Below are 144179 nucleotides of genomic sequence, written 5' to 3'. Positions count from 1 at the left end.
TGTCCCCACTGGGCTGGGGCTGCTCATCAGGTGATGTCTGGGTCAGGCTGAGGCCAGTGGACCACTTCGTAGTGGAGGGCACTTTCTCAGCACCTCCAGACAGGAGCTCGACAGAATGCGATCGCTTTTCCTGCAGCTTCAGCCTGGGTGGCGTGTCTCAGGAGGGATGCACGGAGAGAGACTGCACACAGCCGCCCGAGATTTCCCCAGGAGCCCTGCCGCAGCCCGTACAGAGCAGGGGAAGCCTTACTGTGGGGCAAGGGCCTACTTATTTGCAGGCCCTGCAGGTCTCAGGGAAGGGCCCCATGTCATTCTTAAGCTGAGATGGAATTGGTTTCTTGCCTGTCACTCTGGCCTGGTGCGGCCTGGGGCCAATGGCCAATTTGCAGGCCAGAGTCCCCAGAGAGAAAGGCCATGTGTGTGGGTGGGGGGGGCCTGAGGGGGGCGGTGTACATTGCCAATGCTTTAGGCTCTTGGGAGGGCAGTCTGGGTGGGCCTGCTGGGGAAGAGGAGGGACACAGGAGAGATTTGGGGCAGAAAAAGGAGGACCCCATAGATCCCCAGGTCTATTCTCTTCACAGCCCCCCTACCTCCCAATATGAGTGTCTTTAGTGCCCACTGAAAGCTTCCTTCCTCCTGGGGTCCAGCCGGCAGCTCCCAGCAGTGGGCAGTGTTTCTCAGAGGGATGCCGTATTTGCATGTCCAGAGGCCTCTCCTTCAGCAGAGGGGCAGGCGCAGCACAGGGCGTGGAAGCACCGGACCGAAAGCCTGGGGATGAGGCCGTGGGCCCCACTCTGCCAGTGGGAGCTCTGCTATTCTGGGGACGTCCATCATCTCTCTCTTCACCCACTGAAAGGTACAGCCACCGTAGCCAGCATGTCTCTCTGCCGTGGTTTGGGGAACGTGACAAGACAGGGGCATCGGGACTTGACCAACTGGAAAGGCTTCCCTCTTGGAGGCTGAGGGAGTACCCTGGGATGAGGCAGGACACCGCCTGGACAGCCCCCTGCCTGGGGAGACCCTCGCAGTCCCGAGACAGAAGCGGCTCAGATCCTCAAACAGCCCCTACTCTCCTTCCCCTAACTGCCCTGAAGGTCTAGAGCAACAGGGAAGAATCACGTCCCCACGCTTTTCATTGTCTCTCATTTTTACCTGAGTGGCTTCTGCTGTGCCAGCTACGCAAGACACCCCCTTCACCTGGAGCATCCAGAGACCCCAGCTTTGGGTTGATGCATTTTCTGGGAAGGTGAATCCCCCCGACCCTCTACTTCCTCCCCATGCAAGCCTCCTTTCCTCTCCTCCCTGCAGTGGGGCAGGGAACAGGGGCACCATGGCTGGCACACCTGTATAGTCCTTGGGAGGGAGGCCTGTGTTTGCCCTGCAACGCTGTGGGTGTGCGTGCCGTGGGGAGACAAAAAGTCGACAGGGCGGGTCTGCTCCCTCCTCCCTCGCACTGTCCTGTGACACTTTGGCACCTGCCCTGGTCTGAGAGCCCTGCACTGAGTCAGAAGGAGAGGCAGTTCTTCCAGGCTGTGTGACAGTGCAGTTCACCAGACCCCTTGGTTGTAAGTGACAGAAATCCAAGTAAAGTGGAATGAATTAAAAAGGGGATGTTGGAGTCCTGGCACTGGAAAGCTGAGGTATAGACTTAACTTCAGACATCGTTGGATCAAAGATGTCTCCAGGATTCTTTCTCTCCCCACCTTTCAGCTCTGCCTTCCTCCCTGCTGGCTTCTTCCTCGGGCAGCAAAGACAATGCCACACAATTAACATCCTCCAGCTCAGCGGCCTCAGCAGAAAAGCTGCTTCCCACTTGTGCCAAGAACAATCCTGGCATCTCACTGGCCAGACTCAGGGCACATGCCTGTTGCTGAGCCAATCGCTGTGCACAGGGTGATGGCCTAGGTTGGCTGGTCAGGTCTGAGCCCCATGCCTCCATCCTGGTACCTGGTAGACAGTGGGGTGGGGATGGGGTTCAGGCTGGTCCAGACCATAGGACTGGGAATGTGGGAAGAAGAGACTTCCTAATGGGAGAACTAGAAGCTGTGATCAGAGCTAGAAATGGATCTCAGCCACTGACCTTGGACAAGTCCCCTCACCCCTCCCTGCCTCAGCTGTGAGTGAAAGAATTGGTCTGCAAGAGCACACCAAAGATGCTGTTGTTAACAGCTGTTGTCTTACTTTGCCCCTGGGGAGCTGCAGACTGGACAACGCTTGTCTGAGTGTCACATCTCCCCTTCTCCGTGCCTGTGGCATCTCCCCCTGCCCCACCCCCCAGCAAGGTCCAAAGCCTGCCATTCCCATCTCCACACTGCTCAGAAAGTTCCCAGCCTCTGCCTGCTCAGGACTTTCCCAGACCTCCATTGAATGACAGGAAAGGTATTAGCCCTGCTGGGCCCTGGAAGTTTGGAGGCCTAAGTGGGAGTCTGTGTGGGAAGAGGAATGACTCCTCTTCTGGAAAAACCAGACCAGGCAGCTGCAAGGTACTCCTGCCCCTGTACTTCTTCTCAGGAAAAGTGAAATAATTTGAGGGTTTGGAAGCTGGTCGGGCATAAAGGTCACCTTCCCCTCCCCTCATTGGTAAGTGAGAACGCTGAGGCCCAGAGAGGTTAAGGAATTCATCAGGGACACCCAGCAGGCTGGTGCAGAGTTGGAACTGGAGCCCTGGTTCACCTCTTCAGGGGTCTTTGAAAGATGCCTCAAGACTGGCTGCTTTTCCCCAAATACTTCCTTCTTCCCCACACTAGCTCTTGTGGTGTAAACTTGACCTGCCACATCTCCCATGCGCACCCATGGGTTCACCGCCCCCCCCGCCCCCCCGTCTACACTCTCACCGCCTGCGTGGAGACCCAGTGATGCACGCTTAAGACTGGGGCGGGAGAGAGCAGCCCCTGAAGGCTCCTTCCCACAACAGCCTCTGTCCTTGCAGCCAAGTGTGGTCACAGACCCCAGTCCTGGATGAACTGCCCCTGGCCCTGGGGAAGGAGAGTGGGAGGCAAGGCCTCCTGGACAGCCCGTCTTCTTTTGGAAGAGCCAAAGAGAGCAGGGACAACCATCACTAAATTATCCAAGGAATTCTATGCTCCATAATTGTCTTCTTTCTGAGAGGAAAAGAAAAGTCTTCTGTAAATAGGATTTTAGGGTAGGTTTCAGGAGAATGGGGTGGGAAGGGCCTTCCTCTAATTTTTAACTAGTGTTAATCAGGCCTTGACCGGTCACCAGGGCTTTCCAAGCCCATGTGCTCATCGCCAGGCTTCCCCCTACAGAGCGGGCCTCACCTCCCTCTCCGGCTCCTCCTGGTTTTCAGGCATCCTTCTTACCATTGATGAGCCCGACTCAGAGCCAGGTGCTGTGCTGCCGCCCTGAGGGCTGGATGTGATCTTATGAACTCCTTGTATTGGTCAGGGTCCTCTAGGGAACTATGTTCTCCCTTCATCCACCTTTTTTGTTCTCTTCAGGCCCTCAATGGGTGGGATGACGTCCATCCACCTCCGGGAGGGCCATCTGTTTTACTCGGTCTACCCATTCAAATGCTAACCTCTTCCAGAAACAGCCTCCCAGATACACCCAGAAACAATGTTTAACCAGATATCTGGGCATCTTGTGGCCCAGGCTGGTTGACGAATAAAACTAACCATCACACTCCTGTTCACAGGTTAGGAAGCTGAAACTCCACGGTTTCCCAGGCAGTAAGTGGCAGAGGGGGTCTGGTCCCCAGTCACCTGGCTCCCAGGCTCCTGCCCTTAAGCACTGTGCTCCCTGGGAAAGAATATTCACCTTTGACAGAGCGGGAGTCTAAGTGCCCCCGTGCTCTCAGCAAGCCCAGGACAAACATGGGGTCCCTTCCCCCCTACCTCGTTTGTCTTGCTTGGGTGATGAATTATTTTTAACCCAGAGCAAATCCAGGGAGCTGGCCACCATGTCAGATGCTTTTCTTTTTCCAGGAGAGAAATCTAACTCTGAGCATCGGCAGCCAGGTCCAGGACATGTTGTCCAAGATGCCGATGGCATCTGAATGACAGAGCTGCTTCCTTTACTCTCTCCTTCCTGTGCTGAAAGTGGACTTGCTTTCAAGTCAGTATCCCTGGAATGCTTCTCCATCCACTGGCTGATACTGTCGGTTACACTGGCCAGGGAGTCACATAACACCCACATCTTCCTCCCTGCCTCTGCCCTCTCTCCCTCTTTCCCTTCTTCCCTTCCTTCTTCCTTCTCTTCTCTAACATTTTCCTTGCAAAACTCAAATATTATTTTGTGTCACAAATTCAATTGCTGTGCGTCCATCTGTCCATCCATCCATTCATCCTTCCTTTCATGTTTTTCTTTTAATGAGTATTTATTTCAATCACTGTCCCTACGAGAGCAAAGATCACTTGATTCCCAGGGTCTGTGTTTAGTCACCCTGTCCACAGCCCTTCTTTACGGTTCACTTGTATGAACCATTTCTTTGGCACTTGAACGGACCCAGTAGGTCGGGAGTGGCCTCTCTGTGAGTCGTCTTTCTCATGGGTGGTGATGACAGAGCTTTTCCTTTCCCCAGTCACTGTGGGTGAAAGCCTCTGGGCTGTCACTCTCTGGATACCTGTGGCCCTGTCTGATCCTGAGCAAAGTTACAAGTTTCCCGAAAAAACTGATTTGTCTGAGGAGAAGAACCAAGGACAGAAAATTGAGTCTCATCGTGGAGTCCATATGCAGATTTTGCGTTGAAATGCAAATCCTTCATTTCAAAAGGTCGGCTGGAATGGTACTTAAAAAAAGAATTGCAGCTGGTTTCGAATAGGGCACCGGAAACAAAAAAGTCCCATCCAAGAATATTCTTTGGCCCTGTGCCCACGGCTTCTTCTGATGGTGACTGGGCTACATTATCGTTCCCTTCCAGCCCCTGTCGCTTAGTTTAGCATGCTTGGTTATAGATGGTCAGACAGATGGACAGACTGGCAGGTGGCCTCTTCACCTAAGCAGACTTTCCTGGTGTGTGGCCGCCTCAGAGTGGAGCCAGCAGCTCTTCCCCAGACCCGCTCACAATTCCCAATCCCTGGCCCATTTCTGGACATCCTAGTGGCCAAGTCTTGGACAGAAAGGAGCTTCCCCTTCCCCACCTCATACTCTGCCTCCACCAAGTCTGCTGGACCCAACAAAGGCCTTCTCCATCTCTCCGAGGCCACACCTGACACGACCCCACGGTCCAATGCTTTCCAACCCCTGAACATTGGCTTTCTGCGTGTGTCTCCTTGGCCTTCTGAGGATCCCCAGCGCCTGGACCTGCCTGGTTAGTGGTGGAGGCAGGAGAGACAGCGAGGTCACTGTGCGTGCTCATGTGCTTATTTACTTCTCTACACCCAACTGGCTCCAAAAGCATTTAACACGGGTCACATACGGCACGATATGGTTAACAACAAGGCAAGGGGAAATAAGGAGTGAACAGTAAGCTGAGGCCAGGGGTCCCGTCAAGCTAGAAACGTGTGCTTTACAAGGTTGGGGGGGGGTCTCCATTTAGTAATCTCAACTACAAATGCCCGAATTTTCTGTAAAATAGGAAGAACTGACTCATTACAAACATACTGTTTTGCTTTTGAAAAGGATTTTGTCAGAGGTATTTTTAAAGGATGTCTCCTCAAGTGCACGAGATTTGGTTTAGAACAACTTCCCTCACACAGAGCCTGTAAGAAGCAGCCCCTAGGTAAAGAGTGGCCTGTCGTCGGTGCCCACCTGGGGAGCTGCTTTTCTTTTCCAGGCTTTCCTAAGCAAGTCAGGGAGCGGATATTACTCAGCTCTTTCCAGCTGTCCTGGCCCAAGGGAGGCGCCCTGGGAGAAGGGGGCACTGAAGATTGGAGCGTGGCCCCTCACAGAAGAGTGAGTGGTGAAGTGGCTAACCGAGAGGGAGTTCAAGGCCGCGTGGGCTTCCTCCAAAGAGCTGGGGCTGCACATATGTCTTTAACTCCTTATGTGCCTGTTCATCTCTCAGAGTCCTCTTTTATTTAAAAAAATCCATTTGTATGGTCTCTTTATATATTAGGGTATTAACCCAATATCTGACATTTGTCAATTATCTATCTTGTAAATATTTTTCTATTCTGCAATTTTAATTTTGCTAATACACATTTTAATTTTATGTCAGGCTCTGCTCTACTCTCTGGGATTAAATGGTGAGCCAAGAGTAACATAATCCCTGTACTCCAGCCTCAGGAGGGAAGAGGAAACGTGAGTCAATCAATCGCAGAAATAAAGGACAGTCACCACTGCCTGAAGTCCTGAAGGAGGGCACGCAGAGCCTCTAGAGACCAAGTAAGGGGCTGTCCCTGAGGAGCTGAAGGGCTCTGCAGGTGACAGTGGGCAGAGGTCCTTGCAAGAGAGTGGACAGAGGGTAGGGGGAAAGGTGGAAGATGGCTGAGATGAGGGGACGAGGTGTCAGGGCCAAGTCATGTGCCCTGGAGGGGACCACCTGGCGTTTCATGAGGAGACCTTTGAAAGGTGTTCAGTGGGCACCCACACGATCTTTCTTAGGTTTGAAGAGGTGTCCAGGTGGGTGAAAGTGGAGACAGTGAAACAGAGAGAGGACCAGGAGGCACCAGAGAGGGGGAAGGAGGCCAAGGTGGGGAGGGAAGGGTTTAGCTGGGTAAGAAGCCTAAGCCCTGGAGGGCTGAGCAGCAGGGGCAGAGATTTGAGGGGAGGGGCTGAGCAGAAGGGCTTGGTCAAGGGCGAAAGGCAGACCCAACTTCCGGGGTGTGGCTCACTATAGAGGGCGTGGCTTAGTGGGAGGGTGTGGCCAAACGCGGAGTGCGAGGCTGAGCATGTAGGACACTCGGAGTGTGGAGAGCCTGGCTAAGCACGGGTGGTACACACTTTTCATAGGCAGCCTCAGTTCAGGAGGGACAATGTGGACCCCTAAAGTCTCCAGAGAGGGTGCTGTCCCTGGGTCTGCAGTGGTGACCCTCTTCTGGGGCCTACCTGCCCTTGCATTCAGGAGGCCCTCACTACCACGTGTGGAATCTGTTATTGTGTAGCCCTGGGCCCCCCACGGGAGCCTCTGAGAGGGCCAGCCAGAAAGATGACGATGTCCCCAGCAGGCCACACATCCCGCTTGTCCCCCCACGTTCTTTGTGACCGGAATTCCACTTGGAGACAGAAAAGAAAATAAAAGTGGGATTTTGGTTTTGTTTTTCAGTCAGCTTCCCCTGTGAGCACCTCCGCTGGCGATTCCAGCTCGAACCTCTTGGCTCCGGCCAGGGATCCCTGGCTGAATCACCATCAAGAGCGCGCTCCAAACCAAAAGATGTGCGTTTCTGATTTCTGACAGCAACGTTGTTTAATTTATGTCATCTTACGCCCTCCCGCTTCTTGCTTCTTCCTCTTCCCTCCCCTTTGCCTCTCCTCCTCTTTCTTTCTATGTCAGAGTGATTTGAAAAAAATCCCAGAATATGGCGAAAGGCATCTAACAAGGGGAGAGAGAATTAAGACAAATTAATTCCAGCAAAATAAGAGGAATTAGGCTTAATTTAAGCAGGTAACAGAAAAGAACCGAGCCAGTCTTTTCCCTTTCCCAGCAATGAGCCTGCATCAGCTCTTTTTTGCCAAATGGAAGGGCAACATGGCTGCCTTAGTTTGGAGCGGCCCTCCTTCCCCATCCCCAGGTTCTTCTGCACTGGGATTATGGGTTGGCAAGTTGCTGACCGTGGTTGAATTTTATCATTAGTAAGGTTCAGTGCTAACCTCCTCCCCTTATTTCCTTCCCATTTAAAGTTTCAAGGATAATAAATTCTTTTGATTTAGCAATTATTGGAGTACAGAATTAGTCAAACGCAGGCTTTGAGAACAAAGTAGGTTGGGGACCGGGTGGGCTTTTGCCGAGATGCCACAAATACTCACAGGCTTGCTGCTGAAAGATTTGGGGAAAATGGTGCTTTGTTAAGTCTGAAATTGGATGGGTTTTAATTTAAGAGCATAGCTCCAACCCTCACCTCTCTCTCTGAGCAGAAAGTTAGTTATGTTTGTGGGTGACACATTCCTAAAGTAAACTGTGCTAAACCACTGTGCTGAAATACATTATATTGACTTGTCTGGGGCTGTGCTTTTCCGAGTACAACATCGAGTTGGCTAGTAATAAAAATAAATAAGAATTATATATCATTTCATTCATTTTTTGTATTACACTTGCAAAATGCATAAGGATATAACACAATGTGTTGCAATACGGTTTTAGAAAATACAATGATAAAATTAATCCTTGATACAGAATGATGGATGCGGGTGGATTAAAGCAGAAATCAGGAGCCGCAGGTGCTCTGAAGGTGTTTCCAGGCCAGGTGCTAGACTGAAGTTCAGATTCTTTCTGTGTGGGTTGGCGGAGGCCAGAACAGGCCTGTGGTGCCACCTGACTAGGAGAAGGCCCTCCCCTGCCCCGGAGCTGCCAGAGGAGCTGGACCCACCTGTGTATGGGTTGCTCTCCCTTGGACCCCACTGTGGAGAGAGATGGCCAGAGTGTCCCTGCCCACCAGGCACTGGAGAAGAAGGGCAAGCCAAGCAGGACAAGTGTTTGCTTCATTTATGTCACAGCATGAGCTGGAATGGCCACAGTGAAGTGTAGACAAGGGGACCTGGCCCTGGGATCCTCAGGTTTTCCTAAAGTCCCTACCACAAACACACTGGCCATTCACCTGCCAGTCTCTGGGCTACTGGGGTGGAGAGCACCCAACTGTCCCTGGGAGCTACAAGGTAGGAGGACTTCCCTAGGGAATCCTGGTCTCCCAGTCTGGGTGGGCAGTGGGTGCAGGAAGATCCCCCCAGGCCAACCCTGTGATGTCTGGCTTTGGCATATTCCCCTAAAACCCTTCCTAGTGCCTGTCACCCCCCAAAGCGTGTGTACACATGCCAGTGCTCACACCACGTGGACAAAGGCACAAATGAAGACACACGTGGGGGGACACATACATGTGGATGTATACCCTCACACATATAGAGGCATATGCGTGGATGCACACGCGTGTGTGTGCATGCACAGAGACACACACACACGGGAGATCCATCCCATCCCGTCCCAGGGTTCCTCCCAGGTGGGACATCCTTTCCTTCCCAGCTACAGCAACAAGGACCCCAGTGCAGTCCCCACCATCCCCTCTGGTCTGGACCCCGCCCCAGCCCCTGCACCTTCCCAGCATCTCCAGCTTCCCTGGCCCTCATGCATCCTCTCCAGAGTGGGCCCCTCTGTGGATTCCCATGGCCCTCACCTCACCTCCTCAGCTCCTGTGAAGACTGCCATGACCTCTGGCCTCCCGCACCTCATTTCTTACACACCCTCCTTGAAGCTGCGCAGTGGCCTCACTGGCCTCTCTATGGCTGCTTGAGGACCTGTGTCTGGAACCCTGTCACCTCCTCCTTAGTGGTGCCCATGCTCCCCTCAGGACTCCGTCTGGAGGCTGCTCCTCCGCCCCTACAGCTGCCCTGTCAGCAGCAGCTGCGGTCACCTGCCTTCCTTCACCTGGGTGAGTATTTGATTATGTCCGTCCCCCCTCCAACTATCAGCTCTGGGAGTCTGGGGCTTGGGGATCCTGGGAGCCCTTTCTGCAGCTCTCCCACTGTATGCACTGCAGAGACAGAGCCTGGCTGGGACAGGGGACAGGAGGAGGGCGGGGGAGAGCACAGCATCTCAGGCAGGTGGCGGCCCTGGGAGAGGCCCCAGGACACAGGGCGTCAAGGAGGCCCCTTGCTTTCATTCTGCACATTAGTAGATTGTCGCCTGCTTACCTCTGCACAGCCCAGGATGGCTGCCTGTGCTGCAGACAGAGCTGAGGTAGAGAAGGAAGCTGCCCCACATGCTGGCCTGGAGGTGCTGCCAGGAAACACCTTCTCAGTGACTTTGGTGGCCTCAGGATGGGGACAGGGCCTGGAGGCCTTCTCACCCTCTTCAGCCTAGAGACCTGTGCCTGACAGCACATTGAGCTTCCCAGGCCCCTCCTCCAGCAGCCCTCCCCAGACCAGGTCCTGCCTGCCTCACCTGCCACGCTCTCAGGCCAGCCTTCAGGGCACCAGGATCCCAGTTTGGCAATCATGTGCTTTTTTTAAAAATCTTTTTAAAAATTGAAGTATAGTTAATTTACAATGTTGTGTTAGTTTCAGGTGTACAGTGAAGTTATTCAGTTTTATATATATATATATATATATATATATATATATTCTTTTTTCATATTCTTTTCCATTATGGTTTGTCACAGGATGCTGAATATAGTTCCCTGTGTGTTAGACAGTAGGACCTTGTTGTTTATCCATTCTATATATAATAGTTTGCATCTGCTAATCCCAAACTCCCAATCTTTCCTTCCCGTGCACCCACCTCCCTCTTGGCAACCACAAGTCTGTTCTCTATGTCTGTGAGTCTGTTTCTGTTTCGTAGATAGGTTCATTTGTGTCATATTTTAGATTCCATATGTAAGTGATAGCATATGATATTTGTCTTTCTCTTTCTGACTTACTTCACTTAGTATGATAATCTCTAGATCCATCTGTGTTGCTGCAAATGGCATTATTTCATTCTTTTTTATGGCTGAGTAATATTCCAGTGTGTGTGTGTGTGTGTGTGTGTGTGTGTGTGTGTGTGTGTGTGTGTGTATATATACCTCACATATTCTTTATCCATTCCATTCCTGTTTCCATGTCTTGGCTATTGTAAATAGTGCTGCTATGAAAATTGGGGTGCATGTATGTTATTGAATGAATTATGGTTTTCTCCAGATATATGCCCAGGAGTGGGATTGCAGGATCACATGGTAACTCTATTTTTAATTTTTTGAGGAACCCCCATACTGTTTTCCACAGTGGGTGCACCAATTTACATTGCCACCAACAAGAGGGTTCCTTCTTCTCCACACCCTCTCCAGCAGTTATTAGCAATCATGTGTTTATTTGACAAGACTGTGGGCTTTTCAAGAGCATAGCCTCCACTGATTTGGTCAGCTCACCACTGGGCCTGGCTTACCATATGCACTCATTAAAAACCACTGATTCAGCTAATGAATATGAGAAAGGTGTGCATGTAGGTGTAATTGTGATCATGCATACAAGCCTGTGAGTGAGTGTGTGAGCACGTGTGCACATTTGTGTGCAGGTGTGAGTCTGGGTATGTGGGTATAGTAAGTATGCGTGCACATGGGAACGTGTGCATGCATGTGTGTGGGTACAGTATGTGTATACACATGAGAGGGTGCATGTGTGTGTGCATCTGTGTGGCAGTATTATGCAAGGAATGTGTCCCCCCCAAATTCCTACATTGAAGCCCTAACCCACAATGTGAGTGCATTAGAAGGTAGGCTTTTGGGAAGTTATTATGTTTGGATGAGGTCATGAGGGTGGCGTCCCATGCAGTGCCCTTACAAGAAGAGGAGGGGACATGGGACCTTCCTGTCTCTGTTATGCGAGGACATGGCAGGCCAGGAAGCGGGTCCTTACCAGGAACTGAATCAGCCAGCACCTTGGTCTCAGCCTTCCCGGCCTCCAGACCTGTGAGAAATAAATGTCTGCTGTTTAATCTCTGCAGTGTGTGATATTCTGTTACAGCAGCCTGAGCTGACTCAGAAGGTGGCTACAGTACGTATGTGCATATATGTGTGTGTGTGTGTGTGTGTGTGTGAGCGCGCAGCTGTGTGAGTGCTGTGCATGAGTGTGCATGCTGAGTGTTCCCAGGGCCTGGGAGTGTTCCCTCAGTGCTCTGAATACAGGTCCCTCCTCTGTGGAGCTCACAGGGGTCTCTGAACACAACCCTGAGCACATTCCCAGGGTGTGGCCAGTGAGGCCCCAGGGTTTTCCATCCTCAGTTCTCCAACAAAAGCTGTCCATCCCGGCTTGTCGCTGGTTTCTCGTCAACACATTCCTATAAAGCTCCTTTCTGTGTCACTCAAAGGGCTGGTCCTGGTGGGCACAGGCTGTAGTGTCCATGGCTGGGGCCCAGGTATGTGGGGAGCTGTGAGGCCCACCAGAGTTTTTACTGGGGTAGTTGGGGAGACAACTATTCTTCCACTCAACAGTCATTGCTGCACTGGACTGGGTTCTGAGGTGGAGCGAGGACAAGCCTTCCCAGCCTGCCCTCAGCATCCCTGAAGGAGAGGTGCTGGGGCCTCCCGGGAGGCAGGAGAGGCTGTTCTGAGTTCAGTCTAGAACCTGGAGGCAGACACCCTGATCAGCTCTGAGAACTAAGTTGGCCCCAAGTATGTGCAGAGTGTGCCCTCGGGCAGCCAGAAGATGCCAGTGCGTCAATGGCACGGTGTCTGGCAGCAGGCTGCCACCTGTGGAAGAGGTGGTGCTGCCTTGTGGATGGGGTGGAGCAGGAGAGGAGGAGCCCGCATGCCCAGAGTAGCGACGGCAGCTGAGGGTGTTGGAGGGCTACCGAAACAGCCTCCAGGTGCACCCAGAAACCCGCTGGGCACGGTGACAGGGACATGGCAGGAGCGGGGAGTCCTGCATTCTCAGGAAGAGTGCACATGTGGCTACCAGACACACCCTTCCCCAAACCTGGGGAAATTAGGCTTCCAGGGGTAGGTGAGGCCCATCCTTTTGTTTTTAAGGAGCTCATGATTCTTATACCATGGAGGGTGGGGGAGGGGGAAATGGTGACAAGATCCACCAACATCCGTCTCCATACAAGGTAGAATCTGCTATGTGCCACGAGAAGGGCACAGATAGGGTGCTGTGGGGATGAAATTTACCCTGGTGTGTGTCAGGTGCTGTGCAGGTTCCCCGACCTCTGTCACCTACATCCTTGATTTGTACAGGGATGAACTTCGGTAATGACCCCCGACCAGCATGTTTGTTTGAGCAGCCACGCCTCCTGTTGCACAGAGTGAAGCCTCAATCACTTGGTGGTCTGGGAGTCCTCCTTCGGGACGGGCAGGATCCTGGTCATCTGTTGCCTTGGCTGTCACAGGACCCATCCTGGAAGGCCACATCTTTCTTGGAAGTGCCGCCACCAGCCCAGACAGATCAGACCCCAGCCCTGCAATGCAACTTATTCAGGGACCACCATAGTGGCTCTGAGAGTCAACTGGAGCCAGATGTGCCGAAGGTCATGGGCAGGTTGTAGGACTGGGCCTGGAGGTGAGGACCACGAGGCCACGTCCCTGCCCTCCAGAAGTCATCGGCTGAGCTCCATGTGCCCGCAAGGACACTTTATTTAAGGCCAAGCAGACGCTCGGGGAAACCACACTGTCACGACTCAATCTCTGAGAATGCCATAGCAATTTAAAAAAAGTATATGTACACTTTTTGCCACATCTTAGATGTCCTTCCGCCTACAGAAGCCGTCAAATAAAAATTAATTTTGCTTTAAAAAAAACCATGCTGCATATTTTTGACACTGGATGTCTGTTCATTTGCATGGGACACGTTCTTCCATAATGAATCATCGTAACGCTTAAATTAAACACAGTAAAAGAATGGTTAATGCCATAACACGCTGACAATTTAACCTGGCCAATATTTTTATTGCCTTGTACAATAAACCTAACAGAGCACAACTTGCTTTTGACTGGTGGAAAATCGGTTATGAATCGCCAGGGAACGGCCAATTTTTCAAAAGCAGCCATTCAGTCATACTATAGTCACTAAGACTTTTTTTTTTCCCATACACTATTGCTGTTATAATCTTTTGAGGATATTTTATCACAGCAATAACCTCCTCAAAATCAGTCTTTACTGCTGTTAATGACTGGACAGCTGGAGCTATAACTGGCCTTGGCTTTGCCCCCAGCTATTAGCTAACAAACCAGTTGTTATCTGCAGGTAACAACCGATTTCTTGTGGAATTTTCTTGATGAAGTGCCTCGCTGGATCAAAGTCATTTTTCCCCTTTCTGACCAGCTTCACGCATCTCAGTGGGCAACTCGAGAGGTGGGAAGCTGGCGACTCTCTAAGCAAGAACCACGGGGTCTGGAGGGCAACTTATTGCCACGCCCCCTGTGCGCGAAGGGAGGGCAGGGCTGGCATAGGCCACATCCTGGGCTTGCGAAGGGCCATCTTGACAGGGTGTGGGGTACAGCAGGAAGAAACTCCTCTGCTGAACTAGCTGGACAGAGCGTAGGGCTGACCACCTGGGAGACTCTGAGGACATACCAGGCAGAGCCAGGCCGAGAGCCATCCCTGGGAATTTGGAGTGGAGGCAGAAATGGGGCTAATTCCAGGTGCGAAAGAAGTCTATGGGATTGACGAGCACCTTGTGTGTGATAAATCTCCGCGTCTGGATTTATGCATCCTTGTTTCATGTGTGTTTCACTTTTGATCACCCTTGTAAAATTTGAGCTTTTTAAACTAGTGCTTTAAAGTTACGAAATGTTCATCTGTTTTACAGTGAACATAGTTTTAAGGACAAGATTAGCAAATTTGGACCTTGGCACCAAAGCTAAATATGTTAAAACAAAGGATTATTGTTGTAATTAAATATCACAGGTTCACCTGAGTAAAATTCGGGGCGAGAATGTTGATATAGAATGACCAGCTGAGGAGAGGCGGACTTCCAAAGGTACGGGCTGCGCTCACTGCCTGCGAGTCCTTCTGGCTTCTGGAGAGGGGAACCGGCTCCCTCTTCATGTATAATTGGGTTTTAATATTCCCAGTACTCAGCATCAGGAGAAGTGGATGGGGTGCTGCGGCATTAGAGTCATGAGGAAACACTACACAGTGATCACCTGTTTGTGGCAGCAGTTTGAAATTCTGCACATTTATCAGTGTTTACTGTATGAGGCTAAGATTCGATTCCTGAAATCACAGTGCTGATTACAGTAACTTTACATATGCATCTTTACCAAGCAGGGCAAAACAAAAAATTAATGTTTTTAAAAGTGAAATAAGATTTTTCCAGCCTGGAGAGAAGACCAATTAAAATTCCTTCAAATTCTTAAATGAGTTTTAATTTGAGAGAGTGGAATTCTTTCAAGAATATGAGTTTTGCTAAATATTTAAAATCATTATATATCATGCTTATCTGAAGCCCAACTTGTTTAGAAATTAAATAACAAATTAAAAATGAGCACAGTATTCATTTTTTGAATTATCTGATGGGTGACTCCCCCCGCCGGGCAAGGTGGAGTTTCTGGAAATGTGGAGGGTCACTGTGGGCAAGTTGAAAGGTAAACTAGGCTTCCTACAAATTCCCAGATTCAAACACTGCCACTGGACTAAAGCAATTCTGTGATTTTAAATCATTTTGAATTTCATAAGCCCAACTCTTTAACCTTTTGTAAATGACAAAAAGTGCAACACATTCTTAACATTTCTGATCATTCTATACTATGTTGGCCCATAACGCTCATCTTTTCCAAATTTAAGCACTTAAAAAATGTGAAGTGCTCCAATAAATTTAAATTGGCATATGCTAATGCATATCAATGGGAAATGATTCAAACATTAGAGGCTGGAAGTGGTGAGTGAGGGCAAGCAAACCAGAGCATCCATTGTCCTGGGATTGATTTTTAATGACTTTCTATTGATTCGGTGCCTTTTAAACCTGATGGTCTAAGGTTGGTCTTGCATATCTATCACATGTATCCTTGGCCAACTCATGCTTCACAGTGAATGTTGGTTGCTTTCCCCCTCTTGCCAAAGATACTCTCCTGAAGAGATGTAAGTCCTGGCTTGCATTGGGCCTTCCAGGGACAGGATCTGAATAGCTACCTGCTAGAAGGGCAGCATATTGTTCAAGATTCTAGTGGTTGCCAGTGACAGCAACAAATTCAAGCCCAAAAGGGATTTACTAGCTCTCATAACTGAAAAGTCCAAGAGTAGATCAGGAGTGGCTGGATCCAGGGGCCTCTCCTCTCGCTTTCCTCCCTCCCTTGTTCTCACTCTTGTTGCAGCTCTGTCTTATCTCTCTCTCTCTCTCTCTCTCTCATTCTCCTTCACTCTCTTCTACTCCACCTCTCCCTCCATCTCTGCTTTTCATTTGTGATGTCTTCAGGCAAGGCTCTCTGCACGTATAGCCTCTGACAGTTCCAGGCACACATCTCACACTTCCAGGTCCATCAGAAAGAGACTCTCTTAGCAACGTTCCAAAGGAGGCCTTGAATTGAGTCTCATTGATCAAGGTGGTTCATGGGCCCATTTCTGAGCCAGTCCCTATGGTCAGGAGGATTCGGTGTTCTGACTGGTCTGATCTGGACCAAACCCACTCTTGCAAGCAAGAGTAGAATAAAATCCCAAACACTTGAATTGCGAGTGGGCAAGAGGTAAACATGAGTCCTGTTATGAGGCCTGGAGGTCCTGCCTGTCCTCCAAATGTTTTTGCCTCTCTCTCTTATGGGCAGTTGTAGGTTACATTTACTTGCTTCCTTGAAATCAGACAGCCATGTGATTTGCCTTAGCTAGTAAAATAGGAGAGGAAGCAGCTCACATTACTTCAGGGTGGAAACTTTAGGAGTTCTAGGCAGTGCATGCTCCTGCAGCCTGGGACCCAGAGTGCAAAGATGTGGAGCAGAGCCTTCAGCCAGTGTCCTAGTCACCTTGGGTTGCTGTAACAAGGATACCATAGACTGAGTGACTTAAATAACACACATTCATTTCTCACAGTTTTGGAGGCTAAGTACAAGATCAGGGTGCCTGCATGGACAAGTTCTGGTAAGAGTCCCCTTCTTGCCTTCTTTACACGGCATAGAAAGAGAGAGTTAGGTCTCTTCATCCCCTTACATGGGAACGAATCCTATAATGGGGTTGCATGTGCATGACCTCATTCAAACCCAACTACCTCTCAAATGCTATCAGAGTTGGGATTAAGGCATCAACATATGAATTTTGAAAGAACACAAACATTCAGCCCATGGCAGTCAGCCCACCCATGATAGACATAGAAAGGGACATAAATATTGGTTATAAGAAACTATAAATATTTGGGGGCTGTTTGTTGATGCAGCATAACCTAGGCTATCCTGAGTGATGTGGAAATCAGTAACAGAAATGAGGTCCTACTAAAACCCAAACCTGAGACATGTGGCCTTGATTTGCAGCGAGGAAATAATTATCAGAGGCTGGAAAGATGGTGAATGACGTGATTATATGGTAAAATGTTTGGAAAACTATCACTTGAAGTAATTTAGGAGATAGGATATAAATTTACAGCTCTTGGGGAAAGTTTGGAGGACAGAATGTTCACGGTGTGTATTAATTACTAAAGGCTGAGTTTAGCAAGGTAGTACCAGAAAAAAAATTAATTTAAAAATAATTGTCTTGTTTGCAAGCAGGAATGGAAGGGAATACATCAGAGACTTGCAGGGTTGGAAGATACAACTCCTTCTCAATCCCTAACAGTAAAAAATAAAATTGAGAAATACTTCAGTGACAAAGCCTTATTAAAACTCAGCTTCAAAGAAATATAAAATCACGAGTATAGTTGTCACACCATCACTAAAACCTCTGAATAGATTAAAACGTTTTGGAGTAAAAATTTCTCAGTTGAGGGTGTTCAGGTAGACAAAACTTGAGGGAAAAGAAAATTAATATAAGAACTTCTCCCCAAAGCTTGTTAGGTTCAAGGTATTATATTATAAAACATAAGGACAGATAGAGATAGCTGGAGAAAGTATCCCTCCCTCCCTTACATTAAGAGATGAACAATCCACAAGGTCAATCCTCTCTTGAGCCCACCAGAGAGCTGAGGATGAATAACCCAAAATCTGGAGAGAGACAGGAGCTATTAGGGAGAGGAGGACTATGACATTTGCTCATCTAGGGCAGAAACCACCAGATATGGACAAGAAGAATTCATCTAGAGTAGTAGACAAATTGGTGGAGGCTGAATGTAGGCTGGTGGGACAATGTGACGTCTGTGGAGGCCACAGATACAGGAGCATGTGTGTACCTTCTTGCCAGATATTTCTCCACAGATTCCACCAGACATTCACTGGGAAGACTGGGGAGAATCTAGGGGAACAAAACTCCATCTGTTCTGTTCGATCTCTCCTTTGGAAAAAAACCTTAATTTGCAGGAGGAAGGCCATCAAAAACTGATGCACTTAGAGCACTGAAGAAAATCCATTGCACCTGGGATAAAAGAAAAGGATAAAGCCATTGAGCCCTGGAGAAGGAACAGGAAAAGGTACTGGAGCCAGAACCAGAGCTAACTGTTCTAGCTATAACTAGAGAAATTTGAAGCCTCTGGTGCACTAAGAGTAACCATAGCAATAACAAACCACAAACTGGGCCTAATTCCTAACAAGATTAGCATAAACCACACATTAAAGGCTTAACAAAAGGAAAGATATGCCCACTTCCAAGCACAAAAACTATTTACCTCAGAATGTACTGTCCTACACAAGATGTCCAGTTTTCAACAAAAACTATGAGGCATATGAAAATCCAAGAAAAATCAACATGCCTCCAAGAGACAAATCAATCAACAGAACCATACACAGATGTTGAAATCACCTGGCTGATGATTTAAAATTATGATGATTAATATGTTAAAGGCACTGAAGGAAAAGATGTACAGCATGCAAGGTGAGATGAAAATAGAGCATCCAAGAATTGTGGGACAATATTAAATGGTATAACATATCCATTATTGGAATCCCAGAAGAAGATAGAAAGAATAGGGCAGAAAAAATATTTGAAGAAATAATAGCCAAAAATTTTCTGAAATTAATGACAGATACCAAACTACAGATCCAAGAGACTCAGCAAACACAGAGCAAGATAAATAACACCTACCCTGAAGAAACAAAATCAAAACAAAACAAACATATAGACATGTTCTGTAGACAGAGAACAAAAGACAAAGAGAAAATCCTGAAGGCAATCAGAGAGGGAAAAACATATTACACACAGAGGAACAAATATACTTGTCAGAAACCATGCAAGCCAGAAGACAATGAAGTGACATCATCTTTAAAGTGCTTAACGAAAAACAAAACTGCATATAAAAAATAGTACATAGGATGAGAAAGAGGAACTGGAGATACATTGTTGTAAACTCTTTACACTACTTAGAAGTAGACTGTGATTAAATAAAGATGTAAAGATGTATATTGTAAACCCTGTAGCAACCATTAGTAAAGTAATTAGAGAGTCATCATAGGTAATCAGTCAATAGTAGAGATAAAGTGCAATCATAAAAATATTCAATTCATTCAAATGATGGGAGACAAAGAGAAAAAAGAAACAAAGAAAAAAAGAGAAAAAAGAAACAAAAAAAAAAAGATTAAATGAATAGAAAAAAACCAGTAAAATAGTACTGATATATTCTTATTCAAACACATTATTAATCACACTAAACCTTTATGTCTAAATGCATCAATCAAAAGACAGAGACTTACAGGTGGATAAAAACCAAATATGCTCTCTACAATATACTATGTGCAAGAAACTCACAATATGCTATGTACAATATACCTATATAAGAAACAATACAAAGCTAGTTAAAAGTAAAATGATTTAAAAATATATATCATGAAACCACTGATTTCATTTCTCTTGAGTATATACCTAGGAGTAGAATTCCTAGGTCATGTGGTAACTTGATGTTTAACCATTTGAGGAACTGCCAGATTGTTTTCCAAAGTGACTGTACCAGTTTATAGTCCCACCAGTAGTGTATGAGGATTCTGATTTCTCCACATCCTCATCAACACTTTTTCTTTTTTCCCCCAGTTTTACTGAAATATAATTGACATAAAGCACGGTATAAATTTTGAGGTGTACAGCATAATGATTTCACTACACATATTGTGAAATGATTACCACAGTAAATTTAGTTAACATCCACCATTTCATATAAATACAAATAAAAAGAGAGAGAAAAAGAAAAAAAAATTCTTGTGATGAGAATTCATAACTCATAACTTTCATATACTATTCAGAAGTGTTAACTACAGTCATCACATTGTACATTACATCCCTAGTACTTATTTATCTTATAACTGGAAGTGTGTACCTTTGGACTATTTTCGTCCAATTCCCCCTTCCCCCCAACACTCCCACTGTTGTCTTTTAACTTTCTTAATATTATGCTTTGAGGTACAAAAGATTTAATTTTTAGGAAGTCCATTTTAATGATTATCTCTTTTGTTGCTTGTGTTTTTGGTGTCATATCTAAGAATCCATTGCCAGATTCAAGGTCGTGGAGATTTACTCCTCTGTTTTCTTATGAGTTTTATCTCTTAAATTTAGGTCTTTGATTCATTTCAAGTTAATCTTTGTATTTGATATGAGGTAAGGGTCCAATTTCATTCCTTTGTATGTGAATAACCAGTTATCCTAGCACCATTTGTTGGAAAGACTATTCTTTCCAGATTGAATGGTCTTGGCACCTATGTCAAAAATGAATTGACTATAGAAACATGGGTTTATTTCTAGACTCTCAGTTCCATTCCACTGATCTATATGTCTATCCTTATGCCACAATGTCTTGACTACATTTGCTTTGTAGTAAATTTTGAAATTGAGAATTGTGAGTCCTCCAACTTTGTTCTTTTTCAAGATTGATTTGGCTATTCTAGATCCTTTGCTATTCCATATAAAATTTAGGAATCATTTTGTCAATTTCTATGAAGAAGCCCACTGATGTTTTAATAAGGATCTTGTTGAATCTATAAATCAGTTTGAGGGACATTTACATCTTAATATTTAGTCTTTCAGTTCTTCAAAATGGGATGTTTCCCATTTATTTGTATCTTTTAAAAAATTCCTTTCAACAATGTTTTGTAGTTTTCAGAATATAAGTTTTGCAATTCTTTGGTTAAATTTATTCCTAAGCATTTTATTCTTTTTGATGACACTATAAAATGGTTTGCTTAATTTCTCTTTGTGATTGTTCATTGCAAGTATTTAGAAATGCAGTTAATTTTTGTATATTGATATTGTATTCTGCAAACTTGCTGAACTGTTTATTAGTTCTAATAGTACTTTAGCAGATTTCTTAGAATTCTCTATATACAAAATCATCCTCTGTAACTAGAGATAGTTTTACTTCTTACTTTACAACATGGATGTCTTTTATTTCTTTTTCTTGACTAATTGCCTTGGATAGAACTTCTAATGCAAGAATAAACAAAAGTGGTGAGAGTGACTATCCACCCATGGTTTGTCCCTGATTCTAGGTGGAATGTATCAGTTTTTCACCATTGTGTATGATGTTAACTGTGGGCTTTATATAGCTGTCCTTTATCAGGTTGAGGAAGTTCCCTTCTATTTCTAGTTTGCTGAGTTTTTTTCATGCAGTGTGTTAGATTTTGTCAAATTCGTTTTCTGTGTCAAGTGAGATGATCATGTGGATTTCTCTTTTTAGTCTAGTGATATAGGGTATTACATAACTTGATGTTAGGATGTAAAACTAACCTTGTATTCCAGGGATAGATCACACTTGGTCGTTGTGTATATTTCTTTTTATATGTTGTTGAATTTGGTTTGCTAGTATTTTGTTGAGGATTTTTGCATCCATACTTATAAGAGATCAGTAGCTTTCTTTCCTCATCATGTCTTTGTCTTGTTTTGATATCAGGATAATGCTGGTCTTATTAAATGAGTTTGAAAGTGTTCTTTCCTATTCTATTTTTGGGAAGAATTTGTGATAAACTCTTCCAAGTGAAGAGGTAATACTTGAATAACAGGTATTAATTCTTCTTTAAATGTTTGGTAGAGTTCAACAGTGAAACCATCTCGGTCTGAGCTTTTCTTTGTGAGTAGTTTTTAAACTACCCCTTCAATCTCTATTTACTGCAAGTCTATTCAAATTGTCTATTTATTTATTTATTTATTTATTTATTTATTTTGCAGTACGCAGGCCTCTCACTGTGTGGCCTCTCCCGTTGCAGAGCACAGGCTCTGGACGCTCAGGCTCAGCGGCCATGGCTTATGGGCCTAGCCGCTCCACAGAATGTGGGATCTTCCCGGACCGGAACATGAGCCTGTGTCGCCTGCATCGGCAGGCAGACTCTCAACCACTGCGCCACCAGGGAAGCCCCTCTATGTATTCTTGAATCAATTTTTGTAGATTGTGTCTTCATAGGAATTGTCCATTTCATCTAAATTATCTACTTTGTTGACATACAATTGTTCATATTTCTTAATTATTTTTATTTCTGAAAGGTTGGTAGTAGTGCCCCTCTTTCATTTCTGATTCTAATAATTGGAGTCTTCTACCTTTTAAAATTATCAATATAGCTAAAGATTTGTTAATTTTGTTGATCTTTCCAAAAAACTGGGTTTCAGTGTCAGTGATTTTCTCTATTGTTTTTCTATTCTCTATTTCAGTGATTTCCACTCTAAATTTTATTGTTTCCTGCCTTTTTTTAAGGTTTAGTTTGCCCCCCAATCCCAGTGTTTTAAGGTAGAAGATAAGGTTATTGATTTGAGATCTTTTTTCTTTGTAGGGTAGAAATATAAATAAATATAAATTTCCCTCTAAGAACTGCTTTAATTGAATCCCATAAGTTTGGGTATGTTGTATCTTCATTTTCCTTCATCTCAAAGTATTTTATAATTTATCTTTTGTTTTCTTTTTTGACTCACAGCTTACATGGGAGTGTATTGTTTAATTTCCACATATTTGTGAGTTTCCCAGATTTTTTTTGGTTACTGATTTATAATTTTATTCCACATGGTTAGAGAACATACTATGTCTTACTTAATCCTTTCAAATTTATTAAGGTTTTTTTTAATGGCCTGGCATATGACCTACCCTGGATAATGTTCTATGTGCATTTGAGAAGAACATATATTCTCGAGTTGTTGGATAGAATGTTCTATAGATGTCTGTTAGGTCTAGTTGGTTTATAGTGTTATTCAAGTATTCAGTTTTCTTTTGAACTGCCTAGTTGTTCTAGCCATTACTGAAGGTGGGTATTGAAGTTTCCAACTATTATTGTTCAATTATCAATTGTATTACTCTATCTCTGTCAATTTTTGCTTCACGTATTTTGGTGCTCTGTTATTAGCTGCATATATGTTTATAACTGTTATATCTTCCTGATGGATTCATTCTTTTATCATTATAAAATATTCTTCTTTATCTCTAGTAACATGTGTAAAGATCTATTTGTCTGATACTAATATATCATAATTCCAGCTTCCTTGCAGTTGCTGTATGCATGCTATATCTTTTTTCCCATCCTTTTCCTTAGAATCTGTTTTTATCTTTGAATCTAAAATGTGTCTAGGTAGACAGCATATAGCTGGATTATGTTTCTTTTTCCAACCTGGAAATCTCTAACTTTTGATTGGCTTGTTTAGTCTATACAGATTTAATGTTGATGTTATTATTTATATAGTTGGATGTACAACTGCCATCTATCTGTTTTCTATGCATCTTCTGTATATTTTGTTCTTCTGTTCTCCCTTTTACTTCTTTCTTTTGCATTTAAATGCAAATATTTTTAATATAGAATTTTAAATTCTTTGATGAGTTTTTTGTATTATTTTTTACTATGTTTCCTTGAGTTATTTCCTTAGTGGCTTACCTTATACATCTTAACTTATCAGAATCAGTTTCAGATTTATACTAACTTAATTCCAGTGAGATTTAGAAACATTACTACTATATAGTTCTATTTATTTCCTCCATTTTTTGTGGTGGTATTGTTATATATATATATATATCTATAAATATTATATGCCCAACAATAATACACAGTTACAATTATTATTTATATAATTTTATGTTTTTTTAAAATAGTTGAGAGAAAAGAGGAGAACAAGTACATATTTACAACTTTTGTTATACTAACCTTCTTATTTATCATTTTTATTCTCCCCATTTTTTGAAGTTGAGTTACCACCTGGAGTCATTTCCTTGGCCCAGCACATTGTTACACTCATTCATCTCCTTTGTATAAATATATTACCTTTCTGTATGCTATAGGCTCAACAATATATTATGTGCATATTGTTTTATACAGTTATTTTTTAAATCGCTTAAGAGAAGATAAAAATATGCACTTATACTGTCTTTTATATTATTGCCTTTACTAGAACTCTTTGTTGTTTTTTTTTTTTCTTGTGGATTACTGTCTAAGGTCACCTGCTTTCAGCCTAAAGAACTTCCACTAGTATTTGTTGTAAAGTGGGTCTACTACCAGAAAATTCTTTCAGTTTTTATTTATCTGGGAATGTCTTTATTTTACCTTCATTTTTGAAAGATAACATTGCTAGATATAGGATTCTTGGTTGACAGTTTTTTTCTTTGAGCATTTTGAATATTATATCACACTGCCTTCTGGTCTCGATTGTTTCTGTTGTGAGGTCCGCTTTTAATCTTATTGGGGTTTCCTTGAAAGTGATGAGTCATTTTTCTCTTGCTGCTTTCAAGATTTTCTTCTTGTATTTGGCTTTCAGCATTTTTACCATGATGTGTCTGTGTGTCAGTATTTGTGTTTAACCTATTTGGAGTCATTGAACCTTCTGAATACATAAATTAATTTTCATAAATTTGAAAATTTTTCAGTATAATTTCTTTGAATATTTTTCTACTCCTTTCTTGTCCTCTTCTTATGGTAGTCCTCTTATGTGTATTTTGTGTGCTTAGTGGTGTCCCACATTTCTCTGAGGTTCTGTTTATTCCTTTTCCTCTCTGTTCTTTAGATTTTATAATCGTCATTGAAATATCTTAAATTTTGTTAATTCTTTTTTTCTGCCAGTTCAACTGCCAGCTCTACTGATGAGCCCCTCTAATAAAATTTTTCATCTCATTTATTGTACTTTTCAACTCCAGAATTCTCATTTGGTTCTTTTTATATAATTTCTATTTCTTTATTGATAGTCTCAGCTTGATGTGACATTGTCATCATACCTTCTTTTACTTTGTTAAGTCATGGTTTCCTTTAGTTTGATGAATATATTTATAATAGCTACTCTGAAGTCTTTTTCTGATAAATTAGACATCTTGTTGCTCTCACAGGCAGTTTCTGTTGCTTGCTTTTTGTCCCAGTGTATGAGTGATACTTTTCTGTTTTATTAAATATTGTAGTTTTTTGTAAACTGGACATTTTAGATATTATATTGTAGTAACTCTGGGTGCTGACCTCTCACCCTTCTGGGGCTGTTATTGTTATTTTCTTGTTTATTTGTTTAGTGACTGGCTGGGTTATTTGGTGACATCTATTCCTTCTCACCACCTATAGTCTCAAGTTTCTGATGCTGCTCATTAGGGGACACAGCCTTGAATATGACTATGGTCACACTGACAATGGCTTTGGCAGGGCTCACTCTGTCTGTTTCCCTGATCACATCAGCTTTTAATCTCCACTACTTGCCAGCTGAATTCTCCGTTATTAAAAAAAAGAAAATTCCCTTTAGCATAAATTACCCCACAGGGTGATCCAATCATGTTTGAGCAAATTTGGTGAATGTTTGAGATTTGTTCTGACACTAGGGAGCTTCTCCCAGCTGTCTCTTTCCCTGATTCTCTCTGGAAAGGAGAGGAAGACCTGGGTTCTTGGCTGCACCAGTCTGGAGTTGTGTTTCCATCTTGCTGAGCTGAAAGGGAGAAGGGAGGGAGAGTCTTGCTCAAATACCACAGACTCTTGCTGTTCTTACTGGGTTTTAGTAGATTTTCATGAGTAAATGTTTCTTCATTTGCGATATACCCTATGGATCATTTCCAGAGAATTAAAATGCTTGGTTTTGTTTTTTATAATTTTTACCAGTTTCATGGGGGAGCAAGCCACATGCTATCATGACAAAAGTATATCTCAAATAAGGGTACCTTCTTAACCTCATCTACAAAATTCCTATGGCTAATATCATACTGAATGCTTCCTCCCTAAGATTAGGAACAAGGCAAGGATGTCATTTCTCACTACTCCTATGCAACCTCATAATAGTAGTCCTATCCAGTGCAATAAGACATGAAAAATGTATAAAAATCATACAGATTAAAGAGGGAGAAAAAATTCTACTTGTATAATGCAATTATCTATGTAGAAAACCTCAGAGAATTTACAAATAAGCTTATAGCACAAATAAGTGGTTTTAGCAAGGTTGCAGGATACAAGGTCAATATGCAAAAAGCAATTGTATTTATATATATTAGCAATGTAGAATTGGAATTCAAAATTTACAAAACAGTACATTTACCATAGTACAAAAAATGAAATACTTAGGTATAAATCAAACAAAATCTGTATAGGATCTGTATGCTAAAAATTATAAGGCACTAAGGAAATCAACAATGACCTAAATAAATGGAAAATATCCATGATCTTTGATTGGAAGGTTCAATGTTGTTAAGATGTTAATTCTCCCCAAGTTGACCTAGAGATTAACTGTAATCCTATTCAAAATTCCAGCAGGCTGTTTTGTAGATATTGACAAGCTACTTCTAAAATTTATATAGAGGGCTTCCCTGGTGGCGCAGTGGTTGAGAGTCCACCTGCCGATGCAGAGGACACGGGTTTGTGCCCTGGTCCGGGAAGATCCCACATGCCACAGAGTGGCTGGGCCCGTGGGCCATGGCCACTGAGCCTGCACATCTGGAGCCTGTGTTCCGCAATGGGAGAGGCCACAACAGTGAGAGGTCCACATACTGCAAAAAAAATAATAATAATAAAATAAAATTTATATAGAAAGTCAAAGGAATTAGAAAAGCCAAAATAATTTGGAAAAGAACAAAGTTGGAACTCATACTACCTGAGTTTTTTTTTTTTTTTTTTTTTTTGTGGTACTTGGGCCTCTCACTGTTGTGGCCTCTCCCATTGCGGAGCACAGGCTCCGGACGCGCAGGCTCAGCGGCCATGGCTCACGGGCCCAGCTGCTCCGAGGCATGTGGGATCCTCCTGGACCAGGGCACGAACCCGTGTCCCCTGCATCGGCAGGTGGACTCTCAACCACTGCGCCACCAGGGAAGCCCCATACTACCTGATTTTGAGACTTAATATAATGCTACCATAATCAAAACAACATGGTATTGGTAAAATAATAGTCACATGGATCAGTAGGATAGAGTAGAGAGTCCAGAAATAGATTTACAAAAATGGCTTTGACAAAGTCACAAAGAAAATCCAATGGACAAAGGATAATCTTTTAGGAAATGTAAAATGTGAAACCATAAAACTCTTATAGGAAAACATAGGAGGATGTATTTGCAATCTTGAAATAGGCAAAGAGTTTAGATATGACACTGAAAGTATAATCCATAAAAGAAAAGATAAATTGGACTTTATCAAATTAAAGACTGTTGTTCTGGAAAAGATACCTTTAAGAGAATGAAAACACAAAACAAAGGCTGGGAGAAGTATCTAAAAATCACATTTGTGATAAAGGGTCATATCCAGCATATATAAATAACTTTTAAATTTCAACTGTAAGACAATAAATAATCCAATTTTTTAAATGAGCAAAATATCTAAATAGATACTTCACCAAGGAAGATATATGGAAGGCAATTAAGCATATGTAAAGATTCTCAATATCATTAGTCATTAGGAAAATGCAAATTTGAATTACAATGAGATATCACTACTCTCCTGCTGGAATGGCTAAGATAAAAAAGCCTGAGAATATCAAGTGTTGACATGGATACAGAGGAATTGACACTCTAATACATTGCTCATGGGACTGCCAAATGTTACAACCAATGTGGAAACCAGTTTGGAAGTTTCCTGTAAAGTCAACCATAACCAGCAGCCCAGCTCCTGTGTAAACCGTACACAATTTTTTATAGTAGCTTTACCTATAATAGCCCAAAGTGGAAACAACACCGATAATTTTCAAATGGTGAATAGATAACTGCCATACTTCCATGCAATGGAACACTACTCAGCAAGAAAAAAGAACAAATTACCAAAAATACAAAACATGGATGACTCTTAAATGCATAAGCCAGAATCCAAAAATTCCATAGTGTGTGATAGCATTTACATGACACTTTGGAAAAGGCAAAACAATATGGTGGGGTCATGAGTAGGGCTTGGAGGATGAAACAAGATATGAGGGAAATTTAAAAATGGAATACAAATTATAACTAATGAATCTAACTGTATTACAAATGGATGACATAAGCACACTGAAGGGAGTGAAAAAGGAGGAAAAAACTAACATAAGTTACTTTGTAAAATATTCAATATTTTGCTGGATAGTGTAAAGATAAAGACAAAAAGAACTGTATACAAATCCTATATTTTAATTAGTAATTTTTTTTCTTGTGGTAATATGTGTAGCAATTCTGGAACTACTTTCTGTGTATAGAAGAATTGAACAAATAAGTTCTATATTTAGATATATAGATATCTTGCCTATATGTTAGTTAATGAGAGCCAGATATCTTACTGCTGGAAAAAGAAAGGGGAAAGACTAGAAGATCAGAATCAAAGGATATATATACATACACACACACATGCACTCACACATATCTATACATACAGATAGATAGATACACACATAATACAAATATGTGTGTATGCGTGAGGAAGTATACATCAAGTATTTCCAAGTTCTGTTTGCTGAGAAGCAATGACACCATAGCAACAATGGGTACACACAATGCCCCAAACTTGGTTTCTAAGTACCATTCTTCAATAAAAGGAACCAGAACTTCTTTAGAAGTGATTGATTTTAAGGTAGGGGCAGGGACAATGCAAGATGAGCCTGAAGCATCTTCTAGTGCCAGAAGGAAATTGCTTAGGAAAGAATGGGGCATGTTGAAAGGGCACATGAGCCAAGCTGAAAGAGCTCCCAATAGCCAAATTGGAAAAATTTGAGCAAAAAATAAATAGCTGGTAATAGTATTGAGTTATAGCCCAATAAAATACATATCTATGGGTCTATATTTGGTATAAATAAACTATTGAATAAACACATAAATGGGATGGGGAGTACATCTCTTCCTTACAGAAGAATCCCAATTCTTCTTTGAAACATAGAAGGAATGAGGGAAGTTAAAAGTCATGTTAGAACAACACAGCAATAATTGTTGCAGGCAAGATCCAATGATGGATGCTAAAATTAATGGGCAGAAGTTTGAGCAGATACAGAATATTTGCATGATCTCAGCTTACTAGTGGAGAATCCTGGTAGACACCATCTATACAAAGTGATAAAGATTAACGTCACTGGGGAAAAAAGACATATTGACATCATGCAACCTCAGATATGATGTATCAAGAAGGGCACATTGTTTCTGTCACATTCTTGCCATAAATACATAATCATAATCAAATCAGGAGAAACAGCAAACAAACCCAAATTAAGGAAAGTCTAAAATATAATTTACCAGTACTCTTCAAAGTGTCAAGGTCATGAAAGACAAGGGAAGAGACTAAGGAGACATAACAACTAAATGCAACGTATGGTTCTAGTTTGCTCAGTTTGGATAATTTTACTGTGGCTGTACAAGACGTTAACATTAGGAAGCTGATTGGAGGGTACACAGGAACTCTCTGTACTAGTTTTGCAACTCTTCTGTGAGTGTGAGATTATTTCAAAATAAAAAACTAAAAATACAACGAAAAATAGGAGAGAGAGAGATGTGAGGACACAGGAACAAAGACATGTAGTGGTTTGGGGACTTTATCTCATAAAGAACTATGGGTAGTGTTACTGGCACATGGAGTTTACCAGAAGCAAGTAGATAAGAGACTACTACATTTTGAGTGAGTTATATTACGAAAAGAATTGTCAGCCTGGACTACTAAAAGGACTCTGACTGTTGGAGACTTAAAGTTACACTTAGGCTCCCACCCTTTGTGGTGGAAAGTGGCTGGACAAATGGTTCAGTCTTAAGGAGGCTGTATTCTCCAAGACACACTTCAGATAAGGCCAAAGAAGAACCATCTAGATGACATAGCCGGGGTTGGGGAGTTACTGTCATGGAGCAAAATCAGACCCTAATCAGAGTAAAAAGTTTCCGGGTTTGGGACTAGCTCTAGACAAGTATCTGCTGGGGACTCTCTTTCCTCTCCTTTCTGAATGGGAGGGTTTACTGTGGTTGTCCAGCTCCTGGTGACCTCTGTATTCTGGGCACATGTTGGAGAGGCAGGGGTGGTCAAGGCCCTTGCCTTTTAGTTATATTTCTGGAGTAAGAGGGACCTTACCAACCTGAGGATGGAAAGTGTAGTACGTGAGAGAAGGAGAGTGAAACAGAATATTTAATGACTCGAAGGGCAGTCTTTGGTAGCCCTCAGAGCTTACATTTGCATATCTGCTTTTCCTCCTTCCAGACACACAGTATGATTGTACTTCTCACTCCCCCGAAGTGAGGAATGGCCACATGACTTGCTTTGGCCAAAGAAAATGAGCAGAGTGGCATTGTTGTTTCCTAGTGGAAGTATTTAATTAGCAGTGTGTGGCTCTCCAGAGCTCTCCTCCCTGCCAGGGTGACCTGGTGTTCCAGAAAGTAGCAGCTTCCTCAGCCTGGATTGCAGAGTAAGGATAACACAGAGAAGAGCCCTTGCTGACCTGACTGACATGTAATTAGCACGAAAAGCAAACATGTGTTGTTCTAAGTCTTTGAGATCAAGGATCATTTGTTACCATAGCCTAACCTGGCCTATCCTGACAGAACCCACTGGATAAAGCGGGAGTGGATGGCAGGCAGGGAAACCACATCTGGATGTGTCATCTGGTTCCATTAGCCAGGTGGCCATAGCTCAGGTTCTTCAATGGCCATTTCCCCTTGCCAAGCTGGGTGAGGCTTGGTGAAAAGCCCAGGAGAAGAGCGATGCAGGCCTGGGTTTGTGGAATGTTGGCCAGGCCTTTTCTTCCACCACCATTTTATTTTTGAATTCATCCTCCTGGGGTTGCGTGAATGGCTATAACGCTTCCCACTCTGTCAGGAAAAGGAAAGGGCTACAGAAAATCTTTTAAACATGGGGCTGGTCCAGGAGCTGGACGGTGATGTTCATAGCCATGGGGGTCACTCTGCCTTCACATATTGTGTTTGTTGAGTAGCTCTGGACTTGGAACCCAGAGACCTGGTTCTAGGTCTCACTGTTCACAAACTCACTAAGAATAGACTAATGGCTGCTCTTGGGGCCTCAGTCTCCCCAAATGAATTGAGGAATTGGGGTAGATGGAAATACGTTCAAATAAGTTTTTTGTTCGAGGAATTCTTTCCCCACAAATAACATAAAACAGAGCGGCTCAGAATGCACTTTCCACTACCTCTTCCTGCCCCCCAAAGAGCAGTTGCCTTGTATTTTCTCCAAGGAACCCCTAAAGCTCCTGGGAACACAGTTTGGAAAGCCCTGAGGGCTCTTCTAGCTCATATAGGCTGTGACTTTTCAGGATGGCGGGAACGTATTGTGCCTGTCAAATCTCAGGCACCCTGAACTGGCGAGGTGCTGTTTGGCTGGAGGTCTGCTGGCCTCTCAGCCCAGAACCCTCAGCACCCAGTGCTTTGCTTGCACCAGACAGAAATGCTCTCCTTAAGCTGGTCAGAAAGATCAAAAGAGACTCAGAAAGATAATAATTTTCCCTTGGTAAATTCAGGTTTTCATGCCCTATGTGTTAATATCCGGACCCCTGGTGTGCTCCCAGCCATATACCCTGTATTTTGGGAAGAGCTGGCACAGCATTTTGGAGTCAGACTACTCTGAGTTCAAATTCCTCAATCTGCTGTGACCTTGGAGAAAAAAGTTACTTAAATCCTATCTGCTTCAGTGTTCTTATCTGTAAAGTGGGGTTCCTATAATCATAGAAACCGGTCCATAGAACTTTGAGCGATAAATGAGTTCTTGCATGGGAAGACCTGAGCTGGGCGCCTGGCCAGGAGAACACACCTGTGATCAGCATCGTGTCATTATCCTCACACTTGACCAGATGGGGTCATTTCACAGTCTTGTGTGAACATCTTTCCTCCACAAGGCATCTCTGAACAACCTGTTCCCAATCACACACACCTCCCCCGACCAGCCCCATCCCTGAGCCTCAAAGTTCCCCTCACAGAAAAGAAAAACGGTGCTGCCCTGAATAGATTTGGCTAACTTGGTGATCTCCAAGGTGTTACACCCACCAGGACCAACAATTTCCCACCATGGCCTCATTCAGCAACTTGCTGATTATAGTAGGTTACAACCCACTAGCAGTGTTCATGAAATTCTAACACAAGTAGTTCAAAAATGAAAAATATAATACGAACACTACCCAAAACAGCAGCAAGTACTTGTTTTAACCCCCCTGTGGTCCACATATCAATCAACAATCAATGGGTCTGCTTTAGTCCCTGCACTTGATCATTACTTGCATCAGAGTGTAGACATAATCCAAGTCTGTTGTGTTTCAGCATGGCTCTGAAGGAGTTAAGTGAAATAAAGAATATTATCAATATTGTATCAGTCACAGATGAGAAGCTACATACCAGGATCAGTGTAATTCATTCATTGGTTTATGGACACCGAGTCCTCTGGGGACTGTCACAAATCCACTTGATGTTCCTGAGTGTGAGATTTAGCATTTGGATCTTTGATTTAGCTGAAAGATGTGTAAAAACTCATGCAGTCAGACAACTCCCTACAGGCGATTCATCTGTGTTGGCTTTTACGTAACAGTTATTCCAATCAAGTGGCAGCAGTAACTTAAGCTCCATAACTTGCCTCTGAATTCACATTTCTGAGATGCTGGAATGTGGAGGAACAGTGACAGCGGCAAGAATGTCCCTCTGGGAGAAGGGAGCCTTCTTGCTCTCTTGTTCCTTTGGGATGGGCAGGCACCACCTAGGGAGGCCATGTTTTGAGGAACGATGTAGCTCTTGGCTTCCAAGCCTCCAGACCTGCATGATGTCCTGAGTTCCCTGATGCAGGATGCAGATTAGGGATGGGAGGGCGAGAGCCATTAGCCCTTGGAGTTGGACACACTCAGGGCTCTCAGAGCTGTAGTTGGGGGTCCTAAAAGGGCTCCAGGCCATGGCTAGCATGGCAGGGGGCAGATGGGGAAGACTGGAAGACCTGTAGTGGCTCAGTTAAGCCAGGTGGGAGACATAACTCTTTGGTTAATGACTTGATGGTTAGTGGTTCTCAGTTTTCCTCCTCCAGGATTCCTGCCACGTCCCTCACCACGGCTGCCTCCGTCCAGCTCTAAGTCTCTTTTTGATTTCTCATCACCTGCCCCAAAAGTGGGGGAGAGGGGGAGGCAGAGGGTTGCATCATCTTAGTATCTCCAGTGAGAATAAAACTGCAAGTGGAATGTTCTGCGCACAAACTCAGAGAGTTAAAGAGATACAATGGCATCTCTATATGAATGGGCTTCAAATATCATTGTTTTAATAGATGATATTTTAGATGGGCTTAGTGAGCGTCAGCACTGCGTGGAGAAAGCCCTTCCATGAAGGAAGCATTTAATCTTCACAGCAAACTTGTGAGGAAGGCTCATTTTCCATTCTCATATTGTTTTCAGCAGAAGAGGAAGCTAAGGCATAGACTCCTTAATATATTGCCTGAGGTCATGTAGCTGGTAAAATGGCAGAGCTGGGCTTCAAAACTGGGTCTGTTGACCCTGGAGGTGATACAACCACTGCATCAACATACTTGTTTTCATCCATGGCCTCAGGCACTTTGCCAGCCTCCTGAGGGAGGGATTCACAGGCAGAATAGCTATGGTCACAGGTGCTAGAGAGGAGCACAGAGACCTCTGTTAGGAGATCTGATCTCTCCAGAAGATGTAATACCTCTGGAAGCACAGGATGGAGAGGAGTAACGTGTGGGGATGCCACTGAGCAAGGAGGTTGGCACAAAGGACCACATTAGGAGGGGCTCTGAGCTGGAGGGTCCAGGAGTGGTGCTTTGCCAAATCCCACATTCAGGTGCTCTGCAAGGTGAACGATTGCCTTCTAGTCAGAGAAGAACTGGCTGTGAGAAGCAGGTGTCCACTGAGGCAAGACAAAAAACTTAGTCAGGCCGAAGACGGAACTAGAGAGATTACACAGAATGCAGCACAGAAGATAAAGATCTGGGCAAGAGGAGAAGTGGGGGACCTGGAAGGTAGAGTGAAGGTCCAATCCTAATATCTCGATGAGGAGGTCTGGTGTCTCCCAAGTGTACATACTTCCAAAAGCATAGGATAGAGAGTAGGGGAAAGAGGCAGTTTCTGGAGAAGTAATGGATAAGAACTTTGCAGCAGGGATGAAAGACACAAATCCTCAGAATCAAGAGTCACAAAGAGTCCCAAGCAAGATAAAAAAATATATAAATCCATAATAGGATACATCACAGCCAAAATAACAAAAAAGAGAGAGACAGAGGAAAGAAAAACTAGTTCAGGGCAAAAAGACATGAGGGTGTTCCTTAGGGGTGTGGAGCATTGCCAGGTGGCTGCTCTTACCTCACTGGACCATGGTACCTGTGGCAGCTTCCCGCCCAGTCCTGGGAGTTGGGACTCACATCAGAGAGCCAATACCGGGAGGAGAAGGTGGGGTGGAAAACCAGCAGGGAAGGTTCCGCTCCATCCCTGACGGTGGTCCAGCAGCACATGCCCACACCTTTGAGCTGGAGGAAGGGGAGTGGAAAGGGGCAGGGACACACCAGAGGCCCTGGGAGCACTTGCCACTCACCTCTGGGGGAAGAGATCCATGAGGATCCGGGTAGGAAGCCTCCCATTTCCTGTCAAACACCTATGAGGGAAGATGGTCGTGTAAAGTCCCTGGCACTCAGCAAGTGCTGTCAGGCCGAGAGTGAATGTTTATTGAGCACACACTAGGCGCCAGCAGTCCATGTGGGCCACACATCCCATCCTCAACTGCAAGCCTATGAGGGAGACATTATCAGCCCTGACTTACACAGGGCCACCCCCTTGCTAGTGAGGGTCATAGAGCCACCAGAATATGAACCCAGGCAGTCCAGTGCTGGGGCGTCAGGAAACTCTCATTTCTTCTAAAGGAAATATGGAGCCGACAAAGGTGGGGGGCAGAGCAAGCTCACAGAAATCACATTTTGGAAAAATGAATGGGCCTGTTTTAATTTTATGTCATAGAACTCAACTCAGCTATGTTTAGAGAGCACCTATGGTTTGTACAACCTACTTTGCCTCCCCTGGGGTGGCTTCAGTCCCAGCTCATCAGCGACGGGAGAGCCAGCGTTGTGTGCGGTGGGGGAGCCTGAAGGCAGCCCTGCATCCCCGGCGAGGTTCTCTCCTCTGCTGGCCCGGGAGCCAGGGATGCTCAGATGCAGCGACTTCCTCAGGCTCCGGCTTTTAAAGTGCCTTGGCTTGAAACTGTTCCATTTGGGAGGGTTTTTCCCTAGCATTTGGTATGGAATTATTACCAAATGCTAGAGAGGAACCCTGCCAAATGCTGTATATCAGCTAAAACCCAAACTCCTAAACAATGAAATATTTATAATAAAAACAGACCCCGGAGAGGGGCACAGACTGGGGTGCCCAGCTGGCAAGGGGCTTCTGGCTAAGGTGGTCCAGTTGGCCTTGCCTGCTGGTGCAGGTAGAGCCACGAGGTAGCAGGCACCAGGCGAGGCGGGAGCAGTTGGGCAAGGTGGCTCAGGAAGGCAGGAGAAGCTGGAGAAGCTGCAGCCTCTCCCCAGGGAAGACACTCTGCCTCGAGACCCTGAAGATGTGGCTCAGCCTTTTCCTCCATAGAGTCCCCTGTCCCTGTCTTCCAGTGGAGAGTTCAGCATTCAGCAGGCACTCAATAAATGCTGACTGCCTGCAAGCATAGATAATTCCAGTAACGGCAAAACCTCGCCCATCTGGAACCCACAGGGAATGAGATCAAGACAGCTGAGTTTTCCAGAAACAGCCATAAATTACTTTCATGTAACATTTTCACATGGAAATATTTCTAAGATGTGGTGCACATTTCCTTTCTTTCTTACTTGGAGAATGCGGAACACCATTAACCTTTCCATAATGGCTCAGGGTTGCTGCTGTGAACCTCAGATGCTGAGCGGGAGGTAATGCAGCCCTCGGGGCTCCAGAGGTGTAGAGGGGTCTTCGCCCTCCACTAATGGCCTCAGATCGTGGAGCTTCCTCTGGTCTGCGGCCTATTTCTTAGAGATTTTTGGGTTCTTCCAGTTTCCATCCTTGCCCACGTAGTTGTCTCTGGCAGTCCTCTGTCTTCCTAAATTACAATTTCTAATTGACTGTGGACCAGAAACCGGAACTCTAGTCTTAGAATTTAGTGTAAAGGAAGCATTCTTCTGCTTGGGCTGAGCATCCGATAGGCCTGAGTTAAGTCCAGAAACTTGCAGCTTCTGTAGTCACTGTTTAGGCCACTCAGAGCTATCCTTGCATTTCTTCTTCTTCTTTTTAAATTTATTTATTTATTTATTTATGGCTGTGTTGGGTCTTTGTTGCTGCGTGCGGGCTTTCTCTAGTTGCGGTGAGCGGGGGGCTACTCTTTGTTGCGGTGCGCAGGCTCCTCATTGCGGTGGCTTCTCTTTGTTGTGGAGCACGAGCTCTAGGCACGCGGGCTTCAGTATTTGTGGCACATGGGCTCAGTAGTTGTGGCTTACAGGCTCTAGAGCACAAGCTCAGTAGCTGTGGCGCACGGGCTTAGTTGCTCCACGGCATGTGGGATCTTCCCGGACCAGGGCTCGAACCCATGTCCCCTGCGCTGGCAGGCGGATTCTTAACCATTGCGCCACCAGGGAGGTCCCTTGCATTTCTTCTTGATTCACCACCACATCTTGGAAAAGACAGGTGACAGCTTGGAAAAGAACTACTCTTCATCAGAGATGCTCAGGAAATTCCTGAGAACACTGACCACCAATCTCTAAATACCCTGCAGACACTAGACTTTGTAAACCTCTTCAAAAGAACCATACTTCTTATGAGCTTCATTTTTTAATCAACAAGCAAAACATATGGGCCATTACTTCCCTATTGGAAGATTGGAAACCGGGGCCAGGGAGCGAGCCCAGAGGCCTGACTAGACACCTTGGACACAGCAGCAGAGGTGAACCAGCTGGAGCCTGAATAAGTCTGGATTCCAGGAGGAGGAAGGTGCACAGCCAAGGGGACATCTGAGGGAGCCTAATGCAGAGCTATTTACAGAGGCATGAGCAGGGTTGAGAGAGCCCACAAAGGATGGGAAGCACCCAGGGACTAGCAGCTCAGGAAGCTGTTACACTCCCCTGTGCCCTTAGTGATGGGCACAGGGCTGCCACATGACAAGGACTCCGTACATGGCCAGGGGAGGGGACAGACTGCCTGAGGCTAGAGTCTGGGGTGGGGGCAGCCCACAGGAGTGATGTGCAGCTAGAGGAGCCCAGAGCCTGCCATGCCCCGGCCTGCTGGGGGCCAGGGGACACCCCACACTCTTTCCTCCGATGCTCCAGGCTCTTGCTGCTGTCTTCCACTGTGAACTGATCTCCAATCCAGAGGATGAGGGGGTTGGGGGAAGGAGTCCATAGAGGTCACCCCCCTGGGCCCAGAGTGGCGTGGAGAAGGGGGGACAGCAGATGCAGAGCAGCAGGAGGAACCTGCATAGAGCCTGGTGGAGACAAGGCTGCACCAGCTGCATGGCTCTGAAGACGTTCTCCTGTGGCCCACTGTCTCTACCCAGGGGCAATCCACATGCCCTGCCAGGTAGGAGAGCGTGGCTGTTGCGAGCATGCAGGGTTGGCAGGACCACTGAGGCACTTGCCTTCTCTCTGCCACAGAGGGTAAGTCCTTGTGAGACTTCTAGATCAAGCCAGCTTCTCCTCACCCCATCTTCCCTCCAACCTGCTGTGCTTAGCTGGAGAGGCCGGCCAGGACAGAGGCAGTGCAGAGCAGTGGGATGTGTACGAGTCTGGAAAACAGGCACCCAGAGCACCCCGGGGCTCAGCACTCTCTTGTGAATCTTCCCAGAGCTCCAGTGTCTGCGTCAGTAAAGCGGTGATAGTCCATTGCTGTCCCGGCTGTTGTGAGGTGGAAACAAAAAAGCAGATGAGGGAGTCTTTGACAAACTTTAAGGGACTGTACAAGTGAGAGGTACTTGAACTGAAGCCCCCATTGCCTGAGGAAGGATTAGAAGTGGTTCAGCAGCGAGCACGCTTCTTCCCTTCCAGGACAGGCCATCCATGTCTGCCATCCACGCTGGGCCATGCTTGGCTCGGAGGTGGCAGGTGCTCAGAACCCACAGTGGCCAGACCAAGCTCCACCCTGCCCCACACTCAGCGGGTGGGAGTCCTTCAGAGCTTTGTCCAACGCACCTGGTGCTGGTGTCTCCCTCCCCCCAGGACCCTCTGTCCTAGCCTTCCCCAAGTCTGAGTGATGGGTGTTTTGTTCATTTAAAAGGTTTGTTGATGTGCCTATTGTATGAAATTTAGAAATCACTGGAATCTATCAAGAATAAAAATTAACTCATCCATAATCCCACCATCCAGATGTGGGTGAATTTCCTCCCATACCTTTGTTCTTGGCGTATTATAGATTTTTAACAAGTATGTATGCATATATAGGCCAAGCAAAGAGGCTACAAGGAAGTTCACCATATGTTAATAGTCCCCGTCCTCTGCTTAGTACATGGTGCATATCGCAGACCACATGCTTGCCTTAAATGAGAGTATATCTATATATGTGCGTATAAAATGGGGATTGTCTCGTGAATAGCTTCCTACCCCACTTTTTGCTTTTCCCGTATGCTGTCAAATTGATCATACAATTTTGATTAATGCAGTTTCCCAAGTTATAATATAAAATGCTCCCCTTTCACCTAACACTGGAATTTTGTGAAATGTGAAAATACGGATTCATCTATTCATTCATTCACTCACTCACTCAAGAACCAGGTATGGAGTCTCTGTGAGGTGGGAGTCCCGTGCTCACTGCTGAGGGTGCAAGTCTTGATAGACAAGACCCAGCTGAGCCTTGGACAGCTCTGGACTCAATGCTGACAAGTGGGCTGAGGTGGGCATAGCGGACCCTCGCAGCCGGAGGCCGAGCTCGTGTGCGCTCCCTGCCCGACTCTGGAGTCCTCCTTGTCCCCACAAGGCCTGGCACATGGTGCTGCCTTTTGCCCTGACCTGCCCCTGCAAATCCCACCTTCACTATGTCTGGGTCTTGAGCCAGCACCTCTCACCAAACGGCCCTTCCATTCCCTAAAGCAGCCTCTCACTGACCAGGGACCACTCCCAACATCCAGGACTCGTGTTGTTAATTTCGTCTTTAAACCCCTGAACTGTGACTTATTTCAAGTCTCACAGGTACAAAATTGATATTTAAGAGATAATCTTTAAAAAATATTTTCCCCTATGGATTAGCTTCCAGAATGTCCGTTCTGATGTGTTGCGCTTTGTAAAGAAACAGAACACATTCTGCAGGGCGGTGGGAAAACCAGCCCCCGTATCCATCTGGTCAACATTGTGTCTTTTTGTGGGTCTGTAGCTGTGGTGACTACACTTCCTTTGGGGGCACAGTGGGAGATTGGTTCCCTGTCCTCTCATGGGGTGCTTCTTGTCAGGCCTGGCACTTATAAGTGGTGAAAGTGCAACTTGTATTATCTAGAAAACTCTCACCTTCTCATAGCACTCACCACTAAGGCCAGGCAGGCAGTTATAACGGAAACATCTCAGGGTGTCAGCATGCTGGCCCTTGGCTCCCGAAGTTGCATCTGATGAATGAGTTCCAAGGGTCTAACACACAGCACGGTGACTGGAGTTAACAGTACTGTACTGTGTACTCGAAAGCTGCTTATGAAAGTAGAGCTTTACTGTTCTCACCATAACAGCAACAAAACAAAATAATAATTATGTGAAGTGAAGGATGTGTTAACTAACCTTATTGTGGTAAGCATTTGGCAATATATACATATATCAAAATCATCACAGTGTACACCTTAAACTTAAACAATATTATATGGAAATTATATCTCAACAAAGCTGGGAAAAGTTGCACCTGACTTCATGGGTGTCTGGGTGGGGTTTTTTTGTGTGTGTGTGTGGTACGCGGGCCTCTCACTGTTGTGGCCTCTCCTGTTGCGGAGCACAGGCTCCGGATGCGCAGGCTCAGCGGCCATGGCTCACGGGCCCAGCCGCTCTGCGGCATGTGGGATCTTCCTGGACCAGGGCACGAACCCGTGTCCCCTGCATTGGCAGGCGGATTCTCAACAACTGCGCCACCAGGGAAGCCCGTCTGGGTGGGTTTCAGGGAAGCCCGTCTGGGTGGATTTTACTCCAAAGGATTCCTAGTGCAGTCATCACAACTCTAGCAGTGAGCAGGTGCTTGTGAGGGTGGTGTTGAGAGGATTGCGGGATTCAGGGTGATACTGTTGTAACCTGATCATTTTGTTAACTTCTAGCTATGCTAGTGATTGCACTGATTAGTGCTACTGGATAACTGGACTTTCTTATGTTAGCAACTGTGTTTCCACCAGTCAACATCAGGAAGGTCAACTTCACTGCTGCACTTGTAAAAAGATGAATAAGTAATTCATGAAATATCCGCCCATGGCCCGTCAAGCATTCCACAGATATTAGAGAACAGAAGCAAAGGGCAAGAGTGAACCCAGATTCAATATGGCCTCAAAGTCAAGTTCCTTTTTTTTGCGGTACGCGGGCCTCTCACTGTTGTGGCCTCTCCCGTCGCGGAGCACAGGCTACAGACGCGCAGGCTCAGTGGCCATGGCTCATGGGCCCAGCAGCTCCGCGGCATGCGGGATCCTCCCGGACCAGGGCTCGAACCCGTGTCCCCTGCATCGGCAGGCGGACTCTCAACCACTGCACCACCAGGGAAGCCCAAGTTCCTGTTTTAAAATGTGCAAATGCCTACCACAGGAGACAAAGCAGCGCCCCTGGACTGAGTTCTCACTCATCCTGCTCTGTAGAGACGTTTGTGACAAAGCTGGGGGAGTGTCAGGGAGATGGGGTGAAGGCACTGGCCTGGAAGTTTGGAGTGCGGCTATTCTGGCCCCACAAACTCAGATCTGATATTGTAAACATTTTACCAACAGGATGCACCCTGGACGCTGTGGATGGGCTTCTGTATTCCTGTTAAGAGTGGATGCTGTCTGCCAAAAGGACTGCTCACAGGAGGCCTGGACTGAGGTGTGGGGCAGGTGCAGGGCTCCAGTGGCACACTGGAAGTGAGCGCCACTGAGAGGTTGCCACTGAACAAAAGAGTGTGGGACATTAAGCCTTATTCTTATTTGATGAAAAAGTATCAGTATATATAAGACATTTACATATCATTGGCAGGTATCAGTGAGTAGCAGGTATTACTCTGTAGCAGGCATTGCACTAAGTGCTAACCCACTGAGTTCTCTAAAGGAGCCCATGAGGCAGAAGCTCATTACTCAGATGTGGAGGTTAAGGCACAGAGGGGTAAGTAACTTTCCTAAGGTCACACAGCTCTAAAGTGGCAGAGGTGGGACCTGAATCCAGGTGGTCTGGCCCTAGAGCCCATGCTCGACCACTCTAGGAGATTCCTCCTCATTTCTCCTTTGGAGCAATAGTAAGATCATCCCCAATGGCACAGATGGCCCTGTGAGCAAGGAGAGAGAGAGGGTCTGGGGGCAGAGTTTCCGAGTGGGCAGCCAGCAGGAAGGTTGAAACAGGCTTCTTCAATGACTCCATGTCACTAATACTGGCTGGATGTGTCCCTCCTCTGGACACACAGCCCATTTGAGGAGTGAAAGCAAAGAGATTCAGTGTTTCCTTGGAAGCCAAGAAGGTCTTACTTGTTTCCTGCTGGGGACTGAGGGACATATCAAGGACTTCTTAAAGCTAAGAGGTGAGTCTGAGGGCAACAAGAACCTGCTGAAAATTTAACACCGCCATCAGAATTAGAAGGCCAATCTATCTGCAACAAATACGTCTGCCTAAGGGTTTACATCCTCTTATGAGTCTGTAAGATAAGCCCTAAAGCTCCCCCCATCCCCCGGCCCCCAAAAGTCAGGAAGAGACATGGGTGGGGGAAGTACACGTTGGGGTGGCCTTTATGGAAAGAAAGTTGGCAATGTCTATGAGGAGCCTCAAAACCCTCCATATCCACTGATCCAGTAATTTCACCTCCATCAACTGATACTAAAAAAATGAGCAGAGATGCAAACAAAGGTTTAGCCATGAAAATGCTCACTCCAATACTTTTTAGAGAACAAAAAATTAGAAACAATTTAGAAGTTCCAAAATAAGAGACTGTTTAAATAAATTATGTTGCATCCATTTGATGGAACATTATGTACCCATAAAATCATGTTTTCAAAGGATATTTAATGATGTGGGGAAATACCTTGTGCTACAAGTTAGAGAATAAAAGCAGGACACAGGGCTTCCCTGGTGGTGCAGTGGTTGAGAATCTGTCTGCCAAGGCAGGGGACATGGGTTCGAGCCCTGGTCTGGGAAGATCCCACATGCTGTGGAGCAACTAGGCCCGTGAGCCACAATTACTGAGCCTGTGCGGCTGGAGCCTGTGCTCCACAACAAGAGAGGCCGCGATAGTGAGAGGCCCGCGCACTGCGATGAAGAGTGGCCCCTATTTGCCGCAACTAGAGAAAGCCCTCGCACAGAAACGAAGACCCAATACAGCCACAAATAAATAAATTAATTAAAAAAAATAAAAAGCAGGACACAAAATTATTTATACAGAACGACTCAAAAGTTTGTAAAAAAAAGATAGATATGCACAGAAAAATGCTTTGAAGGAAAAACACAAAAGGCTAGGAGCGTGAGACTGAGGGATATAATTGTCTGTATATTTCTATGTTTTCTAATTATTCTTCAATGTGCATGGAGGGTTACTTTCTATCAGGAAAGTAACTATTAATTCTTAAAAATTGCAACTGGGGCTTCCCTGGTGGTGGCGCAGTGGTTGAGAGTCCGCCTGCCGATGCAGGGGACACGGGTTCGAGCCCTGGTCCGGGAAGATCCCACATGCGCGGAGCGGCTGGGCCCGTGAGCCATGGCCGCTGAGCCTGCGCATCCGGAGCCTGTGCTCCGCAACGGGAGAGGCCACAACAGTGAGAGGCCCGCGTACCGCAAACAAACAAAAAAAAACTGCAACTAATTTCTAGTGACTGCAACACATTTAAGCCACGCTGTCATGTATTTATTCATTCATTCATTCGATGAGTCAATAAACGTTAAAAAATAGAGAACAAATGTATGGACACCAAGGGGGGAAAGCGGGGCATGGGTGGTGGTGGGACAAACTGGGAGATTGGGACTGACATATATACACTAAATATGTATAAAATAGATAATTAATAAGAACTTGCTGTATAAAAAATACAAAAAAAAATTTAAAAAAAGGTTAAAACAGCACCTGCACATACTGTGAATTATTTGTGTTTTAGAATTAATTTCTTCATTAGTTCTATCAACTTTCCCTACATGCCCCGTACTACCAGTGGCTGGGCTAGGCTTGGGGTCTAGCAGTGAAGCAGGCTTGAGGTCTGCCCTCTTGAAGCTCGCAACCCTGGGTAGGGAGGGGGCTCCCACAAACAACTGCAGCCTTGGGAGGGCCCCAGATTGGGACCCTTGGAGCCAGAGGAGGGCTGGATAAACTGCAGTAGACATAACTGTCTCAAATGTTCACCCAAATGAACAGATTTGTCCTCAGTCACTAGTGTAGTTTCATACTTGTCTTCCCACACCCTTCAGTGCCAGTCCATCAGCCTCCACTCTACCAGTTGGCCCCTTCCCATCCACAGGCTGCAAAACACTCCTGCAGATTCTAGAGCCCTCATGGGACTCTAGAGCACTCAAGAGCACTCAAGAATCTTGGTTGCAAGTGTCTATACAGCCTGTCAGAGACCCTCCAGAGATTCAGGCACACTCTCTCCAAGCTCGACCTCCTATTTCCCCAGCGCTACACCATCTGATTCCACTTTGTTTCCCTCTTGGAGCCTGGCACCGTCAACACACATTTGACCCTCAGTACATCCCCCACCCCACCCCCATGTCTTCCTTTTCCGATTCCCCAACATCCATAAGATTCAACTCAGCCCTTTGGTGGAATCAGGATTTCAAATGAAGTCTCCAGAGTGATGTTGCTTCTCAGGCCTAACCTCCTACCCTTAACCCACCCCCCGCCCCTGCCACACAGATCACTGCCCACCCTGAACTCTGTGGTCTGTGCCCTAGGCAGGCCCAGAGAAGGCTCACCGAGTGTTCTGAGTACTGGCCAGAGTCAAGAGACTTGCTTTTTGCCTTAACTTGGTCATTCTCCTTTGTTTCCCAGTTGCTTCCTTGCAGGTGGTGATAAGTCTCAGTACTTACCCAGGGAGACCCTGGGTATCATTCTCAGTAATTCTATCTGACCTGTGGGGACCAGGTCACATCTCTGAGTCAAACGCTAGCTATAACATTTTCTGGAAAACTGTATTTTTCCAATATTTGTTCCTGTTTGTTTCTAGTGGCTAAAAAAATTTTAAAAATGTGTACCTTTTTCTAAGGTAAAATCAGGGTTGATAATTGGAACTTTGAAAAAGCAGGGGCCAGGCCACGGCTGTGTGCTGCATTTGTGGGTATGTTTACAGCATGGGAGAGGAGTACTAACGTCATTGACATCACATCTTAAGAAAAGTAGCTCTTAAATCCCCATCAGTAGTTTTATTTCATAATCTGATACTTTGTTTTAATTTGTAGTCTCAAAGCCCCCCCCCCCCCTCCAGACTTAGAGGTTATGGGCTACTTAATGGACTCCCCCAGTGCAGGCAAACAGCAAAGAGCACAGGCCATATTCTGGCCAGAAAGTCCACTAGCTTTATGGCTTTCCCCTCTGAAACCTAACTCAAAATTGATGACAGCTTTTGCAGATAACTGCAGGGCCCAAAGTTGATGCTCTAGTATCTACCCAGAAAGTTCCAGCTCCACAGCCTTGCAAAGAAGCAGGAATGCAGCCTTACTTGCTAACAGGGCTCAGCAAATTTTCTGACCTTTGATTATTTTATACAAAGACCCCATGAAGATATCTAGGTTGGACCTGCTTTAAAATATATGCCTGAGGTAAGAAAATTACAATTATAAATAAATTACCATTAAGTTGTTATTTAAGGACATGACCATTCACTTCACAAAAGACATCTGTTGGGGCTTCCCTGGTGGCGCAGTGGTTGAGAGTCCGCCTGCCGATGCAGGGGGCACGGGTTCGTGCCCCGGTCCGGGAAGATCCCACATGCCGCAGAGCGGCTGGGCCCGTGAGCCATGGCCGCTGAGCCTGCGCGTCCGGAGCCTGTGCTCCGCAACGGGAGAGGCCACGGCAGTGAGAGGCCCGTGTACTGCAAAAAAAAAAAAAAAAAAAAAAAGACATCTGTTGAGATACGTTAAATAACCAGCTCTCCCAGGGCTGGCTGAATCTCCCAGATTCAATTTACAAAAATTCAATATACAAACCGTTTTTCTGGAACAGAGCTTTTATGTAAAGCAAGGCACACCTGTAGTTTTAAGAGAATTCTGGCAGGTTCCCTGGTTGCTCTTTTTCTGAGGAAAAAATCTGGAGCCCCACTTTTGCTTTTTGCCCCTTGCTCCAGCCTTGTTTTTGAGCTCTCTGGTCCTTGGCCCAAGGGTTCCTTGTTTTCGTCAGGTGCTAAGTGTATCAGGCTTCATTCTGTGGTAAGTGACAGAAAATCCAAAGCAAATTGAATTAAGTTAACAAAGAGAATTTATCAGCTCACAAAACAGAAAGGTGCAGAGGCTTCAGGTGGCTTCAGGTGGGGCTGGGTTTAGGACAAACATAAGCAAGACCATTTCTCTGTTTCTGTTGTGTTGGCACCATTCTCCGGCTCCTCTTGGTGGCCTCCACAGGCTCTCTACCTCTCCTCCCTTGGTGTGGGGTTGGAGACCACAGTGTTCCAGCAGCTCAACCTCTCCACTGGTACCTAGTTTTTAAAAATCCAAGGTGCATTCTGATTGGACCAGCTTAGGTCACATGACTATTCCTGAACCAATCGCAGTGTCCAGACAGATATGATGCACTGACTGGTTGGGACCTGAGGGAGGTGCTCCATCCAGACGCCCTCAGAGTGGAAAAGGAAGGCAGGTGCTGCCACTGGAAGAAGGTGCTGTTCTGCGGGGACAAACTAATGTTCCTATGCTCACTTCTTCCCTGTGTGGAGAAGCCAGAAGAGATGTATGACCTTTTGGAGGAGTTTGTGGGAGATCAGCAATTTGAGTCTTTAAAGGGTATGTTTAAAAGGGGATGCTAGAGAAGATAAAGATTGGCCTGACTGGCCTTTGCTCAGGGTTTTGGTGGCCAGGAACCAGTAGTTCATGGCAGAATAGCTTTGTGGGTCAGATTCTTCCCAACTTCTTATTCAGGGATCACCTCTTTCATCTGTAAGGGCACCACTTTGAACCCTGCTCTCAGGGCAGTCTACGAAGGCTCACTATTCCTGAGGTGTCCATGGCTGAGAAGCCTGCTGCGTAGTTTCCATGGGGAGAAACACCTGACCTTAGTAGCACTGAAAACCCTTTAGCCAGGGGAAGGGAATGTCATGGTTGAGGCCCAGGAGACTTCCTCAAGTGAAGGAGAGTAGTAAGAGGTGAAGTCTTTCTGGACCAACTGAAGTTGAGAAGCAGGGACTCTCCATGAGGATCCAGGTGAGATCCGGAAGGCATCCGGACCAACTCCCCACTGAACACATGGGCCTCTACAGTTCCCTTAGCGTCTTTCTTCTGTTTGAGGAAGGTGGACCTGAAGGAGCCTACCATTTTCTTAGAACCACTGATTCTCTGTGATCATAAGGGCTTTATAGATGTTGGAAGTTATCTTTATACATTGGGGAAACTGAGGTCTTGGGTGGGGGGACTTGGCCCTCTATTCACAAGTGTTTGGTCTGCCCCTCCACTCCAGAGCCCAAGCAGCCCTCTTCGGATGCTTTCCCTGTGCCGCAGTCTTTTGGTCACAGGTCACGGCCATCTCAATGGCTAGTTCTTAACCTGTTGATGCTATGGGGGAGGCAGAGCTATGAGGATCAGAGGAGAGTGAGGGGAAAAGAAGATACAGAAATACGGAAATGAGCACAAAATGTGTGCTGTTGTCACAGGAAGTGCAACTCTAAAGTAGTGGCTGGTAACGTTTATGAATCACTGTCACTTTTTCTTTTTAAGTTTTTTTTTTGATGTGGACCATTTTTAAAGTCTTTATTGAATTCGTTACAATATTGCTTCTGTTTTATGTTTTGGTTTTTTGGCCGCAAGGCATGTGAGATCTTAGCTCCCTGACCAGGGATCGAACCCGCACCCCCTGCACTGGAAGGCAAAGTCTTAACCACTGCCACCAGGCAAGTCCCAGAATCACTGTCACTTTTGAGAATCTGGTGGAAGAGCTCAGAACCAGCCTATTGGCTTGAGAAGTATTACTTCCAAAGGAGGCACCCTGAGAGGCCAGGTGCTTGTCGCAAGGTGCTGACATGGCTCACATGTGGTGGAGCTCCTCCCGACTTTACTTCTGAGCTGGTCTAGGAGTCAGCAGAGAACTCATCTCACCACCACAATTTTTACCCTCAGCCACCATCCACCTAACTCACCAGGCCAGGCTCCTAAGGACTTGCATCAGTTTCAAGAAATCAAAAGGCTGGCGCCCGCTGAAGAAGACACTGCAGGAGTGGCAAGCCCTTGCCAGAGTAGGGGTGGTGGAGGGCTTGTCTACCCAGACCGCTGTGAGGATTGGGTGAATGCAGGAGTCCTGGAAGCAGGGGCTGGGTGGGCCTCTGGGAGTCTCTGCTTAAAGTCTAGCCACAAGATTCCAGCCCTGGCCAGGAGCAGTGTGAAATACTCCAGAGTCTGAAAAGAAGGAGGAGAGGGAGTCAGTGAGGAGAGGCCTGCGGAGCAGGACCAGGGCCAGGGAAGAAGGGTGGGGAGGCTGAGAAACCTGGAGAAGGGAAAAAGGATCGGAGACCCACAAATTGTGGAAGTGGCCGCCAAACACAGAGGGTAGAGAAAATCAGTGGGTGAACTTCTGTGCTTTAGTGGGACGCAGGTAGGCTTCAAGTTTCGGCCTCTGGAAGACACCAGGCCTCTGCCCATTGCCCAGCGCTCCCCGCCCCGACCTTGACTCCCACTCGCAACAAGTGCTGGCTGCCCGCGGAGGTCTCCCAGCGGTGCGCCAAGAGAGCTCGCGCCCAGTCCTCGAGGAACGAGGAGCGCGCGGGTGCCGACAGGGGGCGCCGGCGAGACCCCCGCCCGAACCCTCTGTGGGGCTCAGGTGGTGCTGCGCGGCCTCCGGGCGGCGGGCAGTCGGTGCCAGGCCTGCTCTGGCCCGTCGGGCTGTGCAAAACCTCGGTGGCCTCCGTGCGCACCAGTCGAGGTCCCATAGGACGCATGGAGCGTAGCGCTCCAGAGATGCACGGCTTCGGAGGGCCGCGGGCGCATCAGGCTTCCTGGTATGGAAGGGGCTCTCTGCGTCTCCCGGCCACGATCTGGACCGCACAGGGCTGGGCACCGCGGAGAGCCCCAGGGCGGTGCCCGGACGAGCGGCCCAGCTCCCTGCCTCCCCTGGCCCAGGCGGGGCCGGCGGCTCGAGGGTTAAAAGGCGACTGCCACCCCCATTCTCTTGAGGAGAAAGTGCCTTTTCTCCAAGTCCATATGGCCACTTCCTTTCGACCTGTTCGGCCCTGCTCGCCTCTTTGTCCGAGCTGTCACTTATAAAGAATCACTTGACTTACAATAACAGGTTCAAAAGACGACAGAGTATAATCAGTTGATCCACGAAGAATTGAAATAAAGAACACCCCACTGCTCCAGCTATCATTCCCATAGAGATAGTGATATCATTGATGTGATTGCGATGCTAATTTCTATACAAGAGAAAAAAAAAACCTTGTATTTTGGAATTTGTTCAAAGAGAATTTCAGACACATCAGATTGGAAAATGTGGATTGAATTCCTAAACTTTTTTGGGTAGGCAGGGGATTCTGTAAAAAACCACCACTGCAGAGATATGAACGGACTTTAAGAATCTCATAGAACTAGCTTGTTTGGGGAAATTCCGATTCTCCTGGTCCCCAAAGTCCTGAAGAGATAGAGAGAGAGAGAGAGAGAGAGAGAGAGAGAGAGAGATTGAGGTTCTCAGGGCAGAGTCCAAGGGTGCAGGTAGTGGAGACCAGGCCGGGTGCCTACCGATGGTGCACCTGTGGAGGGGACCACCCACAGTGAGGTGCCAAGGCCCGGTGCCCCAGGCAGCTGAGCCGCACCTGTTGCCTGAGACCCCAGTCCCTGACCGCTGCCTGGTTGCTCCTCCAGTGCGAAGTTTTCTGCACCTTGCCCCACTGTTGGACTGGTTGTTTGCAACCGAGTGGTTCCTTCCTGTAGGAAGGGTGTGGCGATGGGGAGGCTGTGTCATGCTTTTTCTGTATTTTTGCTTTTTATGTATTGTGGTGCCCTGGTTTAAACCCTCCAGTCATCTTAGGGGAACTCAGTCCGGGCAGGCTGGAACAAGTCTTACCTGAATCAATGTTTTAAGTGTCCCTGTGGCTTGACGTTTTGAATAATCAATCTGTCTCCATCATTTCTTAATCAGGCACAGCACAGGCCTCTTTCTCTCTCTCTTTCTTTCTCTCTCTCTCTCCCCCCTTCTCTCTCTTTCTCCCTCTCTCTCCCCCTCCCTTTCTCCTGCTTTACTTGTCAACTCTTCTGGATCCAGTGTTTCTGCTATTAACATGCCCCAATGTCACATGCGAGCATTTTCTTTAAAACAAGCTCCTCATTGGTGTATCTGGATACTTCTTTTATTATTATTACTGAATCTTTTTCCCCCCCATAATGACACCAGGATCATTATATAATCCCATAACAAAGAGGCTTTTGAGGCACCAGCTTTTGTCAACTCTAGGACAGAGAATCCATAATTGCATTATTCAGCTTTTTCCCCCTTCTTCCCCCTCTTCCTTGCTTCATGGAAACCCAACCTCAAGCATCACTCACATCTTTACCTTGTTACCTCGCCTTATATTATTTACCAAAGCGTTTGCCTTGAGGACCAGCATTTGCAAAGTTGCCTTAAAAAAGTTATTTTGTTTGATAATTAAGTCCTGGAGCCCACCGCGTGATGATTATTCTGGACCCATAAGGCAGAGAACCTGCGTGACGTTTTTCTCGAAGTTTAATTACCGTATGCTAATTTCCTTGCCTACTACGTGATTAATTAAAATCATATTTTCATAATCATTTGGCACTAGTATTGTTTTAGAATTATCATGATCTCCTAAATAGTGTCTGTAAATAAAGTCGCCTCTAATGGCAGGCGCGGGAGGCGAGGCTGAGGACCTCTCCGTGTTTGTATCGCGGCGATTGGCAACATAACTGCCTTATTTACATTAAATACGCCACAAGGTTACAGCGCGGATCAACGTCATTTGATCGCTGATGACTCCCTTAAACGCCCGGGCTGTGACTGATTCTCCGCGTCCCGCTGTCCACCGAGATTCACCCGGGAGTTTTTTTTTTTTCCCCCCAGAAAAGAAACAGACTTTAAATAGTTTCAGGAGCAGGTAAGAATTACGCTTTTTCCTCTCGCCTTTTCCGTCTCTCTCTTCTCTCCCTCCGTGGCAATCTCTCCCTCTCGGCTGGATAAAAAATTCTTTAGTCAAAGGCAGGAATGCAAAGTAGTGACAAGCGAAGGGGCTGATATATGTCTCAGTAACGAGTCTGACAATCAGAATGTAGCTCTTGGAGAATAGATAGATTTTAATAAGTGTGTTTACATGAGCTCAAGGTCAGAAGCAAGCTGCGCTGTGTTAAATGGTTTCTTAGTTGCTAGACAGAGAGAAAAAATGGACGATCACACACCATTCTTTGTAGATTATTATATCAAGGGTTCAGTCTCTGGCTCATCAAAGCTAAATGCCGCAAGACCTATCTAGTTGCTGTGAATTATGCCAGGGCGACAATGGAGAGCGTTTTTAATGGTACAATGCATTTCACCTACCAGATAGGGGGAGGCCGAGCCGGGGATGGGGATGTCTGCTGGGGTTGGGTGATGAGTATCAATGAACGGGGCGATTCTGAAAAGAGGCAGACGAAAATCGAGCCCGCCCTGCCCCGGCTGGGCTGGGAACAGTTCGCAGGGCTCTGCCGAGTGGGCGAGCGAGGCGCGCGAGCAGGGCGCCCGTCCCCCCTCAGCCCCGGAAAATGATCAAGTCAATCATGTGGACATGTTTCATTATTCATTGAACACAATCTTTTACAACGCTCCGTTTACGTGCCCGAGTTTGCTCCCGACGCCCGCGTTTCAGTGTTTAAGGTAAGGAAAACAAAGGTGGGGGGGTCTCCGGGCGCGGCGCGGGGGTGGGGTGGGGGGCGGGGAGGGCGCGGCGGGGGGGGTGGCCCCGGCATCCGGGAGGTGGCAAAGTGAGTTTGGACTCTTGGCTTGGGCCCCCATCCCCTCCCCCTCCCCATCTCCGCGAGGCCTGCTGCCGGGTTCCTTCTCGCCCCATCGCGATTAAAAAATACGGTCTAATTAAATATCCGTGGCTGTGACGTTGGCGAGAGAAGCTGTCAGCGGGGGGGAAAAAAAGAGGAAGAAAATGAGAAAGCGGCGGCGGCCCGGCATCGAATGGCGCTAGAGAACTTCGGCGGCGAGCGGGACCCGCGCCTGGGCCGTCGCCTCCCCCGCCCGCGGTCCCGGGACCGTTACTTTGAAAAGGAGCCGCCGGGCCTCGCGCCGGCCGTGCCAGCGGGACCCCGCGCCCCGCTCCGGGCCCAGCCCGCGCCCCTCACTCGCGCGCGGCGCGCGAGCCGCTCTCGGACCCGGGAAACTTTCAAAAGGGTCTGGGGGGTGGGGGAAGTCGTATGGAGACGGGGAGGCTGGGGCCGCAGAAACTTCTGCTCAAGTGACTTTCCCCATTTTCTCCTCTGCTTGAGAATCGGGCGCCCCTCGTTCCCTTTCTTCCTTCGCTGCTCGCTGCGGAATTCCGGCCCCGCCGCCGAGGGGAGAGAGGGTAATTTGTAATTTTTTTAATCAAAGTTAGCTGATGCTTACAGTGTGTCAAACTCGCGGGCGCCAAGGGCCGCTGAGACCTGCCATTTTGTGTTTTCATTGGCCTCCTGTGCCCGGGGAGCCGGGCGAGGCCAAGGCCAGGGGCTCCGTGGGGCCGGGGTGCCAGGGTCCGAACCCGCGACCCCAGGAAAGGCCGTGGCGCCTGCCAGTGCAGGCGGCGCCCGCAGCACTGCCCCAGCCTAGCCCAGGCCCTGGGGCCAAGCCGGGGGCCAAAGATAAAAATAAAGAAATAAATAAGTAACAGGTTATGGAGAGAACTGAGCCGGCCAGCCCTGGGCTGGAAGAAATGAGGCCAATCAGAGCGAGGGAGTGCGGGCGTGGGGCCTCAGGAAGGCGGGGAGACAGAGGGTTGGGGGCGTCTGGCAAGAGTGCAATTTGGGGCAACGGAAGCTCCAGGCCAGATGTATGACTGGGGGGAAAATGTTCTTTGCTGATAAACCTTTCTGTTTGCTTCAAGACATTATTTTTTGAAGATGAAGAATTGAGGAAAACAGTCGTAGGTGGGACCGGGATGTATTTTAGGCAAAAAAAAAAAAAAAAAAAAGGGGGGGGGGAGGTTTTCTTTGATGATGAGTAGGAAAGTGCCCAGATCTCGACGCGCCCATCTGTTGCAGTTTTGCAAATAATTTAAAAGATAGATATCTCTATATAGATGGATGTATGTGAAGTGGAAGGTGGAAACACAGGCGCCGGGAAGTTAGGAAAAAGAAAGAAAAGGGGATTGATTGGGGCAGAGATCTGTCCCCACCCCACTCTTCTGAGGAAACTCCTGCAGGGCTTTCTTTGGGGACAGGTGGAAAGTTGTCTCTCCCCTCCCCTTTTTTCACTTCTGTATTGTGAACGTTCCTAGTGTCCGCCTCTCGGCGAACGTGCACACAACCCCCGAGTTAGGTAGAGGGTCGGACGATCGTTTGGGGATGGGTTGGGAACCGTGGAGGCTGGAGCAAGAGCGGGGGGCGAAGAGGGGCAGGGCGGGGTCCTAGCCCCGCGCGCCGGTCGCAGCCACGGCTGGGTTTTGTTTGCTGGATATTGTTATGTCTAACGAGTGCCTCACAGGAGACGTGATTTGTCAGCCGCCTTCGTTTTCACTTTAGCAGAAAATACGGCGGCTGCGCGGCGTCCTGGACTGCGGGTCCAGGCGCCCGCAGGGTCCGCTGGCGTGGGTGGGTGCGCGGGGGTGCAGGCGTGGGGGAGCGGGCGGCCGACCGGCCGCGGGTAGGGGCAGTGGGGCGGGAGGGGTGAGCGCGCGCGCGGTACCGGCCTCGGCTGCTCCTGCGCCTTCTCCCGACAGCCGCCGCCGCTGTGCAGTTTAGCAGAAATCCGACAGGGGCCGCGTTTGCTGAGCGCATCCGGCCGCCGGGCAGCCCGAGCGGGCCGCGGGGCCAGGCTGCCGGTGTAGACGCATGGAGGGGGTTGGGGGGAGGGCAGGCGGGGAGGGGCGCGAGAAGCGGGCTGGGTCCGAGTTCTCGCCACCCCCGGTGTTCGTTGTCCGCGGTGTCCCGGGCGCGTCGGGCAGCCCCTGGGGCCCTGGCCTTGCGCCCCCGCCCCCAGCCAAGGCTTAGGTGAACTTGGTTGGGGTGGGGTGAGCGTGCGTGCGTGCGTGTGTGTATGGGGGGGGAGGTTAGACTGGGAACGCTCTGTTTTCTTTCCCAGTTTGATATTAGCAACTGGATTTTTACTTTAAGACCGGCTTTGCTCACTGCTGGGGTTGGGAGGGGGCGATCTTTTCCCATCACTCACATCTTTGTTCATTGTTCACTGAGTGGAAGGCAGGCGACTTAAAGAGACGAAAGAAAGGAAAAAGAGAGGGAGCAAGAAGAGGGAAGAAAGAGAGGCGCGGGGAGAGCGCCCCCGCCCCCGCCCGGGTCGGGTTGGATGGTGAAACAGTAAACCCGCGCACGGAGGGTCGCCGGGAAAGTGGACATTACCGCTTTAATTAACTTCGAGATGCTCCGGCGGCGGGACCTGGCGTAGCCGTGACGCGCCCCCATAAATCTGCCCGGCCCGGGGCTGCTCCGAGAACTCGTACAGTAGCGGCGTCAGACCCGACGCGCGCCTTCCAGTCCGGAGCCCATTTGCATAATTGGATCTTTTTTTTTTTCTCTTTCTTTCTCTCTTTCTTTTTTTTCCCCCCTCATTCTCCCTCCCTGAAACTTGTTTGAAAACCCAAGTGAAAACTGCGACGACCTGCACGCTCAAAAGCGAGTGCCAAGTAAGTGCCCTGCCGTGGCCTCGGTGCGCCCCGAGGTTAGCGCGCACAGCCGGCGAGCGAGGTGCCCGGACGCCGCGCGCTGCCGGGCGGGCCTCGGCCGAGGGCTGCTCGCTGGCGGGAGGACTGCAGCCGCGGGCTCCGGCGCTCCAGGCTGGCAGCTCGCACAACTTTTTTTCCCCTCTGTCTCCCGAGTTTTCGGGCCAGGTGAGGTGTTTGGACCACGCGTGTACCTGTAGCGAGACTCGGGAGGCGATTTTGGGGGCGCGGTGGAGTTGGGCATCTCGGGTCCGGGCGTGTTGTCGGTCCCCGCCGCTGTGGAGGGCAGAGCTGCTAGCGAGAGAGCGAACCGGGCCGGCTGCATCTCGCGCCGCGGTGCGAATGCAGCTCGTCGCCAAATGCCTCCCCCATTATTCTAAGGTTTGTGTCTCTGGTTGTGTGTGTGTGTGTGTGTGTGTGTGTGTGTGTGTGTGTGTGATCTCGTCTGTGCTTTAAAAAGAAAGAAAAGCAGGCACAACAAGAGCGGAAAGGGCTTCTCCCTTAGCTGCCTCCCCACCCCCCCATTTCTCCAGCATCATTTATTTCTAGTGCTTGAAGGAGAGAGTGCAGGGCTTCTTCGCTAAAGACAGAGTCACCGAGAGATTGACAGTTCTGTTGGAAATGCCATAAATTCTATAACCAAAATGTAGCTGTCTTCATAAAATACTAACCCTGGCCTGTCCAGGAAAGTGATTTTATAGTATCTCAAATTAAAAATACATAATAATGTATTATTATTATTTACAGTGTTCAGAACCTGGGGGTAAAGTCGATTTTCTTGGGAGAAAAGTGTAACCCTACTTTCTGTTTGCTAGGGAACTTGCTGGCAGCTGGACCCACCAGCCTCACTGGAAGGGGCAGGGGACTCAGCTTTGGCCTGGGGAGTCGCAGGGGGGCAGCGGGCAACCTTCTGGCCTCTGCTTAGGGAGAGCCTAGGGCTTCTGGCTGAAGGCTGCCTTAGTTATGATGTCATTCTGATAGTGGAGTGCAAATGTCTCCTGATTCCACCATTAACCGCCTGGCTGATTTGCTTGGTAATGATAGCACTGACATCCAGGGCTTTGACAAATGCAGGCCTGCAGAGCTCTAGGAATTAACTTTTTCCTCCACTGAGGAGGGAGCGAGCTGCCAGAGGTCCACTCCTGGGCTCCTGCCTTTGAACTTTGCAGTGCCTGAGTCCAGACACTAATATGGATAGCAGGTCCCTAGACTGAGGGACCCCTGTTTTCCCAAAGTTTGGAAAACTTTTAGGAGGCTTCGATTTACAGAATACCCTTAAGCTAGTAACACTTGAATCCAGCTGTGACCAGATAGAGACACTTGGATCTGATGGGTTGCTGGCACCCTAGGTCTCTCTGGGGCCATTGCATGGAAGAAGGGATTGTCACATCTGCTTCCTACCTTCAGTCCCTTAACTGTGACTTTATGTTAATATCACTGCAAGTAAACCGGATTTAGTGTGGATTTTTAAATAGTGTACAATGATTTAAGATGTCTTTTGATTTACTGTTCAAATGAAATTTACATAAATGTGATGAAAATGAACTTAACATCTGGGCATATGAAAAAAGGTTAGTACCTCATATGTCATCTGCAGAGAAAGTCTCTAAAATGCTTTCACCCTAAACTGGGTTCGGGGAAACAGTTCCTGGAGACATAAATGGTAATTACGGAAAACCTGGAGAAAGCGCTTTCAATAAATTTGCATTCTCTTGGACCACTGCTCTGAAAACCCATCTTGGCCTGTGCCTGGAGTGCTTAACTTCTGAGCAGGCTTGAGATCTCACAACTCAGCAAGTTAACTGCTGGCTGGGGCTGTCTTCTCGTTCAAGCTGGAGGCCAGTAACCTCCGTTATGGGAGAGGACAGGGAGGTGGCCAGGATGTGCAGCCCTACTAACCACAGTTGCCCACTGGGCGCTGAAGGCGGTGCTGAAATGTGGAATCATTTACCTGCTGAGCACCAAAAAGCTGATGGATTAGGGTGTCTGCTCTGCCTTAGGTAACCAAAGAAATTTCCGTCAGGTCAGACCTATAAAATGCACGAGCCCATTCAGACGAACTCTGAACTCTGTCTCAGTTTTGAGCAAGAGGAGCTTATCTCTGGAGTAAGGAAATCAGAGTTAAAAAACCTTCCCCAAACGTGGTTGCCTTTTGCTCAAAAGTTGGCTGTGAATGGCACAGGTGTTTTTAAAGTGCCTTGAATGGAGGGAAGAAAGACAGCAATGATGCTCATGAGAATATAGATGAACTTAGTTTTTTTTTTCTTTTTTTTTTTTTTAAGAAGAGGATCATAAAAGAAGAAAGCAAATAGATTTATTTTTCCAGTTTGAATGAGGACAATTATAGCTTTTTAACGTCTTTGGATTTAGTGTTTTTAATAAGCCTTTTAAGTAAGCTGAAATATCAGCTTGCATTTTGTTCTCAGCATTATTTAAAGTGAGACTTGACGCAAGTTTAAAAACAGAAGTGAGCTTTTTGTAGGTCAGCTTTTGTCCATGCTGAGGACAGGAGTCCCCCACAAAACCTCTGCCAGGACCCAGGGCAGGTGAGAGTGCTCAGTCCTGCTTCATCCTGTCTCCAGATGAGACAGATTTGGGCTGGAAGGATGCTGGCAGTCAGGTGACCTGATGCCATCTCCCAGGCTGTGAAAGCTGGATTTTGGAGTCTAAAAGCAAACTACAAGTTCACTGACATGGGAGAGACTCATCTTTGCTAGTAGGAACTTGTGAGCTGAGGAGCTTTCTTGGTGAATCCGTGCCTGCCATGCACACTGGCCTGCCCCCTCCAGGACGTGTCCCCTTCCAGGACGTGCCCCCTTCCAGGACGTGTCATGGCAGGACAGCAGAGGGATTGGAGGGAAAGGAGCAGTCCCAGGGCAAGATGGGGATGGAGGGTCTGGCTGGTGGGGCTCACTGTGTGTTTTACCTGGTTGTGTGGTACCTGGTTGGGAGCTGTTGAGAGAGAGCCTTTTATCAAGGAGAGGGTTGATTGCTCAGGCCTGGATTGTCTGGGCCACTCTTGGTGGCATTGAGCGCCCTTAGAGGGTGAGAGCCAAGCTAAGCTAGGGAGTCATGTGTGCAGTTAAATCAAGCTAAGCCAGGGAGTGGCCCACCAGGGTCTTGATTGTGGTGATGCTAGTGTGTGTGTGAGCATGTGAGAGTGTATGACACTTGTGCACGTGTGTGCATGTGCTGGGGAGGGTGTTCCTGCTAGAAGCAGCTGTTATGAGATGATTTCCTATTTACTCAGAGTGTACTACCCAGGGTAGATTAGTGAGTTTGTCAATGTATGTGCACAGTGGAGGGGTCGGGGCTAAAAGAGCTGAAGGAATCACAAAGTGGAGGGGGACATATATACTCAGAAGATGGACCCTAAAGAATGCAGGTCACCTTTCCTAGATTTTATATATATATATATATAATTTCCCCCCCTGCTCCCCCTCAGTGAAGGCAGACATGGATGGAAGCCACCTCACAAAGGTGGGCCACTCAGCAAGCCACCTGGCTTGGGCACCAGCAGTGCCTGGGTGGGAGTGGGGACTTCCCGACCAGTTATGCCATCATCAGGCTTCTGTTGACCATCTGCCACTGGGCTTCGTGGTGCAGAGATCGGGGCTGGTTTTGTGGGCTCTGTTGGCTGCTTGAGGATACCACCCGCTCAACTTTCCCTTTAAAAAATCATTGTAGATCTTTGGTTTCTCTTATATTGGGGTTTTTGCTACTACAGAGGGCATTGAGCACTTGGCTTTTCACAGCCTTTGAGTATGCTGGAGGTCAGGTTTATCTGCCCTAAGAGACAAGATCCAGGTGAGGCCTTTGGTGGAACTTGCCAGACTAGCCTGAACATTGTTTCTCTAGACCAGGGTTTCTCAACTGTGACACTAGGGATGTTACCCATTTGTTGTAGAGTCTGTCCTGTGTGTTGTAGGATGTTTAGCAACATCCCCGACCTCTACCCACTAGATGCCAGTAGCTCCCCTGAGTTGTGACAATCAAACATGTCTCCAGACATTTCCGTACATCCCCTGGGGGAAAATCAGGCTCATTTCCCACACCTTCTATGTGCCAGGGAGGTCTGACCCCCTGGGAGTACACAGGCTGGTGGGGAGACACACATGTCCTAGTGCCCTGAGACATCAGGGCCTGCCTGTACCAAATGGGGGCAGACCTAGGGGTCCAAGAGGAGGGAGAATGTCCATAGTAGAAGAATACCTGGGTGGAGGGTATATGGAGAGAAGGCGTGAGGCTCGACTTTGACAGTTTTTATATCAGTTACACACTGAAAATGGCCCTGCCAGTAAGAACTGTGTTTCTGGGCTCCCTGACTGTGATATGCAAACCAAGAAGTGGAAAGCAACAGTTCTCAGGCTCTGAGTTGAGGCTGGGCATCCTGCTGACAGGATGATGACAGTGGCTTATTTTTGTGCACTTACTATGCGGTAGGCATGGGTTCTAAGCACTCGACTTGTTTAATCCTTACAACCAATCCCTCTATGAGCAGGTACTATATTTGTCCCAAATTTCAGGAAGGGAATCTCAGACACTGAGAGAGGGGAGTGGAGGGTCCAGGATCAGAACCCATCCAGTCTGCCTCTGGAGTTGGCACGCTCAATCCCTCTCCTGCTCAGAACACCTCCCTTGATCCATGGCCAGCTGCCCTTCCTGGGGGCACACTCACTGCAAAACCTCTGAGATTTCCATCATTGACCCGATCAGCTCATCCACAGCCTCCTGACACCAGGTAGAGAAGGTCCAGGGCATCCAAGTCCTTTTTGAGGGACACAGACCTCCAGGTGGGGCCTCCAGATGGGTAGTGACAGGAAGGTCATTCAGATGCTTCGAAGGCATTAGGAGATGCAGGAAGGAAGATCAGTTTGTAGGATCCCCCCTCCTCTACCTACCTATTCTTGCTCTGTAGTTTTACAGTGAGAAAATTGTGCCATTTTGACACAGGAAAGATGATCACCGTAGGCTTGAGCTGACATTAACCTGAACGTTTTATATCAAGGCATTACAGCTTTGATTACCTGTGCTGTGTTTAGCTGGTCTTTGATTACTGAGGTAGGCTTGTCTATTGCTCTCTCTCTCTCCTTCTCTCTCTCTATCTCTCTGCCAGCTAGTTCTTTAGCCGGGAGGCTGGTCTGCCAGCTCCCCAGGGCTTCATTCCACACCTCACCCTGTCCATCCATTTGGGACCATCATCCCCCTTCACGATCTTTTAGCCTTTGGTTTTTTGTTATCAAATACACATTCACCCATACACATAGACAGGATGAAGTAACACTCTTTAGGTTGTAAAAGCCAACCCACAGAGTCCCTAACATTGAGATTAATCACAGAAATGCCCATGCAGCCTTAATTACAATGATGTTCTCACTTGCACGTCTGAGGTTCCAAAATAATTCCTATAGATTTGAATGGGATTTTGGCTCATGGAAGGGTTAGACCGTAGGGTTCTCAGTGAATATTTATGCCCGTAGTTTCCAAGTGCCTGAGGAGGCGAGGTCTGGGGCACCTCTGTGTAGGTGTGTAGAGGTGGCCAGAACATCGGCACCTGCAATGGCTGCTGTTGGATGCCTGCCTCATGCCAGACTCTGCACTCTGCACCTTGGATGCATGGTCTTATATATAGTCCTTTTAACAACACAGTGAAGGGCATCCCTTGGTGCAATTTCACCAGTGGGCAAACTGAGAGTTGTGGCAACTTGTTGCAGCCACAAGCTCCAGCATGGCAGAGCCAGGATTTGAAGGCAGCCTCATTAGCCTGGGAGCTCACACTGCTGACCGTGCCTGCACTCCTGCTTCCCCGTGCAGTACTCAGAGAGGACTGTGAACACAATCATCCTTCCCTGTCACAGTGACTCGCCTTTCACATGAAAGTTAAAAATGTAAACCAGGGCTTCCCTGGTGGCTCAGTGGTTGAGAGTCTGCCTGCCGATGCAGGGGACACGGGTTCGTGCCCCGGTCCGGGAAGATCCCACATGCCGCGGAGCGGCTGGGCCCGTGAGCCATGGCCGCTGAGGCTGCGCGTCCGGAGCCTGTGCTCAGCAAAGGGAGAGGCCACAGCAATGAGAGGCCCGCGTACTGCAAAAAAAAAAAAAAAAAAAAAAAAAATGTAAACCAGAACTTGCTACTTGGAGAACATATGCATTGTTGTAAATTTGTTTCCAAGAGGGAGAAAATATTTGGAAACTGTATCAGCTAAACTGCATCAACTATAGAGAAGCAAACAGATCACAGGCCACATAGATATTATATATGGAATATAATTGCTTTGAATAGCTTGATTATTTAATTTTATCTTTCAAAATATCTGGAAACACTTATTCCTTATTGGCTAGAGAAAAAAGTGGCACAAACATGTTTTTTGTCTTTAAAAAATTTTTTAGATTCTCTATTAAAATCTATTAAAGTCAAGTCAGGCAAAGCCTTCCAAATTATTACAGAAAGGCTGTCATTTCCATGAAGCCTATTGAAGGGGGTGGGAAATCTTATCGAAATTACAGCTAAAGTGCTTTAATTATTTTGCATCCTCGGCCAGGGCTCGCAGTTTGGGGGTTGTAATCTATTGATGCCAAGTGGCTATTTCAGCAGCCTTAAATTTGCACCGAGCAGAGAGCATATCACTGATGAAACATGGCTGGATCTGGCAGTTAAACTCAGTGCAGGATTCCCGCAGCATCTGAGAAACTTTATTCACAAATGTTTTCCACCTGATAGAGGGTCAGTGCTGGCGGGTGGCAATCCCGCTCCGATAGCCCAAGAAGAGTTCAAAAGGTGGAAAAGTGCAGAATGTGGGAATGTGGGGAGGGAGAAAAGCAGCCACATGCCGACATGAAAGGATTTCATCTGTGCAGCCGAAACTCCCTGATGGTGGAGGGCTGCCTCTGTGCTGGTCCCCACAGCCATTAGGTCTCCCCGAGTCCTCCCGGCCACTCTGAGCCATCGGAAGCCCAGCCCTGCCAGGAGCTCTCGTGGACTTTGGAGGCACCATTTCTGAAGCAAAACACCAGACACCCTGTCTGCAATTCTTTTCTGAGATCATTGATTTGACAACTTAATATCTATTTTCTGTGTGTTTTTTGTTTCATTCCTCCCCCCAACCCCCGCCCATTTCCTCCTTTTCAGCTGTTTCACCCTTTGCACATGAATTCTGAAAGTATTAAAAAAACCTTTGTTGAAGTTTGGTGGGGGGGGGGGGGCGTCAGAATTTTAGTCCCATTTAAAATTCTCATCTAACATATTTTGGAGGCAGAAGAAATACAGGTAAGATGATACGAACATTTGCGTCATCTAAAAATGTATTGATTAAGGCTGTAAGGTGGCAGTTTCCCCTTTAATAACTGCTGCCGCCCCAAGGAAGACACAGTGGCTTTCTGAGTGACAAATGATGGACTCCTCCAGGATCTGGTCATCTGATTGGCATTTCCCGTGACAATGCTTCTGTGATGTAACGAGTGGTGATACGCCTGTCTTTTGGGGGTCTGTGCATGCCGTGCCTGTTGGCATGTTTATTCTTTAGCGATGGCTGTCTGGTGAGGTCAAGTAATATACTGCAGATATAGAGTACGTACCATTTTCAAAACGCTTCCGGAAGAACTGGCTGCATTTTGACATGCCGCCCTTTTATCTCAGTGATACCAGCAACTTGATCCTCGCATTTTCCCCCCTGTCTCAAAAGGTTGACAGGAGTTAGATCCCTGTGAGATGTGTTTTTCAGGAGCCTGGCTGCTCAGGTGACAAATACCAGGCCCATGTGTGGATCTTGGGGACAACGGGGGTCTGCTGTTCTGAAAACTTTCTCTCCCTTTGCATGATAATATTGCTCCGATAAAAATCATGTCATTTTTGTGTGTGATCTCCAAATACCACCTTCAATAAAATAATTTGTTCATTGGTCTAAAGAAGGAGTGGTTTCCAGCTGCTTCATTCCTTGGGACAGACTTTCCAGTTAGAATCCGTCTCTTTGACTCACTTCTGCTAGAGGCTGGCCTCCTGTGGAGGTCATTGTGAAGGGGCCCAGCAACCTGGGGAGGCTGGGCCTGGAGCACTTATTTCTCCAGGAATCAAGGCTGAGCAATGAGAATTCTAATACGATAATTTGTGCTTAAATGTGCAGATATTTGTGCTTGCCCACCTCCATCTTGAAGGCAGGCGAATGGAATTGTTGCTGCACTGGGGAGCTGGGGGCCCCTCCTCTGATTAATTTCTATCATCAGCCAACTGTTAACCCTTAGGTTAACACAAGGAAACTTTGTGCTCCTTTCTGTTTACTGTATCATTGCTCCAGAAGGAGTGTTTATGGGGGAATTCTTTGTGTGCATTTTATTTGCTAATTAAATTTTTACAGTGGTTACATAGTACATGCTTTGCTTGATATATCAATATCTGTAAGTTAGTTTTTTTTACATTATTTAACTTTTAGGGATGTTCCCTCCTTCATTTCATGATTAAGATGATTATTTAATTGAGCTGGAAACACCAAGTTTGTAAATGAGGAAGAGCCAGAAGCATTTTTTTGTTTTTGTTTTTAAGCAGTGTAACATAGTGGTAAAGAACTCAGGACCAGTCAAATGGGTCCAGGCTCGACACCCAGCTCCACCACTTACAAGCTGTTTGAGAGCAGGGCATTTTCTGTCTTTAAGCCTCAGTTTTCTCATCGGTAGAATTGGAATAATTTTTCTTCCCTAACTGAGTCATCAGGATTAAAAGAGAAAATGATTAATTAATGATCCCAGAGACCAGCTATTCTACAAATGGCCAGCTAATATTATTACTTGTATTATACATTTTGTTAAATATTTTAGGAATGTAAACCCTACCCCAAACTATAGCCATCAATCATTTGCAGAGCCTAGTGAAGTGCCATTCCTCCTTTGTTTCCCTGGCTGGTCTTTAGAGTTATTTACCTGGGGATCAATAAGTATCAGCTGATTGATTTCCTATATGTTTCAGAAGATGCATTTTAAAGGGTCAGCTGAGTTTGTGGAAGGGTACAGTGGGGGAGGGGGGTAGGATTTAAGTATTTACTAAACAAACATTCTCATTCCAATCCATCAAATGTTAACACTGTGTTTCCAGGACGGACACACACACACACACACACACACACACACACACACCCCATACCACATACTGGTTGCGGAATCTTGGTGGGCCTTGCTCTTCATCTTTGCCCTGAACCCAAGCCAAAGGTCCCAAGGAGACACTGCTGTCATTCATTCATTTGTTCATTAATTCATTCACTCAATCTTTTACAAAATATGCATTAAATGTATTCTGTGTCCTAGATTTAACACACACACACACACACACACACACACACACACACATATCAGAGGCTCACCTAATTTGCATACTTGAATACACTCACTAGCTGATTTCAAGGGAGCCAAATGCTTGCGCACGAAGTATAAAATTAATGAGTTGAACTTGTGGCCATTGCATTCAAGATGAGTCACCCAAGACAGAGGTGGGGAGTTGAACATAACTCTTTTACTTTTCCCTGCAGGAGAAAGGGTGGAATTCTGGGTTGGCTGTTCCTCACTGGAGGGGATCCTGAATCTACGACAAAATCAACATGTCAGTCATCCTTGGAAAGTACCCTAGTGATGCAGGGAAATTGAAACCAAGATCAGGTCCTGTAAATAAACATCTAGCATCTATTGAGTGCTTATTATATAGGTGACCTTGGGCTTTAAAATGCAAGATATCATTTAATTTAATCCTTAGAACACTCTGCTTTTTGAGGCATATCCACGTAGTGTGACTTGCCCAAGGTCACGTAGCTGGTAGATGGCATTGCTGGGATTTCTCTGAATGGACCTGTGCCTGTGACTTGTGGGCTGCATGTACCCTTTGGACTGGGGCTCTGGGACACCTGGCCTGGACCTTCTCTGGAAGTGGGATTTTCTAGAACACATACAGCAGTTGGAGAGTCGAGGCTTCTGAGCCTCATGAACCATTCCTCTTCTTCAGGTGGAGCAGTATGCAGTGGAGCAGAGCCCTTGGCAGGGGGCGGGGGCTGCTTTCCTGTCACACTCCTCCCTTCATACCACTCTGGGCAGTGTCGCCATGCTCTGCAGTTTGTTCTCTCAGATTTGTCCATCCTGCAGATATTCACTGTGCTAGGTGCTGGGGACACAGCAGTGGACCCGGCATCCATGGTTCCTACAGCTCTAGAGGGAGTCACAAGAGAGACACGGTATTTATCATTTCCACTGTGACCATGAATACTGAAGGAAGAGGACAGAGGACTGCGGGGAAGTGCCTCTTCAACTAGGTGGTCAGTGCTGTTCTTGGAGGATTAAAGGTGAGAAGGAACCAGTAAAGCAAGGGGTAGGGAAAACTTCCAGGCAGAGGGAACAGCATGTGCAAAGGCCCTGAGGTTGGAAGGATCTCGATGGGTTGAGGAGAAGAAAGAAGGCCAGGGTGGCTGGAGCTGGGTATGCACTGCTCCCCCAAAGAATAGTGCAGTCTTCTTTCTTTACCTGGGGAAGGAGACTTCTTCCAGCTGCGGCCACCCCTCAGTTGGCTGTGAGCACGGCCTGTTGAGGGACATTTCTGTTGGAGGGTGTCTGCTGGAGGCTGTGGCCTTCTCTGCCATCCAAAGTCAATGTCCTCCTTCCAAGTGGCCCTTCCCTCCTACCCTCCGTCTGTTCGTCTGTCTATACAATTCATTCATTCATTCCACAGATATCCACTGAACATCTACTCTGCGCCAGGCACGAAGTGCATATAAAGTTAGTTGCAAAGATAAAACTTATGTAAGCTCTCTTACATTTTAGGTTCTGTTGAGATTCACAAGTGCTTCTGTGATGTCTGGCTCCCCTCTTCCCCTCCACCCCAACTCTAGGGGGTGTCCCCTGACTACATAGTTCTCTTGTACTTTGTTTGGTTAGACTTGTTTATACTTCATGCAGTCTCAGAGCAGAGAGGATAAAGCTTGAGTTTGCACCAGCATCTCAGAGTTCCCCTTTCTTTCCTGTGCATGGCCACGGTGGTTACACGCTTCCCTCCATCCCTTCCCACCCTTGTTCCTGAGTGTGCACCCATGTCAGGCAGTGTGCAGAGTGCTGGGGTGATGAGGGACAATGTCACCACAGGGCCTCTGCCTCCATGGAGACACCTCAAGTTTGTACTTGATTCAGGTGTCTTGGGATTTTTGAGGAGGTTCTCACCTCCCAGCTCATTCTGGGGGTCGTGAACACCTTCCGCTTTCAGGAAAGGGGCAGTGTGGCAGGACAACTAGGTACTTGTTTATGTCGCCTATAAGTCCAAAGAGGAGTTTTTGCTGTAGAACATGAAGGTATACATTTACATGCCTGGTCCTTTTGATTCATTACTTACATGATTACATTGGTAACTTTTAAATTTAATTTAGTTTAATTTTTTAGTGGAAAATGAAGTACGTCCTGGCTCTTTGGATACTGAACTTTTTTTCTCTTCATTTGGTTTTAAATGGTTAAGTAACTTTCATTAAATAACTGTAAACATTCCAGATCATCCTGCATATATATATTTCACATCATCATAACTTTGATGTAAAATAATAAAATGTACATATGCCTCAAAAGAAAAATTATGGAAACAAATGCGTGACTTATTACACTTTCAGAAAAGTTGCTTAAATATTTCCCCTTCCTTAGCAAAAATCTCTGATGAATTAAGAGAAAAAGCATTTAAGCGCACTATAAAAAATAATTCTTTAGAATAAAGGAACAGACCTTGGTAAGTGGTATTCCCCCATTTTATCTATTCAGCTCTGTGAGTATATGTTGGCTATTGTCCACTCATATTCATGCTGATACAGCTTACTTTATAATAAAGTAAGCTGTATCAGCATGAATATAATCATTTTAATTTCTAAGCTTTAGTTGGACTATTTTATCCAAGTATATAAATATAGCTCTAAATTTCTATATACTTTATGAAATTTGAAACAACAATTCTTCCTTTTCCTTTTAAGAAATCTTTCAGTCTATAGTAAAATTGTCTGGGAAGCATTTGGTATTTTATTTTGGTCTCTGTCATGCCTTTCCATGTGATTGTTCTATATTAATCTTGAAAAGTGACATAAGATTTCTTTTCCATAATAAATAGCAAATACTGTAATAATAACAAATGATAACTCTAATGAAAAAATTATATTTTTCTCCAACTAATAGAAGAGTGCCAACAATAGGTAGGATAAAATAAAATCAATATTTTGACACTGCTCTATTATGTCTGGCTCATTAATTTGGAGAAAACTTCTCTCTTCAATCCTAAATCACAAAGTGTCAACAAATAGTAGTTTTAATGTCTACTTTCATTCCAGTGCATTTAATGCTTTGCGAGTTATTTTTGGAGGAAAACGATTTTTGATTCTGCAGATGTATAGAGATTGCATTGTGTAGGTTTTTGTCTTAGGGAACAATGAAAAAGTTTTGCCATGTACTTTGTATTCAAGAGATAGTTCATTCCAAATTCCAGTTCAGCACAATACTATATGGTTTTCATATAAATGAATATGTATGTATGCATATCTGTATATGACTATATATGTATATGTGTGTATATACACATATATCTATATGTGTATATACATGTATATGTATGTATGTGTATACATGTATCATTGTCCTATTTTATTTTCCTCACAAACACACATACACACACACACACACACACACACACTCTTTTTTTTTTTTTGGCCATGGGCCCCGGCAGGAAAAGCACCAAGTTCTAACCACTGGACCGCCAGCGAATGCACCCCATCACACACACAGTCTTAAAGGCCATGCTCATTCATGTTCATTAATTTCACCCAAAGTTTCGCATAGCTTCCTCTTCTTTTAGAAGAATCTAGCATTTCTGATTTCCGAGTAGCAATTGTCAGTTGATTAAGGTCAATGCTAGCACTTATTCAGGCTCCTATTGACTGGGGCCACGTGATACGAGGGATTGATCCACCTTAGACACAGGCTTGCTAATTTTCCATTGTAATGGTACTTTTCACCTAGTCCATTCTTCCTTACCCCATGTCTTTCACTTAAGAACACTCCATCCCGCCCCCCAGGTCCTGTGCTGTTATATTAATGCAGAATTACATCTCTCTCTTGTGCAAAAAGTATTTGTATCACCGCTGCCTGTCCTCCTTTGTTTTCTGGAGATCACAAAAGCCTGGGATTTAGACTAGCAGATAATAACATACAGTGCAAATTATTGATGCTGCTTTAATTGTCTTATTGACAATTCACTTGAACTTGGAGAAGCATGCTAATATTTATCATCCTGTGAACTCATGTGCATTTTCTTGACTAAAGCCGTAATTACAGAAGAATTTCAAAACTCAGATGTCTGCCTGCAGTGGCCTCACCTTTCCTCTATTTGGACAAAGGCTTCCAGACTGCTGCATCGAGGGAGAGCTCTCATCGTTCACTGCCCCATAAGCGTCAGTGTCCTCCAGACGCCTCTCGCTCTAGGGGGTATCTGGCTAATTAACACCTTGACCAGCACCTGGCCAGGAGAGGAGGCGGCGATAGCACCCACCTGAGCGGTGGTAAAGAGGGCCGTGCCCATCCAGCCTCAGGGTTGCCCAGAGGTTTCTGTTTTTGGAAGAGACAGGTGTTTCTTTCCTTTTGGGAAATGCCCATAAAGAACATTAAAAGATTTAGAACAGGCTGAAGCTGAAATTGAGGCCACTGAGCTGACTAGGAGGTAAAAATCCAGTTGAGGAGGGTTTTGACAAGCTCGTGTTGCTGGCTGGAGCCATCATGGCCTTGCCCCGTACCTTGCTCTCCCCATCTCCCCTCTGCTGCCCATCATCCGCTGGGCTCTGCCCCCTGGCCCTCCCTCGGTTCCTTGGGCATGCTAGGCTTGATCACACTTGAGGCCTTTGGCGTGGCTATTTCCTCTGCCTGGAACCCTCTCGTCTGCACCCTTCACCTGGTCTCTTCTGCTTATCCCTCAGGTCCCACCAAAGGCCACCTCTTCAGAGAGGGTTTTCCTGGCTTCCCTCTTCTTCTACACCACATTGCTCACCTCCCAGCTCACGGTCCTATTTTATTTTCTTCACGGGATTTATCTTAATTGATTGCATCGAGTGTTAGCATGCATTCTGTCTACCTCCCTCCTCTAGAGCTAGACTCCCCAAGGCCAGGGCCCCTTCAGGCTCCTTGATGACTCTCCTTCCAGCACCTAGAACAGTGGCTTGCATAAGGCAGCCAACTAACAAATGTTTTTTGAAAGGCTGCTACTTTCCCAAAGGAAAATATGTGTTTGGGAGTTTATCCATGATCTCTGAGAACGATGTCATGTCATCCCATGATGCGCCCTTTTTTCCTGGTTAGAGATGGAAGCTGCAGCTTGGCTTTCTCCGAACTACCAAGAGGTTGCCATGAGGGAGATTTAGAAGGGTGGTTGTCTCTAGATAGAAAGTATGTCAGTGTTACTGCCAAGTTTCTCCCCCTTGTGGGGCATTGCTCAGTCGAGTGTGTTTCCTCTGGCTTGTGTTGTGGCCATGGAGGCCTCTTCTCTCAAGCCGTTCCCCTACCCGGGCCATCTCGTCCGAGGTTGGCCACGCAGTCTCCACCATGGCCTCTCCCTTGACATCAGTACCTTGGGCACGGAGAGCCCTCATCGGGGTCTTTGTCTCTGCTGAGAGCCAGCTGTGTGGGGCCCTGATTAACACGGATAGAGTCGTTAGCGGCTCTGCGTTCACGTCTTTGGCAGCACTTGATGGGGGTCCCTGGGCAGAGGAGCCGTCGGGCCTGGAGAAGATGCCATCTTGACTCCCTGATTGGTGAGGCGCTCATCTGAATGATGAGTGAGGTGGAGCCACCCCACTGGCTTCAACGAGACACTCGAATCACAGAGCGTGATTGCAGAAGGGGAGAGAGGACTTTAAACCTATGTCACACCCTGTTGCCCAAGTGACTGCCATCTTGGGGAGCTTTGTGATGCTCGCGCGACTTGCAGAATCTATTTTCTGAAAGTGTTGGAGATGCTTGTCTCCTCCCTCCAACAAGTCAACAGCAACTGAGAATTCCACAGAAAAATAAAAGATGGGGATGAATCTGGGAAGGACTGTCCCACAAGTCTCCGTTTCCACCTGTTTGTCCCACAGAATTCTTCCACTGTATAAAATTTCTCCCTTTGACCCATGTTATTTGTTTACTCTGTGAGCTACATGGAGTATCTTCTTCCCATGCGCATCTTTTCTCCTCTACTAGATTGCAGGCTCCCTGAGGACAGAATTCTCCTTTTCTTCCCTTGGTGTGTCAGTGCCTTACCAGCCACTAACTGTCCCCCACCCTCACCCCACAGGGTGTCTGGAACCTGTCGGAGGGGTTCGGGATAAGAGAGGGAAGTAATAAAACCTTAATAAAGAATTAGGAATGTGGGTCTTTTGAAATGGTTTAGAATAATTTCCCAGTGAATCGTTTGTGATTTGATAGACTCTTGTACTAAAAACTATTTGCTATCTAGTTGGCTGCTTTTTTCTTTTTCATTCAATGATTTAGGAAGTCTGCTAATTACTTAAAAACAATAAAGATCATAAGACTCTACAAGGGAGGCTTGAGACCACTACTACTCAAAGCCAAAGCTTTTTGGGGGGTGAGGCTTTCATTGTGAATGGGTTCTGTGATCAGGTAAAATAAGAAATCCCTTGGTCTTGTGCCTCTTGGTGACGACCTGTTGTTATTAACCTCTAATTAAGGAGGGGAGTCCCGCCTCCCAGCAGAGGGCTGGGAGGAACCTGGCTTTTCATGGGATTCTGGCTTGGGTTTATTCACGTCTGCCTTCCAGCCTCTCTTCCCTGGGGCCTCCCAGTTGCCAGCTTCCTGTTCAGCTGCTGTGTTTCAGCTATTTGTTTGTGTGAATGCAAATATGTATTCATGGGGACCCAACTGCGTGCCCTCATGGCAGGCCAGTATACACTTCAGAGTCAAACGTAGGACGGAGGCACAAATCTGGGTCCTGGCCCTTGCTTGGTTAGTCACTTTGGCACCTTATGACCCCAGCTGGATCTGTTTTCCTATCTGTAAAATGAGGAAGGTGTGCCTGCCCAATCGCTCTCAAACTTAGGCAGATAAGAGAATAGTTTGGGAGGCTTGTTAAACATTCCTATTCTTGGGCCCCACTCTGAGAGTTCAGTTTTGTAGATGGTGCTGATGTCCATGGACCCCAGCAGCTGGTCTAGGTGGCCGTTTCCAGTTCTGCTGTGATAGTTTAAGAAATGAATTTGGAGAAGTGGTTAAACATTAGCAAACCTTATTTATTGTCTCTTTGGTTTTCTCCAGGTTGTCCTAAGTTGGTGACATTTTGCAAAATTAGATAGTATTCCTGGCCACAATCGCAGAAGTAATTCCAGATACTTATCCTCCTGAGAACCTGTCACTTTGCAGAGCTGGTGGCAGCGTCAGAAGGCTCTACTCTGGGCAACAGTAGTCCCACAAATCCTTTATTTGGCCTCGACTTACTGAGACTTTTTTTCTGGCACCCCACACATCAAAACTGGGCAAAACTGACCTGGCCTATTCATGCAAGAGCCACATGTAGTGTGGTGGCTGAATTCAAACCAGATAGAAAATAGCAGAAGATGACAAGGGAATTGTCACAATTTATCAACACATCTTTGATTTTAAGACCATATAGCTTCAAACAAAACAAAGCAAAACTAACAACAAAACAGAAAACCTACAAAGCTTGGATGGCTAATAAGTCTTCAAATTTCTATATGGTGAAACTGGGGAGATGTTCTTGAAAGGTCTAGTTGCAGTGAATGTATATGCTCAGAAAGAGACTTCCATGCTTTCATTGTATAAACCACTAATTCCACATGAGTTAGAAATACTCTTCATAACTCCCTAATTGAGCAAGTGGGACAAGATGTTATTAATACTGCTCCAGGTGCATTTGACTTTTGACCTTGGCCAGCAGTGGTTCTGAGAAGCCATTACTTCTTACGCCTATTAGATTTCATCCTTTAACAAGGAAGACCCTTGAGTAAACGGTTGTCTATTTCTTTTGTCTTTTTAGCACACCTCCCCAGAAGTTTGGTGACATTAAGCAGGAAGGACAAATCATCACCATGTGCAGATTTCATATCAAATAAAAGAACTCACTTTGCAGCCGAATGTGGGTTTAACCTCTCCCATATCTTTGGTTGTGCATAATTAATGTACGGTTCAGCATTTGACTTTCTGTGTTTTTCATACAGATTTAATCTTAAAGGATGCTCTGGGTCCTGTGTTCACAAAGGCACATTCAGCTTATTTCGTGGGTTTTGCCTTTGGGTTTTGGGGATGCCCTTGCCTGAGTTTTCCTGAAGAAGATGAGCTGTATGGATCAAATACCCTCTCCCTGTAACTCTTCAGCAAACATTGATTCAGTGCCTAGCACTGTGCTCCTAAATGTTTGGAAATGAATGCTGCATTACGGCTGTGAATACTAATATCAATGCTTGAGATGGGGGGGGAGGGGAAGGATGCCATACTGCTCCACTGTGGCATGTGTCTTACGGGTCACTTCACATGTGTTTTCTCACTGAATCTTCAGCAGTTCTGTGAGGTAGGGTCATTGTCCGATTTTCCAAACAAGGGACCTGGAGCTCAGAGTGCCAGGTGACTTACCAAAACCCACGCTCATAGCAAGGGGCTGCGTCCCGGTGGAAATCCCCAATCCCTGTCCATAAAACCTCTCTTTCCACTGTGCTGTTTATTTCGTGGCTGTGATTACTTAGATTTGGTCAAAGGAACAGAGAGGGAGCTGCTGGGTACCCGTGAGAACAGCCCCAGCTGCCCTATGCCTTCTTGGGGAGCAGAAGTAGAAGTCCAGGTGAAGGCCAGGGGAGGGCCAGGGAAGCAGTTCACGAAGCCACTAGTCTGCAGTGACTTCTCCTGGGGAAGCACCAAGCAGAGTGATCACCGAAAACAGTTCTTATTTATGCCCACTGCTGGAAACCTTTGGGGGGACATCCTTTAAATGGTTTCTTCTCTGGGCAAAGACGAGCACTTTCTGAATCTGCCCTCTTGCCAAGTAGATGAGATGTAAGAACATGTTTTCTATTGATTTTTAAAAGCAATTCAGGACCCAACTGGTAATAATAGGTGTGACCTGTGCTGTTTTCCAGGCAGTCACAAGCAGCTCAGAGCCTTGTGGTGCGACTCTGATGTTTGGGATGTGCATTCTTTGAAGATTACTTCTAAAGCAAGGCATCCAAATCCTTAATTCACGATTCTGTCTATTCCTGTGGTGTTTACATTCCACCATGGCAGAAGATCACTGTAAAAAAGAAAGATGAAAATGCACTTTTAAAAAGGGCTTTCTTGTGCAGGCTTCCTTCAAAGACCCTACCCATGTCCCTTCTTGGTGACGCAGAGGTCTGTGTTTCATCTGCAGGGAACATAGACATTAATGGTGATTTAAAGATTGGTCACATTGTTGTGACACCTTTGGCCTGAGCTTTTGGGGCACTGAGCCGTGAGGAGCAGGCGCTGGTGCCCTTCTGGGGTGTTTGGGCATGTCTCTCTGGCATCTGTCTCAGAAGTGCTTCCATATATTTGGTTAAGGAGCTCTTTCTGCCCTTTGCTGGAAGTCGGTTCTGGAAGGGTCTTGGGAAAGTGGTGGTAGAGCTGATTGATTTGGCCAGGGAACAGAGCAGGGCTTTGCTAGGGCTGGGCGTGAAGGGAGGAGCACTGCTTCTACTTAGAGGAGTCTTTGAGCTTTGGTGCTGAGAGTGAGAGGACCAGGTAGAGCCCCTTGATTCCCTAGACACCAAAACGACTGTGTTTTACCCTCCCCCGTATGAAGGAGGAGGTACTAAAGTGCGTAATAAATGGAAGGACAGAGTTAGTCTTGATTTTTCCAACCATGACTTTTTTTTTTTTTTTTTTTTTTTTTTTTTTGCGGTACGCGGGCCTCTCACTGTTGTGGCCTCTCCCGATGCGGAGCACAGGCTCCGGACGCGCAGGCTCAGCGGCCATGGCTCACGGGCCCAGCCGCTCCGCGGCATGTGGGATCTTCCCGGACCGGGGCACGAACCCGTGTCCCCTGCATCGGCAGGCGGACTCTCAACCACAGTGCCACCAGGGAAGCCCCAACCATGATTGTTTTGATGCCTGTTTTTTTTTTTTTTCAGGGGGACAGGTATAAAGTGTCAAATACTTAAAAACACAACTTAATTTTTTTGTTGTTGTTTCTGAATTTTGGGGGAGTCTTCAAGGCGCACATGATCTGTCCATCATGTCACTCAGGGCTTTGGTTAATGGCCTCTCTTGATGAACGTTTGGGGCCTGTCTACTCCCCACTGTCCCCCAAGTCAGCAACACCTTGTCAGTGGGCTGCTGGGACCGCCTGATCACGGAGGACTCTCCGGGGAACCTTGGGTGTCAGGAACCAGGATGGGCATAGCTCTATATGAGGCCCCGTGTCTGCATGACTGGAGGCCAACCAGAAACCACTTCTGATGCAGTTTGAATCACCCATGAAGTTTTCTCTTCATTAAGTGCATACTTATGAAATGATGGTTCATAGTAGAACTCAAGACAAGATATGGTGAGTGCAGATGGTCTTAGGTAAACGTTCAGCCTTTTGCATTTGTCAGTGCATGGACTCTTCCTGTAATATGTTGAGATAGCAGCGTATGAGCAGGAACACACAGGTGTCTGACGTACAGTCCCCGCGGCCCTTTAAAAACTGTCTCCTTAACATTTGCTGGCTATTCAAGGGATGGGTTGCCCTTGAAAAAAGAACAATGATTAAATTCTTTCACCTTTAAAAACACTTTAGAGAGGGGCTCCCCTGGTGGCACAGTGGTTGAGAATCCGCCTGCCAATGCAGGGGACACGGGTTCGAGCCCTGGTCCGGGAAGATCCCACATGTTGCAGAGCAACTAAGCCCATGTGCCACAACTACTGAGTCTGTGCTCTAGAGCCCATGAGCCACAACTACCGAGCCCACGTGCCGAAACTACTGAAGCCCGCGCGCCTAGAGCCGGTGCTCTGCAATTAGAAGCCACTGCAATGAGAAGCCTGCGCACTGCAATGAAGAGTAGCCCCCACTCGCCGCAACTAGAGAAAGCCCGTGTGGAGCAGCGAAGACCCAACCCAGCCAAAAATAAATAAATTAAATAAATAAATTAAAAAAAAAAACACTTTAGGGAGCGCTCCCTGCAATTTCTGTTGGCCCTGGCTGGCTTTGGCCATGGACCACACCCCCAGTCTTCCTGGGCCTTGGGTGCCTCAGGGGAAGCTGAAGAAGGGCTCCAGGGCGTGGAGGAGGCAGGTGCATGTGCCGCAGGGGGCCTGAGGTTTTGGCCTCTTCCATCTTCATCACGTCAATAGCATCCTTAAGGCCCATGAAAATTGACGTTGGGGTTTTTTAATGTGTTTTCTTAATGAAATAAGTTTGAGAGACACGTTCCTCTCTTTTCTTCGAGTAGACACGACCGTAAGCAACCCACGAAGCCTGTGACATCGACACTGGAAGCATCGGCAATTGAACATAGGTACCCAGAAAAATGGGAGCCTTTCCTTGTATATGGCTAAGGGGTTGAGGTAGGATGGAGACCAAGGTAGATATTTGGTCAGATCCCAGATAAACTAACTTGGTAGTTTCCAAAGTTATTTTTATTGTATCTACATAGTAGGAACAGTAGAAGGGAAAGATTCTTAACTTTGGGAATATTTAGAGCATATCTAATTATTTTAAAAAGTTGCCGTGATTCTCATGAAAGTAATTCAATTTTAACTTCATTGACTTTGTAGTACTTTAAAGAAGGTAGAGAGTATTTTGAGAAGATGATGATGAGCAGTAGATAGTTGGAAAGATTTGGTATCAGCCACTGAAGCAGCACCCACAGTGCTCATTGCAGTGGGACTTTTGCCCTGTAGGCAAATCCTCACCCCTTGGGAGCCCTCATTTCCTCAGCCACATAACCGCAGGGAGACCCTCCTCGTCAGATGTGGAGACGGATCCTAGCTGGTGTTTCCAGAGGGCAGTATGAATGATAAATACTGTTAATATTCAGAAGCAAGAATTGATTTTAAAAATGTGCCTTTGATTCACTAATCTCTGACATTGAGACATTTTTTGAAGTCTGTTGCTATAATTAGAATTCTATAAGCCATTTTATGTCTCTATCAAAATTTTAAGAGACATAGAAAATTTAAGGTTTTTTGGAGCTTATAATTCATCACATCAGTGCAAATCATTTTGCAGTTTGGGCTTCAGCGTGGGGCAGTATTTTGGGCCCAGGGACTCGATCTGTCATTGGGGCTGTATCAACAGCAGCCGGTGTCCGGCCCTGACCCTACACCGCAGAGCTTGGATTTTAAAAATTGCTCGTGAATTGTGTTTCTGCCTTGTTTTGATTTGTTCTCCGCAGCTGAAAGGTGGGGCTGGACGATCAAGCGAGAGGTGAATGTGTAATTCACAACCTGTGACTTCCCTGCCTATTGGCTATGCTTGTGTGTCCTGGCTAGGCAGGGGGTAGAGGGAGGGGTGGGGGAGGCTTGGTTTCTGGGGACATGTGGGGTAGCGCGACAGCTTCAGCTGGGCTCAGGTGAGTCACGGCTGCGCTTCGAGTTGGGTAATTGGTGGCATGTGGTCCGTGAGCCACGTGTGAGAGCCCTTCCTTAGTCATAGGGAAGGAGAACACGCATTGCAAATAAAAGCCTCATCAGATTAGTGAGTCAGAAAAGACGCTAATCCCAACCCAGTGCTTAATTTCTACTTTTTTCCTTCCTAAAGCAGAAGCTGTTCCTGTTCTTTGAAAAAAAAAATCAGTTTAAAAAGGACTGATTTAACCACAATTGAAAAGGGGGGGCCGTGTCACCATTGCACTATGATGATTAGCATGAAGATGAGTTGCACTTTAGCTGGGCTGAAACTTGTTCGTAACAGAATGTTAAATACTTAGTGAAAAGAAAGATTATGTCTATCTAGTTACACCATTCCTTGATATATGCTCCATGTCAGAGTGCCATTGTCTCCTGGGTAAAGACGGAGAGTTCAAATACCCACTATCTCTCCCCTGGTGCTCCAACTGCTCCGCTTTGAAGTTTTTATAATCCATCTGTCATCTTCTAGCAAGGAGGGCACATGTTCTGTACCACTCAATTACAGAATTCTCCTTTGCCAGCTCCAATGAGACAGGAAAGAATGTTATGGGTGGTTGAGAGAAACTGTCAGATATACTAAATTCCTAGGATTCATATGGACAGTGTTATTCCAGGGTAGGAACACAGCCCGCCTATTGTTCAAGTGCATTAGGGATACATTTGGCATTGGGGTAGAGATCCTTTGATTTTTTTTTTTTTTTCTTCTCTTCCGGAGTGTTGTCTTAAATTTGATTGTTCGTGTTTGGGAAAAGAAAAAAAAAAGGATCACTCAAACCTCCTCTGGAATGTGGACCTTCAAATGTGGATTGAAAATGTGACATTTGTTTTAGCTAACAAGGAATTGGTGACCCAGCTGTGCAGAGATTGCGAAGTATTGGAATGCTTTTGTTTCTGTGGTTTCACTTTAGTGAAATAGGATTTTACTTGGGCTTGATAGAAGATGGTGACTAGATACAGCCTGATCTCCATAGAAATAATTTTCACCGTCGTATGAACGGAAAGCCTGAGCAGTGAATGTTCTGCCATCTGGTGAGATCAGAGAAAGTTAGCCCTGGACTGCAAAGTCTTTAAAATGGGTTATTTTATTTAAAGACAATTTACCTTGGAGTGGTTAGTGTTCCTGGGTAGCATGTTAACTTCTCACTCATTGAGTCACGGGTGGTTAAATTCGTTGTCTTATGTGAAATGAGTTTGATGATCTCGGCTTAGCCTCTAGTGGGTATTAATTCACATTATGAAATATCCCAGAATAATTTAGCACCGTGTGGCATAATTTGCATTTTTACTCAAGATAGGGGCAATGATAGTGTCTGCGGATGTATTATTATTAGTTTTTCATTCAGAAGAAGATGGCTCTTCTTTGTGGCTTACAGGGTGATTGTTTGTGGGGTTACTGTTATTAATTTTTGGGGAGCATATGGCTCAAGAGCTTGGGGTGGTGATACTAAGACATTCTAGCTTGGCACTAAAACCTAACAAGAAATATTTGGCGAGGCATAATTACAGCTGAGATGCTCTAGGATTTCATGGCCCTGCCCAGAGTTGGTATATCCTACACACATGTGCATTTTCACACAGGAGCACATACATGAGAGAACACGTATTAGGGTGGAGGCATACAGTTTGGAGGACTCCACGAATCCTACAATGTGTAAAAGGAATCTTTTCCCTTTACAAAACAGGAAGGTTTTCCAGAAATGCAAGATACTATTACATAATTAATTTAGTGAAACTTCTTAAATCTGATCTTCTGTTCAAACTAATAATGGGAGGATGGGGTAGCTCGATGTCATTAATTGAAATCTGGAGACAATAAAAAAATGTCTTTCTGCAGCTTCAATACAGCAGTCTGGAACTGTCGGGTCAGGCTGTGAACCAATTTTCTTCTCATTACGTTTGATTTTGGAGTCAATACAAATTTCATCAGTGATTGTAGGGTGCATATCCTCGTCTGCATGGACCCTGTCACAGGAGAGTATGTGCACTCGGCTTAAAGATTTACGGAAAAGCAGTGCTGGTGAGTCAAGAGAGGGAGGAAGGGAAATGCTCCTTCATGTGGCCGCCTTGCTCGGGGTGATTGGCGGGAGGGAGACCTGGGGCTGGGGAGAGGGCGGGAGACACAGGCCTCTCCTGGGTCTCTGCAGGCTGGCCACCTGGTCGCCGCCTCTGCTTGCCTGGTTCCTTCTTGGGCAGCTACTCCTTTGCCCGCCGTTCCAGACCGGTCTTTAGCTCAAGTTTTCCCTCTCTTCCACGTCTCCTCAATTTACAGATGTGGCGAGAGTATTCCCGCAGCACAACGAATTGAAGGCCCCACAGAAAGTTAATTGTAGGGAAGAGGAAAAAGGAGTCTCAACTTTGCAGGAGTTAGTGAAATTTCGAGAGCATCCTGGGCAAAGGAGTCTTTTGTGTGGAGAGGGAAATCCAGGATGTCTCGCACGATTCCTCATTTTTCCTGCATCCAATTTGCATCTTTGCAAGTCATGGGATCAGCCCATCTATCATTAGGTATTGGCTTAATTGGACATTTTTTACGAGCCCAGTTTGCTATTGATGTTAAAAGCAATTCGCAGAAATGCCCTTTCTTCATGATTCGGTATTGGCAATAGCGATGTATGTTTAATCACATTTTCCATGAGTAATTATCTAATTCACATGATTACCAATATAAAACAGGAAAATAGAATAGGAGCTTAACTCAGTCCTGCTTGGGCGGTGACACAGACATGCAGAGGGACCCGGGTGAGGGCAAATGTTTGCTGGCTCTGTTTTTCCTCTGTGATATCGTGGAGATTTTTATTAGCAACAGGAGCTCTCTGAAGCTGGGCATGTGTGAGAGAGAGGCTATTTGGAATTCTGTTATAATGCAGTTTGAGGTTCGCTCTGTCTGCTTGGGTTCTTAACGTTTGGGCTGTCCTTTCGGAAGATTTCCGGGAGACGGAGGTCACATTTTTTATTCATGTTGAAAAATATTCATTTATCAGTATTGGTGCCACTGTAAACAAGTGATAAAGTGACAACATTTACAACAGTAAAACTGACAGCATTTACTTTAATTTTCTGTCATTTTGGTAATTATATCAATCAAGACCCAAAACTAAAATGATATTTTAGCATGCAGTAAGAAATGAGGAATTCAGATCTTAAAAGACCATTACAATTAGCTTTGAAATGTTCGCCATTTTACCATAATTGTTTCATATAGCTTATATGTCTTCATTTACAGCCGAATATTCTGTTGATCTTTTATAAACAAAGTAGCACCCATCTGCTCCTTGAGACACTCCTGGCGCCTATTCATTGCAAAAATAATACATGTCCTAATGACTTCCACATATTTTGAAATCTCCCTTTTGAAATTGGTCTTGGCAGATTATTTGCAGGTACTTGAGTTGCATCTGTTTGCAATTTTGCAAATGCGGAAGACTTTAATGTTGAGCACTGCAAGAGGGCTATTTTAATCCTCAGATAACATTGGCTGTCATCAAAAGCCACATTTATCTTTTCGAAGGTGGGGCAAATGTTTAATGTTAAAAGACAGTAAAAGGTCAAGGCCAAGGCTGAGGTCTGAATATTTTCCTTTCATACGACATGCCTTTTGTGGACTCTTCCTTGCCTTTCTTTTCATTTAAGTTTTAGCTTAATACCCATTGCCAAGAGGATGTTTTGCTGATAAAATGAAAGATCAGGAAGAGAGTAAATCTGAAATAATTGTGAACTCCAGGCTCTTGGGCTCATTACCACCATGTGGCCAGCAGCTGACCAGCTTTAGGTCGACCGTGTTTACCATGAAGAACTAAACAGCATGGTGCTGGAGGAGACCCTGGGCCTTGATGTCGTTGCTGGCCTGCCTCCTGGGAGGAGCTGAGACTCTTTGGAGGGAAGGTGGCCACTGCGAGACCAGTGTAAGATCACCTAGCTGATGCCGCTCCTGGGCGGACCCCATCTGCCGTCTGCACTCACAGAGTCAGGGTGAGGCTTGCTTCTTCTTTGTTCAAACTCGGGAGCCCAGAAAGCTGAGGTTAGGTGAACGTTATTTCCAGAATGCTGTCTTTGAGCTGGTTGAGGTGGAGCGTGTGGAGCGAGCGGTCTTGTCCCTCGTGTTATCAGACCCGCTCGGAGCTGCTGCTGCATGTGGCTCAGCTTCCTCCGGCTCCTGACCTCCCTCCCTGTCCTCCAGTCCTCTCCAGTCCTCACCTGGTAGGGGTGCCACTTGAGAATAACCTGAGGCGCTGGTCCTCCCTCTGGTTGCCGTCTTGGCCATGAATAGCACAGGAAAGAAGGAGGAGTTACGTCACTTTGGCGGGTTAAATAGAGGTCATTGGTAAATGCAAATAGGATAAACACTCTGGTGTCACCCACACAACCTACCAACCCAGTTCACGTCCAAGCCACTTCCAATGACTCTGGTGACAGAAGGGCTTTAAAACCAAAACCAGCTCCATTCTCTTAATCTGAGAGAAGAACAAGCTTCATAGACAAGCAGATACAGCCCGGGTCTGAGGTTCACCTTCAGAGGAGGGACGAGGCGTGCGGTACTCCTCACGTTGCGGAAAATACCTTTGGGGCGAAAAGGGAAAGTATATGAGATGTGTTATTTAAAGAGTTACTTACCATTTCTCATCAGTTGGGGCCTCCGTCATCTCAACAGATTGGCGCCATTCAATAGACGCATGATTTACAAATGTATATTTTTATGTTATTAGTTCTTTAGTACATAAGTCATGTAGAGTAATTTAAAAAATTTTATGTTTTTATTATTACATTGGAATAAGTACACCATTAAAAATATTTTAGGTTTCTGGCGATTTGTTTAAAGACAAGCAAATTACTTGAAACCTATGACATTTCTGAGGGGAAATCTGAGAGAACCTTATAGCAACTCAAGCTCTCCTTTTTAATTTGATTTAGTTTTTTGCAGGGAGGTGGTGGTGATGGTGGTGATTTTGCGTGGAACAGGAATAGGCATCTGATGTCTTTGCTTTTTCTGCGTCATTTATATTCTGATGCTTTCACATATGGGTGATTACACCTTAAAGAGAAAAGACCTCACACTCTCCTGATGATCAAAAGTTTCAAATTACTGAAGTGATACACTGGGGAGCAGGGATGCAGTTCTTCCCTTACAGAAAACATGCAGCAGCAGGGCTCCTGAGAGTACCCAGGGCAGTGACTGTCCAAGTGTGGTCCTGGACCTGGGAACTTGTTAGGAATGCAGGTTCTCAGGCTTGCCCAAGACCCATGGCATCAGAAACTCTGTGGATAGGGCCCAGCAGTGTGTATTTTAATAATGTCTCCAGGAGATTTGGATGTAGCTAAAGTCTGGGAACCACTGTCTTAGGGCATGTAATATGGGAATGGCTTTTCCAAGACTAGAAGTGTATCTGCCCAAACCCACATGTACACTCTGGAAGCTTCCTCATCTCCTGAGGCCACCACAAGCCTTTAGATCCAATAAGCCATGCCATTGGCTGCGTAGTTTGCATAAAATGCGAAAGGACAGATGAATGATAATGAGTTACTCTTCTCCTCTGCCTCTTCTCGAGTTTACTTGTTGGGGTTTCTTTCTGAAGTTTACCACTTGATCATTAGGATATTGAGCATATAGAGGAACTCCAATGTCTTAATTACATTTATTTTAAACATGAATTCTGGACAGTTCCATCCATCCATACTGCAACAGGTCAAGTGCAAATGTCTGCTTTTGGACTTTCTCGTCCTGTCTTGTGTGGAGCGATGGGTGTTTCCCTGTCCAGGTTGGGGACCATCAGGGTGGTTGTCCACATACAGGAAATACCCGCATTTCATGGAGTCACTCAGTTGTCTGTTTAGACTTTGCTGGGTGGGGTAAGAGGATTCTGCTTCCCACTGCAGAGCTTCTACTGGCATTTTTTTTTTTTTAAAGAAGATGTTGGGGGTAAGAGTTTATTAATTAATTTATTTTATTTTTGCTGTGTTGGGTCTTCATTTCTGTGCGAGGGCTTTCTCTAGTTGTGGCAAGCGGGGGACGCTCTTCATCGCGGTGCGCGGGTCTCTCACTATCGCGGCCTCTCTTGCTGCGGAGCACAGGCTCCATACGCGCAGGTTCAGTAGTTGTGGCTCACGGGCCTAGTTGCTCTGCAGCATGTGGGATCCTCCCACACCAGGGCTCGAACCCGTGTCCCCTGCATTGGCAGGCAGATTCTTAACCACTGCGCCACCAGGGAAGCCTGCAATTTTTTTTTTTTTTTTTTGACAGAAATATCACAGTTCTGTGATCATCCTTAGGGGCCAGGAGGAGAGGTAGTGGTCAAGGCCAGCTCCATTGTCATGTGGGCATTGGCTATTCTCAAGCAGAGCTTTCTTGGCAGTGAGATAAACTCCTGGTGGTGAGTTTAGGATAGAATCAGAAAGGAGTTCGTTAGCCACTCACAGTGTTGCTACTGAGGGTCCCTCTCTAGGTTGGAAAGTGACAGGGTAAGGGTTCTCAGTTAGGAAGTTATGCCCCAGGCACCAGCCGTGGCCGCTATACTTAAGGCAGAGTTTGTAGAGAATGAAGCCTCAGGCCCCCAGAGTGGGAGAGGGGAAACGGGTGGCCATGCCATAGTGCCCCGAGCCACCCCTGCTCCCGGGATGGACGGGACACCCTCGGACCCCGTCCCGTCCCATTTACTCCAGTCTATGCTGTGCTTCCTGAGGCCTCTACCGATGTGGCTTGCACTACATGAGACAATTTTAGATGATACGTCGATTTAAACTTTTAACAGTTGGGTATTTTAAGACCTGTTAGAAAAATATAAGTAGTACATCCTAGCTGTGATTTCACAGACATTATTGCTTAAAGGTGAGGCTAAGTTAAAAAAAAGTGAGTTGCTTTAAAGTTAATTTAAAGAGTATTAAGTAAATAACAGTCCAGGTAGCACAAGAGACGGTGGGGATTGTGAAGGGGGTTTGTGGGTAACTGAGGTATGGAGACGGCTGCTGGGCGCAAAGGTAGCAGGTGCTCAGGGGACCCCCTTGGCCAGCCCCCAGGCAGGGCTCAGGCACAGCCTGGGTGCACGCTTTGTGGGTACGAGTCCCACCTACCCCTCGTGTTTCACGCTGCTCTTGGGTGCACTTCTGCGTCTTGTTGGCAATGCAATTACTGGCACTGTGGGAGGTCTGTGCGGGTTCAAAGCTAGCGATGAGAAAGCTGGTTCACCCCTTTTCGAGATGTGTGTTTAGTTTAGGTTGTGACGATGGTGTTTCATAAAAGAAAAACTCCACCAACCCATTAAAGACAAGTAAGAACACTGAGCCCAGTGCCCCTCCCTCAGCAGACAGACCCCGGAGGGGCAGGCTGAGCTTGGCGTTTCCCTCCCTTCTGCCATGCATGCGTCCTTGAAGTCCAGTGGGAAAGAGGCAGTCGTCGAACTATCCCACTGTGCCAAGTAACTCTGGGGGGACATGCAGTCAAAGGGTAGGCTTGTGCTGACTCAGAGGCCATAGGAGCACCCTTCCTAGTGCTTTGCTCTGGGCTGTGTTTTGCTTTTAGTGTTTCAAGGCTGTGTGTTGGGGGGACTATGAGAACGAGTGGCAAGACACGCCGTGCTCCTTTGCCGGCGCCCCTGCAGTGCCCCGGGAGGGAGGGCTGCACAGTGGTCGCAGGCTTGGAGCAGCATTGTGACCAGGGGCTGGACATCTCCTTGTGGCATTTTCAGGGCTCTTGGTTGCTGGGTGCTCAGAGGGAGCTGGGGTGGGTGGTGAAGAGTGGAGGTACAACGGGGTTACTTCCCTGCAGTGGTGGAGGTGTGGTGGGCACCCGGGCTCCCTCTGGGGATGGGGCTGCCCACTCTGCTGTGCTCACACGCCGCCTCCTTCTCTGCACCCAGATAGTTGGCTGGGGTTGGTTGATTCAGTATTTGAGACTTTCTGGGGAGGACTCCGAGGTGGAGGAGATGTGGTTTCTGCCCTTGAGGAGTTTACCACCCAGATGAAGAGGCAAGAGCAGCCCTGTGGGAACGACCTGTCAAAAAGCAACTGTGCCGGGGCACCCTGTCAGGTGTGGGTGCACAGAGAGAGGCAAGTGTGGAGAAGACAGAGAATCCCGCAGTGTGGACAGGCGTGAGGGTGGACGTCCCCAGCGGCCCACAGACAGGCAGGGCAGGGCGCAGGACCCGCATCCTGAGGAACAGATGGGGAGGAGGGTTGGGAGTGTGTACATCTCCCTTTTGGAAACCCAGTGCGTGGCACACAGCAGAGGCTCCGTAAATATTCGTTACAGTGAGCTGAATGGAACCAGAGCCTGGCCGGGTGTGTGAGTGCTAGACACGGTCTCCAGTAGAGTCATTTCAGAGAGCATTTCCTGGGTCCCTGCCCTGTCTCCAAGCCTGGACTCCGGGACCGAGCCACAGCCCGTGCCTGCCCCCGGTTCACCCACGCTCTGGGGCCATCACCCGTGGAGTCGGCAGCAGGGCCCTCGGGAGCTCCTGGAAACTCCTGCCCTTTTTATTAACTCAGTGTCGGAGGAGTTGCCCATGCTGAGGAAGGAGGGGAATTAAAAATCATGGGGTGTGTGCGTATCTGTGAAAGTGAAGATATAAAGGTAAATGCTACCATGAACGAGGGTATTATTCTCAACCCAGTGATTCCAGTATTCTGTACGTTTAGGTCTTTCTGAATCACTGCACCACTCAGTCCCATGTCAGAAATTTATTTGTGCTAATCAAATTTTCAGCTACTCATTCTGTTGCAAGAAATCTCCTATAGCCAAATTTGTGTGTGTTTTCATGTATTTATGGATTAAAATCAGACCCTGCCTTTCCATTGTTGTCTGTCTGTAACCAAATTAAAAGCTTTTCCCTGAATCTTTACTGAGGCAACTTTCTAGAAAGAAACTCCCAGATTGAGCTAGGCTGAAATTTAAACACACACACACACACACACACTTCAGACTCACTGAAAAACTGCAAGAGAAAGTAAGAATACCCAACAATCCAGACACACAGGAAAGAAACTTTCAGTTTTTACTTCCAAGTTTGGCAGCCTGGTGAACTTGAAACAGGTTAGCTATGAATAAGCATAATCAGATCTTTCTTTCTGTCCATATTTAATTCAAATGAGACAGCTCTGTGGTGACTTCTAATACAGAAAGGCCACCCACCATGGTGGCGCTCCCAGCCAATGAAGCCGGCTGGCGAAATCTTTCTTAAATGGCGCTAATCAGACCAGGGAGGCCTGCCCTCTATCCCCATCAGTATTCTATAATTCAGATGTGCTGATAACCTGAAATTGAATGTGTCAGGATGCAGACATGTGAAGGGAAGAGGGAACTCCAGGCTGGAGGAGCCGGGTGGCTGGGAGACAATGCCTGGGGGAGGGGGTTTCAACCTCCGCAGGCCCCACCCCCATAGTTGTGTTTGTGTGTGTGTGTGTGTGTGTGTGTGCGCGCGCGCGCGTGTGTGTGTGCGTGTTATTGTTCAGGGCCAGGGACAAAATGGAAGGTTTCAAGTTCTGAAATATTTATAGGGAAGCTTCGGATTTTGTATATGTTAAATGAATTAACAGACATTTTGGCTGTTGAGGGGTGAATGGTAATTTGTGATTAATTTTTTTTGGAGCCAGGGCTATTTTAAAACGTTTCTCCCACTCTCTTGTACATGAGACAGACAGACACACACACCCACCCCAGTCTGGTGAGCACGTCTCACAGGAAAGTTTAACAAAAGAGTCGCTATTGTCACTGTCCCAGCCGGCAGCAGTACAGCTGAGGGTCAGTTGCTATTTCTATTTTAAACCTTGATTTTTGCAAAGTTTGTCTTTTGACTGTTCTCATTCTAATCAGGCTTAGTTAGGGGATCCGCTCCAAGTCCACACCAGGCTGTGAGGACAGAGAAAGATAAACCGGGGGGATTAAACAAAAAGTTCTGCTCTGTCAATAGGCGTGTGTGTGTGTGTGTGTGTGTGTGTGTGTGTGTGTGTGTGTGTGTGTGTATGTGGGTGGGGGGGGCAGAGACAGAGACAGAGTCGTTGGCCAGCAGTCATTAAACGGCCATTCCCTTAATTTCAAAGGAAGTGCATTTTGTCACAGAGCTGTGCATTCTTCCTGCTGCTGTGCTGGCTTCGCGTGCGATTTGTTGGCCGTGCCTTCAAGGTGCTACCTCTTCAGCCTCCCCCTTGTGCCCATGACCGTGTGTCCCTCAGAGACGGGGTACTGGCTGCTCCAGCCCTGCCATTCATCCAGCCCCTCGGTCCAGCCCAAACCCTCCCCAAATGCTGGGGTGCCAGCCACCGCCAGCTTCGCTGCTGCTAGGATCCCATTCCTCTCTGACTTTGCTTGTTGATGTCTTGATCAGCTCAGATGCCATCTTGTCTCTGCAACTCCCCCCGGGTCCTCTTCCAGCCCACGTACTGGGGGTTAGGATGAAGTGTTCCCTTGGCAGTTCTCTCTTTGTGATAGCACCTAGCGTTCTCTCCTGGTTTGGAGACATCTGCATGAAACTTGTCTCTCCTACCATGTGGCGAGTCCCTGGGGGGCTGATTCGGTGTTGGGGCACCTCTGTATACCCCCGGGCTTCCCAGCATGGAGCTGGGCGGGTGCCAGGGACTACAGGCAGGAGGAGGCTGAATTGCTTGGAAGTGTGTTTCTCGAGGATTTTGAGGTCCCTAGTTAGGGCTTGCCATGTCCAGAAGAAGGGGCAAGGAGAGAAGAGGCAGACTCAGAGTGGGCAGAAAAAGTAGAGAAATACAAGTTGCCTTTTTCACCTTGGACAGACCTGGGGTCAGCTCATCATGCCCACCTCAGTCCAGGCTAGCTGTAGGTTGCAGGTCTGCTCTGCTGTTCACGTGGGCCTGCTTTCTTGGAAGCTCAGAGATGTTCTTCCTAAGAGGCTGCTCTCTCAGCGGGTAAGGAGAAGGTCCCGGTTTGCAGTTTCTCTCTTCATCCTCATCACTGTCAGACTGACTGACACCATGTGGACTGCCATCCAGGAGGACTAAGAATGCTTCCCCGCAGTTTGGACCCAGTGGTGGCTTCCCCAAGGGAACACTTGGCATGTGTTTAATTATTCATTGGTGTTGTCGTCTGTATCTCCCTGCTCCTTGATTGTTTTGTCTTTCCCTAAAAATATTTATTTGAAATTCTGTGATCAAAGACTGAAAAAACAAAATAAAGCCGGATATTAAAATGAAAAAAAAAATGTTTAGGAGGTTGGAATGTCAAGATCACTTTTATTAGAAAAGTTTACAAGGTGAAGCCACGAATTATTTACGTAAACTTCATATATCAAGCATCATACTCCCCACTGTGCTTCTGGTGAGCGATACTGGCTGGCATAACCTGGATTTAAAATACTTTCTACTTAAGACAGGACAAATTTATTTTAATTAAAATTAACGGATTTTTCTTGATCATATTTTAACACACACATACACATTCACACACATCTGTGTTCTGAATTGATAAAGAAAGAACTCTGGTTAAATAATCCACTTTTGTCTGACAACGGAATCCGTTATAGAGGTGCAAATATGCAGAAAGCTATTTGGAAATGCATCCTAGTAGTTGTCAGGTTTTATTATGCAGGAAGGTGTCATGTTTGTTACGAAGCTGAGTGCAGATGGCAGAGTGGAAGAAATGGATCACTAATTTTAACAATGATTAATGAACAGAGATAGAAAATGAATTACATTGGACTATCAGAGGCAAGAAATATTTTTGTGAAAATTTTGACTCATCTGCTGTGCTGTTCTCTGCAAATTATTTTCAGAAATTCTATATGTTGTCAACAGTTGACTGCATTTTCCATTACTGTCTATTTCTGTTCTTAAGTACTTTTGTGTTATTAGAGATACATAATTTCAAAATACCAATACATTCCTGATTACTTAGAGAAAATATATGTAACAGTGTGACTGTTCCATAGACGCTAGCCATAAAAGTCCTGTTTTATAATGATCTTTCATTCTTCCTCATTTTGTCACTACATTAGGAATGTTTGATAAAAAGAAGAGGGGGTGCGGGTTCTTCTAGCACACGCAGAATAAAGAAAAAATAGAAGTGAAGGTAGCAATAAAAATGTGGTCTGGTGGCTTACTGTGGTCTTAAGCTGCTGCCAGCCGTGTCCTTCTTTGTGTCCTCTGCCTGGCATTGTGGGAGGCTGGGACCTGCCCACTCTCAGGAATTAGCCTCGGTGGGCCGTGGCCCACCCTGTCCTGTCTTCTGCAGGGAAAGCCCCGGACATCCTGTGACACTGTCTTCCTTCAGACACAGGAAGTTATCACCAGTTCTTGAAGTTGTCTCAGTAATTTTTTCTTCTGATAGACCCATACTCTAGTCCTATCTCTCTGTTCCAGTGACCTTGGTATTGATAGTGAGTTTTCATGGCCTCATTTCCTTCATCAGCCTTATCAGCAGTTGTGTGTGTGTGTGTGTGTGTGTGTGTGTGTGTGTGTGTGTGTGTGTGTGTGAGAGAGAGAGAGAGAGAGAGAGAGAGAGAGAGAGAGGTCTGCAAATGAATACAGTTTAGATTTCTGCTCTTGGCTATAGGCACACATGTGTGGTATCTCATATGGAAAAATGGAGAGTGATTTTTTTTCCCCTCCCTCCCTCCCTCCATCCCTCTTTTTCTTCTTCTTCTTTATTTTTTGGTAAAGATATTAACCATCTTAAATATGTTGGCTTCAAGGCATTTTATTTTCTTGAGATCCTCAGTGATTGAGACATGATCTACTAGTGTTTGGATCCTGTATTGTAATTGGTAGGCACTTAATTTCATTCATCACGAGCCAGTGGCGACATGAGTAAATGTCAGAGTCAGCACTTCAGGATACTTGCAATTTCAGGGCGACCCAGTCATGGCTTGGCCTTGTCTCTGCAGCCCACGGTGGCACCCACCTCTCACTCACCGCCCTTTAATCCTTGGCTTGGAGGTTTATTTGTATTAAAACCTTACAGTATAGCCCCTGAGGGCTTCCGACAACTCCCCAGTCTTTTCCCAAGAGTGATTCTCCCAAAATAAGAGGACTGCGTGCTTCTGGGCCCTCTCAGTGAGTGCTGGCCGGCCAGGGTCTGGCTTTCACACGCGCCTGAGCTGCCTCCTGAGAGCTGCCTCGTGTCTGAACAAATGGACGATCTATAACTACTTCCTTCTCCTGAAAATGAGCTTTCCAAGTTTCCAACTTGACTGTTTTATTTATGCTCTTGACCTGTAAAAACAAGCAGGCTGTTTAAAAAGCAAAAAGTACTTCCAATGATTAGAGTACTTAGAGTTGAAATAAATTGCAGAATGAAGAGGACATTCCTCGTCGCTCCTGTAGAAAATGTCGTGGAGGTTTTGCTACTTAAGGATAGTCTGTGGTTCTACATGTCAGGGTTTCCCCTGTCTCACTGGCCTTGGGGTCCCCAAGGAAGGATTCATGTGTCTTCCTCTTTTCTTGCTTTTAGGTGGTGGAATAATCCTAGTGAACATTTAACGCATGTTTGCAAATGGTTCTAAGTCAAGTAGTTTGCATATAATTATGGTCCTGATGGGAAAACACTTTGGAAAAACAACTAGTGATACAATGCAAGTCCTGCTCAGGTTACATAGCATATGCTAAACACTGAGGAAACACACACAGTCTTTAGTGAACAAGGTAGGGAATGCTCCAGGGAGCCAATTTAGAATGTGACTTAAGGCGAGCGTGGCTTTTCGTGTCTCTCTCTTTTGGCAAGTGTGTTGAGTAGCGGTGGTCTCTAGAATTCTCTGTAAGCCCACTGCCTGCCTGGGGTGGCCACCTTGCACAGGTCTGAACGAGGTGGGTGTCCGGAGAAAGGTGTGTTGGGTGTTCTGACCCAGTGCGAGGCTTGGTGGTGCTCGGCTAGACGGTGCACCACGGATAACTGAGCAGTGTGAGCCGTGGAGCATGGGTAGGGCACAAGCGGGGAGGGAGGGAGAATCCTACAATTCATGGATGGAGAGATCAGGAAGAATAAAAAAGAAATTGTGGATGCTCCACTTAAGAGACAAGTGACTCCTAAATATAGAGCTGTCTCTATGATTCATGGTTTGGGTTGCCTTTGAGGTGGTAAGTCAGGGGGAGGGGCACTCGGTAGGAATAATTTGAGGGTACTTGAGATTTAGACCTTTGGATCTGAGCACTAGGTAGTGAGTGGGCGCTCAGGTTATGTTTTCCTTCAAATTGAACATCTTCTCGTTATTTAACCTGTGTATGTTAATGTCTGTGTGAATCTGGTTTCTGGCTTAAGTCAGTCCCCAGCCTCTCCTCATACATGGAGAGGGGCCACAGCTTGGGGTCTGTTGGCGTGGCCCGCACATGGCCATCGGTGGAGAAGGCTGGCTCCACTAGCTCTAGAGCGGAAGTCGAAGGCAGTCTTGGTCCGGTTGGTTCTGGCTTTCCTACAGACAGCTGTTTGTCTTTCCACAGTTGTTGTCAGTCTTTTGTTTCAGTTGTAATTACCTTCATATTGATCTGAATTCACTCATCAAATCAGACCTGAAGAGTAAAATCATTTGAAAAATTATTTTTAAAATATCTATTTTAATGGGAGAATTCATCCAAGCCAACAGATGGGGACAAGTACCTACCCACACGCTCGTTTGGCCACAATTGTTGGTATTTCCAGGGACCGCATATTTGAATGGTCGACACCCCGGCGTGCAAACACAAGACCCACATGCCTACATTGTGCGTTGATGCCAGTCTCTGGGCACGTGCTCTCAGTGTGCCTTTTAAGCTGCCAACCCCAGGAATATATATTTAAGTTAGACTGAGTTGAGTAATTATAATAAAATGGCCTATAGCGTGAGCTGGAGTATATTCAAGATGTCTGTCATCCTTCTATTACCTCGGGTAAATAACTGATTGACCTTTTTGGGGCTCTGATACTTTACTAATCAGAACCTGAAATCTGTATAACAACACTTCATTTACTTGATAGACAAAAGAACAATTGCACTTGAAGTAATGTGATTTCTAAATAGACACTGCCTGTCAAAAATAAATGCATTAGAAGTAAAATGTAGCTCAAGGAGACAATTAGCAAACAGAGGTGACACCGTAAACAGGTGCACCCATTATTCCCAAAGCTTGTGGCAATATATTCGCGTCTTTTAGAGTGATGGAAGATCATGTGACGGTTTGGTGAATTATCTATCGGTATCATCTGACTGATGAAGCCGCTGCTGTTGCAGATCATTTAAAAATGCATCTCACAAATTACATGGTAGCTGGGAAAAATGCAGGGGTTTTTTTTGTTTGTTTTTTTTTTTAAAGAACAATGCTTTTCTAAAGCTATGTGCTAGATATGTAATTTTTTATTTGAAAAGATGGAGACCATTTCATTATGCTGGGTATACAGTCGGTTAAGGTTGTGCAAATTCATTACAATGTTTGTTAATGTATAAAACATTTTCCATTCTGGTTTTAGTGACATTGGATTTTTTTTTTTTTATAATGTGCTGTTTCTGAAACATCTGCCATCCCTTGTTACCTGTGGGCAGAGGAGAGAGAATATACTCTTTCTAAGAATGTTTATAAAATCTTTACCAAAATGGAAAGGCTTGGAAGATGAGAAGGAAAGGACATTTTTTTCTTTTCTGTGAATTGTTAGGTTTGAATTTTCTGGAATAGGAACTTTACCATGAGACAGGCAACGGGGCCTTTCACTGGCTGCTTGGTGGGATAGGCTAAGAAGGACTAGATTTTCTCAGGCCTCTCTGTCCTGCTTCAGTGGGCTGTGCCCTCAGAGTCACACTCCTGGAGACTTTCCTCGTTATTTTTTTTATTTTTTATTTTTATTTTTATTTTTTTTGCGGTACGCGGGCCTCTCACTGCTGTGGCCTCTCCTGTTGCGGAGCACAGCCTCCAGACGCGCAGGCTCAGTGGCCATGGCTCACGTGCCCAGCCGCTCCACGGCATGTGGGATCTTCCCGGACCGGGGCACGAACCCGCGTCCCCTGCATCGGCAGGCGGACTCTCAACCACTGTGCCACCAGGGAAGCTCTCCTCGTTATTTTTCATTTGTCACCTTTGCTTTTTTTGTTTGTTTTTTTTGCTATAGCATGCAGAATACTTGAGGGACCCATGGCTTTGGCAGTTACTGTTTCTTCTCGTTACTAATTCTTCTTGTTACTATAAAATCACAGGAAAACAGTGTGAAATACTTTATGTGGCCTCCAAATCGGTGTGGCCTCCAAATCGGTCCGCCCTTGAATTTCTTTTTTTTTTTTTGCGGGCCTCTCACTGTTGTGGCCTCTCCCGTTGCGGAGCACAGGCTCCGGACGCGCAGGCTCAGCGGCCATGGCTCACGGGCGCAGCTGCTCCGCGGTATGTGGGATCTTCCTGGACCGGGGCACGAACCCGTGTCCCCTGCATCGGCAGGTGGACTGTCAACCGCTGCGCCACCAGGGAAGCCCCGCCCTTGAATTTTCATGGCCTTCTCCAGAATAACCAGTAGCGGGAGCTAAACTTAATATGGATTGAGAGGTGACAGTTCAGTAGAACAGCAGCATTTTGATGGCACCCTATGCCCAGATGACACCACGGTTCTGTTGAATTTTCGAGACGCTCTCCACATTCCTGCTGGTTTCCGGGTGGGAGGTGGCATATGCCCACTCTGCACCTCTGTCTGACTCCTCATATCCTTTTCAGTACTTTCTGAGGCATTCATTCAAGTTTCTGTCTTGGAGATGAAGAAGCAAGGATGGGGCTTTGGGGGCTGCCCCGCCTGAGGAGTGGAAATAGTTTGGGCAGCTCCTTTCCCTTGCTGTCCAGAAGATGGGCTCTGAGAGGGGGTGCAGGCCTGGCTGACCTACTCTGCTCTGGAGACACAAGTCAGTTCGTCTTGTGAGTTGAGCCAACGAGAAAACCACGAGATGTGGTACACACAGAAGTACAAACGGGCCAGCCAGTGGGGTTTGTGCCAAGTGCCCAGCGCTCTTCTCCAGGGACTGCCCGAGCAGCCTCTGTGGGAAGTTTTTGGACATCAACTCATCAGAGAAGTGGTGGCCAGAAGGCTTCTGAAGGATCCGAAATCTCTAAGCACTGGAGAGGTTTCCTGATTTGCAGACATGGAAATCCTCCAGCCAGGAAAGAGCAGTTCCCTATGCTTCCTCAAAGCTGTTCTTTCTCTTTTCCCTTTGTTTTTCCTTTTAAATTAATAGACTTTGTTTCTTAGTTTTAGGTATACAGGAAAATTGAGCGCAAAGTATAGTCCTTCCCCACATTTTCTCCGATTGTGTTAGTGTGGTACGTTTGTTACAGTTGATGAGCCAACACTGATGTATTATTATCAACTAAAGCCCATAGTTTACATTAAGGGATCACTTTTCATGCTGTACATTCTATGGGTTTAGACAAATGTATACACTATTAGAGTTTCATATAGAATAATTCCACTGACCTAAAATCCCCTGTGCTTCACCTGGTCATCTCTGCCTCCCCCAAACCCTGACAACCACTGATCATTTTACTGTCTCCTTTGTTTTGCCTTTTCTAGAAAGCTGTAGACTTGGAATCATACAGTAAGAATCATACTTTTAAAACTAGCTTCTTTCTCTTAGCAATATGTCTTTATGGTTCTGCTATGTCATTTTGTGGCTTGATAGCTCATTTCTTTCTATGGCTGAGTACTAGTCCATTGTCTGGATGTGCCACAGATTGTCCATTCTCTTATTGAGAGACATCTTGGTTGATTATGCATTTTGGCAATTATGAATAAAGCTGTTATAAACATCTGTGTGTTGGTTTTTGTGTGGATGTGTTTTCAACTCTTCTGGGTAAATACCAAGGAACATGACTGGTGGATTGTATGGGAAGAGTCTGTTTAGCTTTGTAAGAAACCACCAAACCGTCAAAGTGGCTGCACCATTTTGCCTTCTCACTAGCAATGAATGAGGGTTCCTGTTCTATAGCTTTGCCTTTGGTGGTGTCATAGTTTTGGATTTTAGTCATTCTAATAAGTGATGGTATCTCATTATTGTTTTAATTTGCTTTTCCTTAATGACATATGATGTCCAGCATCTTACGTGCTTCTTTGCATATGTAGATCTCCTTTGGTGAGGCATCCAGATATTTTTGCCCATTTTAAGTGGGCCGTTTGCTTTTTATTGTTGAGTTGTAAGAGTTTTTTTTAATATTTTGGACACCAGTCTTTTATCAGATATGTTTTTAGCTGAAATTTTCTCCCAGTCTATGGCTTGTCTTCTTCTCTTAATGTTTTCCCTTTGTAACACCTGTGGGAACTCAGCCACGTCAGCCAGTAGCCTATATTCTCATAGGGCCAAACAGAGTCTTCTTACATTTGGGACCTGAGGTTTTAGGACACGTGAAATCAAAGATGCACAGGCAGTATGTCTTCATCTATGGTCATGAACTCACACACACACACACACACACACACACAGAGACATGCACGGAAAAGAATAGAAAGAAATACACCAAAATATCGACAACAATCCTACCAGCTGATAGAACTATGTTATTTTTTCTTTGTAGTATCTCGATGTTCCAAATTTTCTAGAAGTGAGCACATATTACTTGAATAACCAGTTTTATAAAACTAAAAGTGAATGAACTGAAAAAGGCAACACCTCTAAAGGAGATCCCACAATGGTCCAGGTAGAACTTGTGTAACTTTGATTTTGATTTCAGAGAATATCTATGGAACCAACATTTCAAGTGATATTGATGATGATACATTTTCTCTAAAACCCTGCTTCAGAAAACAAGTGAATTTTTCTGATGGCGAAATTCGGCTGTCAGAAGGCCTGATTTTTTGCTCAGGCTGAAATCGGCACTGTACAGTATACACATAATGCAAGCCACACGTGCAAACCTGTATACAGCTTTATATTTTCTATAAGGGAAAAGAATATAAAAAAAGAATGTGTATACACACACACACACACACACACACATATATATATATATATAACTGAATCACTTTGCTGTACAGCAGAAATTAACACAACATTGTAAATCGACTAAACTTCAATTAAAAAATAAATAAAATAGAAACAAAACAAGACAAAAAATGTTTTCTAATAGCCACATTAAAAATGGTAGAAAGAAACAGGGGAAATTGATTTTAAGACTAAATTTTGTTTAATTCAGTGTATCCAAAATATTATCATTTCAACATGTAAAAAGTATAAAGATATAAATGAAACATTTTACATTTTTCCAAAAGTGATATGTATTTTAGGCTTAGAGTACACCTCACTTTGGGCTGGTGCAGTTCACGTGCTCGGGAGGAACTTGTGGTCAGAGGCTGCCAAGCTGGACAGAGCAGCTGTTTGCGATGGCTGAATATTCAGGCATCATTTACCAGGCAGAGTACAGAGTACCTGAACAGCAACATCACTCGCAGAAAGTATAGAGGAAAGAGAAAACAGGCACTTTGTGTTTTCCAGTTCTTTCACATTTTTTCTTCAAGATAAGCTACTTCATAGATACCTTGTGATCTGATGATGATATGAAACGTCTTCTGTAAAGGGATAAATATTTTTAATACATATGGTGACACAATATACCAGAAAGCGTTTACAATTCGGGGGACTTTTTTTTTTTTTTTTTTTTTTTTTGCGATACGCGGGCCTCTCACTGTTGTGGCCTCTCCCGTTGCGGAGCACAGGCTCTTGACACGCAGGCTCAGCTGCCATGGCTCACGGGCCTAACCTCTCCGAGGCATGTGGGATCCTCCCGGACCGGGGCACGAACCTGTGTTCCCTGCATTGGCAGGCGGACTCTCAACCACTGCGCCACCAGGGAAGCCCCCAAAATTTGGGCGACTATTTTTCTTCTTTTGCATACCTCCTACTCTGGGGGACACAGTTGTCTCAAATTTGCCATCCTGTAGAATCTTTTTTTTTTTTTGAATTTTTGAATTTTATTTTATTTTTTATACAGCAGGTTCTTATTAGTTATCTATTTTATACATATTCGTGTATATATGTCAGTCCCAATCATCTTATAGAATCTTGAGCTGATGTGGGATCTGCCTTCTCATGGATGGGATGAGACTGGGGCCAAGTTGGGCAAAGACATAGGGGAGAGGGTTAGGTACTGGCTCTCAGAGAAAACAGCCTCCAGGAAGAGCTGGGTGCCATCCTGCACCGGTTCAGGCTCTGGGACTCCACCAGCGTGGCAGCTTGGCACCATGTCCTGTGACGTAGGTCTTGAGCCTTGTGGGAAGTGCATGCATCTGGTCTGTGCCTCCTAGCCTGAGCACACTAGCCTAGAGGACAGGTTCTCCTTCTCTGCCTTGCCCTGGATCGGAATCTCCCACCTTGGGGTGAGGCGTAGGAATCCATGTGCAGAATGGTGCCAAGGCGTGGGTGTGCTCCTGAGGGCATGTGGGGCCATGGGTGTCTCTGACTAGTGGACACCAGGCAAGCTTGGCTGCTTTGGAGACGGGGCTCTTCAAGGCCACGGGGGAGAGATGTTGTCTGGTACTGGGAGACAGTGGGGCACAGTGGCTCCCATGGTCATGAGCTCTTAACCTTGGGCAAATTACTTCATGCCTAGTGCCTCAGTTTCCCATCGGTAAATGAACATGATAATGGTACCCACCTCACTGGGTTGTCATGAGGGTCAATATTGTCATGAGGGACTCTGGCTGGCACATGGTAAGTGCTCAATACATGTCAGTTGTCAGTCTTACGAGTTCAGAAATGGTTAGGTCAGTGAACAAGTCCCTTCAGAAGTGGTGTGTGTGTGTGTGTGTGTGTGTGTGTGTGTGTGTGTGTGTGTGAACGTATTCCGGCTGTTTCCTGGGCTGTATTTCTTTAAGGGCTCATGCACTCCTGTCTCCTTCCTGCACCATCAGCCTGGACTGAATCGCCAGCAAGGATCTCTTCCTTCTCCCTTCACTTTCCCTCTTTCCTTTTCTCCTTCTCAGGGCTGTTTTGACTATGAATTAATTGTAGGTTGGGGGACTTGCAAGCAAAAATCAAAGCCAATAAACTTCAAAAGGATGGGGAGGACCAGGGCCACCGGGGGAGTGCAGAGGCTGACAGGGGCTCTTGGGACTGCGGGGTAATGTGGTGGGGGCTTTCCATGTCCCTTCAAAGGGGACACCAAGTGTTTCAGATTGTCACTTAAAAGCTCAGATGCAAAACTTTGGAAATCTGGGTGAGAGGCAATGGTTTCCAAAACAGCTATTTTTATCTTTTGCCAGCAAGCATGAGCCCAGTGGAACGTAAAGTTAAACTTGGAATTTCTTGGCAAGGGTTAATAATCAATGTAGATCTCCTAACAAAGGAGATGCTGCCTTATTATACTGGGAAAGTTTTTTTTCTTAACTGTCAGTGAAGCAGTACTAATTATTACTCCAGTGTAAATGAGGTCATTTCCTATTAAGAGAACAAAATGCTTAGCCTCGCCTTGCCAATTCATACCAACTATTTTTCACACATACTCAGCTTTTTAGTTTTTTTCTAAATTTTGATAAAATCCATTCATTTGTATTAGAAAAGTGTAAACCATCGCAATAATAGTTGCCCATGATTACCCAGATGAGCTTTTGTAATGTGTGGGTTGTTTGAATACCATGTGTTAGCTATGGAACAATTAGGCAGCTGAATGGATCTTTAAAACAATCAGATACTTTTATCTCACTGAAAAAATACATTCCTTGGATGTGTACTGTTAAACCGTAAATTCCGGGGAACATTAAACTCACGTCACGAGGAGAACTTTCGGATATATGTTGATCAAGGACAAAAAGACATCCAAATATCTTGTCTTCATGTTTTCATTTTTTTATGCAAGCAAAAAGATTTAAGGAATATTGTAGCAAACAAAGGGTAATTGTTTTAGCCCAGATGTTGCTTTTGCACAACAAGCAGGTTACAATGTTCCCACAGAGCTGATGAGCCCAATCAGGGAAATGATTAAAAATTGATTTTGTCCCTGTAATTACAGTATGTAAACTACTTAGCTTGGATTGCAAAGGAAGTGATTTTCTAATTACGTATATACTCTGGTGTCTAATGATTGGTTTTTTGAAGTAATGAAGAGAGAGCACTAACGACTCCTTGGTGTTCTGTTGTTTAAGAAAGACCATCTTTAGAGTAAGCAGCAACAGACAAAGAGTTTAAATTGAATTTTCAACACTGTTAATGTGCACATGGATTTGTTTATTAAAGAGACAGGGAAGTAATTTGATTGGCTCTGAGCATCTTGGCTTTTTTTCATGCTAAAGCATGTAAAAATACATGCACCGGGTCGCAAGCTGATGGGAAGAGCCTCTCCACTCCTCTTTTATCATCCCAGCGCCCGGGCTGATATCGCGGGCTCTCAGGTTCCTGTGAGCATCTGATGTCTGTGTATCCTGAAAGCATTTAGATCGAACAGGTATCAAATAGCTTCTCCATCAAAGTTACCTTTGTTTTAAAATGAAAGAAGAGGCTTCCTTTGGAAGCATGTCTGGGCAGCCCAGCGCACTCCGTGTTATAATATTTCAGTTGTGTCCTGTGATGCTGGGCTCTGCATCAGGGTGGCAACTGCCACCCCCCACCCCAAATGTACGTGCACAAACACACAGACACATGCACACACACTCACACAGGTGCCAGCCCTGTATGTGGAGGCCCGACTGAGGTGGGTCAGTTGTGGGACCCCATGGGGTGGGCTGATGGGGTTTAGGAAAGAGCTGGCTGAGTTCCGAGCGTTCCTTCACTGCTGTGAGACACTCTGTGGCTGTTGAATAACAGCTCCTCAAGCACCTGTTCTGGCAGAAGTTAGAAGAGGGCAGTGGCTCCAAGGTGACCCCGAGAGCAAGCGTGTGGTGAGGCCAACAGATCAGGACACACTGCCATTGAAAAGATCTTTTGTTACTCATAGTTCTTAAGGGGAGGGGGCATGCCATGCCATGCAGTGCTGCCCAGGGGAGCATCAGGGTTGGTCAGGAAGAAGAAGGAGCGAGGGGAAATGCGGTTTCTGAGAGAAAGGCACGGCAAGGCAGGGTAAGCAGACTTAGGATTGGCTAGTCAGATAATTTTAGTAGGCTCCGGGGCTCAGGGGCTGTCTCCGGTTGTCTGGTACCTGACCCTGAGGCAACTAGGGCAGGGGGACAGTGGTCCAGAGTGTGAGAGCCTGATACAGAAGGTTGTTGGGGCATGGGATCTGGATTGGTTGGTTTGCAAATGAAAGATGTGCTCCCAGGGGAGTCATTTGCTATCTCTGGGAATTGGCTAGTTCTGGGAGCGGCTGTCCCTGCAAGGTCATCAAGACCCCAGATGTCAAAGCATCAGAAACATATGGTTACTGCACCTGAGCCCTGGGTAAGGGCTGATTTGGGAGTGGTGATCTGGGCCACCAGAGTGGCGGGCCAGGATGAGCACAGGGTGACTCTGGGCCCCCGTTATACCTGACGTCCTACTTGGCAAGTCTCACTGGCTGCACACAAAAGGCATCGTGAATCTGCTTGCTTCTCCCCATCACTGCGGCTCTCAGCCCAGGTCAGGTCAGCCTCCTCTCTCACCTGGACAACTGCAGCAGCCTCCCCAGTGCTCTGCATGCCTCCACTCTGGTCCCCTCTTGCCTGTTCTCCCCACAGCAGCCAGAGTGATTCTTGCACAATGTAAATCAGATCGTGTTATTCCCTTGCTCAAAACCCACCAATGGCTCAGAATAAAATCCATATTTCTTACCGTGCCTGCTGAGGTATTTGGATCCTAAATAGCCCACCCTGTCCCATGTTCCCGCGCACTGTCCATGCCCTGTCTCCGTGGGCAACACACCAGCTCCGTCCTACACCATAGCCTTTGCATTCACTGTTTGCTCTGCTTATAAAATTCTTCCCCAGCTGTTCACAGAGCTCACTCCCTTACTTCTTTCTGGTCCCTTGTCAATGTCACTTTTTTAGCAAGGTCTCCTCTGATTACCTTATCTAAGGTAGTCTCTGTCACTGTTCGTCATCTCCCCAGCTTTATTTTTTCTTCTTAGAACTTATTATTCGCTAACATTATATTTTAATTTTATTTGGCACTGCTCACTAAGACATAAGTTTTGCACCAGCAGAAATATTGCATACCACTGGGTCCCTGGGAGCTAGAAGTTAGGAGACACGGGGGGCACTTGACAGGTGAGGGGTGAATGAGGGACTCAGTCCCTGAGGCTTTTCCCAGGTAGCTTTCCTCACCAGGAAGCCTCTCCTGTTGGGAACTTATGGGGGTGGTGAGGGCTGTCACTGGGGCTGTGTTCATCCCTCAGAGTCTCGGAGAAGGAAAGCGCGAATCACTCAGTGCTTTGGAATGGAACTTGCAGGTCCATTCAGAGGAGCCACCGTTTTTTTGGGCAGGGTCCTTGTCCCTAGCGGGTCTGGAGAGAATATTAAGTACTGAGCTGGGAGGGGCACCCAGACGCTCGGAAAGGGTGATGTAACCCCAGGTAGTGTCCCTAGGAGAAGAGGCTCGAGCACCCCTCTGTGTGCCCCTCCAGATGGAGGAGAGCCCGCTGCCCAGGAGAGCAGGTTCAGAGGTCTTGGCCCTGGACGACTGGGGTGTAATGTTCAGACAGCTCCAGACGTGTCTCCTGTTAGCTGCACCCTTCTCCAGACAGAGGGCTGAAGGAGTTCTGCTGTCTCTGTCTCTGAATCCTTCTTTCCTAACTCTTGTCTGGAAGGAAAGCAGTTGATCTCCACTCCCATCTGCCCCGGACTGCCCAGACTCCTCAGCAGACAGCTCTGCTTCTGCTGCTGAGCCTCCAAGTGACCCCTGAGGAGGGTGATCCTGTCTCTCTAGGAATATACTCCGTCTCCTGCAGGGGAGCCTCTGGAGCAGAACGGGGACCAGGGGAGGGGTGATGTGAACCAGCCCTTCCTTCTTCCCTTCCATCCTCCTTTTGCTTCCCTCCATCTCTACTACTTCCCTCCCTCCCTCCCTTCTTTTCCTTCCTCTATCCATCTCCATCCCTCATCTATCTTATTGTCCTTCCACCTTCCCCTACTCCCTCCATCCTTCCTTTCCCTCTTTACTTCCTTCCCTCCCTCGCTCTCTCCCTTCCACCCCTCCACACAACATTTACTGAGCTCCAAGCCCTCTGCCAGAAGTTAGGGACTAGAAGGTGAATGGGACATAGCCCTTTCCCCATGTGCTGTGGGGTGACCCAGGGACTTCCCTCAGCTTGCTGCCTGGTGCTTTGTACCGGGCCCTCAGCAAATGGTAACTCTTGTTGTCACTTGTATGACTTTCCAGTTGTCATGGTGTAGGGTGGGCGACAGGTGTGTAATGACCACGGGAAGGCAACATGTTTGCCTAGAGGAAGGATCTTTTGTGGTCAACTCGGGGCTCATTACAGAGGCACTGTTGATGGGGAGTGTGTGGCATCTTTGTTCATCTCCTGACTCGCCAACGGCCTCTTCCCTCAGCGCCTTTGTGCCTGAGTATGGGAGGCTGGGCTCCTGGCATGCCAAGGTTTCCCTGGCTCTGCTCAGAGCTGCCTTGTCTCCCCTGGGAGAATTCATGAGGGAGGGGCATGCCTTGTCCCCTAGTGGGGGCCCAGCGGATTCACAGGGATGCCGCAGTGCGGGCCCACTGTGTGCCAGGATGGGCAAGAGCTGCCTGGACCACCTCCCACTTTTTTCCGTCTCTGTCCCCCATGTCTTCCTGTCCTCTCCACCCCACTCCAAAGTCCCTCTCTCAGAGCTTTCCATCCCCTCTCCTCCCCTCCCCTTCCTCAGAGGGGCCTTGGAAGTGCCTCAGGCTGTAAGCAATCCCTCCTTCCCCAGACCCCCTCAGTGCTCCCTGCTTTCTCTCTCCTGCCTCTCCAAGTTGCAGCCACCCTGCACTCCTTGCTACAGCCCCATGTCAGGATCTCTGAACCTTTGCCTTCCCCTTACCTCCAGCCCTGTCTCCCTTGAGGCCCTGCCTGCAACTGCTGAAGGGCTCAGCTCGCATGCCCTCCCTCCCTCCTTGGTGTCCCGCCATTGGCCCCCTCTTGGCAGGCTCCCTGTCCCACCAGACTCTTCACACAGTGGGCCATTTCTGGATCCCATGGCAGATCTGCTTGCCTTTGGCCTACCCCAGGGCTTGGCACACAGAAGGTCTGAGCCACTGACGGAACAGGTCTCCTAAACTCATTCGCTCCCTGGGGCTGGTGGCTGAGAATGACTGCATGTGGGCCTTCCCTGCGTTTTAAAGGGGAGGCAGGGGTTATCAATGTAGTGGATGGGATTTCAGGCATTTTTTTGGTGAGGTGGTTGCTACCCAAACCCCCTTGACTCATGCCATGCTTTTCGCTGCCTTTGTGATCTGCCCCCTCCCGCCCCTCCTCTGATCTGGTGGTACCTGCACCAAACTGGACTTCTGGGCAGTGTCTCCTGGGTGGCGCCCCTGCCCTGGCTCCTCACTGTGGGGTCCCTGTGGAAGGCAGGGATGGGGGGGGGCCTCAAGTCAGGGACCTTTTTCTGGTTATGTTACTGCATTATCTCTCAGCGCGAGTTACTTACCTGCACCAGAAGAGCTGTTACTGCGCTGCCATCTTCCTTCCTCCCCATCCGAATCAAGAACATCAGTGTCTGATGTGGTCACCTTTGCCCGACTTGCAGTGACTGTAATGACATCAGACACCAGGAGCCCCTCCTATTTAGACTGGCTCACAAAGGCACAAATGGCACTAACTAGATTTCCCTTCCTGACGTTCCCATTCCAGCAGGAAGCTTGTTAGGCAAAACTTCCCGGGCGGGTAGCCACCTTTGGGCAACCCCCTAAGCACTCGGGGGACCCCTTACAAGAGCACAGCTCCAACACAGCCTCAGGGCTGTGCTGGGGCCTCGAGTGATTGAGGACCCCAGGCAGATTGCAGGAGCCGGAGGTCTGATCAGTGGTGTGAAGCCAGAGGACAAGCAGGGGTGGGACTTGCCCAGTGAAGTCTCCCCGTGTTCTCCCTGTCACTGGAATTTACAAGGCTTCTAAGTGAACAGCCCCTGGAGAATAGTCCTCAAATTTTGCAAGCCATGAGCTTGGATATAAGATCTAAGTCTGTCCTCCACCTCCAGCTAAGCGTGAGGAGCCTCGTGAGCAAATTAAGTCTTCGTAAAGCCCCGTCGGGTGCCGGACGCCTGTTCCTCTCGGCTCTGGTAGCGCGTGTTTTACATTGCCTAGATTTTCATGTTGAGTGACACAGAAAAAACAAAATGCAGAAGATAATCTGATTGAGGAGAGAGAGAGACTTGTAATCTCTGTCCTCGTTACAGATGGTTGAGATGTAGACTTTTGCTTTCTGTCTCAAGATAGGCAGGTAGGGCTTCCCTGGTGGCGCAGTGGTTGAGAGTCCGCCTGCCCATGCAGGGGACACGGGTTCGTGCCCCGGTCCGGAAGGATCCCACATGCCACGGAGCGGCTGGGCCCGTGAGCCATGGCCGCTGAGCCTGCACGTCCGGAGCCTGTGCTCCGCAACGGGAGAGGCCACAACAGTGAGAGGCCCGCGTACGGCAAAAAAAAAAAAGATAGGCAGGTAGAAATTTGTTTACAAATAGCGGTGCCCCTGTTACACTTTGAGAAAACACTTCTAGCACACACTCAGCAAACACCTTTTTGGTTGCCAGAAATCAATCTTGGAGTTGGATGGAGTGTTGAAATCAGTGGTTTGATGTTCAAATACCTTGGTCTGGGGCTGCCACCACGTGCTCTCCGAATGCATCTTCTGATGCATTTGCAGACACATCCTTAAATCTCTACCGGAATTCTACTTCTACAATATCAGAATGTACAATTTTTCAAGAGGGAATGTTTGCTTGCCCTATTAAGTCCTTTCTGTAACATGGTAAAACAAATTAGATTCTGTGCTGCACTGGCTCCGAGCTGGAGATCTCAGACTGAGGCTTGGCCTTGATCACCCCAACTGATGCTCTAGAACCACTGTGGTGGGCATCTGGGCATCTGGGCCCCTATGGTGGGCATCTGGGCCCCTATGTCATCCTGCTGCTTTTCTGGTCTTGGTTCAGAGAGAGGACTTTGATGACACACAACACTCCTGACCCCTGGGTCAGTTGCAGATTCCTGGTCTGGACCCATTGAAAGCTGCTCTGGCCACTGAACCAGGCATAGCCAATTGAAATTTGGGTGAAATTGTGTGTGGTCTACTGTAGGGGGCTCCTTAAATTAGGGAGCGAAAAAGAACCCCTGAGTACCTTCTCAGTTCCTCACTTTTAGAATTCCAGAGAGAGAGGGAGGGAAAGAGAGATAGAGAGGAGGGGGGACTTACGTGCTCTTATTTCTTCTTCCATCCCACCTAGAGAAGAGATGGTTAGATGCCCCACCCCATTCTCTTTATGCAGGTGGCAATTTCCAATTAAAAGAAGCTGAGCAGCTGCACAGCACAGGGAGATCAGCTCGGTGCTTTGTGACCACCTAGAGGTGTGGGACAGGGAGGGTAGGAGGGAGACGCAAGAGTGAGGGGTTATGGGGATATATGTATACATATAGCTGATTCACTTTGTTATACAGCAGCAACTAACACAACAATGTAAAGCAATTATACTCCAATAAAGATGTTAAAAAAATAAAAGGTTGAATTAGACTATGTAAAAAAAAAAAAAAACAAGAAGCTGAGCAAATTTGGTTTATTGCAGCAAAGGTCACATAGTTTCCAGTTTTAAAATTGCTCAATGAATTGGGGCAGTGGGGGCTATTGAATGTTTTTGACTCTCTCAACTAGCCCAGCAAATTGTTACCTTGGCTGAATGCTGTCTACCTGTCTGATTGGAGTCGATGTGTCCGACACTGAGAATTTCTAACAGGTCTTATCTTTGCAGTTCCTGACCACCACGGCTTTAAGAATATCCGCCAGCTACAAGGGAGCTCCGTTGCTTTCAGACTTGCCTGGTAAGGAACATTGTTTTGTAGTTTGTTGAAGTGGTGTCTGCCTGTGTCTTGTCGGGGAGCCAGACTGCCCTCTTTGGGTTGTGGGTCCCTGTGCTGGGTAAGAGTTCTCCCAGCTACTCCCTTGCCTCTTTGGACAGAGGCTGGGCTTTGGAGAAGCTTCCAGATTCAGAGGTCTCTGGGATCCAGCATGGGCCCCAGGTCTTCTGGGTGTGATGACTATGTGATGTCAACATGTGCTCAGAAGTTCTCAGACTGGGGTCACAGATGGGGCAAAGCCCTGCAAGGTTGGCTTATCGCTGTCTTGTGTGACATCCTGGAGGGTCGCTGTCTGCTGGCTGGCAGCGGGAACGAGAGCTGGTGAGCTGGTAGGATGGCTGCCCAAAGCCAGGCGGCCCCTCCAAGCACCGCCCAGGGCCTGTCTCCCCACCACTCAGCATGTGGTTCTGCGGCTTGGCCCAGTCTTGGAGGAAACCTGTCTCCGAGTGGCTCTGTGCCTGTCACCTCAATCAGACTCAAGATCATGAACTCAGTCATGGAGTGTTTTCCCCACACTGAAGCTAAAAACTTAAAATAAGAAGGGGCAGCGCTCGTATTTGATGTCTGCAACCTCCTCCTCGGAGGCTGCCCCTGATATCTCTGTAAACTCACCCCCAGATCTAATTAGCCAAACCCACCATCTCCTGACCATGGGCCTCAGAGGTCACTACATAAACCAGGAAAATTGATAGTGGAATTACGCACTTAGAAATTAATTTTGCCTTGTACTGAATATATATTTTTATTGCGACTTTATCTTGTTGAAAAAGTGCTTACTTCTGATTTTGTGGATATTACTGACCGTGGATTACTTTTATTTTGGTTTTTACACAACAGTTATGTTAGAAATTTGCTGTTTTATTCTTACCTTCTTAGTAAAAATCCTTTTATCACACAATGGGTAATTTATATCCATTACCAGGCCTTTCAATCCTTTTCAGTGGGGCTGTCAGCGCCGTTGGCACAGTAATGATTAATGTGATCTAATAATAGTGTGCCATTATATTACCTTAGTAAAACATGTACCAACATCCTATTCGGATCTACCAAATTCATAGCTTCCTATAATATTTTTGTTGAAAGACAGGATTACTATTTTTCAAAGCTGATTTTTTCCCCTTTAACATATTTAATGAAATTCACAATTCTTTGCCTTAGTAATCCGGGCATTTGATTGGGCTCGGTGGGTGAATTTGACAGCTGTAGGCACTGTTGTGATTTGTCAGGGAGAGGCTGGACAGTCCCAGAGATCGGCCAGAGAGATTATTGTGTTTTTGTTGGGCCTGGGTTGTTTTGCCTTGAAGAAAAAAATGGCTGGATTTCCAGTCCCTTCTGACGTGTAATAAGGAAAGTGTGTTTTAGATCGAAAGGCAAAAGAGCAAGTAATTTGGCTCAAAGACTCCTCTCTTTCCTGCCCTGTTTTTTCCTCTCTTGTCACCTGCCTCGGTCTGCTGGTGAACAGGACGGGCCGCACAGCCAGTGGGAGCAGCTTCAGACCCGGTTCCCGGAAATGCTCCTTCTCGACGCATCCTTTTTTCTTGTAGCTTTGGCTCAGCTTCTCAGGAGCTGAGATGGGGTTTCTCAGCCGGGCACTGCTGACATTCTGGGCTGGGTAATTCTTTGCTGTGGGGCCACCCTGTGCAAGGTAGGATGTTTACAGCATCCCTGGCCTCTGCCCATTAGGTATCAGTTATGAATCCCTTTCCCCCGTTGTGACAACCAAAAATGTCTCCTGAAATTACCAAATGTCTCCTGGGAGGCACAGTTGCCCCTGCTTGAGAACCACTGGTCTAGTGTGATAGGAATATAAGCAGATTTTTTTGCAGTGTGGGGGGAATTCCAGTTGGAGTTCCAGAGTTTCCCGGTGCTTCCTGGGACATCTTTGGCTGTGGGAGAAAAGATATGTGGATGATGGGTACACACTGCATCCTTTTCCTGGCTGAAATGCAGCCCTCTTACTTCTTTCTCCCCCCGACTCTGTCACAGAACCTGGCCTGAATGAGGGCCTGAATCTTAGCTTCTTCCACTTAAATCCCATTATAATCATGCTTGTGATTGATAACATTCCACCTTTTCAAAGATCTTTAAAATCTGTGTCAACCAAGGATGACATTATTGTAGTGCCGGTGAGATGTATTCAAACAATTACACACTCAGATCGAAGTGGGAAGGTTTGTCCTTCTATGCTCGTGCCTCTGTGATGTGGCTTTCACTAGCACCTCAGCCCCCATGGCCCCAGAAACCTTCAGCAGGAAAATGCACGGGAAGAAACAGGTTTTGCCCTTGTTACCACTCAGCTCTGAAAGCAGCTTGAACATTTGGGCTTCTTAAGGCTAGAAGCTGGGGGACGAAGGTGAGGTTGTCGAGCGCAGGGGAGAGAGAGAGAGGGAAAAAGAGAGAAAGAGAGGGTGAGGGAGGGAGAGAGAGAGAGAGATCCTCGTTTTTGATTCAGAACAAAAATTACTGCTGCAACATTGGCTCGAAATATGCAATCAACTGAAATCAGGAAAAGTATTTTGAAAATTTATATTGAAATACTTGAATCTAGATATGTGTGCACCCACATACATGTATATATTTAAATCAAGTATAGAGAAGACGAGAAATAAAGCTTTTGTCATAAAAATACTGCCTGTAGTATTTGCCCTCAAATGATCCTACCACATTGGAATACATTTTTGTACTGTTGGCATTTCCATAGAAGACACTTTTGTTTGTTTCTACAACTGATCCTTGATGATAACAACAAATGAGGAAATGGCTCTGATTTACCTTTGTGTTAGAGGATTTCAAATACATTGTGATGTTTGGTGCAGGAATCATTTTTGGTGACCCACTTCTTTACTGGTTTCTGGTCTGTCTCCCCTACTACAGTGTAAGCCTAGAAAGAGTAAGGACTTGCTGTATTTTGTTCAGTGTTATTTTCCTAATTCCTGGAATGGTACTTGATATGCAGTAGGTTCTCAATAAAATTTTGGTGACAGGAAGGATGGATAGGTGGATACTTGGATGGGTGGATGGATGTGCAGATGAGTGGATGGGTGCATGGGTAGATGGGTGGATGGATAGGTGGATGGGCAGATGGATGGGTGGACGAGTGGATGGGTAGATGGGTGGATGAGTAGATGGGTGGATGGATGGGTGGATGAGTGGATGGATGGGTGGATGAGTGGATGAGTGTATTGATGGATGGATGAGTGGATGGGTAGATGGATAGGTGGCTGAGTGGATGGGTGGCTGAGTGGATGGGTGGATGGATGGGACTCTATCTCAAACCCTAACAGAATCTTAGAATGGTAGACCCAGTGGTTCAAATGAAATCCCACTTTTTACCATCTCTTCATCCCTGGCCCCCCCAAACATTTTTTTTTACAACCAAATGGTCAGTTATAGAAAGTTATTCTTATTATCGCTTCTTTTCAATCAGGTTTTTAAAAAATGCCTAGGATTGTGCCAGACTGTCTCTGTAAGTTGAAACCACATGGATGCCTTGCTATAAGAGTATCTTTAAAAATCCACCAGGGAATATACACAAATGACTGGGATGGAAGTCATGGAGGCAGAGTAGGGGAAGGTGACCTCTTTCACAGTGAGACATGGACATGGAATTTATGAGGCTCAGAAGACTCTCTGTTCAGATGACTGGTTGTCTGTCTCCTGGGCAAATCTCTGTAATTTATAGTGTATTTCATGTTCTTGTAGAGGCTGTTGTGTGTCCTCTTCAGCCCTGCTATCCTGGATCTCTTTGGGACTGGACGATGCTCAGCTACATGGGCTCAGCCATCTTGAGGAGATAGGCTGAGGCTCCTAAGTCCCAGCATGGTGGGTACCAGTCTATTGGAAAATGTATTCCCAGTGATGAGGATAAAAAGTTGCCCCACGCTTGACTTTAAAATTATTGCATAATGGACATCATAGAGGTACCAGTAAGAAAATAATAAAGAAGAGAGAGATAAATGACCTCTAAACCTGGCAAAGCTATGGACCCTGGAACCACATTTCCTGGATTGAATCATCGCTTCACCACTCACTAGCTATATGAGCACATGTCAAGGGATTACCCTTGTCGTGCCTCTCTTTTCTCATCTGTAAATTGGGAATGACAGTAATGACAATGTAGTAGATTATACAAGTAATTTATGTGATGTGCTTAAAATACTGCCTCCTTGGCTCAAAGTAAGCAGTTAATAAATGTGTGTTGCTGTTATTAGTAGTATTTCATTTTCTCTGTTTAGTCACCTTTTCCCCTTTCTCTGTCTTTATTCAAGATTAAGGAAAGTATAGGCCATTTTCAGATAATTAGCCTTCCCCCCTCAGACTCATACCAGAGCTAAGAGCCTGGAGAAGTTGCCAGGCATGCGGTCTTCCTGGCACCCCTGGGGACCGTGGTTAGCAAGTTCAGAGAACATCAGAAAGGGTGGTGAGTTTCCTAAGTCAGCTTCCCCATCCCATTTCCGTTGTGGAAGGAGAGTTGTTGACACACCACTGGGATTTACTTGGTGTTTGGGGCGTGCATTCCTGGGATGGATGCCACGTGGTCATGGTGGGTGGGGACAGCCAGCTCTTAAAAGGGAGTGGAGGTTCTTGGCTTTTCTCCGCCACCCCATGCAAGTGAGACTGCTCTGCATCATGGCCCAATCTTGTATTTTTAGCATCCACTGAAATTTAATGTTTTGCTTTTGGTTTATTATGTATGCAAGTATCTTGCTGATAAATTACATGTGTAATTGTACCATCGGAACCACTGCTAGTCAGCGACAACATATAATTAAACTCACCCTTGTAGTCATTGAACTTTTCCATCCCTGACAAGATCACTGACCACTCCAAGGAGGGTTTGCCTCCACGTCTGAGCCGGTGTGGCCTTGCCCCCTCCCTTTCTCACGGCCCTCCCCTCACCGTGCACCCCAGGGTGTGCCCTCACACGTGCAGGGTGGACTTCCTTCAAACAGCGCTGAGCCGGAGGGAGGAGAGGCTTGGGCTCTAGGGCCTAGAATGCCTCTCTCTCTAGTTTTGTGTCTATACCCAGATGGTTATTGGCCCCAGAGTGGGTGCTTGGTAAAGACTTGAATGAATAAGTCTTAGAAATCTCTTCATTTGCCTGTAAGCCCTCTTTTCACTTGTAACCCCGATACCCTTCCACTCATCTTCCTTTTTCAGGTGATGTCTATTGTGCTGCTCTTATGCCGTATGCCAGGGGCTAGTAGACCACAGCCACAGTGGGTCACGCTTGGCACACTGCCTGTTTTTTTAAAACATTTAGAAATACTTTAAAAATTGTGACAAAATGCACACAACATAAAATCTATCTTGACTGGTTTTAAGTGTACAGGTCAGTGGCGTTAAGTACATTCACGCTGTTGTCAACCATCACCACAGTCCCCCTCCAGAAATTTTTCATTTTCCCCAAATGAAATTCTATACCCATTAAACATTCTTTTCTCTCTTCTCCCCCATCCTCTGGCAGCCACCCTTCTACTTTCTCTTTGTGAATTTGACTACCCTATAGCTATCTCATATAAGTGGAATCAAACAGTACTTGTCATTTGCTGCTGGCTTATTTTGCTTAGCATAATGTCCTCAAGGTTCATCCATGTTGTAGCAGGTGACAGGATTTCCTTCTTTTTTAAGGCTGAATAATATTCCAGTGTGTGTTATCCGTTCATCCATCAATGGACACTTGGGTTGCTTTTACCTCTTGGCTATCGTGAACGATGCTGCTATAACCATAGGTGTACAAATATTTCTTGGCGACCCTGCTTTCAATTCTTTCCAAAAGTGGAACTGCTGGAGCACATGGTAATTTTATTTTTAATTTTTGGAGGAACTGCTGTATTATTTTCCATAGTGGCTGCACCATCTTACGCTCCTACCAAGAGTGCACAAGAGTTCCAATTTTTTCACAACCTCGCCAACACTTATTTTCTGTTTCTTTTTGATGGTAGCCATCTTAATGCATGTGAGGTAGTATGTCATTGTGGTTCTGCCTAGTTTTGCAAAAGCAAAGAATGGCTTTTACATTTCTGAATGAATGAAAAAAATCAAAAGGAAAACAATGTTTTGGGACACATGCAAATTACATGAAATTCAAATTTCAGTGTTCATAGATACAGTTTTCTTGGCACACAGGCAGCCCACTCATTTACGTATCATCTGTGGCTGCTTTCACACTATAGTGGCAGAGTAGGGCAGTTGGGACAGAGATTGTGTAACCCGAAGAGCCTAAAATATTTCCCACCTGGTCCTTTACAGAAAGCATTGGTTAACCCTGCCCTGTGGTCAGAACTTGGGACCCCATATCTTGTTTAATCCCCTCCGCAGCCCACTTTGCGAAGAAAGTGAGGCGCAACAAAGGTAACTTTCTTGCACAAGTCACACATCAGAAAATGGCCAGACCAGGACGCACGTGCCTGTCCCTGTGCCCTGGTCACTATCACTTTAAATGTAATCATTTGGAGGTTGCTCTTTACAGGGACCACCTACTGGGGTTTTAGCAAGCCTGAGATCAGGTCCTAGTTGAAAAAAAAATTGTAAGTGTATAAAAATCTGATGCTGTCGTTGGGAGAGGTGGCAGACTGAGGGAGAGAATGAAGCCGGGAGGAGGCGCTAGGTGAGCTGAGCTTTGCTTTATTTCTTATATTTAAATTCCAAGACCTGTGTCCTGTGCTGCACCGTGGGATGAGCTCTCAGCTTTGCTGAAGAAGGAGATAGTTTCAGGATGCCTGTGTCTACATGTACAACATTTCTTTAGGGTTAGAAGAAAAGCTAAGCCAACCAATAACTTCTTCTTGCGTTACAAACGTGAATTCCTAACCCAGAGAAAAGAAAGCCGAGGTATACGGTCAAGAGGAGAACGCTCTGGTTGATTCTTCCCCTTTCATTCTCTTGATCACATGTCGTTGGGCGTGAATACTGGCATGGATATCTTTGGCCTGCTCCAAGTCTTTTTCTCCGATTGTGGAGATCTGCTCTCCCATTTCCAGAGACTGTCTTGGGCACCCCCTTGGCCTCTTGGGCTCAGGTGGTCAGCTGTTGCCAACGAGGGATCAGACAGTTATTTCTCTCGGCCTTCTCCTCTCCTTACCACCCTCTTGGTCCACCAGGATGTGTGGACTTGGTACCAGGAACCTTCTGATATTTCTTCATACAGAGGACAAAGCGTGGATAGTTATTTGTTCTTTCGTCAATGGAGAGAAAATTCTGAGTTGATTTTACATATTTGTATGCATCAAGGAAATAATCTCTCAGTCCAAGTGTTTAGGGGGTGTTGGGACTGCAGGAAGCAGTTGGTCTTGCATCCACCTCAAGCAAAGAGATGGGATCTCCTTTCGTTGTTGGGAATGTATGGCCTTCCCCCCAGGGACTGCTGTATTTCAACAATAGCCTTCGTGTGGTCGCAGAGTGAAGTGCGGCGGTGTTTTTTTGTGAACTTTTGGCTGTGGTTTAAGCCTGGCAGAACTGGACTCCTACCCTTACAGTTTTCTGGCTCAATTCATTTTGCACAAAGGGAAGTATGATAATCTGAGTTGATAATGTGATTGGCATGTTAGCACATTGCAAGAAAGACAGCAATGGCTTTTGGATTCTGAGTTTCATCCTTGAAAATTTATGGTAATGCCTCAAACAAGGGGCCTGCCCCTCATAGGTGCTTGGTAGATGTTCAAGGGATGAGTTAGTTTGGTAATTGCTTTGTGCCTGAGAATAAGTGGGAGGAATGAGTGATAACATAAGCTCATGTGTTTGGGAGATGGGGCTATGTGTGACTTTTCTTTCTGTTTAAAGATTAAGTTTGGTTCTTGGCCTGGTCGTAAGCCAAACTTGACAGTCCAGAGGGGAGGGAACTTTGGATGGGGAGGTGGAGACCGTGTGTGTGTGTGTGTGTGTGTGTGTGTGTGTGTGTGTGTGTGTGTGTTTGTCAGGATAGTCTGGGTGGAGCAGTGTGTGTGTTGAATTTTCCCTACCCTGAAGCCATTTCTATTTTCTTCCTGAAATACTGCAGAAAGATAGTCAACCTGCCCTTGTCCATGTGTGTGGATTGTTTCCTGTCTAAACACAGTTCATAACACACATGATGCTCTTATGAGTGAGCTTGGCTCGACAGTAGAGCTTTTGTTCCTTAACAAAATATAACTTGAGACAACATCTGCAGTAAAAAACGTAAGTATGGCCCATGCTGGAATCATTCACCAAATTTCTGTTTCTCCTCTCCAGGCCCCGATATGTGTGCATTTAAACATGACTTCAGTGTTTCTAGAAATGTGACATCCCAAATATTATCAGACCTCCAGTAACAAGACAGTGAGTGGGAAGCCCCCTGGAAGGATCTTCGTGTGTTTGCAGAATGGCCTGAGAGAATCACTGCCACCCCCAGGCACCACCCAGCTCCTGCCTTCTCAGGGGTGGGGGGCAGCCTCCACTCCTTCTCTCCTCTGAGGCCTCAGGGACTGAAGACAGAGAGAAGTTCAGAGGGAAGGTTTAGGCAAAACACGCTTGGCTGGAGGCTGTGTGGTCGTGGGAAGGAGGCCCGGCCTGATCCCCCACCTGCTGCAGTAGCTGGGGTGACCTGGGAAGTCTCAGGCCATGTGGCCTCAGGTGACCACCCAGGGGGTGAGTGGTTTGACCCACATGGAGTCTAAGGTTCTTTCCAGGTCTTAAACAGGACTACCTAGACTAGAGTGGTAGGGATGTCCACACACCCCCCCAGAGGATCTTGGTAACATGCAGAGTCTGGCTCAGTAGGTCTGGGGGAACTGAGATCCATACACCTAACAGGTACCCAGGCCATGCTGCTCCGTGGACCACACTGAGGGTAGCCAGGGACTAGATGGTGGCTGCTGACTAGATCTGCCTGGGGAGCTCCCAAGACTTACCAGCGTCTGGACCCCACCCCAGACCAGTGAAATCAGGAATCACATCGGGGGGAGGCGTTGAGCATGGGTGCTCATGTGTAGCTGGGTGCGAACCACTGGTGTAGTGGCATCTGAAATCGCCTGGAGGGCTTGTGAAAACACAGCTCTGGGGCCCGACCCAGATTTATGATTCAGAAGGTCTGGGGTGGGTCGAAGTATTTGAACTTCTAACAAGTTCCGAGGCAATGTTGTTGCTGCCGGTCCTGTGACTGCACTTTGAGAACCACTGATCTAATGTCATCAATTAAGTTGATGGTCATTACACAGACCACGAGGGAGTAGGCGCGGAGGCTCCAGGATATACCAACCTCTCCAACCAGGGTCACTTCGTGGGCATCTGTTTTATACAGTGAACTTCCTTGGTAAGCTTTCATTTGAAAAGGATTTGTGGGTAGAAAAAATGTTTGCAAACCTCTGAACTAAAGGCAAGACTTTTAATCATGGGTCTGGTGAATATTTATTCTGCAACTGAGAGGAAAACCAGGCAGGTTCTTTGGTCCTCTTTGTTGCCAGATGTGGTCATTTTTGCCCCAAATCCTGGCCTGTCGCACCATAGTTGTTGAATGTTCCCTCTTGCCTCTCAATGCTCACACCTCGGGGAGGCGTCTGGGGGCGGGGGCCTGGCATGGTGTTCTGCAGCTCTGCTCGTGGTGAAATCCAGTGTGGACAGCTGTTAGGGCCTAGTGACTATTTACCAAGTGCCAGGCGCTGTCCTCAGTCTATGTGCATGATCTCATTTAATTCTTGTAACGACCTCATGAAATAAGTACTGTCATTATCCCATTTTGTGTGTATCCCAAGTATTTGCTGCTGCCTCCCAGACTAAGAGAGGGTAGAGGAAAGTGGCCGTTGTTCAGGCTGGAGGGAAATGGGCATTGCTCTTGGTAAGGGCAATGGAGTACATGGACAAGGCTTATCCTGCAGGTATTTTGGGAAAAGAGCAGAGCAGGTCCATTGGCCCGCAGGTCCACTGCCCAGATGACAGGCCTGGGCCAGGTGGCAGCACTCAGAGCCCCTAGCTGCGCAGAGTGGCCAGCCCCTTGGAAGAAGTCACTGTGGCCGTCCTTGGTCACAGATCCAGGAGGCCTTGGCCAGTGAGCTTCCTCTTGGGTCACAGCCGCTTCCTTCAGCCTTTGTGCAGAAGTGCCTGGGGGGAGAGTCTGGGAACCGGCCAAGGGGAAGGTTAGGTGGATCTCTCTGGTGTCCAGACGGTGCTTCTGCAGCTGCTGGCTCAGGGCAGCTGGCTCGGCCAGCCCTCAGCTTGCTCTCTGCCCCGGCAGCCCTGGGGGATCAGGATGTGTCCAACACAGCAGGTTCTTGCCGAGACGTCATGTTAGAGAGAGCTCTTCTCCCTGCTCACCCGGTGTGCATGGGTCAGAGTTTGGGGGGAGGGAGGCGCTCATGGACACGTGGTCTTCCGAGTGGCATCGGGCCCTGGGTGGCGGAGGCTGCAGCATCCTTTAGCCCTCATTTGAGCCACCTGCTGTTGATCTTGCACTTGCACTGGGCTCCCCTGATGTGACTTGGGCCTGAGAGTTTAGAGCTGGTGTCTGACAGTGGAGAGAAGACGTGAGAGCAGAGCTCACTCAGCAGAAGCTTAGTGATGGCCTGAGATGCCCCACAATCAGTGTGAAGCCCCAGCCAGCCAAGACCCACCCCGGTGGCCATAACTATGCTGCGTCCCCTGTGTTTCAGATACTGAGACCATCCCCACAAGATTTCCAAAATCCTCTTGAAGCCCAGTCCAGCATCACGCCAAGCACCTTCCCTTCAATTTGTCCATCTTCAACTTTCAACTAGATAGGTCTAATGAAAGGTTGATTTGGAAACTCTACTGTGATGTCATTAGGTACCTTATTACTGGAGTCTTTCTAGATGCAATTCTGTAATCTTTTAGTGTGCCTGGCAAAGATATGTGTGGGAAAGTTTACATCCAGCTTATCAAAATTTCTACCTAAGTGATTTTCTTAATAGAACACATTTGACCCCAAGGCATTTCTCTTTTGAACCTTTGAGGGATTTATGACTGAACTTTAAAAAGGTTGTTCAATTCAGATAGCTGACATGTTCTGGAATGGAGCTGCACCTTGTGAGGGTGCAGATAAACCTTTTCCCCCCCGACAGGGTCACAGGCGCCAGCCACCCAGGTAGGGCACACACCATCTTTTCTGCAGGGTAGCAGGAGGATGTAGCCAAAAGATAAGACATGCAGATATTATCTTAGAATATGTAGAGAGAATGACAGCTCAGGTGAAGGAGTGGCCATGTACCGGGGTGAGGCTCTCCCTCAAGTAGCCCTTTTTCAAGACTAAATGAGCAGCCTCGGCCATGAGTCTGCGCTTAACTCTAGTCCATACATAGAGCTTGGGTAGCTGACGTGCCAGGAAGCAGCAGCCTCCTGGCCTTGCAGAGAATATACTTTATGAGTTGAGTTTTCTACATAGACCTCATGCCCCCAGGAATCCAACCAGGTCCTCCTAGCACCCCTTTCCCTTTAGAACCGTGAGCTAAACCTGAGAACCCGTCAGAAATCAAGGAGGCATCAGCACATGCTTCGGGTCAAGCCCAGCCTCTAGGTTGCATCTGAGCCAGAGGCAACATGCCCAGGGTGTCCTCTGTGCGTCACACCCTCATCACTAGCTGTGCAGAGGGACCCGTGCTCTTTCTCCACCTTGGGCAGTGCCAAGGACCATTGAAGCTGAGGGTTTGGCCTGGCCCAGAATGTGGAGTTGGAGCTTCGCGTCTCTTCCAGGGTTTCCCAGAGGGAGGTCTCATGTGTGCCAGGCTGGCCTCTGTCTGCCACCCCACCCTCCAGTCTCTCAGACACAGATTCTCCTGGTGGCCATTTGAATGAGAGTTTCCTAATGCTGGTAGCTCTGGGGTGGGGACGTTAAGATTGTCAACTATGGAAGAACAGTTTGCTGAGTCCTTCATCCTGTCTCACGACCAAGAAACTTTAGGAATCTGGGAGACATGGACCAGGGAGCACCTTGTGGTGGTGGTTTAGGAATTACCAGGAGAGCCTGTTTCCTGTGAGGTTCCCAGGCCTCAACCTGGAGGCGTGCTAGTCTGGAAAGGGGCCTGGGAGTCTCCATGTTTCACAAGCTCCTTTGCCAATGCCAGCGTCCTGGAGTTATATTGACTCTGAACATAAATTTTAGTGGGTGGACAATGCCCCAGCCTGCACCTCAGAAGATTCTGGTAGCTTCTTTCTTACATCTCAGCTGAGGGACTTTGGGTCAGACATATTCCTGGACCTCAGTTTTCTCACCAATAAAAAGAGAAATTAGGTTTATATGATTCCTAAGAGTCCCTCCGATTCTGAAGTTCTAGTACATTAAAAACAATCTGCAGTTTAGACCTGGCAAGTTACATTCTCCCCTGAGAAGGGGGCCTGGAAAAGAAAGAGAATCTGCAGCATGAGAGTGTGGGTTTTGTGGTGTGAGGTCAAGGTTATAAAGGTAGCCTTTGTGAGAGAATCATTTGTGTTTATTGAAATCGCTGATTTTAATTGCCCTGGATGCTCCCTTGATAAAAAATTATAATCCTCTATAAATTATGAATACCTTGAAATTCGCAAATTCTATCACTTTTGTGATTGGCAACATTAAATAAGAAACATCTGGACATTATTATTTTTAGGGATTTTTCATCTGTTGATTTAGAAATCTGGGGCCTTTATGAAACTTGCATGAATATTCTTTTATATTCACATCTACCATCAAGACACAAAGAAATAGCCAAAAAATATTGTCCAGTGATTCTTTGATGCAATGCATGTGTTTTTTAAATAACAAATCCATTGTGAATGAGAGGAGGTATAAACTAGGCTGTGTGTGCGTGTAGGTGGGGGGAGCAACTTGATCTCCTGAGAGAGAATAGCCTGACAATTCAAATCCACAGGAGTAAGAAGGTTTAGATTTTATATATACTAATACAACGTTTTAAAATAACAATATAATTTTGGACTGATGATATCAGAATATGGTATTCACTATTTCTCAGAATGATCCAACTTAGAACAATGTATTCTGAGCAGGTTTGGAAAAAATAGGTCTAGCATCCCGTGGTATAAGATAACGCATTAATTTTTATGAGTGAGTTATGAAGATGTACAACTCGGTCAAGAGTTAGGATAAACATAATATTCCTTAATTAATCCATTATGCCATGGTATACATGTGCCGTTTTTATTACCTTAAAAATGAAAAATGTCAAAAAAGGAAATGGCTGCTTTTTTATATCAAAAAAGCCTTTTTTGAAAAATCATAAAATGTCTAATCTAATTCACCGTATAATACTAATGAGCTTAACAAGCCATCCCAATGCACAGTTTAGGATAAAAGGTCATCAGTTTCTGGCAGTCAGATTCCAGTACTTTTTTAGATGAGGCAGAACCTTTCAGCACCAAATATCGGAAATGACATGTATGATTAGAAGTGTTATTAATAGCTATTTGTTATTAATATAGTAGAGATTTAGAAATTCATATCATACCCTCCCTGCATTTTCTAAATCTTATGGCTGCAGAGCCAAGAGCGTTTGTGGAGCTGAGGCATTGCCCCTCAGATCTGTTTAACTTGTTGCCCATCCCAGTTCTGAGTGGCGTTGAGTAGGGATCTCACACACACACACACACACACACACACACACACACACGCACGCACACAGAGATTTCTGTCTGATACTGCATTTAATTTCCTCGAATCTCTCTGAATCCCCTGCACTTATTTTCTGGCGTCTCCCTGCTCTCTGAGCAGCACCTTTGCTCTGTATGTGTCAGTGTCATCTGCCTGCTGTGTCTTTTGTCTCATCACGGAGTGTGCCTTGTGGAGGCACCTTTGGCAGTGACACACACGGTGGCTGCAGTCAGCCTTGTTATGGAAAAGAATTGCCCGGTGGGTTGAGGGAATGGCCAACAGCGGACTAGAATCATGAAGCTGAAAGGAATATTGCCGACTGGAGGTCATTTTTCCCAATTGAGGGGCAACAGTTTGCCACTATAAACTGCACATTGCAGTCAGTATATGTTTTATTAAACCATTTAAGGAACTTGGGAGCCATTTCATTTAAACTTCCTGCTTGATGTAGCTCAGGGCCGAGCCCAGAGCAGCTCATGAAACAGGCCTGGAGTTGTTTGCAGAAGAAATACCCGCAGTGCCCAGCAGGATGCACTGCAGATGGGGAGCCAGGCCAGGCCAGGGTGGTACCCAGGACTCTGGGATCCTCAGTGTTTGAGGGCACGAGGGTGCGCGTGAGTGTGTGTAGGGTCCAGTCCCAGCTCTGTCACTAACCAGCTCTGTGCTTTATCTTTCAAAATAATTAACAGAATGGAATCAGGAATTTTGGCTTTTTCAGTCCTAACTGGTGGTCTTTAGTAGGTGGCCTTAATTCTACAAAGTTATATAACCAAATCTTTTGTCTAATTGGTAACTATATTTAGGAGGTAGAGAAATATGTGAGCTATTCGTTTCGATTAAATTTTTTATTATACACTCTGAATTTGGATTGACAACTATTAATATTAAAGAGCTTGGCCAAATTGAAATTTGTATTGCTGGAGAGACTTAAATATAATGTATGATGCTGGAAAAAAAAGCCCGGGAAATATGGGAATTAGGCAGGGTGCAGACAGGTCCCTGCCAGGTGCTTGTGTGTGCTCAGCGACACCAGCCCCAGCTCTGCAGGCTGAGGAGGGCATGTGGAGGGCTCTGCAGAGCTGGTGTCAAGGTGTCGGGACCCGAGTTACTTTCATGGAAATGACACTGACACTAAATAAAGATGTAGAGAACTTTTGAGCATATTATAGAAACGATTTTTATAATAGCTGTTTGTATACAGTATTTTCTCCGTCACTAATAAGGAGGTTTGGGGGTAAGGCAGAGGAAATCATTCTAAGATAGGATAGTACACATATCGCCACGGTAATGAAGGAAAAGAGAGGGCTTTTGTTTCTTCAGAAGCCCCTAAGCAGATTGAGTTGATGTTCCGAGGGAGGTGGAAGGCTCTGAGCATCGTGGATGAGGAAGGACTCGGGGACATGGCCACATGGAGGATGCTCTGGGACCAGGGACGGTTCCAGTTCTAGCTCTGCTGCGGGCAAGCTCTGGAACTCCAACCCAGGGTTTCGAGTCTTTGGGGCTCAGTCCCCCCTAACAATGCCTGTTGCTTTCCGCAGTGCATTGGAGGGTCACATGCAGGATCCTACCGGATTTGTACAGAGACCCAGGATGTCTGCAGAGACTGGGACTCTGACAGGGGAAGTGAGACGTTTTGTCCACACAGCCTCTGAGTGACAGACACAGGACTACAACTCAGCTCTAGAATTTAGCCTTGGGACACTCTCAAGTGACAGTGTCCTCTTTTGGAGTCTGAAAGTCTGTAGAGCAGAGAGGGTCAGGCTGCAGCCCATAAGCCACTGGCTTAATGACTCCTGTTGGCTGGTCCTCACATGCTCCAGGTACCCCCGCCCCCGCCACCTTCCTCGTGGGCCTTCTTGCTGTGCCTTCTGTCTAGAAGGTCAACCCCATCTCCATCCTCCACATAAACTCCCCAGTGGCCTGGGCTGGTGTTCACCATACTCTCGATGAGACTGACCTGTCCCTAGGCTGGTCGTTGCCTTCCCCACACTGTCCCCGAGGGCAGGGCTGTGCTTCCCTCCCTTGCCTTGCCCTGCACCCTGGTACCTGCACACAGAGAGCACTTAGTATGTCTGGAATGCATGCACCAGATACCAGTCACCAGGTCTGGCTGCCAAAGCAGGAACAAATGATAATGTCACACTTGGTGCTGTGTTACTTAGTTCATACCTTTTTTCCCTATTGGACTATAAACTCTGTTTTATCTGTGATTTTTACATAATTCTTCCTGACATTGGGAGCTGGAATACCAATGTAGGGAAACCTCCATTTGCAGGGATGCTCAGAGAATCAGTGGTTCTGATTCAGTGGATTTTATGGACACTTGAGGTTTTCACCTGCAAACACTTTGGCTCTAGACTCTTTGATTATGTTTCATTTTTCAATGCCCATGAGCTCTGGGTTAAGAGGGTTTTTCTGAGCTGGTGTCCAGGTCTCCTGGAAAAGGGACAGGGCATGTCACTTGTGTCCTCACTGTCATCAAGCCTACTCTATCTTTCAGTCATGACTCCAAACTCCCGGAGGGCAGAACCCTGTCCCAATCATGCCTGTTCCACTCCCACCAGTTAGCTCGGTGGCTGTCGCATCTGTGCTCAGGACAGGTTCTGTGTGATGGAGAGATGGATCCAGGGCTGAAGGTGGAGGACAGAGGTGAGCTGACTGGAGGCTTACCCCAGGACAGCCTCCAAAAGTGTTTCTTTTTCACTAAGTTTCCATGATCAGCTAGGTTCACAGTTTCTCTGGAAAGAAGACACCTATGGGTTGTGTATGAAAAGAGCGTCTGGTTACCTGTTTGTTTTCTGACACTAACATAGCCAAACAGTGTCAGTGCCCCTTGGCCCACACAGTCAACTGCTGCTTCCTAAGGCATGCATCTGAGGCTCTCCTGGGCTTTCTGTCTCTGTCTGCCTGTCTCTCCACTGGCGTGTATAAGGCCTGTGGTGGTGGCAGGCTGGAAGTGCGAGGAGGTAATACTTCCGGGGCAGCCCTCTGTCAAAGCTCGGATGGCAGCTGGCAGATGGAGCCCAGCCTCTTCGCTTCTTTACTGGGACAGCCTGGTGTGGGTCCCGTTCAGGGTCTCAGAGCACCCAGGTGGGATCAAGGCCCAGTTGCCCTCAGGCTAGCCCACCCCTTTGCCCACTCTCTCTTGGCTTCCTTCCTCCCCCACATCCCCACTAGCCCACCGACTGGCACTTCCTGGCATCACCTCCCACACAGACCCCTGCTCTTCCATCTTTGTCTTGAGGCCTCTTCCTGGGGTTACCCTGCAGAACCTGATGGACAATTTTTAAAGCCAATTCACTTATGCTTTCTTCATTTGAGCTTTACAGACATCCCTGAAGGGAGGGAGAGGAAGTCATTACCCCATTCTCCAGATGGCAAAGCTGAGGCCCAGAGAATTTGTCAGAGCTGGAGCCAGGTTTGTTACCCAGCTCCCGCCCTCCTCACTTGGCTGATTTGACAAGGGGGAGCCGGGTTGGTGAGCAGTCAGGGACTCCTGCTGCCTGTCCCCAGTGAAGGGGGTGGGAGGGAGCGATTTCCCTAACATTTGGGCTGACAGGTAAGGCGACTTGAGCAGTGCTTTGCTCCCATTCAGTCTGGAATGAAAGCGGGGGTGGGAGGTGGGCGCGGGGAGAGGGTCGAGGTTGCCATATTAGAGAGGGTGGGAGGCCAGGGCCCACAGGACTGCCTCTCGTGGGGCAACTTGCCAGTGCCTTGATCTCCCCCCAGTTTTGGGGAAATATGGGTAACAGACTGGCCCAAGTCCCCTTAATGGGGCTGGAGAGGAGCTCTAGGAGCAAAGGCATGCTTGCAGCTGCCCGCCAGTTGGCAAAGGCGCCTCCATCAGAGGAGGGTGTGTGGCCTCGGGAGGGCTCCTGGCTGTCCCTCACCTCTGGGTTGGGGAGACTGCCTGGGGCAGACAGACGGATCTGTCTCCGGCACATTTGTTCATCTGAAGCTCTGCAGAATTTCAAGTAACAGCCCAGGAAAGCAGCCTGAGAAGATTGGGGAGGCCTGGGGCATGGAGGGTAGGAGGCCAGAGGCCCTGCAGTTCAGGGCCTGAGGCTGTGCTTTCTCCTTTCTGGGCCTTGGTTTCCCAGATGGGACGGATGGTGTGCGCTCCACATCAGGGAAGTGGAGGAAACCCGTGGGCTCGAACTGGGTGGGAGACTGTAGAGGGAGAGGCGGTGTCCTCATTGGACCCCCGAGCACCCCATGTGCAGGGGGAGGGTGGGGAGCCCTCCGTCTGCTTGGTAAACAAAGGGCTTTGGGAACGGAGGCGTGACTTGAAGCGAGCATCTGGGCAGTCAGTGTTCCCAGGGAGCTCCTACCCAGGCAGCTCCTACCCAGGCAGCTCATGGCCTCAGTTACACGCCTCTCAGATATGTCCTGAACCCCAGCCCCTGCCCTTATCGAGAAAGCTGCGGTTGGTGTCTCCTCTGCTTTTCTCCAGCACCCACGTTGGAGGCCCTGGGGCCTCTGTGTTGGGTGGGGCCTGTCCCGCACCCCACATTCTCCCGACTGTTTGGTGACCCGGGGTCTGGCCTCGGGGTCCAGGAGTCCACCCCGGTCACCTGGAGGGCTCTTGTAGACAAGACTGGGTCAGGACAGAGGCAGGCTTATGCCCTGGCCCCTCCTTCAGGGGCTGGGCTTCAGGCAGGGGTGGCCGCTGAGAGCAGGGAGAGGCTGTACCATTAAGGGCCTGTCCTCACTCCGTCCACCACGGGATGGAGCCCGGGCCAGGGTCACATCAGTTCCTTTCCCTCCGAATTTTAATATCAGATTCATTTATTATGCTGACTACCACTGACAAATGTTCACATTATTCACTCATTTATTCATTTGCTCATGAAATCTGTGTGTTGAGTAATTGTTTTGCCTTACTGGCAGTTTTAATTCTACCTTCCTTTTTTGCAAAAGGTCAGTGGCTTGCTAGCTGACCAGGCCTGCGTGTGCATTCCCTGGAGAGACGTTTTGTAAAGAGGTGCTCATTTACACGGGTCAGTCTTTGAATTCCTCTCCTCTCTTGGTGGCTTGAACTGATACCTTCGGACCCCCAGGACTCGAGGGGGCCCTTATCTCGTCTCTGCCATGCCATTTCCTGGCTCCGTACCTGGACCCTCTCACCGCACAGCAAGATTATTCTCTTTCCTCTGCTTGTTCATTTCAAGTTAAGATCTAAAGACCTGTGGCTATCACAGGGGTGTATGTGTGTTGGGTGTGTAAGGCTCTTACCTCTAATATTTTGAAAGAACAGATGAAAACTGTCAGGGTCTCAGAGTGAGACAAACCACATTGGAAACGTCTATGGGTTTGCTTTTGGCTTTTGTTTAAAAGTGCACGAGATTCAAAGGGAATTTTTAACCTTTGATTTTGATTTGGAAAATGAAAAGGTGGTGATGAGTTTGTGTTAGGAAGAAGATGGAAAGTTCTAGAAAATCTGGTTTCAGTAAAGTTACTTCTGAACTGAAATGTTCAAAGAGTAGAGATCAATAGTCTAAGTGTGTTATTTTATGGTAACTTTCTCTACGCAGCTGTGTTTGCTGCAAAAACTCACATTTCTGTACGGAACACTGAATGAAATATGAATGTGCTTTTTACAATTTAGTACTTTTAATAAAGATTTGTGAGCAAAAAGCTTAAGTACAAGAACCACAAAACATATAGATAAAAATATAGCCATAATCACACATCAAACCTCAGGAAATTCATTACATAGAGAACATCAGTAATTGAGAGAACCGACAGAAAAATAATATATATGCCCAGAATTCTAAAGGCATGAATCCTTTTAGCTGGGATCAGGGCTTCTGAGTTCTCTAGGGTGGGTGTTTTATTACAGTGGATGCTTTACTTAGAAGGATGTAATTTATTATCATTGAATTCACATGGCAACATGAATTTGGATTTGGGTTTCTGGAAGAAGTTTACAATTAGTCCCCTCATATATATTTATAGCTTTGAAAAACACTTGATATTAAAATAATTTAAATACCTTACCTTTATTTATTGATTGATCTGTGAAATATTGCCTCTTTTTTTTTTTTTTTTTTTTTTTGAAAAGACGAAAGCTAGCCATTGCTGAGTGAAGCATGGCTGTCATGTTCAGAGAACACTGTGATTAGCTGGGCACTGTTCCCAGGCCAGAGGACATGCAGAAAAAGATACAGCCATCTGCACCCTCAGGTACATTGGTCTTATATGAGGGATACTTTTAATTTTTGTAGATTTTCATTGTTTCCTCATTGAAATCTTCTGTTTAGGGTCTCAGAGCAGACTCTAAGAAGAGGCCAAACAGAAGGTCAGGTACGAAGGTGTGCTTCCTTGCCTCCGTTCCCACTCTGCCAGTTCAACCAAGAGTCACCCTCACTCATTCAACCAAGAGCCTCTGTCTTCCTACCCATTCCTTGTTGCTTCATAGCCTTTTGGAATTGTCAGTAGGCTACGATCTCTATGGTTTTCCTTTTTCTATTAAAATACAGTAAGAACTTTATTATGTGTTTCAGTATTTCTCAGCCTGACCCACAAGTAAAACTGGCGACAATGATTTAGTTATTGGCTCGTGTTTATCGCCAATGCAATAAGGTTGTGGTGTCTGACATTTTCTTCTCACTGTGTTGAAGCTTTTAGCGAGCTGCTCTTCTTACACAGAAAGTGGCATAGCTTGGCCTCTCTTTACAGATGGGTTACACATTCCTTTAACACTGGCATGCTCCCCTAACCTTCCTGGGTGGCTTTCGATGACTTAAACACAGTAATTGGCATGGAGGTCTGGAGCTTTATTTTATGATATTAAATCATTCTTTTCTGGAAACAGAAATCTGCAAAGTATACCATTCATTATGTGAAGGCCTGTATTAACACGGGCTCTGGCTGATGGTTGGTGACGTCCTGGAGAAGTTACGAAGCACATCTCAAGGGAGGCGCCAGCTCTCACCTTTGGAGGTGGGTGTTAGAACCTAGAGCAGAATCCAGGATTCTACCTGCTGCATTTTAGGGGTAGAGGTGTTTGGGTTTTCTCTATTAGCTTGGTGCATAAAGGGTAACATTACCCTAAAAAATACTCAAAGATGTGGACTGAGGTGAACTTGACTGCTATGGCATTATTTTGGGGGGACTTGGAGATCTCTCCATGTAATCTTGTGAATTTTTTTTTTTTGTATGAACCATGCTTTTCTCGAAACAAAGAGGATTATCAGTCATAAGTTCTGAAGACTGAAATGGGGTGGGAGAAAGGTTTAGAAAGAGAAGTTTTTTTAAAGGACTTACAAAGCTGGCACTCAACTCCAATGGGGGAAGAATTCTTGAATTGGGTACCATCTTGCTTCTCTTGTTCCATGACAGGGAGGGGGAGACTGAAACTTTCTAGGCCATGAGTGTCCTCATCTGTTAAATAACTGGTTATTGCTGTTCCGAGTCAGCTATTGGAGGGAGTGGAGGCCTGGCAGGAAGGTCTGTGAGAGTCCCCTGAGGCTCCTGGGTCCTAAGGGTCACTCCTCTCCTGACAGCTGGGGAAGTGTAAGGCTCGGGAAGGCTCTCTGTTGGCACAGTTGGGCTCAGAGCTGGCGGACTGCTCTCCCTTGACTCCTAGCAGCCTGTCCCTTGAGCATCTTTGCTCCATGCCATTTTCCCATGATTTCCTGGGAAGTGGGCTGTGCCGGGGGTCTTTGGTGACCTTGCAGGGACCTTGGATTACACTGACCCATTACATTGCTTACAAGTCCCCCATGCCCCCTTCCCCTGCCCAACTTACTATACCAGGTAAGAGCTCCCAAAAGCGGGGTTGAAGACGTGAGTGGAGAAGACGCGTCCTCTGACAAGTAGAGAATTTCCCACCCTGATTTAGGGCTAAAGCTCTGAACAAGACAAGGAGTCCACTGGGACACCAAAGAAGAAATGTAAAGAAATCCAAACAAACAAGCAAGAAACCGTATGAAAATGCAGAGACTTGAGAAGTGTCCAGTTATAATAAAGTAACTTAAGGAGAAAAGTGTTTGCTTAGTCTTTCTAATCGCTTTCTGCGTTGTCGCCACATTTTAGCGGTAGAAAGCGACAAAAAGGGGAAAACACAAACTTCTGGGCAGGTTGAAAAAGATCCTGGTTATCTAACTGATATCAAGTGGGCGAGTGTGGAGTCGCTTCCATGTCTAAAAATGATTTTGTTAGTATGTAGGTCACATTACTGTACTGTCTGGTTATTGGACGTTGCCTTAGATAACTGTTTGTGGAGTATTAAATGGTTTTGCTGCCTCAGCACACTTTTTAACTGGTATTTTTCACACAGTTGTGCTGCTGAAAAGGCGCAGTGCTGCAGCAAAAATCAATTTATCTTTCCCTGTGCTACTTGTGTATTGTGAGTTCTTGTAGTGTTTTACCATTTGATTAATTGATATTCTTTGTGTTGGATATCATTTGTAACACTGCTGTCCAACTCTGGTGCCTTAAAAACTTTCATAAGAACACTACATTATTTATGTGAGACCTCCTCATGACAAAGTACAATAGCAAGATACAGAAAGAAAAATTAGATTAAAATGCTTTTGGCTTATAAGTTTATTAAAGGGGGACAATGTTTTCCTTCACATCTCTGCCTGTTTCAGCCTTCGCATAGCAGGACAGCTTCGACGGGCTTTGCTCAAAAAGTTTGGTCGGGAAAGTTTTTCCTTTTTTGCCCTTTTACGGGTGATCATCTTGTGGGGGTCGAGGGGCTTCCAGCTCCCCTTCAGATGGGAAAAGTAAGGGGGGGGATGCAGCACGGAGCAAGGAGTGGGGAGGGTCAGGCAGGCAAAGCTTGGGAGACGGGGCAGCAGGACAGACCTCCATCTCACAAGCTCCCCCAGGGCCTTGCCTTGCCAGAGAGGCCTGATGCTTTTAAAATAACATGTCTGTATGCATTTCACATGGCGTGGGCCTTTCCGTGGGCATTATTAATATCTATTTTTAGAGCAAAGAGTGCGGCGGATGAAGGTACGCCAGCCCTGCGTTATAAAGAGAGAACAATACTGTTGCTTTCCCGTTTCATTATAAAGTTTCTTTGACCCTGTGGTTTATTTTCAAACATTCAAGTTATTTGTTCTGGTGTATTCTTAAACAGGGGTTGTTTTTCTCCCTTTCAGAAAATGAGCACAGATGGTGATGGATTTTTCAAGTGCTGACATCCCTGCTTGAGAAAATGTTCCCACCTTCTTTGTGCCGAACAAGTCAGGCAAACTAACATGATGATACGATCATCGGTCTCATGCAGACATGCAGAATTGATTGACAGGGGAAAATTTAACAGAAACCACACATTCTTTCAGTGCCTTCAATTTCTTAATGATGTTTATTTGTTGGATATTAGCAGCGGCAGGAATTTCATTTAAGGTGAAAAAGGGGGAGAACAAAAACGGAGTAAGGAGAGAAAACTTGTTCCAGGCAAGCAGGTTGAAGAGGAAATTTACTGTTCTGGTAGAATCTCCATCAAAACAATTTGTAACCGCTCCTCAGAGCCGGCTCTGGAGCTGAGGCTGTCAGCGGCTAACTAGCCATTCTCAGACCATTGCTTCTGTTTGCGTGACTAAATGCAGACAATTAAAGCCGAGCACTTTCATTCTCTATGAACTCGTTGTTATCCAGGGTTCAAGCACTCAGATAATGGGCCACAGGGAGGCTCGGATCATGACGGGCCCTGGCAGAGGGCTACGTCGTAAAGCCCATCCCTGATTATCTGATGCGCCCTCCTGAGCCACCAATGGCCCCGGGTTGCTTCCTTGCCCACGGGTTTTTGGAAAGATTGGTCAAGGAGACTCGATGTTCTGAGCCCCGGCCTAGCCATCAGATCCCTAGAGAAGCCCTTACTTCCTGGGGCCTGGAGGTGACAGGCCTGGGGACCCAGTCTGTGAAGGGCAGTGGTCACCCCACTAGTCACCTGCATCACCTCATGAGGGGCCTTTCTGAGCTTCCTGAGGCCGTGCTCATCTTTCTGATGCCCTCGGCAGGGCCGGGGGGAGACCAGGAGCCTATCTGTCCCAGAGACGCAGATGGCAGCCCTTCATACTGAGGGCCGGATTAGAGGGGCCCTGTACCCCGAAAAGTTGAGGGCTCTCTTTTTCCACCCTGTTTGCAGTTCATGTGAAAAAACAACACAACTGAAGCATTCAGTGTGGTGAGTTAATAAAGTTCTGTTTTTCTCCCCCAGGTGATAGTTAATATTCGGTTGGCCATAAAGTTTGTTTGGGTTTTTCCATCACATCTTATATTTTCCCCTCAAGCATGTTGTTTTTTCAAGTGGGTGTTTTGTTTTGTTTTGTTTTATTTTTCTCTCAGCTCTTCAGTGTCCACACTACTCAGGTGCCCTAAGCAGAAAGATCCTCCCTTAATTTACTCCCTTTGCAGACTTGGTTTTCTGCCATATCCAGGCCCTTCTATTATTTGTTTAACATTTTCTTTGAAGCACCTTTATGCTCTTCTCTTCTCTGCTCTTCTCTTCTCCTCTGCTCTTCTCTGCTCTCTGCTCTTCTCTCTCCTACCTTAGTTAGCCCTGTCCTAATAATATCTGTGAGATCATGGGTGTGAGGCGCTAGTTATGTTTTTCCTGAGACATAAGAAGGTAAATGCATAACTATTAAAATAAAATTGTAAAAAGTGAGTCTCATGTCTCACCACCGGTACATGCTCCACACTTGTGAACACCTGGGTACCGTTTGTTTTTGCTCTCATGCAGGTGGAGAAAGGAGATGCCTGAGAGAGGATGGGCCCTTGGGGGACCAGGACACGCGTGTGACCCTGACTGGGGGGAGGAGAGTCTGATGGTGGCACTGGCAAAGGGTGGACGGGGAGAGAGAGGCGTCCCGGCTTTTCAAGGAAAAGCTTGTCTTGGTGGATGACATGCTGGTTCTGATTCCTCTGCCCCCTTCCCTTCACCCCTCCCTGCCCTAGACATACTGAACATTTTAGGCCCTACCGTTGGATGGCCAAATTCCCTACCAAAATCAGTTTCTAGGGTTCCTTGGGATTTTTTTTTTCTGCTTAAGTCAGACCTGTGGTGTTTCTATAAGAGTGCTGAACCGTAAAGAGTGCTTTTTGTATGAAACCAGTTTAAAGTAAAAATTAAAAAATCAAAAATAAAATGTAAAAAGAGGTTCTGTCTTTGAATGATTCCCCCTTTTCCACTTGAGAGCGGCGCTTGGCGAAAAGAGGCTGCAGGGAGGGCGTGAGCTGGAGCAGCTACGTGATAGCGGGTGTTTGACGGGGCCTTGGGCTCCTAGTAGACACATCCTGAGAGCCTGGAGCCTGGGGTCCACCCCTGACGCCCCTGGGATGGGGGAAGTCGCCTCCCTCACTGGGCCTGTTTCCTGCTTTGTGAAATGGGGACAGTAGCACTTGCCCTGCCCCTCGCAGGGCCGAGGCTTCTCCCATTCCCAGGGATAACGACGACCACACCTTCCAGACCTTTCTCCTTCCTATCAAAGGAAAAGGTCAGAGCCTTCCAGGTCCTGCTTGAAGTGTCCTGCGTCATCCGTGGGTCTCAGAGGTGACTTAGCGAGGGGACAGGGCTGCAGTAGGCACGGGGTCCCGGGACTCACGGGGACCCTGCCCTGGAGTGGTGACAGTCTCTGCAAGCCCCGAGGCCTAGCTGGGGGCCAGGCTAGGCTGGGTAGCAGTGGGCACCCCCCCGGGTGGTTTACTATCCAGGCACCTTGTACAGTGAGTTTCTGGTCACCTCTCTCTTGGCAGAGCTGGCCCCTCCTGGGCCTCCTTTGAGTGGGAAAGAAGGACCCCCAAGGAAATCCAATAGGGTGACTGGCTTCTGCTCAGCGTTCCTGCCCCATCTCCCTCCCTCTGTTTTCTCCCCCTGGCTAGCCTGGTCACACACAGCCCTGACTCCCCCTGGAATCCCAGCCTGGCCATACACAGCCCTGTCTCCCAGGCGCCAAGGAGAAGCCCACCTACTCCCTATGTGCCATGGGAAGCCCCTTCCCTACCTGAAGCTCTGGGCTCTGCTCCCCAAGGCCCCTCCCCGTCACAGTCACCCTGCAGTCTCCCCAGGTCGTCTGGGGCAGGGGGTCCCTGTTCAGTCCAGGGCCTATGAGCACCGAGCATGTGACAGGAGTGAGGGTCTCATGGGCTGTCCACCTAGGCAGTGGGTTCTAGCATTCCTGGGGAGCCTCAACCAAGAATGCCCTCACAAAGGTCTTGTCTGCATGTGGTTGCTGGCCATGGAGTTCCTGACTCCTGGGACCAGGTTTCACCACCCTAAATACAGGTAGGCGCCGCTTTAAGGGAACCAGTAGGTGAAATCTGAGTCTTCCAACCTAAAGGCATTCTCGTGGGGCCAAATAAGGATGCTGGAGGCCTGAGCACTGAGAAGAGAGGCCCTTTCCTTCATTCTCTGGCCCCTGTGCTTTAGACTGAAAGGTAGTCCTAGGCCATAAGGGGTAAGGAAGGCCAGCAGAGGTCTGATGTTGCCCATGGTGACACTCTGATGCTCTTTTGGAAATATCGACCCCGATTATTTGTTTCAAATGCTCTCATCTTGGGGCATCTCATCTTGCTTAGGATGAGCTTAGGAGCATGTCCTTCCTCTGCTGTTGGGGGTCCACGTGACCTTCTCAGGCTGCAGGCTGGCAGAGGTTCTTGCCCTTTTACCATGCAGAGGACATCAGAGTGAAGGGGTGGGGACCCTGGTCCTCGGTGGGAGGGTAGCAGACTGAGCTGAAAGTCCTTGTGTCCCTGTGTGGTGTCCCTGTGGGATGGAGACTTGGGCAGGTCGTACACCATGTGACCTGGGGTGCTGAGGGCGAAGGCCATGGTATTCACAAGGCTCGCCTGAGTTGTGCCTCCCAAGGCCCTGCTTCCAGGACTTTGGCCCTGCTGGATGGTTCTGTGTGGGTCAGCTGTAGCTGTGCTCTCAGGTGCCACCTGCCAGACACCCTGCACCCTGAGGGGCTGCTTTTAGAAGGTCACCCGCTCTGCCGCCCTCCACCCTGTCTGCCGCCCTTCAGGGAAAAGCTGTACCTCATGCCCAGAGAGACCTGCAGGCCCAGGCTAGCGTGGGGACTCTGGGGGCAGAGCTCCGAGGCTGGACTCATGTTGTTGGGTTTACCTTTTCACTTTGACCTAAGTAGATTGCACTTTGGGCCTGTGCAGAGGGCTCTGTTGCAGGCTCCCTGGGGCCTAGGAGGCCCCTTCTCTCGTGCCCAGGGACTGGGTAAGTGGTTGACATGGCCTCCACTTGTTCTGAAAGGAGGAATGTGTCTGGGGGAGCCAGCAAGGGGCAGGTACAAGGTGGGCGTGCAGGTGTGTCCTGACCATGCCCAAGCCCTCGGCTTGGAGCTACTGCTCCAAGGAGCTACTGCTGCCTGGGGTGGGCTGTTTGCTTGTTTGTTCCTCCAGAGAGATGGTTCTCAACTGCCAGCGGTGTGCCCTGAGACAGAGGAGCACGTTCTCTGGCCACGTGCTCTGGCCACAGCACCATGGAGGAGGCAAGGCCCATCCACCTGCCCACTGGTCCTGCCGCTTCTTACCCGGCTCTTTACCCGCTGGCCTTGGCCTAGATGGTGCCTTTCAAAGAGGCCTTTCTGCCCACCCAGTCCTTCTCCTGCTGTTTTCTGTTTTCTATTCTGTGCTCATTTCCCCTAGGTACTTTTACGTAGTTCTTCTCATTTAACTGCTTGCTCTTCTATGAGACTATAGCTCCTTGATGGCAGGAACCTTGTGCCTTTTGTCCTCTGCTCTATTTTCAGCACCTAGAACCTTACTCAGCACATAGTAAGTGCTCAACAAACACGTGTTGAGGGGAGAATGATGAGGCATAGCCTTTCTCTGGAGGAGTGAATGGTCTATTCTGAGTCATCCTCAGACAGGAAGTGATGGGTCATAAGAGACTGTAGAACATGGTAAGTGGAATTGGTAACAGGGGTGGGGTCAGTGTTGGCTGAAGTGGTCAGGGACGGCTTCTTGAAGTAGGTGGGCTTAAAGGGTAAGTCTGAATTTTTATAAGCAGAGGGAAGAAAAGGGAGGAAAAGTGAAAGTGGGCCCTTTGGAGCTGCATCTGGTTTGGTGGGAAGGGTCTTGAGTGCCAGTGAAGGATTCTGGTCTTTGTCATACAAGCAGTGGGGTAGCCTGGAGGGTTTTGTGTTTTAATGTAGTTGATCTTGAATAATTACAAAAATTCTATGTGTTCACCATTAAAGTTCAAGCAGTGATGTAAACCCAGGTGCTCCCTTTCAACCCCACTCCCAAATCCTTCTTCCGTCTCTGGAGAAAAAGCCCTGTTATAAGTTTAGCTGTACACTCTGCCAGACTGTTTATTATGTGTTTACATCATACGTATGGTGAATACCCACATAAATAAATAATACCACACATACGTACTTCCTTCTACATAATTAGACCATACTATACAATTGCTCTGAGACTTGCTTTTTTCTCTTTTCTTCTTCTTCTTTTTTTTTTAAAACAGTATTGTTTGTAGTTCAAAACACCAGGTAGATAGAAAGAGCATATAATTCTTAACTTTTGTATAATTCTCTACAACATAGCATATCTGCGTTTATGTAAGAGTATACCTATTGATGGATATTAAGGCAATTTTTATGCTTCCTTTCTACATTATACTTACGATGCTGCAGTGAACATTGGTGCATGTATATCTTTGTGAACAAGTTTGACTGTTTCTGTTGGGTGGATTTCTAGTAGTATTTCTGGGTCACTAGGTGTGTGTATTTAATTCTTAGATAGATGTCACCAAGTTGCCCTTCAAAGTGATACTGAATGTGTACACTATATACACATACACCAATATTGTATGTATAGCGCTCATTTCCCCAAACCTCGTCAGTACTGAATATTATTGCTCTTTTAAATGATTACCAATATGAAAGATGAAAACTGGTATCGTTTGTTTGTGTTTCCCTCATGAATACTGCAATTGACTGTCTTTGCATATGTGTATTGGCCACGCCAGTGTCTTTTGTAAATTGCGTGTTAATATTTTTTCCATTTTTCTATTTTTTTTTTTTTTGTCACTGATTTTAAGAGCTCTTTACTATGTTGGGCAGTAACCCTTTGTTGCACATATCTTAAATATTTTTCTGAGACTGCTTTAGAATAAGGGAAGGGGCATAATCAGAGCCAAGGCTTAGGAAGATGACTGTGTCCGCAGGAAGATGAATGGGGTAGGGGAGGCCAGGGCCACAGAGACCACATATCATGCAGTAGTCTGGGCATGAGTGAGGGAGGTACGGTCATCCTCTTATGTTGCAGAGGATGTGCCTTACTCCTCATTCCAGGGAGGCATCTGGGTATGTGCTGAAGAAGTTTGGAAGGGTCCAGAGGTGGTTGCTGGGGCCTAATTCATGCATAAAGACTAAATCCTTTGTCTTTCTGGGCCTCTGACTCCTGTGATGACTGACTGTGGCTCCTCTTGGTCCAGGAGAGATGTCAACTTCCTCACCCTGCCTGGCATCTAGGAGGCGGCCCTGCTGAGGCTGGCTGTGGACCCTGGGGAGGCTGCACAGGGACAGGGATGTAGCTCAGGGGAAGCAGAGCATGGCATTGGGCAAAGCCTGAGACCCCTCAATTTTGAGGGCTAGCCCCCATTGTCTTTAAGGTGCCCAAAGCTCTCATAGTCTGTAGCTTGATAACTTACTGTTGCAAAGTAGATAAAAATACTGTTGTTAAAAATAACCCCAGCCACCCCACAGTGAAGGCAGCCACCACACGTGGATCACTGGTCCTCTTCAGGGGCCTAGCTCCCTCCTGTCCCAGAAGACGGCTTCATTATTCTGGTTTTACACACCAGGAAACTGAGGAGTGGGGACTATGGTCTTGCCTGGGGTTTCCCAGGCAGCTCCTGTCTGAGCTGGGACTTGATCCCTGTTGTGTGGTCTTAATCTCGTCCCCCAGCAGGTGTTACGAAAGCCTCTCGCAGGTGCCTCTGAGGCCAGACCAGATACAGCAGGTGACATTTCTCTTCAGGCCCAGGACCCTGGGTCCTGCACCTGTGCCCATATGTCCGTATGTGGAGATGGCCTGGCTGAGAGCCCAGCACCTGGGGATTAGGTGCCTCTGCCCCCACCTCATCCCCACCAGGCATCTGTGCTCCGGGAGGCTTGGGGAATGTGTTTCTGAACCCAACCTGTGGGCAGTGGGACTTGGGCAAACCCTTCTGCTCCTGCCTGCGGGAAAGGTGCTGGGCATTCTCCCTGGACGGTGGGTGAGTTTCCGCACCCTCTGACCATTGCTGTTGGAGGTTTGCCTTGTAACTTAGTGTTGAGTCAACTTTCAGAATTAAGAGCAGAGAGGTAGCATTTTAAGGCATTTCCTCAATTCTTCTTAGATGCCCACACATCGTGTTTTCCCTCTTCACCACTTAGGTAGCCATTTCTTTGCTTGTTTCTAACAGCTACCTATAGAAAACACGTGAATGCAGATCATACCTTGATGGTATTTACTAATATAAATATTTGCTTTCTAGAAGCAATGTTACACAAAATGCCTAAACTGTGGGCTAAGCATCTGAGGGCTGGAGGGAAGCAGTGCCACCTCCGTGGGGCGGGGCTGGTGTCCACCATTGCCACCATGAGACACGGGGGGATGGCCACGTGTTGGGTCATCCAACCTGCTTCTGCTGAGGACCTTGTGGTCCTTTTTTAAATGATAAAAGCATCTTTGCCAGCCTCCCGCAGGGCCCCTTGAGCTTAATGGAGGTGTATCTGAACACAGTGTGTGGTTCAGCTGCTTGCTTCCAGGGCGCCTGGAGCTGTGCTGCGGCAGCCCTCAAGGAGCTCACAATGCATGGACGGGGTAATAATCACATCAGACGGCAGCTGCATTTATTTTACCTGGTGTAATATCCAAGAAGGAGGAAGGAACTGAGTAAGCCAGACGTAGGTCTGAAGAGAGCCAGTGAAATGATTCAGACCATAACTAGGCGAGTGGATGCCTTTGCAACAGAATTGGAGTGTTTTCTTAAAGATGGGCTTATTTCAAGTAATTCTAAATATCACGAAATTCCACTAGAGACAGGGACCACGGAGAGGCCTTGGAGTTGGAGGAAACAGGATTTGATGAGCTTGAGCGTTTGTGTTGACCTCCGATGGTGTGTGTAGGCTGCAGCACGGAGCACTGGGGCTGACAGAGGAATACTGTGTGCACGTGTGTGTTTGCTTGTGTATATGTGTGCACACCCGTGTTTGCCTGCGTGTGCAAGGGTACACATATGTGCACTTGCGTGTGTACACACCTCGCCTCTTAGGATGATGAACATTCCTTGCGAATGAACTGGCAGCCCTGGTCTCCGTGTCCCGTGGGCAAGCAAGCTCCCCTTCTGAGGTCAGCTTTCTTCACCCAGGGTGACTCCGTTTTCAGACCCACTGGATTTGAGGACCGCCTTTGAGGCAGCTCCCTGTCTTCCTTTATACTCAGTATTATTAAAGTTTTTGTAACCCGAATGGCATTGGTTTTAACAAATAAACCAACGCTAACGCCAGCTTCTTTGGCTGGACAGACGCGAATCAGCTTCAGCAAGTGAATAGATGACATATCAAAGAACATGTTGACTAATCCCTTCCCTGTCTGAGAGCATTTTCCAGATTGTAGGCAAATACACTGGGGCGTTTAAAATAGAAGTCCCGCATGGCCACAAGTGTATTCTGGGGAGTTTCGGCATCTACGTGCTATAGGCAGGTGAGTATTTATAGAGGTGCCTTGAAGTTGGGGACACAGAGGGGAGCCCTCTCCATTGCAGGGATGATTGTGGCAGGAACATGCTGGAATGATATTCTGCCTTTATTTATTATTTGTTACCAATGCGACTATCTTTTAATTTTTTTAAACAAATAATTTAGTTGTAAAGCATCAGACTGATTTTTTTTTTTTGCGAAATAGTTCTAGTGAGCTAATTTATTTTTCAACTTTAAAACATCAGCATTTTATAGATCTGAATTTCACAATGTGAGGATGATTGCTACGTACAATTTGCAAAATTGTGATTAGCCAGCCCTTGCTTTGAGTTAGTTCTCCCTAATTCACAAAGGCTTCCAAGAATAGTCTGCACAAAATTCAGTTTGCAAATTGCAGGGCAGATTTTTAGAGGGCAGTTTAAAGAATGAAGTCCTAAGGGTTTTATCTATATTTATATCTCTTGTTAAACCAAACTCTTATGTAAATGTTACAATCTGTAAATAACTAGCAGGGCTGCCTTCTTAAAGGCAAGATTGCATCTCCATTTTTGAGATTTAGCAAAATTATTAAATGGCAGAATTGACTAAGATGCAAGTATATTTGGAACAAGCTAATAAACATTAATCAATATCATCAGCTGTATTTGTGTGGATATTTGAGGGTTTAAAAGTACAGAGACCTTTCAGTTTGCAGTTGAATTTCTCACAAATTAAAATAAAATAGAAAAGGCGCTGCCCTTAGTGATGTTTTGGGGGGGAAATGGTGATAACTTTGTATTTTCTTACTTTTTATAGCCATTAAAGTTTCACTAAATCTTACATGACTGTATACAGTCTGGATGATTTTTCACCCTTCTGCCATTGGACTGGAAAGAAATTACTGGCTCCCATCAGTGTTACTGGCAATCCCCATGTTCTGACATCTGTTCCTTTCCAAACATTTTACCAACCTTGATGAAATGGAGTTCAGTGTTAGAAGCTGACTTGAAGGAAATAAAAAGGATGATTAAAAATAACATTGATTAACACAAGAAGTCATCTCCCAATAACTATCAATGTTTTGATGGCCACTGCAGTTTATTTTTCTTAAATCTAGATAACTTATAGAAATTTTAATCATGTTTAATCTTTGAATTAAACTGAATTAGTGGCTTCTCATTTTTAAATAGAAGTATAGTGGACTCATTCTAGTCAATTTTAATCAAAGTCTTTGGGCTCTATTCATAAGGAATGTTTTTGGTCTTTCTCAGAGAAATCATGTAATGCACTTCTCCTGAGCAAATTACACTTTCTCAATTCATTAAGTCTTCTTTATCCCCTGGTTCCCAGGCAAAAGCACACAGCATCTTGGGGGTCAAGACCCGCCAGAAGGAGGGGTTGGGGGTAGGAGAAGCAGAGGCAGGGTCTGGGCCCGGTTCCTGCAGAGCCTCTTGGGGAGGCCTTTCAGATGGAACGGTGGGAGCGTGCACAGTGTTGGGGAAATTGTGGCCCAGGGAAAAATAAAAGGCTCCCCTCCCCCATTTGGGTTACCCAAATGATTTCCAGATTAATTTCCTCTTTTAAATAGCATTCAGATCTGTCCTAGACTTGGCCCCCAGCAGAATCAGGGCCTGTAACTCAATGTGTAAACAGTGAGGAAGTCCCACTGTGCGCTGGACCTGTCATTGAAGGCAGAGGTATATTTCAATCAATTAATCCATATAATATGTATTGAGTGCCTGGTATGTGTCATACGCTGGGAATGTAGCAATGAGCAAACAGATAAATAACCCTGTCCTCCCGGGCCTTCATTCCAGTGACACAGACAAGGGCATCTCATCATTACCGGCCCTTGAGCGTGGGTCACCCTGGGAGGCTCCCCTCCGAGCTGCACCTTGTCTTCCTGGTCAGATGTGGTAAAAGGAAACTCGCCCCCAGATGCCGTCTGGAGCCTCACCCACCACGTCTCACTTCTCTGCAACCTCTCTTCTGCACATCTGCCCTCCTCCAGGCTCACCACCTCCTCCGAGCTCATTCTTCTCTGAGTGCTGAGAAGACTTGGGGTTTGCACTACACCTCCCCTCCCCACATTTGTAGTTCACAATTACAAAGTACATTAATCCAATACCACAAATTCAGAAAACAGAGGGAGTGAGAAACAAAGCCACCGCAGCACCTGGAATCCCATCCCCTCCCCCTCACCGTGTTCATCGTAAATCGTGTACTTTTGGTAACCTTCCTTTTTATTTTCCCTTTGCATTTCCCTTTTTCACTCTATATTATAATCGTACCCATAGTTTTAAAATCCTTTCCCTGGCATCATGTGATTTGTAGTTTGCTAAGATCCCATATCGTTTATAACCTTCGTTCCTAATGGCTGCTGTTTTCTGTTGAATGGATATGCCATAATTTACTTCACAGTTTCTTTAACTGACATTTCAAGTTATTTCTGATAGTTCTCTAATGTAAAAACTACTGTGATGAGCATCTTCGTACAAAAAAGATCTTTTTTCCATTTTTCAGGTTGTTTCCTTAGGCCAGACTCCCAGAGGGGCAAGTCCTGGGCTGGGGGACACCACTCCACTTCTCTGCCCTTTCTCCCAAGTTTCTCTGTTTTCTGGGACTTTTAGTCTTCCTGCTGCTTCAGGGACGTTTTGGGCTTCCTCGGGCAGGGGCTGCGTTTATCACACTCTCAGTGCTGGGGCGTCAAGGCCTGGTCCTTGGCCAGACCCACCGGGGGTGCAGCCAGTCTTCATAAGCAGATGCCTTTTTCCTGAAATTCCCTTCTTATTCCGTCTAATCAATGCTTTGTGGGTGAAACAATTAGTGTTGGGAGTACACACTAAGTTTTTGGAACTTTCTGTTGCCCGACATCTGGAAAAGCCATGAACCTCCCACCGGCCCACCATACACACCCCCTGCCCACATCTGAGCCCCTTGCCCTCCTTCCCAGATGGGGGCTTTCAAATGCCTGCAGAGCCACAAGTGAAGGCAGAGGGCGAAAGTGCTAGAGGATGGAGTCCAGCCTTGCCGAGACCACTCTGCTTTGGCTTCTCCAACATCACATGGCTTCATGGGGGTCCTGCTTGAAGGGCTGGCCACCTGATGGGAGAGATTTGCTGAGGTTTGAAGCCTTCAGAACTTCCTGATTCCTCGAGGGAAGTATACAGTGTCAGGTCACATACAGGGTCTGAGATGTCCTCTTCCTCTCATTCACTGACTGAAGGACCAGTCATGAGAAGCAAAGCCAGGAGCCTGGGGTCCCCCTGGGTGGCTCTGGTCCCCCAGCATTCTGTGCTATTCCTGATAACCCAGACCGCTCACAGAGCCCACCACCCACCCCACCAGAACTAGGGAGGTTCCAAGGGGATCTCGTGACCTCCTCACTGCGATGAGATTTGCTCGTAGACTCCATGGCTCTAACGCTTGTGGAAGGTGGGGACAGATGTGGGGGAGATTCTGCTCTCTGCTCAGCTCTGACAAGGCACGAATGCCTCCTCTTCCTCACAGCCCACCAGCCCCTCACCCCGTCCCTTCCCCCTCTCCTCTGTCTTCTGCACACATGCCCACCCCTGCCCCCAGGCACTTAACTCTAGTCCAGCACCACCTCCCACCTCCCGTTTGCATCTGGATCTTTCTCGAGTTGCTAATTCACCCTCGATCAATAATTTTTATTCTTTTAAAGAAATCGCAGAATATTTCTAAGTGTATGCAGGGAGAGGGGAAAAGCACAGTGTGTGTCGTTTTAGATTTGATGTGTTCTGGATTTAGAAGTGCTGAATAATTCATTCCTGTTTAAAAAATAAACATACTATCTCTATCAGGACTTGACTGGGGGACTTCGTAATGAATCGATTCCAGGGCTGCAGGGTTCTTAGGTTGGGCAGCGTGAGAAAGAAGTCAGGCACTATCTGGGGAGAGGCTGTCCTCCTTTCCATGGGTGGGGTGGCAAGATGGTCTTGGCCATGCTTGGAGGGGGCATTGCTGGACCTTAGAAATTTCACTTCCTCTGAGAGGTTCTCTCCCCTGGCTGGTGTTCAATCCTCCATTGTTCCACCCACTGCCACACACTTCTGTGTCCCTCTGTCTACCTAACCATCTCTCCTCCCCACTGTCTCTGTCCCCATCCATCTGCTCATTCCTCTTTTCCCTTTATCTACTCATCTACTCACTCATCCACTCATTTACCCCCTCCCTCACCCATCTTTCCATCCGTCCGCCCATCCATCCATCCGTCTGTCCATCCATCCATCCACACATCCATCTATCCAATGTGTCATGAGCATCTGCACAGTACAAATCTCTGAACTCCACAGTGCTTGTATTCTAGCCAGAGATTCAGGCAAAGGAGTCACTGACAATAATACACAGTGGTCCTCTCCTGTCAATGGCACCTCCCCAAACCAAGTCAGAGCCTCTTACTGCCGATATTTATATGCCATGTCTTTTCCCGTAAAATTCCTTCTCTTCTTCCATTCCTTCCCGACGACTGATGAGCTGATTGCCCCTAAGGTGTTAATGGTGAATAACAATTTTATACAATACCTTCTAGACCTTTTGTGGAAAGGGGGCCAGGGAGAGAACCACATCTGCCCAAAGTCACACAGTGAGCGGGACTCACTGCATGAGTGCTCTTGGTCTAGATTCATCCACGTCAGCTCCTCGGCCTGGGGAAAACCCCCAGAGACGTGCTTTCTGGTGTCAAAGTTCACGTCTTCCTAACCCATGGGGAATGACAGTGGCCGTGGCAGCGAGGTTTGTTCGGTGGGGCTGGTGTCAGAGTGCACAGACGCCTGTCTCACTCCTCACGCTCTGCCTTCACTGAAGGACAGAGGTAGCTCTAGTTAAAGGTGGGCTCTCAGCACCCCCCTGGAGGCCAGGTCTCACCTTCAGTCTGGACACTTCAACTGCGTGGGCATTGGGATCTGGGGGCTGGGGGCAGCCGGTTTGTGGCCACGACGCTGAGCTGCCTGTAGTGGCTGTGGAGCTCCTTTGAGCTGTTTCTTCATCTATACGAGGGAAAACGGGCCTGCCAACATCTGTTTTGTCAGCGTCTGGGAGCTGTGCTGGGGCTCCAGGAAGACTGCGTGTGGGCGCATTCTGGAAGGGTGGGGGCCAAGGAGAGGGCATTCTGAGGGGCAGCGGGGGTCCCCTCTCCCTTCAGGCTGGGATCCCACGTTTCCCTCTCTTCTTCTGCCACAGAGCACCCCAGGGATCTGGGTGGTGAGCGGGCCCAGGATCTTAGAAGCGCCAGGTCTGACGTTGCCCGTGGAGTCCAGTCCTGTGGACTGTGGCCCGGGGCCAAGCCCTGGAAAAAGGCCCAGCCCAGGTGTCACCTGTGCGCAGCACCAGGCGTGCCCAGGTGGGGCTCACTGAGCCGTGGTCGTGGTGCTGGGCTTCCCAGCTGTGCCACCTGTGGGCCGTGTGGCTGTTGGTGTCACCCTCTCCTCTGGGTGGCACGTTCCTGACTGCGGAGGAAGGGGTGGCCTCTCCGGGCTGTGATGCCGCGATTCGCTCTGTGGACCCAATCCGTCGCCTGCAGACTGCACTCCGCATACCTCGTCTCCCCTCTGCTAAATCACAAACAGAAATTGAACTCAGGGTCACGCATGAAGTCATGAGTGTAAGTTTATTTTTTACATGTGGAGTGTTCTTTATTTACAGCTGAAATCCCCCGAAGATTAAACTTTAAAAAGATTTAATAGTGCTGGGGTCAGATGGTGACCTCTTGCCATGCTCTAGGCAAGGAGGCAAAGCTGAACGCTCACAGCCTCTTTGAAGAGGCTCGGCCAGGGGGGCGCCCGGTGTGAGACCAGCGGGCTGGCGCTGCCCAACCAAGCCCGTGGGAGGGGCTGGGGCCTTGGGGGGAGTGGGGGCCAGGAAGCCTGGGCCGGGGCCGTGCAGGGAGAACAGGGTGGAAAGAAAGAGGATGCTGATTGGGGCCAGAGCTCTTTGACTAGTGGTGTCATTTTGCTCTGGGAAAACAAGTCCCCTCAGGAGGGTCTGCCATGCCCCTTCGGCTTCTGCTAGGGAATCCTCTCAAATCTGGTAGCTGACAACTTTGTGAGAAGGGGTCAGGGATGGTGGTGCTACCTGCATGCGAGAGGGTGGCTGGGGGATGTGGATGGGCATCACCCCCTCCGGCACACCTGACGGAGCTCAGCTGCACAAGCAGCACTGGGAAGACACAGCATTTTTTTTTTTAACTGGGAGACTTTTTCTTTAAGACCCTTTTTCTCCCCTAAGCAATTTTAGCCTCCTGTTCACTGACAGCCTTTTGTTAAAGGATGTATTATTGTTGAAATTGATGCAAGAGGAACGTGTGTCCTCCCTGGCTGTGGGCACGGAACTCCAGCCCAGGTCCATGGGATGCACAGCAAACCTGGACCGACAGAGCCCCTGGCTGGGTCTGAACCCACCCCAGCTAGTGTGGCCTGGCCCATCAACTTCCTCTGGGAATCCAGGCTCTTCTTGGCGTACAGTTATTTTATGAAGAAAGTGGGGTGTTTGCCAGGCCTGTATTTGATTTTCACTTATAATTATCTCCACATAAGTCTTCAATTTTGGATTTTGAATTGGAGACACATGAACCCGGCTATGCATGTTAAAAGATCAGTGACAAAAATCACATGACATTTGCATGCCGTAATTATTCCCCCAACCTCCTCAGCAGGCTTTGTTTGGAAGTCAAACCTGCATGCAGCGCATGCCCTTCTTTGGGGGGGGGCTTTCATGAATTTGGATTTGGGTTTCTTTGTGTTCACGTCTAAGTGAAGCAGGCTTGGTTTCAGACCCCACTCTCGTATCTCTGAAACCCTGGCCTCCGTCCCTCCCACCTCTGCGGCACGAGCTGTGGAATTTTTATCCTTTGGGCAGTGTGTCTGGTCTCTGATGGGTGGACTTAGGGCTCATAATGACTTTGCAGGGTGGGCGACTGCTTGCTGTGACCCTGCGACCCTCCCCAGCATGGAGGACATCTCAGACTCCTCCATGCCTGCTTCCTCCTCTCGCACGTGGGGCCGTGGAACCTACCTTGTGGGGTTGGTGTGAGGGGAATGACATAATGCCCGTGAGGTGCTCAGCGCAGTGCCTGGCACGAAGGAAAGCCTCTGTGCGTGGTTACGATGACGACCATCAGAGTCAAATATCGGCTTATCAGAGAGCAGTTATCCGCCTTTGTATGCCCAGCTCTGCAGACCCCCCGGGAGGTGGAGAGGCATCTGCTGGGTCCCAGTGGACAGAACAAGCCGGCCTGGGGGAGGCCGGAGGGCAGGTTTAAGTCCTGCATGGGGCTGTGCCCCTGTCACAGCAAAACCTCCACAGCCCGCAGCGAGGTACCCGATGAACTCCTGTGATCTTAGGAGGGGCCTCTATGCAGCCTACTCTGTGGCCCGGGCCACCCTTGGTCTACACTCCGAGCTCACCAGAGTTCCCTGCAGTGGATTCCTCAGCTCTTAGTAATCTGCTCCCTCAATAAAGGGTGATGCGTTATTCAGGGGTCCACGCAGCCTCAGCTAATTGCCCAGGTTCCGGAAGAATTGTTTTGTAATGCAAATAGTTGTTTGTACCACATGTGTGCTTCGGATAAAGGTCTAATCTGGTGATTTCACCCTATAGGAAGGAGATAGTTGCTGGAACCAGTATATGCTGAAGGGGACGAGCATGCCTTTCTCTGGAAAAATCGTGGCATGGACATTTATGTGCAGAGGGGTTCTTTTTGGATTTCCCTGCCACTCTTGAAGCCAATAACAGCAGGTGTTCGGTGTACTTTGGATCTAGTTTGGTGACCTTTAAAAATTAAGGGCCATTTGGGCTTCCCTGGTGGCGCAGTGGTTGAGAGTCTGCCTGCCGATGCAGGGGACGCGGGTTCGTGCCCCGGTCCGGGAGGATACCACATGTCGCGGAGTGGCTGGGCCCGTGAGCGATGACCGCTGAGCCTGCACGTCCTGAGCCTGTGCTCCGCAACGGGAGAGGCCACAACAGTGAGAGGCCCGTGTACCGCAAAAAAAAAAAATTAAGGGCCATCAAGAGCTCCTTAGAGATACTGGTTGCTTTCATCTTGTTCTTCTTGACTCCACTCTCTCTCCCCTCCACCCCTCCTCCTTGCCCCTTCCCCTGCCAGCAATAGAATTTGAAGGCATTGTCAGAGTGAGCAATGGGAATTAGGATTACAGAGAGAGATGCACTGATGCAAGGAAGGCTCTTTTGGATCTTGTTAAAATGGATCTATTTTGCACGCTTGCTTTTAAAAAGTTGGTATATCAAGAAGGCCAGGAGCTTCTTGTGAGAGGCACCTTAGCAGTGGGAAGGGTTGGGGCAGAGTCCAATTTAGGCTTCTCAATAGACAAACACCTGTACTAAGGCACATCTGAGAGCTTGGGCCACATACCCGCAAGTAAGCAGAACAGAGCCTTATTGAGAAAAGTCCGAAAGGACTGGAACAATCAGCTTACAATGAGGATTTTTGCTTCGTAGGAATGTGGTCTTGCTTGCTGAAAACATATCCTTTGCGCAGAAAGCACGCATAATCCTAGGCCAACTTTGCCCTTT

This window comes from Delphinus delphis, chromosome 20 (genome assembly GCF_949987515.2).
Source record: "Delphinus delphis chromosome 20, mDelDel1.2, whole genome shotgun sequence".
NCBI lineage: Eukaryota > Metazoa > Chordata > Mammalia > Artiodactyla > Delphinidae > Delphinus > Delphinus delphis.
The sequence above is the reverse complement of the archived record's forward strand: the minus strand, read 5'-3'. Positions refer to the sequence as shown.